Source organism: Salvelinus sp. IW2-2015, linkage group LG26 (assembly GCF_002910315.2).
Source record: "Salvelinus sp. IW2-2015 linkage group LG26, ASM291031v2, whole genome shotgun sequence".
NCBI classification, from domain to species: domain Eukaryota; kingdom Metazoa; phylum Chordata; class Actinopteri; order Salmoniformes; family Salmonidae; genus Salvelinus; species Salvelinus sp. IW2-2015.
Window position 1 is genome coordinate 27,868,310 of NC_036866.1, and position 123,092 is coordinate 27,991,401.

General features: G+C 43.5%; 6 protein-coding genes across 7 annotated transcripts; 3 read left to right on the forward strand and 3 right to left on the reverse strand.

Annotated features, from left to right (window-relative positions):
• Window positions 1-39,714: 39,714 nt before the first annotated feature.
• Window positions 39,715-41,473, forward strand: lepa (leptin a). The gene is made up of 3 exons (XM_023972149.1): window positions 39,715-39,779; window positions 40,384-40,647; window positions 40,810-41,473. The coding sequence occupies exons 2-3, from the start codon at window positions 40,498-40,500 to the stop codon at window positions 41,185-41,187; spliced, it is 528 nt and encodes a 175-aa protein (XP_023827917.1). The 5' UTR covers window positions 39,715-39,779; window positions 40,384-40,497; the 3' UTR covers window positions 41,188-41,473.
• A 6,960-nt stretch (window positions 41,474-48,433) lies between these two features.
• rbm28 (RNA binding motif protein 28) lies at window positions 48,434-56,576 on the reverse strand. 2 transcript variants are annotated; one of them, XM_023971373.2, is made up of 18 exons: window positions 56,149-56,576; window positions 55,812-55,964; window positions 55,580-55,686; window positions 55,178-55,253; window positions 54,544-54,636; window positions 54,191-54,386; window positions 53,645-53,823; window positions 53,325-53,498; window positions 53,071-53,144; window positions 52,820-52,955; window positions 52,680-52,744; window positions 52,355-52,513; window positions 51,927-52,076; window positions 51,448-51,522; window positions 51,195-51,363; window positions 50,821-51,040; window positions 49,023-49,140; window positions 48,434-48,917 (listed from the first exon to the last, which is right to left on the reverse strand). In XM_023971373.2, exons 1-18 carry the CDS (start codon window positions 56,264-56,266, stop codon window positions 48,780-48,782), a joined length of 2,400 nt encoding a protein of 799 aa, XP_023827141.1. In that variant the 5' UTR covers window positions 56,267-56,576; the 3' UTR covers window positions 48,434-48,779. The 2 variants fall into 2 exon arrangements, with proteins under 2 accessions (XP_023827141.1, XP_023827139.1); XM_023971371.2 differs by having other exon boundaries at window positions 53,645-53,835.
• Window positions 56,577-61,143: 4,567 nt separating this feature from the next.
• LOC111952766 (proline-rich transmembrane protein 4) lies at window positions 61,144-80,793 on the forward strand. The gene is made up of 3 exons (XM_070435363.1): window positions 61,144-61,287; window positions 71,267-71,534; window positions 74,622-80,793. Exons 1-3 carry the CDS (start codon window positions 61,144-61,146, stop codon window positions 76,784-76,786), a joined length of 2,577 nt encoding a protein of 858 aa, XP_070291464.1. The 3' UTR covers window positions 76,787-80,793.
• Window positions 80,794-81,140: 347 nt separating this feature from the next.
• LOC111952332 (inosine-5'-monophosphate dehydrogenase 1b) lies at window positions 81,141-98,275 on the reverse strand. Its single transcript, XM_070435234.1, has 17 exons — window positions 97,816-98,275; window positions 95,923-97,339; window positions 94,870-94,968; window positions 93,985-94,033; window positions 88,895-88,996; window positions 88,593-88,667; window positions 88,194-88,400; window positions 87,940-88,027; window positions 87,606-87,805; window positions 87,440-87,530; window positions 87,230-87,325; window positions 86,971-87,114; window positions 86,688-86,832; window positions 86,438-86,581; window positions 86,247-86,330; window positions 84,190-84,206; window positions 81,141-83,969 (listed from the first exon to the last, which is right to left on the reverse strand). Exons 2-17 carry the CDS (start codon window positions 96,162-96,164, stop codon window positions 83,869-83,871), a joined length of 1,884 nt encoding a protein of 627 aa, XP_070291335.1. The 5' UTR covers window positions 96,165-97,339; window positions 97,816-98,275; the 3' UTR covers window positions 81,141-83,868.
• Window positions 98,276-99,645: 1,370 nt separating this feature from the next.
• LOC111953054 (glycine cleavage system H protein, mitochondrial) lies at window positions 99,646-101,565 on the forward strand. Its single transcript, XM_023972141.2, has 5 exons — window positions 99,646-99,854; window positions 99,950-100,029; window positions 100,184-100,247; window positions 100,374-100,505; window positions 100,660-101,565. The coding sequence occupies exons 1-5, from the start codon at window positions 99,659-99,661 to the stop codon at window positions 100,755-100,757; spliced, it is 570 nt and encodes a 189-aa protein (XP_023827909.2). The 5' UTR covers window positions 99,646-99,658; the 3' UTR covers window positions 100,758-101,565.
• A 5,672-nt stretch (window positions 101,566-107,237) lies between these two features.
• On the reverse strand, window positions 107,238-114,209 carry LOC111952167 (deoxyribodipyrimidine photo-lyase-like). Its single transcript, XM_023970711.2, has 10 exons — window positions 113,716-114,209; window positions 112,643-113,372; window positions 112,239-112,550; window positions 111,974-112,146; window positions 111,811-111,895; window positions 111,482-111,714; window positions 111,190-111,384; window positions 108,496-108,721; window positions 108,080-108,255; window positions 107,238-107,896 (listed from the first exon to the last, which is right to left on the reverse strand). The coding sequence occupies exons 1-10, from the start codon at window positions 113,938-113,940 to the stop codon at window positions 107,543-107,545; spliced, it is 2,709 nt and encodes a 902-aa protein (XP_023826479.1). The 5' UTR covers window positions 113,941-114,209; the 3' UTR covers window positions 107,238-107,542.
• Between the last annotated feature and the right edge of the window lie 8,883 nt (window positions 114,210-123,092).

Consider the following 123,092-nt stretch of genomic DNA (forward strand, 5'->3'; position numbering starts at 1 on the left):
TCATTTTACTTCACTACATTCCTAAAGAAAATAATGTTATGTTTTACGTTTTCCCTGACTCCCAAAAGTACTCGTTACATTTTGACAGGAAAATGGTCCAATTCACACACTTATCAAGAAAACATCCCTGGTCATCCCTACTGCCTCTGTTTTGGCCAAGTTGAAACCAGCCTCGTCTACAAGGATGAATATGTGGTGTGTTTGCCTGGCTTCAATCTCCATGACTCTCTAAAATAAATCCAAAAGGCAACATAAGAGATAGGCTGTGGCTTACGGTAGGCTTACGGTAGTTTACATTATACCTAAAAACATGTCATTGTGTGCCTCTGCCTTGTTTAGTTTTGCTCAAAACCAGTTCTGTATTTTATCGTAATCTTACTGTGACATATTGCTTCCTGAGTTGCTTGACTTGTTCAGAGTTCCTCTCAAAGGGGACAGTGTACAACTGCTTCATCCTGACTTGATGTTAATTCAGGACTCTAGAAATAGTTGTTATGCTTACATTGTGAATATTTCCAAATGTAATGCTCTCTGCCAACACTGTCCCGAATCTCAGAGTTTTCTGCCATTGTTTCTGATGACCATATCAACGATTGCAGTTTCCTGCACAGCAGTGAAAATCCTACCTCTCCCGCCTGTGGGAGGTAACCGTTGGACCCTAAGCAGAAATACAAAAACAATTAGACACAAGTGGGTTTGGAGGCTTTGCTCAATTGACTTGTGTAATGTGCAGTTCAGTCAGATGCCCTTGCAGAATGCACATCTTACTTGTTGTTTTGCCGGAAATTTCTCACATTACATGCCACTGTTGAGCGTTGCAGATTTGGCTGCACTCTCAGACCAGCCTTTCTCATTGATAGACCATGATTTATTACATGATCACTTATAGTAGCCATAATCTCATCTGCCACTACAGCTCTTGATCTTCCTCTCAGTCTTCTTCCAGCACGCATACGTTCCCCTCTCCCTCTCCCTCTCCCTCTCCCTCTCCCTCTCCCAGCCACTCTTCTTCCTCTGTCAGCCACTTCTCTATCTCTGTCAGCGTCCATGTTTGCATTACAGGACATCATTATTCCTAAGATGTCACCTTTTGTATAGATGGTAATGAAAGTGAAAGACTAACACCTGGGTAGGTGTTCAGCTACAATGGGAATCAGCTGTGGTTGGTCTAATTGTTTTGATAGTATTTAATTATTTTTATTTGGAATATATTTCAATACGGTATTACTTTAGAAATGTAGCAAATTGCTGTCTTATTCAATTTTGTGTTATGTTAGGTTTTTAACTTAAGTTTAACAGTTTTGAAAAGAGTATGTAAACATGTGCAAATTGGCCTGTAGGTACATAGAGTTTGGTGGACCTTGTATCTGAGTGAGAAAATAATTCATGAAATTTGAAAGATGTAGTCATTGAATGCATGTTGTGCCAAAGCAATGAAAAATGATCCACARTTTAACCCACATAGACTGCTCTTGTGCTCACTGTGAGAAGAGTTTTGAAAAAGTGACCTAAGTACTGAGAAATGGGTCCTAGTGATTGTAAAAAACTGTAATATAAGAAATTCAAAATGGTTTATACTTTTACTTTTGATACTTAAGGACATTTTAGCAACTCCATTTTCTTTTGATACTCAAGTATATTTAAAACCAGATACTTTTAGACTTTTACTCAAGTAGTATTTTACAGGGCGACTTTCACTTTTACTTGAGTCATTTTCTATTAAGGTGTCTTTACTTTAACTCAAGTATGAAAATGTAGTACTTTTTTCCAAACCTGGGCTGTTCTAATGAAACCAACCTAAGAAAGTGTCATTAAAGGAGAAGTTAATTTTATTACAACCAAATCTCTATTTTGGATGTAAATTGCATGTGATAGAAGGGTCCAGACACTTTTTTGCCATATGCAAAGCTATACCGTCCACTAAAGACATAGTGAGCGCCTATTACCATCTAGTTGTGGCATGCTCGGAATTAATGCCTAAACTTAAGTTTAACCCTATCTCTAACCTTAGCCCTAAACTTAACGATTCGAAAATCACGTTTTAGTTTCACTTTTGCAAAGTATGACTGACAGATAGTTATTCAAATTTAAAGTCATGGCGTAATTCTGTTGCTGCAGTCACGCAATGAGTTGACATTTTATTTGGAGATTGGGTTGCTCGCGATACACTTCCTCATTGCTCGTTCTGCAGTTTTGGGGCCACTGATAAACATGAACAAAGGCTCCAAAAACACCCAAATACTTCCTTTTAGATGTTGCACACATGAAATKATGTTACTCTGAACTTTATCCGCAACGTTATATTCCATTTTGTTGCGACTTTTGCGATACCTGTAACGATTGTTCTCCTCCTCGTCTGAGGAGGAGCATGGATCGGACCAAAACGCAGCTTGTGTGGAAGACATGATGAATTTATTTAAACAAGACGAACACGAAACACACTTGATAAATTACAAAATAACAAAACGACGTAGACCGACCTGAACATGAGAACTTACAGAACACGAAGAACGCACGAACAGGAACAGACTAAACAAACGAAACAGTCCCGTGTGGTACATACACTGACACGGAAGACAATCACCCACAAACAAACGGTGTGAACAGCCTACCTTAATATGGTTCTCAATCAGAGGAAACGTCAAACACCTGCCCCTGATTGAGAACCATATAAGGCTAATTAACAATGAACCTAAACAAGAAACAAATAACATAGACTGCCCACCCAGCTCACGTCCTGACCAACTAAACAACGCTAAACAAAGGAAAATAAGGTCAGGAACGTGACAATACCTCTCAGTCCATTCTAGCTACAGGCTAAACAGAGAATGGAACAGCTGGATAGGGGAAACCGTTTGAGTCTCACAAAATAGAATATAACGTTGGGGATAAAGAATCACTTAATTTCATGTAAACAACATCTGAAGAACTGCGTCTCCATACTGAGAGCATTTCAGTTTCTAAAATAATGTATCTCGTTGTTGGAGCCTTTGTTCATGGTTTTTCGGCTCCCCATACTTCACAACGAAGATGAGGAGGTGTATCGCTGGTCGGGATACACTTCTCAGAAACAAGCAAAATCACGAACGTGATCTTATGTGAAGTTAATGTGATAACGTGATAACATGAATGTACACACATGTGGAAACATGTCACATGTGAAGCGTTCCAAAATCCACATGTGGAATTATGTTATTTTTCCATAACATACCATTTACTTCCACAGTACAGATTTGGTTGTAAAAAAGTAAACTTCTCCATTAAGGGTAAATTCTGTTTTTAATTCAGTCACGGCCCAATTTCCCATAGGCCTTCCAGTAGACTGAGAGTTCTGGTAATTTGCTGAATTGTGTGTGTGTGTGTGTGTGTGTGTGTGTGTGTGTGTGTGTGTGTGTGTGTGTGTGTGTGTGTGTGTGTGTGTGTGTGTGTGTGTGTGTGTGTGTGTGTGTGTGTGTGTGTGTGTGTGTGTGTGTGTGTGTGTGTGTGTGTGTGTGTGTCGTGTGTGTGTGTGTGTGTCTGCGTGTGTGTGTGTGTGTGTGTCTGCGTGTGTGTGTGTGGTCTGCGTGTGTGTGTGTGTGGTGTCTGCGTGCGTGGCGTGCGTGCGTGCCTGCGTGCGTGCGTGCCTGCGTGTTGCATGCTCAGTGTAATCCTGTCTTCAGGCTGCAGTATTCCTCCTCTCTGTAATATGCAGTGATATGTGAGTCTGTGTCTAATTGAAAAAGTAGCAGTCTATTTCGCCCTGTGGAGCTGTTACAAGCCTGTTAGAAAGACCGATATACACACTCAGCACGACACAAGACAGAGTGAAGAGGGTTAGTGAGGGAGGTAAGAGTGGAAGGAGAGAACAGGGGGATACATAAATGCTGGACTGTCCTTATGTTAACACCAAGAGCAAGGTTTATATAATGTAGGGGCTTTAACATAACAAATTAGGGCATGAACCTTAGAAATAACAACGATCATCCAAAGAAATCACTAGCCTTATGCCAGACCCAAGGTGTAATATAAAACCTGAGCAATAGTAAAACCAGGAGAAAGCAGGAAACGTGAGTAGACACTGTAGCACTGATTCTTTGTTTGGATATGTGGAGGTGGAGACAAAGCTGCAGAGAGAGACAACAACAGGTATCCTGGAGTAGTGCCTCTTGGCCACAAGAAGGCTGTATGACTCTGGATGGTTAAACAGCTGACTAATATTCCAATAAGCAGCCTTTAGGACCTCCACAACAGCTTGTCACCCTGACAGATCTATATCATTAACAATCAGCTACTGAACACAGACTTACAGGATCTGTACTGGAGGGCAACAGAAGGTGAAGCCCTTACAACAATGTGGTAGGTCAACCTTACTGTATATTTACTGTTTATGTGACTTTCATTGTAGGAAATTCAAGATTGGTATAATATCTTTCTCTTAAAAATCTATTTCAAAAATTGTATTTCAAAAGTGTATCTGGTGTCTTGCTTTTATTGGTGACGTTTTGGAGATATTACACAGTAATGGTGACCTTGAGAAAGAACTGATACATTACCCACAGAGCTAAACTTCTCAGTGGGCCTATAAGCTTCCCCAACCAACACTGTGTGTGTTGTTGTGTGTGTGCGCGCGCAACCACCCACTGAGTCACAGGAGGACAGGACAGGATCAGCACTGTAGGAAAACATGAGGAAACAGGAAAAGACGCTTATATGGTTTTCAAACCGAAGGGACCTCCTTCAACAGAGCTCAAAACTAAAAGAACAGGGAGAGAGAGAAGAGGGGGGGGGGGGGGACAGACAAAGGCGTAGGGAGAGAGTCTATATAAATATCCCAATATTGCCACATTCATCCCCCAGTCAACAAAAACACAATTTCACACACAAACAAATAAAGTATTTACCAGAGCACGATGTCACCAGGTGAAGATGTTGGTTCTTTTCCTCTGCCAAGATTGAGGAAATTATAAATCAGTTATATGTGGAGATAAAACAGCACATAAAGCCATCACAGCTCGGATGTCTCCAGTGGCTGTGATTTACTATGGCCTGGGATGAAACTGCTTACCGTCAGGACCTGTAATGACTGCCAGGGGCTGCTCTTTATTTCTATGTCTGGGGATGGAGGAGCTGGGATGCGGGGAGGATATGGCCGTTGCTATTTTCTCCCTGATGCCTCCCCAGAAATCCCTCTGTTATAGCTGCACTATATGAAACCAAAATGAAGACATTAAAAACACATTTAGGCTCGCTGCTAAATGACCCAACTTTGAGTTCCAAAAGTAACATTATCTTCCTCCAAAAGTGCCCTTCGCTGTGCTGCATGAGTCCACATGGTCACAGGAGAATGTCACGTGGTGCTGTTTCACTGTCCTCTGCTCCTCTGTGTTCACTGTGTCTCAGTGTTCAGAGTTCAGATGAAAGAGACATTTTAAATGGTTAATAGAATGAAATAGAGAGCTGTCTACTTGATCCTGGTGTATATGTACACAAAATCAAATGTTATTTGTCACATGCTTTGTAAAACAACAGTGGTAGACTAACAGTGAAATGCTTACTTACGAGTTATTTTTCAACAATGCAAAAATAGAAATAGTGACATGAGGAATAAATACACAGTGAATAACGTACCAGTACCGAGTCGATGTGCAGGGGTACAAGGTAATTGAGGTAGCTATGTATATACTGTACATATTGGTAGGGTTAAAGTGACTAGGCAACAGGATAGATAATAGGCAGTAGCAGCAGCGGGTTGCCATTTGATTAGCTGTTTAGCAGTCTTGTTCAGTAGTCTTATGGCTTGGGGGTAGAAGCTGTTCAGGCTCCTGTTGGTTCCAGACATGGTGCACTGGTTCCTCTTGTCATGCAGAAGCAGAGAGAACAGTCTATGGCTTGGGTGGCTGGAGTCTTTGACAATTTCTTGGGCCTTCCTCCGACACCACCTGGTGGTCAGGTGACTTGGAGTTGTCATACAAAGCAGTGATGCAGCCAGTCAAGATGCTCTTAATGATGCAGATGTAAAACTTTTTGAGGATCCATGCCAAATCTTGTCAGCCTCCTGAGGGGACTGTCAGCCTCATGCCCTCTTCACAACTGTGTGGGTGTGTGTGGACCATGTTAATTCCTTAGTGATGAGGACACCCAGGAACTTGAAGCTATCGACCCACTCCACTACAGCCCCATCAATGTGGATGGGGGCATGCTCGCCCCTCCATTTCCTGTAGTCCACAATCAGCTACTTTGTCTTGCTGATGTTGAGGGAGAGGTTGTTGTCCAGATAACCACTCAGCCAGGTCTCTGACCTCCTCCCTATTGGTAGTCTGCCTCATCGTCGTCACACATACACACACAAAATCTGTATTCTGTTTTCAGGATACAGTCAGAGAACTTCAACAGGTCTGCCTCCTCACAGCCCCTCTCCTGCTCCCCCAGCTGCTCAGATATGTCTCTGCACCTTACCTCAGAGCGTCATGCCACTAGTTGCTCTGTATTTAATGCAGTTATCCCAAAGCACCAGTAGATGGCATCAGTAGTTAAAAGGCAGCTCTCTTCTGGTTTGGTACAGGCTTTAAACATGTGGCTTAAACGCCCATCCACCATCCCCATCCACAACGCCCTAGCAAGCCGCAAGCCTACTAGATGGTAATAGGCGCTCACTTTGCCCCTAGTGGACRGTATAGCTTTCACATTTAACCAGCTCCATATGTAATCTGGTGCCTGCAGATTCGGCATCTCTTGTAGTCCATAAGAGAATGGGCTTCTCTGAGCATTCAGACATGAAGCATCTCCTATACTCAGCGTCATAGTATTGACATGGTCTCTGTGATGTGGACCTCAACTGGCATTAGCTGTTTTGTGACAGTAACACACTGTATTAGGTATTTTATTAGGATCCCCATTAGCTGTTGCGAAAGCAGCAGCTACTCTTCCTGGGGTCCACACAAAACATGAAATATGACATAATACGGAACATTAGTAGACAAGAACAGCTTAAGGACAGAACTACATCAATTAAAAACAAATGGCACACATAGACTACGTATAAATACATGCAGTCCCTTCGGAAAGTTTTCAGACACCTTGACTTTTTCCACATTTTGTTACACTACAGCCTTGTTCTAAATGTGATTAAATTGTTTTTCACCCCTCATCAATCTAAAAAAATTATAATAATTTGCAAACAACAATTCTAAAAAACGGTTTTTGCTTTGTCATTATTGGGTATTGTGTATACCCAATAATGACAAAGCAAAAACAGTTTTTTAGAATTGTTGTTTGCAAATTATTATATAAAAAAAATATATATCATATCAAAAAAATATCAATATCAATATCAAAAAAAATATGAAATATCATATTTACATAAGTATTCATATCCTTTACTCAGTACTTTGTTGAAGCACCTTTGGCAGCGATTACAGCCTCGAGTCTTCTTGGGTATCACGCTACAAGTTTGGCACACCTGTATTTGGGGAGTTTCTCAGATTCTTCTCTGCAGATCCTCTCAAGCTCTGTCAGGTTGGATGGGGACTGTCACTGTACAGCTATTGTCAGGTCTCTCCAGAGATGTTCAATCGGTTTCAAGTCCGGGCTCTGTCTGGGCAACTCAAGGATATACAAAGACTTGTCCTGAAGCCACTCCTATGTTGTCTTGGCTGTGTGCTTAGGGCCATTGTCCTTTTGGAAGGTGAACCTTTCGCCCCAGTCTGAGGTCCTGAGCGCTCTGGAGCAGATTTTCATCAAGGATCTCTCTGTACTTTGCTCCGTTCATCTTTCCCTCGATTCTGACTAGTCTCCTAGACCCTAGCGCTGAAAAACATCACCACAGCATGATGCTGCCACCACCATGCCTCACCGTAGGGATGGTGACAGATTTCCTCCAGATGTGATGCTTGGCATTCAGGCCAAAGAGTTCAATCTTGGTTTCATCAGACCAGAGAATTTTGTTTCTCATGGTCTGAGAGTCCTTCAGGTGCCTTTTGGCAAACTCCATGCGGGCTGTCAAAACAAATAAAATAAAATGTTATTGGTCACATACACATGTTTAGCAGATGTTATTGCGGGTGTAGCGAAATGCTTATGTTTCTAGCTCCAACAGTGCAGATATATCTAACAAGTTATATCTCACAATTTCACAACAATACACACAATAGACACACATCTAAAGTAAAGGAATGGAATTAAGAATATATAAATATTTGGACGAGCAATGTCAGAGAGGCATAGACTAAGATACAGTAGAAAATAATAGAATACAGTATGTACATATGAGATGAGTAATGCAAAATATATAAACATTATTAAAGTCACAGAAATAACACATAAAAAACAAAATACTGCAAAGTTTTCTAGGCGCTAGAAGCACGGCTGCCATCTTGCTTTTTATGTCATGTGCCTTTTACTGAGGAGTGGCTTCAGTCTGGCCACTCTACCATAAAGGCCTGATTGGTGGAGTACTGCAGAGATGGTGGTCGTCTGGAAGGCTCTCCCATCTCCACAGAGGAACTCTAGAGCTCTGTCAGAGGGACCATAGGTTTCTTGGTTTCTTCCCTGACCGAGGGAGGCCCTTCTCTGCCAATTGCTCAGTTTGGCTGGGCTGCCAGCTCTAGGAAGAGTCTTGGTGGTTCCAAAGTTCTTCCATTTAAGAATGATGGAGGCCACTGTGTTCTTGGGGACCTTCAATGCTGCAGAACATTTTTGGTACACTTCCCCAGATCTGTGCCTCGACACCATCCTGTCTCGGAGCTCTACGGATAATTTCTTCGACCTCATGGCTTGATTTCTTGCTCTGAAATGCACTGTCAACTGTGGGACCTTATACAGACAGGTGTGTGCCTTTCCAAATCATGTCCAATCAATTGATTTTACCACAGGTGGACTCCAATCAAGTTGTAGAAACACCTCAAGGATGATAAACGAAAACAGGATGCACCTGAACTCAATTTCGAGTCTCATAGCAAAGGGTCTGAATAATTTCTGTTTTATATATTTAATACATTTGCAAAAATCTCAAAAATCCTGTTTTCGCTTTGTCATTATGGGCTATTGTGTGTAGATTGATAAGGGAAAACATTGTTTTAATACATTTTAGAATAAGTCTGTAACGTAACAAAATGTGGAAAAAGTAAAGGGGTCTGAATACTTTCCGAATATACTTTCCTAATACACAATATCTGGTTCAAATATGGGAGATGTGTTGTTTCATCAGTTTTTGGGATGAATGAACGAATGAATGGATGGATGAATGAACGGCCCTGGAACATAATGAAGAAAGTCAGACATTAGAGAATGAGATTATTCCATGAAGTGTTGTAACAATGCAAAGGTGACCAACCATCCTCCTGGAGAACTGCTTTGCCTACAGGCTTTTAATCCAGTACTACTAAAACACACATGATTCAGTTAACCAAGTTCCCGATGAGCAGCTGATTAGCAGAAAAGCAGGGCTGGTACAAACCCCGACAGGAGGATAGCTCTCCAGGAGCAGGGTTGGCCATCCATGTAGTCTCCCTCTCTGAGACCATACTACAGCGGCCTGCTCAGGACTCCGTGGCCGGGATAGGGCTACTTTGTCTCAGCTACAGGGTGACCCGTTCCTGTAGGTTCAATGCTCTACAACATTCGCAGAGTACGACCCTGCCTCACACAGGAAGCGGCGCAGGTCCTAATCCAGGCACTTGTCATCTCCCGTCTGGATTACTGCAACTCGCTGTTGGCTGGGCTCCCTGCCTGTGCBATTAAACCCCTACAACTCATCCAGAACGCCGCAGCCCGTCTGGTGTTCAACCTTCCCAAGTTCTCTCACGTCACCCCGCTCCTCCGCTCTCTCCACTGGCTTCCAGTTGAGCTCGCATCCGCTACAAGACCATGGTGCTTGCCTCGGAGCTGTGAGGGGAACGGCACCCTCGTACCTTCAGGCTCTGATCAGGCCCTACACCCAACAAGGGCACTGCGTTCATCCACTCTCGCCTGCTCGCCTCCCTACCTCTGAGGAAGTACAGCTCCCGCTCAGCCCAGTCAAAACTGTTCGCTGCTCTGGCACCCCAATGGTGGAACAAACTCCCCCACGACGCCAGGTCAGCGGAATCAATCACCACCTTCCGGAGACACCTGAAACCCCACCTCTTTAAGGAATACCTAGGATAGGATAAAGTAATCCTTCTAACCCCCCCCCCCCTAGAGTTAGATGCACTATTGTAAAGTGGTTGTTCCACTGGACATCATAAGGGAATGCACCAACTTGTAAGTCGCTCTGGATAAGAGCGTCTGCTAAATGACTTAAATGTAATGTAAATGTCTCCTCTCCCCCACTGACTAGCTGGATGGCGGCTTAGTACTATTTATATCCCCGTGGCGCTGTTTCTGTTTTGCCGCCAAAGGAGAGATGGGGAGCGGGCGGGGAGGAAGACAAACGAAGTTCTTTCTCTCTCTCGCCCCCCTCTCTCCCGTTTCTAAAAATAGCCGTGAGTCGTGATCAGTTCGTCCTTGAGAGGCGGTATATTTCTCAGAAATCAGAGGATGGGGTTATGGTTCGATACAAATAGTCACTCCTCACAAAGCCAACCCTGCGCGGCTTAATTTTATGTATTCTATTTATAGGAGCCCCGTGTTTCCAGGGTAGACCTAATGACGCAATGACGTCAATGCGGGTCAATCGCCTACTGACTGGAGGAATGAGTGGTGGTGGGTTCCATTTGGGGTTTCTTTTGCAGTATTGTTTTAACTACATAAACTATGTGAAAATAGGGCAGCGATTGAAGTATGTGTGCTATTTTCGAAACTGCAACGAAAATAGACGCCGCTCATTCATTCATGCAAAAGGAAAAAATTGGTAAAGGCATCATGTGGCCAAACGGATAGTGTGGCAGGGATGCGTCCGTTGGAGGCGATTTCTCCATATCCACAGCGCTCAGGATAAAATACCTACCTCTAACCATATTCGGRAATAACGCTTTCAGCCTCATATTATTTGTATCACGTTTTCTTTATCAAACCCTTGTGCATTCTTCATTCTTGTTTTTCACTGGGAGACAAGACGTGGTTACAACCCTCGGTTATGTTCCTGAGGAGGGACAGAGTTACGAACATCTTGATTTTCCTCTCAGAGGATTCATCTGAAACAGTACAGAGACCATGCATCTACACTCGGTGAAAGGTAACAAATACCATTCTCTGCCTCTCCTCTCCCTCAATCTTTCCACTTCTCCTCTCATCATCTCATACACTCTCTCATCTGGCGTTTCACCCGTCTATCATTTTATTAATGAAGAATAGACATTCCCGCAGTGCTCTTTCCTTCCTCTTTATGAAGTCATTTTGACACTATTCTTTTTATTAATTTGCATCATATTGGCACACCCGATGTATGTAAGAATAGCAATTATGCTATCTGCTTAGCCCTGTGCGTGCGCGCCACGGTTGCTCCAAATTTAGCCGCCGCGCTCAAAGAGCAAAACGCAACGTAAATCGTGTGACAAATGTTGAATGTGTGTGTTCTGTAATAACACTTTGACTTAAAGCCAACCGCCTGTGGATCTCGTTTTTATTTAGACATATCCAATCATATGGTTTAGAAAAGCCTAAATAGAGCTTGGTGATCCTGTTAAAATGTGTATTTTATTTTATCAATAAGGATTTTTTATCTTTGGGTTAGATTAGTGTAATTGTTTTTTATATCTCTTTTCCAACAGTGAATGGGTGTCTGGGTGGTGTAAAACATGGACTAATGTAGACAACTACAGGACATTGACTCACAACCTCTTTCCACGACAAAAACAGCATGTGACCAGTCGTTCACCGTTCTCTGCACGCATACAAACACATGCAAAATACTAGATTGTGAGACAATAGTAACCATTGGTTTTGTTTCTCCCGTTGTAGTGCTCCGTGTGTGTATGTGTGCGTGCGTGACAGCAAGCGAGAGAGAGAGAAGGCGCGAGAGGGAGAAAGAGATGTTGGGCGTTCACCGCAAGACTAGCGCGCTACTTTGATTTCAGCACTATGGACAGCTACCGTGCTGTCCTCGTGCCCTCCTATYCGGTAGATAGGCCATAACCACTGGACTAAGGGAGTTTCCCAAAAAAGCGTCAGTCGGTTGGCCAGCTCACTTTGCTCTGACCCAAAATCACAGATTTTGAGATATTTTAAAATATTATTTTTCTAAGTAATGAAGTGTGAGATTCATTTTATTTATAAACCACAAAAAGTTGTATGGGTGTTCAACAAAGCAAGCCATCCTATTGATCTGGATCTGTTAATCTTGCTGTCAAGCCAAATGCTGATCTACATTCAGTTTTGATTTAGCCTCAGTATGGTCAGGTTTAGTGTCTGGCCAGCTGGTCTGTACTAAAAATGTTAACTTTTCGTCAACTCCAGAGTTCATGTGCATTCATTTTAAATAAGCACTATAAATATAACTTGTTTGACTAAACATACTGAGATTTATTGAATCAGGTGCTCTGCTGGAACAAAAGCCTGTTGCTCTCCCAGACTAGGGCTGGAAATTAATAGTGATAGTAATCCTGTAAGGAATGGGTCAAACTACCCGGCATGAAATGTCATTCATTCATTCATATTCACACAGGTGTGTTTTTAAGGTCTTACATGTGTGTGTTTGTATGTTTCAGGTGCTGAGAGGACTGTGCAAATGTGACCGTGACCTTGATGTTGACGTTGACCCCTTTGTCCTCTTCAGGTCTTTTTGCGGTCTGGGCTTGCTGTTAACAAACCTCAACCCAGGAAGCCCTTACCCCAAAAAGCATCTGCAGTTGACCCCAGCATCACAAACCATTCTCTACAATGTTATCGAATGCAAAGGCACAGGTGTGTGTGTGTGTCCCAGTTAGCAAAATTACATTGAAAGACATTGAAAACATGTCTTTGTATGAAGTTGAAGTCACATTCATTTTCAGTTCTAAGTGAATGTTTAAAATACATATTTTTTTGTCATTGTTTCGACAGCCAAATTTCAACTGTACATCATTTCACTTAGATCTACTTGTCAATGAAGAAAGCATTATGTCAGGTTCAAAAGTTTTACTTCCAACTAAAATAGCAAAATGGAGATTGGAGTATGGAATATTGCTCCCATCTTGTCACTTGTAATTATGTTAGCCTTTTCAAAAGCTTCAGAACTGGCAATGATCATGTTCAAAGCTTTCTGACACATCAAACAGAACAATTTAACTACGACAACGTTGTCAGTAATGGTTACAGACACTTTTTAATTTCTATGACTGTGATATGTGGTTGTGTAGCTACCTCAGTTAAATGCACTGACTATAAGGCCAGGATTCTATCTGATCGATTGAACCGACATATGCAGCATTTACCGTAAATGCGGTGTCCACGAACATGGGAACATTAAAGGTGCATTGTCGATAAAGCGAGATCCAATTGAATCCCGGCTTAAGTCGCTCTGGATAAGAGTGTCTCTAAACCTATTGAGCCCACATGGGACTTGCCGCTGGTTTTGGAGGCACTGTGTGCGGCCCCCTTTGAACCTCTGGAGTCGGTGGATTTGAATCAGTCCTCTCCTACTAAACCTCCCTGGCCAGGGCTTTGGCCTTGGCTAAGCGTGTTGGGGACCTCCGCACGTTATCCGTACACCCTTCCTAGATTCAGTTCACTCCAGGCAACTCTAAGGTGACGTTGTGTCCAAATGCGGCTTTCGTCCAGAAAGTCATTGCTATGTCCTGCAGTTCCTTCGTTTTTTAATCTATTTCCCTTTTTTCCTCCTCCTTTTGCTTCTGAAGAGCAACAGAGGTTACATGCCCTGTGTCCAGTGCAAGCTTTACACGTGTACATTGAATGGATCCAGGATATCTGGTTATGTGACCAACCTTTTGTCTGTTTTGCTAATCCAGGTCGTGGCATGGCGCTCTCTAAGCAGTGCCTCTCCCACTGGATTGCAGAGGATATCTCCCTGGCATATAGCAGCAAGGGACGCGGGTTACCTTGTGGTGTAAATGCCAACTCCACCCGGGGTTTTGCAGAGTCTTGGGCATTGTTTAAAGAGTTGACTTTTAAGAGATATTTGTGCTGCAGCGAGTTGGGCATCACTGCACACTTTTGTGAGGTTTTATTGCTAGGACGTCACTGCTCCCGGTATAGCACACAGTGTGCTTACGGCTGGGACAGGGGAAAGTCCCTGGACAGCGCGCCGTGTGCAATACCCAGACTGTCATATCTGGCGGGGTCAGGTCTGGGTGGGCTTCCATGGGCCGTTTCATTTAGTACCCATTGGGGTTGGCTTGGGACAATTATATTTTCCCATAGTATGTTGTACCGAAGTTGACTGACTGAAAGGGAACATCGCGTTATGGCTAGGGGTTGGAACCGGTTGAGGGAACAGAACAGTAAACCGGAAAATAACACAATTTTCAGAGGAACAGAACCAGTCGTGATCAAGGGCTAGCTTTTTTGGTATTTTATTAGGATCCCCATTAGCTGTTGCAATAGCAGCAGCTACTCTTCCTGGGGTCCACACAAAACAGGACATAATACAGAACATCAATAGACAAGAACAGCTCAAGAACAGAACTACATATATTTCTTCAAAAGGCACACGTAGCCTACATGTCAATACATACACAGAAACTATCTAGGTCAAATAGGGDAGAGGCGTTGTGCCGCGAGGTGTTGCTTTATCTGTTTTTTTTAAACCAGGTTTGCTGTTTATTTGAGCAATATGAGATGGAAGGAAGTTCCATGCAATAAGGGATCTATGTAATACTGTACGCCTTCTTGAATTTGTTCTGGATTTGGGGACTGTGAAAAGACCCCTGGTGGCATGTCTGGTGGGATAAGTGTGTGTGTCAGAGCTGTGTGTAAGTTGACTATGCAAACAATTTAGGATTTTAAACACATTCATGTTTCTTATAAAAAGAAGAAGTGATGCAGTCAGTCTCTCCTCAATTCTTTGCCAAGAGAGATTGGCATGCATAATATTTATATCAGCCTTCTGATTACAATTAAGAGTAAAACGTGCCGCTTTGTTCTGGGCCAGCTGCAGCATAACTAGGTCTTTCCTTGCAGAACTGGACCACACGACTGGACAATAATCAAGATTAGACAAAACTAGAGCCTGCAGATCTTGCTTTTTGGAGTGTGGTGTCAAAAAAGCAGAGCATCTCTTTATTACAGCTAGACCTCTCCCCATCTTTACAACCATTGAATCTATATGTTTTGACCATGACAGTTTACAATCTAAGGTAACGCCAAGTAATTTAGTCTCCACAACTTGTTCAACAGCCACACCATTCATTACCAGATTCAGCTGAGGAATGATTTGTACCAAATATAATGCTTTTAGTTTCAGAGATGTTCAGGACAAGTTTATAACTGGCCACCCATTCCAAAACAGACTGCAACTCTTTGTTTAGGGTTTCAGTGACTTCATTAGCTGTGGTTGCTGATACGTATATGGTTGAATCATCAGCATACATGGACACACATGCTTTGTTTAATGCCAGCGGCAGGTCATTGGTAAAAATAGAAAAGAGTAGAGGGCCTAGAGAACTGCCTTGCGGTACACCAAACTTTACATGTTTGACATAGGAGAAGCTTCCATTAAATAATACCCTTTGTGTTGTATTAGAAAGATAGCTCTGAATCCACGATATGGCAGAGGTTGAAAAGCCATAACACATACGTTTTTTCAACAACAGGTTATGATCAATAATATCTAAGGCTGCACTGACATCTAACAGTACAGCTCCCTATAGTATGTTGTACCTTGTTTCCCTCTTTCAGGGAACAGTAGTTGTTGATAATGGCGCCGGGGGGGATGGCTGCCATTTTACAGGCTCCTAACCAATTGTACTATTTAGTGTGTTTTTTCACATTGTTTGTAACTTATTTTGTACATAATGTTTCTGCCAGCGTCTCTTATGACCGAAAAGAGCTTCTGGATATCAGAATAGCGATTACTCCATCTGGACAAAGATTTTTTCTTTAATGAGTCGGACGCAAAGGATTTACTGCTGCTCCCGGACCAGGCCCAAATCCCCATCTTTCGCATGAAGAGGAGGCACCAATACATGGGGCACCGAACCGGGTGCCTTGTGAGAATTCGTTGGTGAGTGGGTAACCCACCTCTACCATCCGTCCTAATTGCCAAAAAGCAAACATTGGAGAATGAACTGGATGAGCTCCGTTCGAGACTATCCTACCAACGGGACATTAACAACTGTAATACACAACATATTCAAAAGTATGTGGACACCCATTTAAATTAGTGGATTCGGCTATTTCAGTTACACATGTTGCTGACAGGTGTATAGAACCCGAGCACACAGCCATGCAATCTCCATAGAGGAAAGCATTAGCTGTAGAATGGCCTTACTGAAGAGCTCAGTGACTTTCAACATGGCACCTTCATAGAATGCCACCGTGCCACACCGATGAGACAGCCTATATGGAGGAAGTCAGAGGCCTGACAGTGTGGTGCCAGGACAACAACCTCACCCTCAATGTGAGCAAGACAAAGGAGCTGATCGTGGAATGCAGGAAAAGAGTCGAGCACGCCCCAATTCACATCGACGAGGCTGTATTGGAGTGGGTCGAGAGCTTCAAGTTCCTTGGTGTCCACATCACCAACAAACTATCATGGTCCAAAAACACCAAGACTGTCATGAAGAGGGCACAACAATGCTTATTCCTCCTCRGGATACTGAAAAGATTTGGCATGGGTCCTCAGGTCGTCAAAAAGTTCTACAGCTGAACCATCGAGAGCATTCTGACTGGTTGCAACACCGCCTGGTATGGCAACTGTTCGGCATCCGACCGCAATGTACTACAGAGGGTAGTGCGTACGGCCCAGTACATCACTGGGGCCAAGCTTCCTGCCATACAGGACCTCTATACCAGCCGGTGTCAGAGGAAGGTCCTAACAAAAGACTTCAGCCACCCAAGTCATAGACTGTTCTCTCTGCTACCACACAGTAAGCAATACCAGAGCACCAAGTCTAGATCAAAAAGGCTCTTTGACAACTTCTTATTCTAAAATTGATTCAATTGTTTTTTTCTCCTCATAAATCTACACACAACACCCCATTATGACAAAGCAAAAACTGGATTTTAGATATTWAAAAAAAATAATAATAACTGAAATATCATATTTACATAAGTATTCAGACCCTTTACTCAGTACTTTGTTGAAGCACCTTTGGCAGTGATTACAGCCTCGGGTATTCTTGGGTATGACTCACCTGGCACACCTGTATTTTGGGAGTTTCTCCCATTCTTCTCTGCAGATCCTCTCAAGCTCTGTCAGGCTGTAATGCTATTTTCAGGTCTCTCTAGAGATGATCGATCGGGTTCAAGGCCAGGCTCTGGCTGGGCCACTCAAGGACATTCAGAGACTTGTCCCGAAGCCAATCCTGCGCTGTCTTGGCTGTGTGCTTAGGGTCATTGTCCTGTTGGAAGGTGAACCTTCGCCCCAGTCTGACGTCCAGCTCGCTCTAGAGCAGGTTTTCATCAAGGATCTCTATGTACTATGCTCCGTTCATGTTTCCCTCAATCCTGACTAGTCTCCAAGTCCCTGCCGCTGAAGATTACTATAATATGAGGCTGCCACCTCCATGCTTCACTGTAGGGATGGTGCCAGGTTTCCTCCAGATGTGACGGTTGGCATTCACGCCAAAGAGTTCAATCTTGGTTTCATCAGACCAGAGAATCTTGTTTCTCATGGTCTGAGAGTCCTTTAGGTGCCTTTTGGCAAACTCCAAATGGGCTGTCATGTGCATTTTACTGAGGAGTGGCTTCCGTCTGGCCACTCTACCTTAAATGCCTGATTGGTGGAGTGCTGCAGAGATTGTTGGCCTTCACAAAGGTTCTCCCATCTCCACAGAGGAACTCTGGAGCTCTATCAGAGTGACCGTCTGTTTCTTGGTCACCTCCCTGACCAAGGCCAGCTCTAGGAAGAGTCTTGGTGGTTCCAAACTTCTTCCATTTAAGAATGATGGCTACTGTGTTCTTGGGGCMATTTTTTGGTAGCCTTTCCCAGATCTGTGCGTCGACACAATCCTGTCTCGGAGCTCTATGAACAATTCTTTCGACCTCATGGGAAGAGAGGTGCTGGGTTCCCGCTAAAGACATCTTGGACCCGGCCCTCATCGCCGACTTTCACCGCCGCCAGCCCAGTCAACCAGGTATCCTCCCAGGTGGAACGCCATGTGGCGTCCCTAGAGAGGGGTCTCTTATACACATCTAGATGTGTATAAGAGACAGCACCTGTCCTTGTGCTTGTCTCCACCCCCCTCCAGGTGTCGCCCATCTTCCCTATTATCCCCTATGTATTTATACCTGTGTTCTGTCTGTTTGTTGCCTGTTCGTCTTGTTGCCTGTTCGTCTTGTTCGTTCAAGCTTACCAGCGTTTTTCCTGTCAGCTCCTTTAGTTTCCCAGCCTCTCTTTCCTCGTCCTCCTGGTTTTTGACCTTTGCCTGTCCTGACCCTGTACCCGCCCGCCTGACCTCTCTGTCTGCCTGCCTTTCTGTACCTTTGCTCCACCTCTGGATTACTGAACTCTGCCTGTCCCTGAGTCTGAGTCTGCCTGCCGTTCTTTACCTTTGCCTTACCCTGGATTTTCAACCCCTGCCTGCCTTGACCTGTCTTTGCCTGCCCCTGTTGCTTCAATAAAAAGTGTTACTTCGACAGTCTGCATCTGGGTCTTACCTTGATCCCTGATAGATGCAGATATCTCTATCTTAAACTGACCGATTTTTATAGGGATTTTTTTATTTATTATGCTAATTAGATTTCCGCGGGGCGCAGACATTGACCCAAGGGAGTTAAGAACGCTTTCATGAACAAGTGAAATTTTTACCGGATATAAACAGGGCCAACTGTGCAGGTAAGCACAGGACTAAGTCTGCCAGGTTATCTGATGGGAACAGCTAACATATAGTGTTTGATCATGTGCAACTTCGTCAACAATTTTAATTGTCTGATGCGCATTTTTAGACAKAGAATTTTTTGTTTACTTAAACTTGTTCTAATGTTTGCAAGTATGGTACCTGTGGCTCCAGTCCAGACAACCAGTTGCCCACTTCTGGACCTGATCTGACCATTAGCTGCCTAACACCTGTGCTAAGGTCTCAACAACTCTGTTCTAGTCCAGTAGATGGCAGCAGAATATCTGTTTTTGAATGTGAAATAATTCTATGTTGGGAAACAGTCATGGATGTGACTGCATAGTAACACCTACGCATACAAGCATGTACACACACACATACACATGTTCCATAGCCCTCTTACACAACCCCTGCATCCAGTTCCTGGAACCTGTATAATGTTCCATTGAAGTGGAGTGACCTCACAAGTTTAACTTTTAGTTGACAAGTCAGGATCTGRAAGCCTAACAGTCCTGCAGAGCAACAATATGCTGTTGTCTTCTCCCTGGAAATCTGTGGACCAGTTTGTCTTGAAAAGAGCCATCAGTACAGCTTTGTCAAACCAATGTGTGTGAGTGTGTGTATCAGGGTTGCTGTAAGGAGAGGTATATGTTTCATTTGATTGATTGGGTGAGATCCCAGTCTGCAACCCTTCCCCCACCCAGTCAGCTGTCTTTGTATTGTGCTGTACTCAAGGGGTTTCAATAAAACAAAAAAAGCCCTAATATCCATTCTCTTTCTCTAATTATTTTTCTTAATGTGCAGTTCACACTGGTAAAGTTGGGTCCATTGCCAGAATAATCATGATTATTCTGCTCTGACACAATAGTTCTGACTGTTTTGGTGTTTTGGCACATACCACAGTGTTGTCCAGACAGCACTAAGTGTTTTGGTGTTTTGGCACATACCACAGTGTTGTCCAGACAGCACTAAGTGTTTTGGTGGTTTGATAGGGCATTCCGGATTATGAGCGTCACTCACTAGCGCAGGGATCATCAACGCGATTCAAAAAGAATGTTCCTAATGTTTTGTACACTCAGTGTAGTTGTACTGTAATCAAATGAAACAAATTAAATACATGAAATAATGTTTAGCAGGCACTATTTTGCATCATGCTTGTCTTGAGCATTTGGCCATAGGATATCATCAACATTGCATTAAATATCCTTATGGGGAAAACCTTTTGGTGTGGCGAATCCATAGCTAACATAGGTCTGGATTGTTGTCATTGCATGCCTCATCCATGGCCTAAAGGAGGTGGAACGCTCATGGGGATGGCAATCATACATATTTTTTATTTAACCAGGCAAGTCAGTTAAGAACAAATTAATATTTACAATGACGGCCTGCACCGGCCAAACCCAGACGATGCTGGGCCAATTGTGCACCGCCCTATGGGACTCCCAATCATAGCCAGTTGTGATACAGCCTGGATTTAAACCAGGGTCTCTGTAGTGATTCCTCTAGCACTGAGATGCAGTGCCTAAGACCACTGCGCCACTCGGGAGCCCTAAATTAAATCAAATGTTATTTGTCACATGTGTCGAATACAAAAGATGTAGATCTTACCGTGAAATGCTTACTTACAAGACCTTAACCAACAATGTAGTTTTAAGAAAAATATTTACTAAATAAACTACAGTAAAAAATAAAAGAGCAACAATAAAAGAACAATAATGAAGCTATATACAGGGGGTACTGGTACAGAGTCAATGTGCAGGGTGCAGGTTAGTCAAGGTAATTGAGGTATGTACATGTAGATAGGGGTAAAGTGACTATAAATAGATAATAGATAATAAACAGCGAGTAGCAGCAGCGTAAAAAAAGGAGGGGGTAAATGCAAATAGACCACCAGTATTGTAATCATATGTATTATGTTTTACAGTATTGTACTTATGTATTATAGTGGTCCTGTTCATGGCTCAATTTATAAGAGCATGGCACTAGCAACACCAGAGTTGTGGGTTTGATTACCACTGGGGTCACATATGTTTCTTTGGATTAAAGCGTAAAATAGTACATTGCAGTTAATATATATATATATATCATACTTTATATGTTTCTACTTTATAGACATATATTTTCATTATGATGTTCTCAAAATCTGTGGTAGACAAACCAGTTTAAAATATATAGGTTTACCAAATGGTTAGGTGATTATCAATTAAGAGCAGTTGGATTAAGTAAGTGATCAATGCTGTTCGAGATTCTGTGTAAATTATTATAGTAATTGTGAAGATCTCTACAGACCTGTGACAACTTACAGTGCATTCGAAAAGTATTCAGACCCCGTTACTTTTTTCACATTTTGTTGCGTTACAGCCTTAATAAAAAATAAAAAAAAGTTTAGAATATCTCATCAATCTACACACAATACCCRATAATAACAAAGCAAAAACAATATTTTAGAAATGTTTGCAAATGTATTGAAAATTAAAACAGAAATATCTCATTTACATAAGTATTCAGACCCTTTGATATGAGACTCGAAATTGAGCAGGTGCATCCTGTTTCCATTTTATTTATATATTTTTTTTTATTTCACCTTTATTTAACCAGGTAGGCAAGTTGAGAACAAGTTCTCATTTACAACTGCGACCTGGCCAAGATAAAGCAAAGCAGTTCGACACATATAACAACACAGAGTTACACATGGAGTAAAACAAACATACAGTCAATAATACAGTAGAAAAATAAGTCTATATACAATGTGAGCAAATGAGGTGAGATAAGGGAGGTAAAGGCAATAAATAGGCCATGGTGGCGAAGTAGATACAATATAGCAATTAAAACACTGGAATGGTAGATTTGACAGTAGATGAGTGTGCAAAGTAGAAATACTGGTGTGCAAAGGAGCAAAATAAATAAATAAATACAGTAGGGGAAGAGGTAGTTGTTTGGGCTATTTATAGATGGGCTATGTACAGGTGCAGTGATCTGTGAGCTGCTCTGACAGCTGATGCTTAAAGCTAGTGAGGGAGATAAGTGTTTCCAGTTTCAGAGATTTTTGTAGTTCGTTCCAGTCAATGGCAGCAGAGAACTGGAAGGAGAGGCGGCCAAAGGAGGAATTGGCTTTGGGGGTGACAAGTGAGATATACCTGCTGGAACGCGTGCTACAGGTGGGTGCTGCTATGGTGACCAGCGAGCAGAGATAAGGCAGGACTTTACCTAGCAGGGTCTTGTAGATGACCTGGAGCCAGTGGGTTTGGCGACGAGTATGAAGCGAGGGCCAGCCAACGAGAGCGTACAGGTCGCAGTGGTGGGAGGTATATGGGGCTTTGGTGACAAAACGGATGGCACTGTGATAGACTGCATCCAATTTGTTGAGTAGGGTGTTGGAGGCTATTTTGTAAATGACATCGCCGAAGTCAAGGATCGGTAAGATGGTCAGTTTTACGAGGGTATGTTTGGCAGCATGGATGAAGGATGCTTTGTTGCGAAATAGGAAGCCAATTCTAGATTTAACTTTGGATTGGAGATGTTTTATGTGAGTCTGGAAGGAGAGTTTACAGTCTAACCAGACACCTAGGTATTTGTCAGGGTCACATATTCTAAGTCAGAACCGTCCGGAGTAGTGATGCTGGACGGGCGGGCAGGTGCAGGCAGCGATCGGTTGAAGAGGCATGCATTTAGATTTACTTGTATTAGAGCAGTTGGAGGCCACGGAAGGAGAGTTGTATGGCATTGAAGCTCGTTGGAGGGTTGTTAACACAGTGTCCAAAGAAGGGCCAGAAGTATACAGAATGGTGTCGTCTGCGTAGAGGTGGATCAGAGACTCACCAGCAGCTAGAGCGACATCATTGATGTATACAAGAGAAGAGAGTCGGCCCAAGAATTGAACCCTGTGGCACACCCCATAGAGACTGCCAGAGGCGCCGGACAACAGGCCCTCAGATTTGACACACTGAACTCTGTCGGAGAAGTAGTTGGTGAACCAGGTGAGGCAATCATTGAGAAACCAAGCTGTTGAGTCTGCGCGATGAGGATGTGGTGATATGACAGGGTCGAAAGCCTTGGCCAGGTAATGAATATGACTGCACAGTATTGTTCTTATCGTGATGCGGTTAAGATATCGTTTAGGACCTTGAGCGTGGCTGAGGTGCACCCGTACCAGCTCTGAAAACAGATTGCATAGCGGAGAAGGTACGGTGGGATTTGGAATGGTCGGTGATTGTTTTGTTAACTTGGCTTTCGAAGACCTTAGAAAGGCAGGGTAGGATAGATATAGGTCTGTAGCAGTTTGGGTCAAGAGTGTCCCCGCCTTTGAAGAGGGGGATGACCGCAGCTGCTTTCCAATTTTGGGAATCTCAGAGGACACAAAAGAGAGGTTGAACCGGCTAGTAATAGGGGTTGCAAAAATTTCGGCAGATCATTTTAGAAATAAAGGGTCCAGATTGTCTAGCCCGGCTGATTTGTGGGGGTCCAGATTTTGCAGCTCTTTCAGAACATCAGCTGACTGGATTTGGAGAAGGAGAAAAGGAAGGCTTGGGCGAGTTGACTGTGCGGGGGTTGCCAGTGCTGTTGACCGGGGTAGGGGTAGCCAGGTGGAAAGCATGGCCAGCCGTAGAAAAATGCTTATTGAAATTCTCAATTAAAGTGGATTTATTGGTGGTGACAGAGGTGACTATCCTCAGTGCAGTGGGCAGCTGGGAGGAGGTGTTCTTATTCTCCATGGACTTTACAATGTCCCAGAACTTTTTTGAGTTTGCGTTGCAGAAAGCAAATTTCTGCTTGAAAAAGCTAGCCTTGGCTTTTCTAACTGCCTGTGTATATTGGTTTCTAACTTCCCTGAAAAGTTGTATTTCACGGGGGCTGTTAGATGCTAATGCAGTATGCCACAGGATGTTTTTGTGTTGGTTAAGGACAGTCAGGTCTGGAGAACCAAGGGCTGTATCTGTTCCTGGTTCTACATTTCTTGAATGGGGCATGCTTATTTAAGATGGTGAGGAAGGTATTTTTAAAGAATAACCATGCATCCTCTACTGACTGAACGAGGTCAATATCCTTCCAGGATACCCGGGCCAGGTCGATTAGAAAGACCTGCTCGCTGAAGTGTTTCAGGGAGCGTTTGATAGTGTTGAGTGGAGGTCGTTTGACCGCTGATCCATTATGGATGCAGGCAATGAAGCAGTGATCGCTGAGATCTTGGTTGAAAACAGCAGAGGTGAATTTAGAGTGCAAGTTGGTTAGGATGATATCTATGAGGGTGCCCATGTTTATGGCTTTGGGGTGGTACCTGGTAGGTTCATTGATCATTTGTGTGAGATTGAGGGCATCAAGTTTAGATTGTAGGATGGCCGGGGTGTTAAGCATGTCACAGTTTAGGTCACCTAGCAGCACGAGCTCTGAAGATAGATGGGGGGCAATCAGTTCACATATGGTATCCAGAGCACAGCTGGGGACAGAGGGTGGACTATAGCAGGTGGCAACGGTGAGAGACTTGTTTTTAGAGAGGTGGATTTTTAAAAGTAGAAGTTCAAATTGTTTGGGTACAGACCTGGATAGTCGGACAGAACTCTGCAGGCTATCTCTGCAGTAGATTGCAACACCGCCCCCTTTGGCCGTTCTATCTTGTCTGAAAATGTTGTAGTTAGGGATGGAGATTTCAGAGTTATTGGTGGTCTTCCTACGCCAGGATTCAGACATGGCTAAGACATCCAGGTTGGCAGAGTGTGCTAAAGCAGTGAATAAAACAAACTTAGGGAGGAGGCTTCTAATGTTAACATGCATGAAACCGTAAAGGTTACAGAAGTCATCAAAAGAGAGCGCCTGGGGAATAGGAGTGGAGCTAGGCACTGCAGGGCCTGGATTCACCTCTACATCGCCAGAGGAACAGAGGAGGAGTAGGATAAGGGTACGGCTAAAAGCTATGAGAATTGGACGTCTAGGACGTCCGGAACAGAGAGTAAAAGGAGCAGGKTTCTGGGGGCGATAAAATAGATTCAAGGTATAGTGTACAGACAAAGGTATGGTAGGATGTGAATACAGTGGAGGTAAACCTAGGCATTGAGTGATGATGAAAGAGATATTGTCTCTAGAAACATAATTGAAACCAGGTGATGTCATCGCATGTGTGGGCGGTGGAACTGAAGGGTTGGATAAGGTATAATGAGCAGGGCTAGAGGCTCTACAGTGAAATAGGCCAATAAACACTAACCAGAACAGCAATGGACAAGGCATACTGACATTATCCTCTTGGAAATAGGGGGCGCCATTTCCACTTTGGGAAAAAAATCGTGCCCAATTTAAACGGCCTTGTACTCTGTCCTAGATCATATGATATGCATATTATTATTACTATTGGATGGAAAACACTCTGAAGTTTCTAAAACTGTTTGAATTATATCTGTGAGTAAAACAGAACTCATTTGGCAGCAAACTTCCAAACAGGAAGTGAAAATTCTGAAAATGGGTCTCTGTGTAAGGCCTTGCCTATTCAATTGCCTTGTATTTATGGATCTGTATGCACTTCATACGCCTTCCACTAGATGTCAACAGGCAGTAGAACATTGAATGAAGTCTCTAGCCTTTTCTGGGACCGGATGGGACTCGTTGGAGTGAGAGGTCAGCCATATCGGTAATACTTGGTGAGGATTTGTCATATGGTTGGTTGCAATTCGTTTGGTAGACACGAAGAAATGCCCCGTCTGGGACGTTCATCCTAAAGATGGATTCTCAACTGAGTTTGACCAGTTTATTCGACTTTTATTTTGACTTTTTGAATTTTTCGTTCATGCGTAAAATCTTCGTGGAAATGTGAGCTCCACCATGCTAGCCAAAGTTGCTAATTCGACAGACGTAATGGACATTCTAAAACCAAACAACGATTTATTGTCGAACTAGGATTCCTGCTAAATTCAATTGATTTGACATGATTTGAAATGGCATACACCTGTATATGTAAGGTCCAACAGTTTACAGTCCATATCAGAGCAAAAACCAAGCCATGAGGTCGAAGGAATTGTCCGTAGAGCTTGGAGGCAGGATTGTGTTGAGGCGCAGATCTGGGGAAGGGTACCCAAAAACAAATGCAGCATTGAAGGTCCCCAAGAACACAGTGGCCTCCATCATTCTTAAATGAAAGAAGTTTGGAACCACCAAAACTCTTCTAGAGTTGGCCGCCCGGCCAAACTGAGCAATCAGGGCCTTGACCAGGGAGGTGACCAAGAACGCGATGGTCACTCTGACAGAGCTCCAGAGTTCCTCTGTAGAGATGGGAGAACCTTCCAGAAGGACAACCCTTCAGGCCTTTATGGTAGAGTGGCCAGACAGAAGCCACTCCTCAGTAAAAGCCACATGACAGCCTGCTTAGAGTTTGCCAAAAGGGACCTAAAGAACTCAGACCATGAGAAACAAGATWCTCTGGTCTGATGAAACCAAGATTGAACTCTTTGGTCTGAATGTCAAGGTTCATGTCTGGAGGAAACCTGGCACCATCCCTACAGTGAAGCATGGTGGTGGCAGCAATGTGCTGTGGGAATGTTTCTCAGCAGCAGGGACTAAGAGACTAGTCAGGATCGAGCGAAAGCTGAACAAAGCATTGTACAGAGAGATCCTTGATGAAAACCTGCTCCAGAGCGCTCATGACCTCAGACTGGGGCGAAGGTTCACCTTCCATCGGGACAACAACCCTAAGTACACAGCCAAGACAATGCATGAGTGGCTTCGGAACAAGTCTCTAAATGTTCTTTATTGGCCCGGACAGATCCTGGACTTCAACACGATCAAACATCTCTGGAGAGACATGAAAATAGTTGTGCAGTGATGCCACCCATCCAACCTGACAGAGCTTGAGAGGATCTGCAGAGAAGAATGGGAGAAATTCCCCAAGTACAGGTGTGCCAAGCTTGTAGCGTCATACCCAAGAAGACTCGACGGTTGTAATCGYTGCCAAAGGTGCTTCAACAAAGTACTGAGTAAAGGGTCTCAATACTGATGTAAATGTGATATTTCCATTTATTTTTTCATACATTTGCAAAAATTTCTAAAAACCGGTTTTTGCTTTGTCATTATGGGGTATTGTGTGTAGATTGATGGGGGGAAAAGCAATTCAATCCATTTTAGAATAAGGCGTAACGTGACAAAATGTGGAAAAAGTCAAAGGGTCTGAATACTTTCAGAATATACTGAATGCATGCTAACTCGAACATGCATGCTTTTTATGATTACATAAGAAGACGTTTATAGTTATAGTAACTTCAAAATTTGGCCATAGATATGTTACTACTTTTAAGGTTGAATGGTACATTAGTTTGTAAGATAGCCTTACATTTAGGCTATTTACTGTATTACAAAAGTAATATTGAATTGTGTATGGTTGTCAACATAACCAAATATTAACATTTGAATGAGATTCATCTTCTGCTTGGACAGTTTCATCTGTGCCACTGACTAATTCTGGCTTTAATTCCAGTTTGTCTACAAATTAATAATTTACATGTTCGATTTTCATCTCCATCGTAACCAAAAATCTAAGTTAAAGAATAGGACTAAATCAAATCAAATTTTAAATGCACTTTAAATAAAGTTTGATTTGATTTAGTCTAATTCTTTAAATTCGATTTTTGGTTAAGATGGAGAACTGAATCTAACATATCAATTAACCAGACTAAGTCAGTGGCACAGATAGAACTATCCAAACAAAATAACCATCTCCTTCAAATGCTGATATTTGGTTGCATTGACACCCTAACATAATTTAATATCACTAAATATAATTCAAATTAAAATCAACCTGAGCTTGAAACCCTAGGCCTATTGTATTTTCTATTTTTGTTGAATTCTGGGTTGAATTGAAACAATAGTTGTTGATGACTTTGCAAATGCTCTATAGGCCTAAATAGCATCATTGATTATATATGAGTGATAAAGTAYGGTCACATTTAATTTTCTCTGTTAAACCTACCCTTTGGAATGACTTCGATAGCAACATTKAATTTTTTTAGTAAGTGTAGATCACTTTAACAATCATTCTCATGGCAGCACATTGGTAATAGTAGGTGATAAATACCATAGCAGGGCTTGGTTAAAACCCAGAATGGGAGACCAAAGGGTAGCTGTAGATATATCAATACTCCAGTAGGAGGTGCGGCCCAGCCTATAGTTTTTTTCCTGATAGTAGATATAACGTTGAAGATATGACGTTGTTTTAAGATACAAATTCAACATAATTTCTCTATGTAGAAATGTGGTTACCATGATGACATAATCATGTGGTGGAAATTTCACCCTCAAAACAACAGTTGATGACTTTTTCCAAATCCAATGTATTTTCTATGTAGATTCCACATCACAATACATTGACAAATTACGCTGAAACAACGTTGATTCAACCAGTTTGTGCCCAGTGGGTTGCTTGTAAAGCTTGCGTTCATGTCCAGTTCCGTGCAATCAAGTTTGTGATGTTTTTGATGGTTTCTCTGCAGTGATGACTGGTTGGTTCACTGCTGAGTCCTCCGGCGAGGAGTTGCAAAACAACAGAAGAGCAGGCTGAGTAACCCTGGGTAATCGATTCATCATCCTGTTTCCGGCAGGAAACCATGACGGCAGGAAACCAACTCGAACACATTCATCACGTGAATAACTATGTCTCTGCCTGGGGGTTGTTACCCAACACGGTTTTTATGTTATTGTCTACGCTGCCTGATGCTATTTAGCCACCTTACTGAGACAGCAGGGGCACTTCCTGAATCAACAGTAGCAACAACCAATCACAACATTCCATTTCCCACAGGAAGTTAAACTGTGTTGGCCCCAAGCCCTGGTCAGATGCCCAGGGTCCTTGCTATCTGGCATCCTTGGGACGTCAGCCCAATAAAGTTGAAATGTTAAATGGTTAAGGTAAGGGTTAAGGAGGGGCTAAGGTGTTAAGGTTAGGGTTAGAGTTTAGGGTATGCGACATCCAAAGGATTCCGGATAGCACTAACCGATGCCCAGGGATGTACAGTATCTAATTTCTCCTAGCTCCTTCACAGAACTGACAGACTGAATAAGTGAAGGAGTAACATTTTATATGAAGGGGTTTTAAGGCAGACAACGCTGTCATAAGTCTACATGGCATGTGACATAAACATGAATAGATATTTATACATGTTTGTTCTAGTCATCAATAAGTGTAATGTCATTTCCAATGTCAAGTTGACATCATTCATTATTATCATATAATTTTGTTGGCATAACTTGTCATGGTAGTATGTTATCATTCAGTGCCTTCAGAAAGTATTTATACCCTTTGACTTATTCCACATTTTGTTGTGTTACAGCCTGAATTAAAATTWGATTCAATAWTTTTTTTTCTCACCCATCTATACACAATACCCTATAATGACAAAGTGAAAACATGTTTTTAGACATTTTTGCAAACATATTGAAAATGAAATACAGAAATATCTAATTTACATAAGTATTCAAACCACTTTGCTATGACACTCCAAATTGAGCTCAGGTGCATCCAATTTCCTTTGATCATCCTTGAGATGTCACTACAACTTGATTGGAGTCCCCCTGTGGCCAATTCCATTTTCTGGAAACACACCTGTCTATATAAGGTCCCAAAGTTGACAGTGCATTTCAGAGCAGAAACTATACAATGAAGACCAAGGAACTGTCCGTAGATCTCCGAGAATTGTGATGAGTCATACACTAAGTATACCAAGCATTAGGAACGCCTTCCTAATATTGAGTTTGCCCTCAGAACTGCCTCAATTCGTCATGGCATGGACTCTACAAGGTGTCGAAAGCGTTCCACAGGGGTGCTGGCCAATGTTGACACCAATGCTTCCCACAGTTGTGTCAAGTTGGCTGGATGTCCTTTGGGTGGTGTTAGTGGACCTTTCTTGATACACATGAGAAACTGTTGAGTGTGAAAAACCTGCAGCGTTGCAGTTCTTGACACAAACCAGTACACCTGGCACCTACTACCATACCCCGTTCAAAGACGCTTAAATATTTTGTCTTGCCTATTCACCCTCTGAATGGCACACATACACAATCCATGTCTCAGTTTTAAAGGTTTCAAAATCCTTCTTTAACCTGTTTCCTGTCCTTAATCTACACTGATTGAAGTGTATTTAACAAGTGACATCAATAAGGGATCAAAGCTTTCACCTGAATTTACCTGGTCAGTCTATATCATGGAAAGACCAGGTGTTCTTAATATTTTGAATAGTCAGTATATATCTGGATTTAAAGAGTGTTTAAAGTGTTGAGTTTGAAAGAGCACAATTTCATTGGGAAATTGAAAAAATATGGAACTTCCCAGACTCTGCCTGGAACTGGATTTCCGACTAAACTGAGCAACCGGGCAAGAAAGACATTGGTCAGGCAGGTGACCAAGAACCCAATGACCACTGACAGAACTACAGAGTTCCTTGACTGAGAACCTGCCAGAAGGACAACAGTCTCTACAGCACTTCACCAATCTGGGCTTTATGGGAAAGTGGCTTTGTGGAACCACTGCTGAGAAAAAGGCAAGACAGTACGCCTTCAGTTTGGAAAAAGGCGTTAAAGACAGAGTATAAGGCAAAAGATTCTGTGGTCTGATGAGACAAAGATTGAACTGCAGGCACAGCTCATCACCCGTCTAACACCATCCCTACCATGAAGCATGGTGTTGGCAGCATCATCCTATGGGGATGCTTTTAAGCAGCAGGGACTGGGAGACTGGTAAGGATAGAGGGAACAATGAAGGGAGACAAATACAGACAAATCCATGATGAGAACCTGCTTCAGAGTGCAAACAACCTTAGTCTGGGGCAAAGATTTATGGTCCAACAGGACGATGACCCCAAGCATACAGCCAAAGCAATGCTGGAATGACTTCAGAACAGGAATGTGAAAGTCCTTCAGTGGCCCAAACAAAGCCCAGACTTGAGTTCCCATTGAAAATCTGTGGAAAGACTTGAAGATTGCTGTTCACCGTTGCTCCCCTTCTAAYTTAACAGAGTTTGTGAAAATCTGCAGGGAAGAATGGGAGAAAATCCCCAAATCCAGATGTGAAAAACTGATACAGACATACCCAAGATGACTCAAAACTGTAATCGCCGCCAAGGGTGCTTCTACAAAGTTTTGACTCAGGGGTATGAATACTTATGTAAATTAGATATTTCTATTTCATTTCAATAATTTAGCAAACACTTCTAAAAACATGTTTTCACTTAGTCATTATGGGTTATTGTGTGTAAATGGGTGAGAAAAAAATTATTTAATCCATCTGCCATCCATCGAGTTCAACTGAACCCTTACTTCTATGGTAATCGACCCAGTCGTCTACTGGCTAACAACCTTCACAGTAATGATCAATTAGCGGATATTGCAGCCATTGAATCTGAATCAGGTGAATTACTATCAGAACCCACATTCATCAATCAAAGATTCTCCGGTTTCTATAATTAATTGCACACCTCTAATTGGAAATTCATGCCAAGACAGATTTAAGTCCTTTTAAAAGATATAACAACTCTTCTTCTCTCAACTAAGGAAGCCGGTTTGCTGGGAGCACAAATCTCTCTCCATGAACTTAAAGGGCATTGGATAACATTAATAAAGGCAAATCACCTGGTTGGGACGGTATTCTTCCTGAAGTCTATTTAACATTTTGGAACCAATTATGTCAACTATTATTCAAAATGATTAACACAGCCGTTCACAAAGGTTCATTTGGAAGGGATGTAAATGCAGCACTAATTTAGCTTTTTGTTACAAAAAAGTTACGGACGCCACACAGTGCTCTCACTAACGCCCTCCATCTTTAATAAACACATATATAAACAAAATTCAAACATTCTGTCGCCCCATCTTGAAACGTACATACCCAAGTTGATACATCCAGACCAAAGCAGGTTTATTAAAAAAAAAATATCCTCAGATAACCTCCGTTGTCTATTACATATCTTACAGTATATGCATCAGAAACCAAAGCTCCTTGGGCAGTTCTATCTCTCGATGCAGAAAAAGCTTTTGATAGACTAGAATGGTCTTTGGTCAGTTTTGGAATATATTGGACTTGGCTCCAATTTCATTAATATGATTAAAATACTATAWGCCAGTCCCTCAGCCATAGTAATRACAGGCAATACCTGCTCTGCTCTGTTCAGATTAACTAGAAGTAGATGGCAAGGTGATCCCATCTCACCTCTGCGGTTTGTATTGTCTAGGGAGCCTCTGGCCCAGGCAGTTCAACAATCGAAAGAAATTACACCAATATGTTTCAATTCTATGGATCACGTCATCTCATTATACACCGATGATATCTTACTTTATCTAGACAATGTATCTCAATCTCTCCCAAACGCTTCGAAGTTCATAAACAAATTCAGCTCCCTCTCAAGTTATAAAATAAATCTAAACAAATCTGCCCTACTCCGGCTCAAGAACCTGACAGAGGACCCCATCTCTACTTCGTTTCTCATTTTAAATATTTAGGAATAGATATATGTCCTTCTTTAGATGAACAGAACACTCAAATCAATTAAATCAGACGTCAATAGATGGACTAACATCCCAGTCGCTCTAACTGACAGAATTTATATTGTGAAAATGGTTGAATTTCGTGGTGTCCGTGATGCGTCAATGCTTCCTATGTCTCCCCCTTCTGGCTATTGGGATAAAATCCACAGTGTGATTTCAAAATATATATGGAAAGGTAAGAGATCCCGGATTACATTTACAGAAAGGGAAAGACGCTGGAGGGCTATCCATTTCAAACTTTACATTTTATTTCCAAGCATTAGCATGTCGCTCAATTATAAATTGGTTTAGACATGACTCTTCCGCTCTCTGGCTGAGAATAAAGAGAAATATGGTGGCTCCCATTGCTCTGAAAGAAGTGGTGTTCTCTGGTTGTTGTTGGGGGAAGGCGGGGGGATTGGGGGGAACATAAGGGGAGACTCAGGGGATAGATTGGTAGGGGGACTGATGGGGGACTGATAAGCAACCTTGGTTGCTGGGTGTGATGGAAAGGGGTGGAAGGCATGCTTTCTTTGGGTCGGCGAGGTGGGGGGCAGATGAAGATGCGAGAGGAGAAGGCTAGGTGGGGTGGGACAGGGTGGGAAACATGGTTTCAGGGTGGGGAGGGAGGATGCGGGCTGGTGGATGTGAACTGAGGGGGTTGGGGAGGGCAAGCCTTTTTTGTTTATTTTCCTTGCACACAGAATATATCAAAACTGTTGATGCTGTTCTTTGTCTTTGTATGCATTTTTCTTCTTTTGAATGTCAGCCCACAGGTACAGGAAAGTATGAAATATGAAATGCTTATATTATAACTGAATGTCTGAATATATCTTAATTCATATGATTTTGAATGTTATACCTGTACCTGCAACAACGGATCAGCCGCAAAGTGGTAGGCCACACAAGCTCACAGAACTGGACTGCTGAGTGCTTAAGCATTTTGTGCGTAAAAATCATCTGTCCTCAGTTGCAACACTCACCACGAGTTTCAAACTGCCTCTGGAAGAACTGTTAGTCAGAAGCTTGATAAAATGGGATTCCATGGCCAAGCAGCCGCACACAAGCCTTAGATCACAATGCGCAATGCCAGCGTCGGCTGGAGTGGTGTAAAGCTCGCCACAACTGGACTCTGGAGCAGTGGAAACGCGTTTTCTGGAGTGATGAATCACGCTTCACCATCTGGCAATCCGACGGACGAATCTGGGTTTGGCAGATGCCAGGAGAACACTATCTGCCCGAATGCATAGTGCCAACTGTAAAGTTTGGTGGATGAGGAATAATGGTCTGGGTCTGTTTTCATGGTTCGGGCTAGGCCGTTTAGTTCCAGAGAAGGGAAATCTTAACGCTACAGCAAACAATGACATTCTAGACGATTCTGTGATTCCAACTTTGAGGCAACAGTTGTATGGCCCTTTACTGTTTCAGCATGATAATGCCCCTGAGCACAAAGCGAGGTCCATACAGAAATGTTTTTTCGAGATCAGTGTGAAAGAACTTGACTGGCCTGCACAAAGCCCTGGCCTCAACCCCATCAAACACCTTTGGGATTAATTGGAATGCCGACTGCGAGCCAGGCCTAACCACCCAGCGTCAGTGCCTAACCTCACTAATGCTCTTGTGGCTGAATGAAAGCAAGTCCCTGCAGCAATGTTCCAACATCTAGTGGAAAGCCTTCCCAGAAGAGTGGAGGCTGTTATACCAGCAAAGGGAMAGGAAAATAGGGATACCTAGTCAGTTGTACAACTGAATGCCTTCAACTGAAATGTGTCTTTCGCATTTAACCGAACCCCTCTGAATCAGAGGTGCGGGGGGCTGCCATAATCGACATCCACGTCTTCGGCGGGGGGACCAACTCCATATTAATGCTCATGATTTTGGATTGAGATGTTCGATGAGCAGGTGTCCACATACTTTAGGTCATGTAGAGTATCTTACCATTAGCTAGCTGCCACAAAGGCTAATGTGACTGGCCTTTATGTTCTAGTTACAGAGTCCGATCTGCAGCAGCATCTACATCAAGCTCAGCACCAGGAACTAGTGTAAGTCACCTATGCTAAATCTTTCCATGACAAGAAAATAAATATACTGGAGCTAGGCATAAACATGATCCGTGTCTTGTCATAGTTAGTGTGTTTATAAGTAGGCTTCAACTAATACTATAGTTTTCTTTGTATTATGGAGGCTTAGTTGATTGTTTATGCAAAGCTTGACATCTAAATTAGAGAAAAGTAGAGGTATTAGTTAGAAGGGGATGGTGTGGATGAATGACTGGTGTATGTTGGGGGTGGAGATTGTGTGTGAAGGTTAGTATCCATGATCTATTGACATGAAGGGATGGGTGGATGTAGTACCTTGTTTGAGTATGTATTGATTGGGAAAAAGTACTAAAATGTTGGCTAATCACTGACTACTGTGTGTCCTACAGACAAATCCTGAAGCTGCGGATGATGACCTAAATACCAACTTTAGTAGTACAGATCCCGTAGACCCATTGGATGAAATCTTTCGGCCCAGTAACAAGCTCAAGCTCATCTGACTTGGAAGAGGAAAACACTACACGGGACCGGCAAGAGCCAAAGTGTAAAGTCTATGAGTCCAAGGTCATGGAGCTCATGAAGTTCTGACAGCCAATCATCTCTACAGACATTGGATAWGTTGGGGCCACAATGAAAGTGAAGTGCGACTGTAATGATGGACACACAGGAACATGGACCTCCAGTCCTGACATTCAGGAAATGGCAGAGGTTCAGCTTCTCATGGCTGTGTCTGTGCTGTTTTCAGGAGGCACTTACACCGAGCTGCAGGACGACTCAGACCATGAACCTGAAGTTGTTTGCCAACACCACCGTCTATCAGATTCAGAACACCTACCTGTTTACATTCATAAATGCACAATATGGGTAACGAAGGAATGCTATTTTGCAAAAACTGTTCCTGGATCAGGAGGAAAATGGTGTTGAAGCACAGCTGTCTGGGTGTGCACGCAGCAACAGTCCAGGCTACAGGTATCTATCTTTTTATTGCTATTTAACAGATAGTGCCTACTTATGTATGTTAGTATGTGTATTTTTTTGTGTATTTTTTTAATTTTTGTACCCCTTTTTCTCCCCAATTTTGTGGTATCCAATTGGTAGTTACAGTCTTGTCTCATCGCTGCAACTCTGTACGGACTCAGGAGAGGCGAAGGTCGAGAGCCGTGCGTCCTCTGAAACACAACCCAACCAAGCCACACTGCTTCTTGACACAATGCCCAGTTATCAAGGAAGCCAGCCGCATCAACGTGTCGGAGGAAACACCGTACACCGTACAACATCGCTAGTGCGCGATGGGACAAGGACATCCCTGCCGGCCAAACCCTCCCCTGACCCGGACGAGTTAGTATGTGTTTTTATCATGTGTTTTCATTGATACAGGTATTGTCTTTATGCTTGTTATGGTGATAAGTGATTAGAAAAAATCCCAAGGTGGGATCAATACAGTACTCTACTCTGTCTCTATAGCACTAAATACACCACCTATTCCCTGATGACCGATGACACCAATGAGATTGTGCAGACTGAACTGATACAGGTACAGTATTATGAATACAGTATGATGGTTAATGGCATGTTGTGTTATCACACCTGGTGGCCGGCTGTAATTCTGTTTTACTTTTGCAGTTACAGGTCACAGAGGCACCCAGCTCTGTTACGATGGAGGCAATTGGCTTCAAGTGGGCCCTGACAGAGCTGTTGGACAACATGGGTCTCCAAGTGGATGTGGTCACAACTGAACGATGAGGGAGCACTTCTCTGACATCCAACATGAGCTCGATGTGTGGCACACAGTGAAAGGTTAGCACTGCAGAACCAGGAGACACCTAGTAATTGTACTGGTGCATGTCCTGAAGATATCTCAAATCAAATATATGTTGTCTGTCTTTGAAGGAGCACATCTGTGACGTACACAGCTGGACAGAGGGGAGGGGGAAGTTCACTGTCAACACCCTGACCTGTCTGATGATGACCATGGCAAGAAGAAGTGGCTTTCCATGGACTCAGTTATGTATGAATACCTTTTGTGTTGGACAAACGTTTGACAACGGATCACTCACAAATAGCCAGATTCAAAACATACAGTTTAATAGTCATCAATAACAGCATATTGTTTCAATACTTTCAATTAGAAAACCCCAAATAATTAGTCTACTCTGTTTTGTCTTTGTAAGCACACAGGTCACCCCAAAGCGGCAGCATTTTGGGCTCCTGGGCATGAAGGAGCGGACACATCTTGCTATCCTGGATTATAATGAGAATGTGGGACGCAAACAAGCCAGGATAGCCAAAGGTATATATGAAGCACTATCACCTCTTGAGAAAACAAAATCACCAATACACAAACTTAGTGCTCCTCAAACTTTTCCTACCCTTACAGTCTGTTCTTTGGCATGGAGGAGAGGGGCCTTTAGTATACTCTTCTAGCCTATTCACTCTATTGTTGACAGTGCTTGTCTCCTCAACAGCACAACTGTAGGTGCGCATACACAACAGTACATGACTAGTCTTTTTACAAGTCATGCCCCCTTCAAACTTTTCACCCCTTTTTCTAACAGCCCATCTCAATGTTCCATTTTTGACTCTGAGTATAACAAAACACATACCGGTCTACTTTACCCTTTTTTGTTTACAGATGAACATGGTTTCTTGTATGGTTACACATTCTCATGATCTGTCTCCATGTCTTACACATCCTTATGATCTGTCTCCATGTCTTACACATCCTTATGATCAGTCTTCATGTCTTTCCAGGACACCTGCAGTACAAACACATCTTCCTCAAGAGGTCAAAGCAGTGGGTGGGAGAGGCATGCTCCCCAAACCCAACATCCCTTCTAACATCGCTACAGCACTAATGCCTGCTAACCAGCTGCCATTGCCCAACACAAGAACAGTTTCACCAGCTTAAGAACATTCAGGACCCTGCCTGGAACATTCAGTCAACATGGTTCTAAGCAGACATATGGAATTGTTTTAAGATGGTCATACTATGGATCATTTAGCTATTTGATTTAGAATTTTATGACCCCTTTAGTTATAAAAAAATATAAACAAATAATTTGATAAAATATTGAATTTGGCCTTTACTACTATAGCCCAGAGAAACGCATTGAATAACACATTAATAAATGGCAAAAAAGACAGTCAAAAAATAAATCATAAGAAAGGTTTTGAAGTGTTCGTCCTATATCTAGGAGATGCTGTATAAGACAGCTCAGGAAATATAATAGGTATTTTTTTTACACATATGCATTTCATAATATTAGAATAAAGTGTGTACATAAAATGTACTAAACACATCTGTAAAACCACAATGAGGACATCGACCTACCAAACATGTTTTCATTAATCATTGGGTACAGCGCAAGGAAAACGTCAGAGTAATCTGAAATAGGGGCATAATTCATGTTCAAATTTACAACATAACATACAGTACATAGGCATTTCATCATTAAGACCTTTAGGAAAAAATGTCTGGAGGGTGAAAATCCCAAAACATTCTCTTTTGCTCAGAATATTAGTTATATCACTTCCCCTGTCTGATATCTTAACTTTCTCTATGCCACAAAATCTAGCGTGATCGTGCAATTGGCGAAAGACAAAGGCCACAATCATTGCTACAAAACATGAATCCATTAATTCAACCAATGGCATCACACACCTACTCATTCCAGGGTTTTTCTTTATTTTTATTATTTTCTACATTGTAGAATAATAGTGAAGACGTCAAAAAATATGACATAACACATATGGAATCATGTAGTAACCAAAAAAGTGTTAAACAAATCAAAACATATGTTAGATTTGAGATTCTTCAAAGTAGCCACCTTGATGACATCTTTGCACACTCTTGGCATTCTCTCAACCAGCTTCATGAGGTAGTCACCTGGAATGCATTTGAATTAACAGCTGTGCCTTGTTAAAACATTACATTTGTGAAATTTCTTTCCTTCTTTATGCGTTTGAGCCAATCAGTTGTGTTGTGACAAGGTAGGGTTGGTATACAGAAGATAGCCCTATTTGGTAACAGTCAATATTATGTCAAGAACAGTTCAAATAAGCAAAAAGAAACGACAGTCCATCATTACGTTAAGACATGAAGGTCAGTCAATCCGGGGGGTGCTGGAGACTGTGACCAGGGCTGCTGTATTATTGTCACTGGGACCATCAGAGCTGTGTGACCAGAGTTCTGGGCACGATGACAGTGTCCCTCTGGCAGTGCTGTAATCAGACACTGCTGACCACTGTGATGCCTACTCCCTCCAGTCATCAGACACTGATCTGCTCCCTCCTGTCTCCAATGGTGTAAAGTACTTAAGTAGTACTTTAAAGTATTTTTACTTAAGTCATTTTTGGGGGCTATCTGTACTTTACTATTTATATTTTTGACTACTTTTACTTTTACTTCACTACATTCCTAAAGAAAAGTATGTACTCTTTACTCCATACATTTCCACTGACACCCAAAAGTACTCATTACATTTTGAATGCTTAGCAGGACAGAAAATGGTCCAATTCACACACTTATCAAGAGAACATCCCTGGTCATCCCAACTGCCTCTGATCTGGCGGACTCACTAAACACAAATGCTTTGTTTTTAAATGATGTCTGAGTGTTGGACTGTGACCCTGGCTATCCGTAAATTTTAAATAAAAATACAATTGTGCCATCCGTTTTTCTTAATATAAGGAATTTTAAATTATACGTGCTTTCACTTCTGATACTTAAGTTTATTTTAGCAACTACCTTTACTTTTTAAACTTAAGTATATTTAAAACCAAATACTTTTAGACTTTTACTGAAGTAATATTTTACTGGGTGACTTTTACTTGAGTCATTTTCTATTAAGGTATCTTTACTTTTACTCAAGTATGAGAATTGAGTACTTTTTACACCACTGCCTGTCCCCATGTTTTGGGTGTTGCAGTAGGTATTTACACTGTAATGACATTAACAGTCTCTCCCATACCAGTCAATAAGACACATACATCAATGAGATAGGGATCAGCCTAATGGTGACATACCCTCGGGTACGTATTGTAGTCACGCACGCACACACACACACACCACAGATAAGCACCTATATGAGCTAGCGGATCAGGGAACACCCTACTTTTCAAACATGTAAATGTACCATCCATGGAGAGATGAGAAAGAGAGCCAGGAGGTAGTGACATTCTCTGACAGATATCCACACAATCAGCAAATACACCAAATATATATGTGTGTGTGTATGTTTTGAACCTCCTGTCTCCTGTCCTGCTACCCAGACTACCGGGGGACTCTTGTGTAGAGGGGGAGGAGAGGTGAGTAAAGGGGAGGATGGGGGAGAGGTGAGAGTGAGTAAGAGATGAGTCAMCTGCCCTCAGCTATAAGAGAAGACCTGATGGAGCCTGGGAGTGACAAACACACAGACCCTCAGAGGTAAGATACTCTCTCCACTGCACTTTCTCTATCACTCTCTCTACTTCTATCATTTGCTTTATCACTAGTACTCTCTCTCTCTCTGTGTTAGTATGTGCTACTGAAATAATATGTACAGATTTGAACAGGTGATGTAGTGAAACTTTATCTTGTCCGTAATGCATGGTTTGGTTTGATTGTCTTTCGTGAAGTGAGGTGCCATTTCTTTAAATAAACATTTTACACTTAACTTTGAACTTTAGAAAGAACGTTTGAAAGGAAGCATGTGGAATATACAGCCAACCAAGTAGATCAGGTAGACTTGGTAGACTTGGTTCTGTCTGTTTTCAGTAGTATGGGTGTAGTACGGTGAATCTTATCTGTAGCCTATTTATCAGAGGGCAGGCTGTTCTCTCTTGGTAGGGATTTCACCCCCAACCCTCTGCCAAATATTGATTGGTCTAAAACAAATATTTATTCTCAACCAAAACATGCCATTGAAGTTTAGACTTTAAAAATAAGCAAATGTATATGAATATTATGGAAGTGCATGAGTGTATGTGTTCTGTAACAGACAATAAAAGAACAACCTGAACTTATAGGATGTATATCTGCCCTCCTACAGGAATACCTGTGCTATTCTTTATACATACACAGATTAAGCACCAGGTTCAAAACACACACATTGACACGCGTACACACATTCACGCGCATACACCTGTTCATACAGACTACAGATATGGATTGTTCCATGGCCCCCCTGGTGTCCTTTCTACTGGCACATTTCAGTATGGGGGCAGGAGCTTCACTGTCATTGGACATAGTGAGAACCAAGGTCAAATTCCTTGCTCAGACCATGGTGTACAGGACACAGATGGAAATCAAAAAGGTAATCAATCCATCTATCAATTAGTCAGTCAATCAATCATTAGTGTACTGACTAATGCAGTCTTTGGCTTGTTGATAAATGTGACTTGTAAAACAATGTTTAGTCTACATAAATCTTATTTTAATCACATCTTTCGCTCTCTCTCTCCCTCCCTCCCTCCAGCTCCCTTCCTCTTCTAACCTGGTAATCGACGGCCTGGAATTGTTTTTCCCGGCAGCTGCAGGAGACCAGCCTATAGAAGGCCTGCCTTCCATAGTAGAGACCATGGGGTTCTACCAGGACCTGCTGATCTCTCTAGACATGGCGGACCTCAAACAGCTGGTGGAAGACGCCTCCACTATGCGGGGTCAGCTGGAGAACTGGATGATGTCGCGCTGCCCAGGTCGCCAGCAGAAACAGACAGGAGAGGGTGGGTTGGAGGAGGCTCTGAAGGACAGTGTCAGGAAGTTTGGTCTGAGTGTGAGTCCAGTGGCACTAAACAGACTCAAGGGCTACCTCGATCGGCTACTGCTGAACCTGGATCAGCTCAGGTACTGCTGATCAACTGTTACTGACATAGATCATCACTGAGTGACTGAACTCAGATCCGTTTGTGCCATTCTGAACAACTGTTACTGACTATGACTGTCACTGAGTAACTGAACTTTGATCAACTCATGATCTGCTGAAAACCTAGAATGAGTTGAAGCAAGACTGGACAGTCATAAGTCTAAAGATTATTCTGGGTGTACTTCAGATCACAGTCACTATCAGTCACTAAGTTATTAAGACATGTTATATTGTATTTTATTCAGACAAGGATTCTAGCTTGAGGTATTTATTTCTACGAGGAAGAGGAAAAGAAAGCAGCTCTAATTTTTAGCATTATTTGTACCTCAGTCAGTGATGCAGGGGAAAATGTTTACTAAGCACGGAATCAGCTGAGTAATGCAAAATGTACACACACGTGCATACACGCTTAGTAATTCTGCTTGCTCCAGAGGACTGCTGTGTAGTGATGTCATGCTCACAGAGAGGGTTTCCTGAAATCCAAGACAGCCCCATGAAACCAGATGTTTTGATGTTAGAGCAGCGACAGAGAGTGAAGGTGTGGGAGAGAGAGGGGGCAAGATGTACATTCCTCTACAGCAGAGGCCTGTTCAGGAGGGTATACCGTTACAGTGCATTCAGATAGAAATACATTGTATAGGACAGATATGATTGTCTATCTCTTAGAGGAGTAATTTCAGCTCTATTTCATTACATTTCTATCGGCAACGTTCTGAAGATGACAGCTCACTGAACACATCCCAACTCAAATGAAATGACATCTTATTTGTCATAACAGGTGTAGACCTTACAGTGAAATGCTTACTTACTGCTTCTCTTCTTAACAGTATTAGCATTTATGTTATATATACTGTACTATATTTGTGTACATCGGAGTACCATTTTATGTACCTATTTAATGTTGGATGATATAAAAATGTTTCCTTTTCTATTTTTCTGTCTTTATCAGTCTTTTGTAAGCAAATGAATAATTTGATACACGTATTGACTAGGCCATTGAGTGGGTGAGAGGAACAGGTCAAGACCTACAGCAAACATTACAAATAGTCTATCAACAATATGTGGGTGTGTGATGGTGTTTCTACAATCCCACATTTCCAGAAACTGTAAAAACACATCAGAGCTACGCAATATTACCTTGATCACAGATGACCATTTGATTGAACAACACACCAACACCTATACACCGGGTTAGGGTAGCATAATTCTAGGGAACTATCAATAAATTCCCTGTTTTTCCAGAAATCCTGGTTGGAGACTTTCCTGCTCATTCCCTCCTGATCCGGGATCCTCCAAACAGTTTTTCAGGAAAACCAGGGAATTTATTGAAAGTTCCGGACTAACTAGATAGACAATTCAAAAAATATTGTCTAGTTTGGCTGGTTATGTCCCTAGTTAACTATTCAGCTATTAGCATGTATTAATGTCATGTCCGGCTGCAACTAGCCCACTCAGTCTCAGATCAGAATTAAACGTTCATCCATGTTCCTCAAACATCACATTTTGAAGTTGCTGCAAACATCAAATTTAGAAGTGTTTAAGGTTAAGTTTAGGCATTAACTCCACATTTTTAAGGTCATGGTTAAGTTTAGGCATTAACTCTGAAATCTTAAGGTTAGGCATTAACTCCGAATGGTTAAGGTAAGGTTTGGGATAGGCTTAAAACAAAAATCTCGGCCTCCCGAGTGGCAAGACGGTCTAAAGGTGCTAGAGGTGTTACTACAGACCGGGCTGTGCCACAACCGGCCGGGGCCGGAAGTCCTATATACAGCGTAGAATTGGCCCAGCTTCGTCTGGGTTCGGGGAGGGTTTGGCCGGTGGGGATTTACTTGGCTCATCGTGCTGCATCGACGTGCTCCATCGACTCCTTGTGGCGCGCTGACCCGCAGGCACCCAGCTTTCCTCTGACATATTGATGCAGCTGGCTTCCGGGTTAAGCTGGCGGGTGTTAAGGAGCGCGGTTAGATGGGTCATGTTTCGGTGGACGCATGACTCCACCTTCGTCTATCCTGAGACTGTTGGGGAGTTGCAACGATGAGACAAGATCGAAAATTGAGGAGAAAAAGGAGATAAAATACAAAATAAAATAAARAAATATTTAAAAAACGAATCTAAAACAACTTTCAATTGCTGGATAAGAAACTTGCAACCTTTGGAGTCAAAGGCAAATGCCCATCCATCATCCCCGTCCACAAAGGCCCGAGCAAAACCAAAACCTACACACTCAATGTTGCCCCTAGTGGCCGGTTTCCACTTCATCTCCTGACGTCCACAGACATACAGAACCAGTCACAAGTTTGCACACACCTTCTCATTCCAGGGTTTTTCATTATTTGTACTAATCAAAATTATCCAAAGTAGCCACCCTTTGCCTTGATGACAGATTTGCAAACTCTTGGCATTCTCTCAACCAGCTTCATGAGGATGTCACCTGGAATGCATTTCAATTAACAGGTGTGCCTTGTTAAAAGTTATTTTGTGGAAATTCTTTCCTTCTTGATGCATTTGAGTTGTGTTGTGTTGTGACAAGGTAGGGGTGGTATACAGAAGATAGCCCTATTTGGTAAAAGACTAAGTCCATACTATGGCAAGAACAGCTCAAATAAGCAAAGAGAAGTGACAGTCCATCATTACTTTTAGACATGAAGGTCAGTCAATGCGGAACATTTCAAGAACTTCAAGAAGTTTCTTCAGGTGCAGTCACAAAAACCATGAAGCGCTATGATGAAACTGGCTCTCATGAGGACCGCCACAGGAAAGGAAGACCCAGAGTTACCTCTGCTGCAGAGGATAAGTTCAATAGAGTTACCAGCTTCAGAAATTGCAGCCAAAATAAATTCTTCACAGTTCAAGTAACAGACACATCTCAACATCAACTGTTCAGAAGAGACTGTATGAATCAGGCCTTCATGGTCGAATTACTGCAAAAAAACACTACTGAAAGGACATCAATAAGAACAAGAAACTTGCTTGGGCCAAGAAATATGAGGCACGGACATTAGACCGGTGGGAATCTGTCCTTTGGTCTAATGAGTCCAAATTTGAGATTTTTGGATCCAACCGCCATGTCTTTGTGAGACGCAGATTAGGTGAACGGATGATCTCTGCATGTGTGCTCCCCACTGTGAAGCATGGAGGAGGAGGTATGATAGTGCTTTGCTGGTGACACTGTCTGTGATTTATTTAGAAATCAAGGCACACTTAACCAGCATGGCTACCACAGCAATCTGCAGCGATTCGCCATCCCATCTGGTTTGCGCTTGTGGGACTATCATTTGTTTTTCAACAGGACAATGACCCAACACACCTCCAGGCTGTGTAAGGGCTATTTGACCAAGAAGGAGTGATGGAGTGCTGCATCATATGACCTGGCCTCAACAATCACCCAACCTCAACCCAATTGAGTGCAGAGAGCCGGCACAGGACGTACCGGGCTGGGGAGGCGCACTGGAGGCCTGGTGCGTGGAGCCGGCACAGGTGGCACCGGACTGATGACACGCTCTTCAGTGCGAGTGTGGGGAGCCGGCACAGGACGTACGGGCTCGGGGGCGCACTGGAGGCCTGGTGCGTGGAGCCGGCACAGGTGGCACCGGACTGATAACACGCTCTTCAGGGCGAGTGCGGAGAGCCGCCACAGGACATACCGGGCTGGGGAGGCGCACTGGAGGCCTGGTGCGTGGACCGGCACAGGTGGCACCGGACTGATGACACGCTCTTCAGGGCGAGTGCGGGAGCCGGCACAGGACGTACCGGGCTGGGGAGGCGCACTGGAGGCCTGGTGCGTGGAGCCGGCACAGGTGCACGGACTGATGACACGCTCTTCAGGGCGAGTGCGGGGAGCCGGCACAGGACGTACCGGGCTGAGGAGCGCACTGGAGGCCTGGTGCGTGGAGCCGGCACAGGTGGCACCGGACTGTATGACACGCTCTTCAGGGCGAGTGTGGGGAGCCGGCACAGGAACGTACCGGGCTGGGGAGGCGCACTGGAGGCCTGGTGCGTGGAGCCGGCACAGGTGGCACCGACTGGATGCAGATCTTCAGGGCGAGTGCGGGGAGCCGGGACAGAACGTACCGGGCTGGGGAGGTGCACTGGAGGCCTGGTGGCCTTGTTGGACACTAAGAAAGCTTTGTTGTAGAGCGTTTTACACAACATCCGGGGAGGGGCCAGCTGAGTATAAGACTGGATCATCTGCATATAAATGGATGAGAGAGCTTCCTACTGCCTGAGCTACTGTATGTTGTTGATGTAAATTGAGAAGAGCGCAGGGCCTAGGATCGAGCCTTGGGGTACACCCTTGGTGACAGGCAGTGGCTGAGGCAGCAGATATTCTGACTTTATTGCACTCTTTGAGAGAGGTAGTTATTAACAAACCAGGTCCAAGACCCTTCAGAGACACCAATACTCCTTAGTCGCTCCACAAGAATGGAATGGTCTACCGTATCAAAAGCTTTGGCCAAGTCAATAAAAATAGCAGCACAACATTGCTTAGAATCAAGGGCAATGGTGACATTATTGAGGACATTTAAGGTTGCAGTGATACATCCATACCCTGAGCGGAAACCAGATTTCATACCAGAGAGAATACTATAGACATCAAGAAAGCCAGTCAATTGATTATTGACAAGTTCTTCCAACACTTTTGATAAACAAGGCAAAATAGAAATAGGCCTATAACATTTAGGATCAGCTTGATCTCCCCCTTTAAATAAAGGACGAACTGTGGYTGCCTTCCAAGCAATGGGACCCTCCCCAGAGAGGAGACACTGGTTAAAAAGGTCAGAGGTAGGCTTGGCGATTATAGGGGCAGCAACCTTAAAGAAGAACTGGTCTAAACCATCTGACTCAGTTGTTTTTTTGGGTCAGGTTTAAGGAGCTCCTTTAGCACCTCAGACTCAGTGACCGCTTGCAGGGAGAAACTTTGTAACGGGGCAGGGGAAAAAGAAGGATGAGCATCGGGGCTAGTCGCATTAGAATGGGGTGGGAGATGATGAAACTTTGGACGGGCAAGGAGGCATGGCTGAGTCCACTAGGAATCCTGACTTAATGAAGTGGTGATTAAAAAGCTCAGCCATGTGCTTCTTGTCAGTAACAACCAAATCATCAACTTTAAGGGACATGGGCAGCTGTGAGGAGGAGGGTTTATTCTCCAGGTCTTTAATCGTTTTCCAGAACTTCTTGGGGTTAGACCCACTGAGAGAGAACTGCTGCTTAAAGTAACTAACCGGACAGGTGGCACCATTTCTCCTTCACCCAAATCCAGATAGCTGATGTTCTGAAAGAGCTGCAAAATCTGGACCCCTACAAGTCAGCCGGGCTAGACAATCTGGACCCTCTCTTTCTAAAATGATCTATCGAAATTGTTGCAACCCCTATTACTAGCCTGTTCAACCTCTCTTTCGTATCGTCTGAGATTCCCAAAGATTGGAAAGCTGCCGTGGTCATCCCCCTCTTCAAAGGGGGTGACATTCTAGACCCAAACTGCTACAGACCTATATCTATCCTACCCTGCCTTTCTAAGGTCTTCGAAAGCCAAGTTAACAAACAGATTACCGACCATTTCGAATCCCACCGTACCTTCTCCGCTATGCAATCTGGTTTCTGAGCTGCTCATGGGTGCACCTCAGCCACGCTCAAGGTCCTAAACGACATCATAACCGCCATCAATAAGAGACATTACTGTGCTGCCGTATTCATCGACCTGGCCAAGGCTTTCGACTCTGTCAATCACCACATTCTTATTGGCAGACTCGACAGCCTTGGTTTCTCAAATGATTGCCTCGCCTGGTTTACCAACTACTTGTCAGATAGAGTTCAGTGTGTCAAATCGGAGGGCCTGTTGTCCGGACCTCTGGCAGTCTCTATGGGGGTGGCACAGGGTTMAATTCTCGGGCCGACTCTCTTCTCTGTATACATCAATGATGTTGCTCTTGCTGCTGGTGATTCTCTGATCCACCTCTACGCAGACGACACCATTCTGTATACTTGTGGCCCCTCTTTGGACACTGTGTTAACTAACCTCCAGACGAGCTTCAATGCCATACAACTCTCCTTCCGTGGCCTCCAACTGCTCTTAAATACAAGTAAAAACTAAATGCATGCTATTCAATCGATCACTGCCCGCACCTGCTCGCCCGTCCAGCATCACTACTCTGGACGGCTCTAACTTAGAATACGTGGACAACTACAAATACCTAGGTGTCTGGTTAGACTGTAAACTCTCCTTCCAGACTCACATTAAGCATCTCCAATCCAAAATTAAATCTAAAATGTGCTTCCTATATCGCAACAAAGCATCCTTCACTCATGCTGCCAAACATGCCCTCGTAAAACTGACCATCCTACCGATCCTCGACTTCGGTGATGTCATCTATAAAATAGCCTCACTCTACTCAACAAATTGGATGCGGTCTATCACAGTGCCACCCGTTTTGTCACCAAAGCCCAATACACTACCCACCACTGCGACCTGTACGCTCTCGTTGGTTGGCCCTCGCTTCATACTCATCGCCAAACCCACTGGTTACAGGTTTTCTACAAGTCTCTGCTTGGTAAAGCCCCGCCTTATCTCAGCTCACTGGTCACCATAGCAGCACGCGCTCCAGCAGGTATATCTCACTGGTCACCCCCAAAGCCAATTCTTCCTTTGGCCGCCTCTCCTTCCAGTTCTCTGCTGCCAATGACTGGAACAAACTGCAAAAATCACTAAAGCTGGAGACTCTTACCTCCCTCACTAGCTTTAAGCACCAGCTATCAGAGCAGCTCACAGATCACTGCACCTGTACATAGCTCATCTGTATTTAGCCCATCCAATCTACCTCATCCCCATACTGTATTTATTTAACTTGCTCCTTTGCACCTCAGTATCTCTACTTGCACATTCATGTTCTGCACATTCTACCATTCCAGTGATTAATTGCTATATTGTAATTACTTCGCCACCATGGCCTATTTATTGCCTTAACTCTCTTATCCTACCTCATTTGCACATGCTGTATATTGATTTTTCTACTGTATTATTGACTGTACGTTTGTTTATCCCATGCGTAACTCTGTGTTGTTTGTGTCGAACTGCTTTGCTTTATCTTGGCCAGGTCGCAGTTGTAAATGAGAAGTTGTTCTCAACTACCTACCTGGTTAAATAAAGGTGAAATAACTTCTTYTTTTTATGTGGATGTTCCCAAAATGTATTGATTCTTTGAAAAATGTTCATGAATCACAGATGACCATTTAACATAAATACAGACAGCCTAAACAAACTTCTTTAATAAAAACGTCAGTCATTTACATTTTTGAAAGCTCTGATATTCTTTACATTATTATTGACCAATAGTTAACATGAACATAAAACACAGTACAGAGTAAAGCATCAGCATCTGTTGTGAAGAACACACACATTGTTTAACATGTGCTTCAAGCTGATGCAGTCTGTCAGAGTCAGGGTCAATTCAGGAAGTGAATTATATTCAGATATTCCATCTCTTAGCTTTCCTTTACCACTGATGGCACACCACACGTTGTGTACAACATGAGGACACAGACATATGACAGTGTATTACGCCGGACTCTATCTCTCTCTCACACAACTAACTGTTGAACCACTTGTTCTTCTTGATGGTTGTGGTCTTGTTGCCGCCCATCAGTTTCCTCTTGTACTGTTCAACCAGGTTGTCAAAGCGGTCATCCTCTTGGCTCCTAAACCGCTTCTTGGCCCCCTTAGCGCTCTGGAAAACAATTGAAGACAGTTCAATGTATTACCTGTTCTTGGGGCCACGACATGCAGACATGGGTAATGTGTGTGTGTGTGTGTGTGCGCGCGCGAGTGTAACCTTTGTTCTGGGCTGTGTAGGTTTCTCCAGTGATGTTCCTCCCTGAAGCTCTCTCCTGCTGGGCCGGTTCTTGGGCTTCTTAAGCTGGGCAGGCTGCTGCTTCCCCTTATCACGTGCCCTGCACAACGAAAATTATACCATGTAGTTTGGGTTACATTATGATAGGTAAAGTACAGTTGAAGTCGGAAGTTTACATACACCTTATCCAAATACATTTAAACTCAGTTTTTCACAATTCCTGACATTTAATCCTAGTAAAAAGTCCCTGTCTTAGGTCAGTTAGGATCACCACTTAATTTTAAGAATGTGAAAATGTCAGAATAATAGTAGAGAATGATTTATTTTATTTCTTTCATCACAGAAGTTTACACACTCAATTAGTACTCAATTAGTATTTGGTAGCATTGCCTTTAAATTGTTTAACTTGGGTCAAACGTTTTGGTTAGCCTTCCACAAGCTTCCCAAAAAAAGTTGGGTGAATTTTGGCCCATTCATCCTAACAGAGCTGGCGTAACGGAGTCAGGTGTGTAGGCCTCCTTGCACACACTTTTTCAGTTCTGCCCACAAATATTCCATAGGATTGAGGTCAGGGCTTTGTGATGGCCACTCCAATACCTTGACTTTGTTGTCCTTAAGACATTTTGCCACAACTTTGGAAGTATGCTTGGGGTCATTGTCCATTTGGAAGACCCATTTCCGACCAAGCTTTAACTTCCTGACTGATGTCTTGAGATGTTGCTTCAATATATCCACATAATTTTCCATCCTCATGATGCCATCTATTTTGTGAAGTACACCAGTCCCTCCTGCAGCAAAGCACCACCACAACATGATGCTGCCACCCCCGTGTTTCACAGTTGGGACGGTATTCTTCGGCTTGCAAGCCTCCCCCTTTTTCCTCCAAACATAATGATGGCTATTATGGCCAAACAGTTATATTTTTTTCAGACCAGAGAACATTTCTCCAAAAAGTACGATCTTTGTCCCCATGTGCAGTTGCAAACCGTAGTCAGGCTTTTTATGGCGGTTTTGGAGCAGTGGCTTCTTTCTTGCTGAGCGGCTTCTCAGGTTATGTCGATATAGGACTCGTTTTACTGTGGATATAGATACTTTTGTACCTGTTTCCTCCAGCATCTTCACAAGGTCCTTTGCTGTTGTTCTGGGATTGATTTGCACTTCTCGCACCAAAGTACGTTAATCTCTAGCAGACAGAACGCGTCTCCTTCCTGAGCGGTATGACGGCTGCATGGTCCCATGGTGTTTATACTTGCGTACTATTGTTTGTACAGATGAACGTGGTACCTTCAGGCTTTTGGAAATTGCTCCCAAGGGTGAACCAGACTTGTGGTGGTCTGCAATTTTTTTCTGAGGTCTTGGCTGATTTCTTTTGATTTTCCCATGATGTCAAGCAAAGAGGCTCTGAGTTTGAAGGTAGGCCTTGAAAWACATCCACAGGTACACCTCCAATTGACTCAAATGATGTCAATTAGCCTATCAGAAGCTTCTAAAGCCATGACAGAATTTTCTGGAATTTTCCAAGCTCTTTAAAGGCACAGTCAACTCAGTGTATGTAAACTTCTGACCCACTGGAATTGTGATGCAGTGAATTATAAGTTAAATAATCTGTCTGTAAACAATTATTGGAAATATTACTTGTGTCATGCACAAAGTAGATGTCCTAACCGACTTGACAAAAYTATAGTTTGTTAACAAGAAATTTGTGGAGTGGTTGAAAATTTTGTTTTAATGACTCCAACCTAAGTCTATGTAAACTTCCGACTTCAACTGTATGTGTTACCTGATCTTTGGGCCATGGTGAGAAGGTAGGGCTAGAACCTTCCGTCTTTTCTTTCCATCCTCCAGTTCTACATGTTCTAGAACCGGGGTGGTCTGGAAGCCTGCATACTGCCGGCCCTGCTTCTGGCCCTGTGGCTGGGTCTGGGCATGGAACAGGGTCTGGTCCTGTGGCTGGGTCTGGGCATGGAACAGGGTCTTGGCCTGTGGCTGGGGGGGAGGTACTAGACGAGAGAGAAAGAAAAGCGAGAGAAATGTCAGAAACAACAAAAAAGCAAAAACAAAGACAGAAAAAGGAGGGAAAATAGAACTTCCACCAGAAATGGTGAGCTGTTTGTATTATATTCAGGGTTAGGGCAGAAATGTACAGCGTCATACCTCCATCCTTTCTGTCCTGGCCGGATGGTAACGACTGTGTCTGCGTCTTCGCTGGCCCCTCCTTCGTTACCATGGCACTCTGGGTTTTAGACGCACACCTCTGAGGTCCAGTCTTGCCTCCAGACTGCGGCTTCCCTCCTCCCTGAGGGCCCCGCCCCTTGAAACGCTCCTGGTAACCATGGAGAGAAAATTGTTACTCTTCATTTTAATCATCACAAACCAACACACACACACACACAGAAGAGAGACACACCGTGAMATGTTGTTGTCGGATTTCTTTCATCTTCAGCTTCTTTCCATCTTCAAGAGAGAACTCAGCGATGGGCCTCTGTAGACAGACACCACACAGTAAATCACACAAGAAAAGAAACTTTAATAACAACCTATGAATAGTCTTTTCAATAACACATTCTCATAATTTAGCAAGAAAACTGTAAAAATTGATCAGATGCTGTAGGTTGCCAAACCAAACATGAGTATGTGTAATTCAACATTCTCCTCAATATTGATGACTACAATGTTTGAGTCCATATCCAATGTTATTCCGATATAAATTACTGCAAGTTACTGACATCAGCTACTGAGATGCAAAGACAACATTCGGAAAAATAACCTGGGATTTACACTCTCAAACACAACTGCATTCTGTCCAGGACAAGGTTAAAGACGTACTCTGGACTCATGTGTGCATAACACACAGATCAACAATGACACAGCGGCACACACACACACCTTGGTGTTTCCGTAGATGTCAGGGTTGTTGTTGAGGTATCGAAGTGTCTTCAGAGCGTGTTCATGTTCTTGGAACTGAACGAAGCCGTAACCTAGCGACCGGCCTAACACCTGACCACGCTCCGGCTTCTTATCATACATCACCCTGCACTGGGGGGGGGAAGAGGTGGGGTGGTGGTGCATACAGATGAAGATAGTGAGGAAAAGAAAAGGGAGAATAGAGGCAARTGGTAGACACAGAAAGAAGAGAAAATTGGGGAGAGATTGTAAAGAGAAATGAAAGGCCATTCAACATGGACAGGAAACTTTATAGGACAATAATGCTACCAGGTGGTCACTAACAGATCACCCGGATAGATGAGAAGACCTAATGACATAGATTTTAATCAGATGGAAACAGCTATGGAAATGTGGTAGTAGTTTCTTACCTCAGTAATGCGGACCACCTTGCCACCCCCTGCAGCTTTCAGGCAGAGTTGTCGTAGTTGTTTGACGTCTACAAATTTGGGCAGGTTGTGGACACACAAGCGGGTCTTAGACACAAACACATTAATGTCCCGTAGCTTGGTCCGCTTCAGGTCCTCAAACTAAGACAGGAAAGAGGAGAGCGTTAACAAATGTACACACTCCGGCCTTCCTCAAACAAACATACACTGAGGACACAAGCCCTCAGTTACCAACACAATGTTTTTGTGATTGGTTGTAAGACAACACTCTGATGCTTTGATTGGATGAAAAACAGGAAGTACTCACTCGGGTCCTCTTGGCCATGTCTGCTGCTGGAACACCCTCAGCTGCCTTCGTTCCTGCCCGTATCACTTAGAGAGAGAGAGAGAGATATGAGATGGAGGGGTGGGGAGAGGAGAGGAAAAGGGAGGAGAGAAGTAACTTACATCCCTCTCTAGCCAGGTAGATGTTTCTGGTCCCTGTATGAGTTTTAACCTTCTTGTCCTTTAGTTTGACGGCGTCCTCTCTGCTCACCGCCGCTACAACGTTCAGCTTCCTACCATCCACACGGATACCCCCGCTCTGAGACAGACAGACACACACAAACATGTTACCCCCAAACATAGATAACATCAATTCAAAACTCATCAGAAGAGATGAGTTTACATGAGTACTTTAACATTCTATTCCGTCTCACCTCTGACTCGTCCTCTGCAGCAGCAATGCATTTCTCTGCTGCTTCTTTAGACTTGAACTGAGCAAATGCAATACCTGACCAAACACAACAACACAGTCAACAACCATTACCAACCAACACAATCATGATTCAATGTTAACATATAGACTTCTATCTTCTGACTGGAATCACTTCATCGCATTGGTTAACTTTAAGAGGGGAGTGAGTCAGAGATAGAGAGAGATAATGATGTTGTGTTGGAGCCAGGACTATACCTTTAGAGTGTTCAGTGTCTGGGTGTAGGCAGATCTTGATGTACTTCAGTTCTCCATACTGCAGTAACACCTCTTCTAAGCCCTCCTCCTCCGTATCAAACGACAGGTTCCTGATGAAGATGGTTTTACCCTGATTAATATCTGATGGGAGGGGCTTCCTGTTGGCTGCACTATCTAGAGGAACAGAGAGTCAAAGAGAGAGAGAGAGAGAGAGCAAGAGAGAACCAGAGAGACAGAGGGAGAATAGTCAGASGGGTTCAAACGGAGGGCAAGGTGGAGCATACACACTTTAATCACAAGAAAAGACAACCGATTCATACCAGAATCCTCATCATCTTCATCTTCGTCATCATCTTTATCAGACGCAAGGTCACTTGTTTCATCGCAATCTGATTCCTGAGACTCTGCATCTTCATCCTCCTCATGATCCTCTCCATCCTCCTCTTCGCTCTCGTGCTCTGATGGGCTGTCTGGCTGCTGAGCTGGCTTAGAGATGACTCTGTAGAGAGGACTGTTAAACACAATAGTTCAACAAAAACTTGACTGTAGTACTCCAGTCCTCAGAACCAAAGGACAAAGTCAGGCCAAAGAAGACCAATTCAGACATGATAAATGTAGCGTAGGTCTAAATCATAGGTGTCAAACTCATTCCACGGTTGGCCGAGTGGCTGTGGGTTTTCGAAGGAACTCCCCACACCTGGTTGTGTAGGGCTGAATTTAAAGAAAAAAGAAAAACCTGCAGACACTAGGCCCTCCATGGAATACATTTGACACCCCTGGTCTAAATATTTACAGCCCATCATTCACTTTAGTTCAATAAACTGAGGACATACAGAAATACAGATTAAGACTGCAAAAGCTCATACTTGTTCTTTGAATGTGCTACTGTTTTTTTCTTCTTCTCCTCCTCCTCCTCTTCATCTTCCTCCACCTTCACCTCCTCTTCAGAGTCACTTTCAGGTGCCGCCTTCTCTGCTGCAACCTTTTCCTCTTTCTTAGCTCCTGGCTGAGTAGCGACAAACTTGTCTTTAGCCACAGCCCAATCCACAGCTACCTGCCTTCCTGTAAAGGATAGAGGATAGAATGACTTGATCAGAGTAGAGGAAGCTACAGTAGACTGTTGAGATGCTCCCCATCTTTATGCGAGATATTCACAGGGCAGAAAAAGGTGTCCGTCTCTCACACATACAAACACACACAGCAGGTTAAGGTGTCTCACCTTTGATCTCTTTCAGGTTTATGGCGTTCAAGGCCTTTCCTGCCTCCAAGACATTCTTAAACTGGACAAACGCAAAGCCCCTCATCTTCCCATCTGAAGATGAACAGAGTGAGGAATGGTCAGCCACCACATAGAAAACATGTTATTGACATTAAAGTTGTCTTAGCGCAACAAAATGCAACAAGGCTCAACAGTGCTTAGTGTGGTTGGGTGGTGATTGCACCAAGGCTCAACAGTGCTTAGTGTGGTTGGGTGGTGATTGCACCAAGGCTCAACNGGTGGTGATTGCACCAAGGCTCAACAGTGCTTAGTGTGGTTGGGTGGTGATTGCACCAAGGCTCAACAGTGCTTAGTGTGGTTGGGTGGTGATTGAACCAAGGCTCAACAGTGCTTAGTGTGGTTGGCTGGTGATTGCACCAAGAATCAACCGTGCTTAGTGTGGTTGGGTGGTGATTCGCTCAAAGTAATGGAATGTGTGCCATTTAGCAGACGCTTTTATCCAAAGTGACTTACAGTTATGCGTGCATACATTTTTATGTATAGGTGGCCCCGGGAATAGAACCCACTATCCTGGCCTTACAAGAACCATGCACTACCAACTGAGCTACAGAGGGCCTCAAAGTGAAGTCTGTACCTGGTTTGAGCGGGATGTTAGCCTCCATAACTGTCCCAAACTTAGCAAAGGTCTGCTTCAGATCCTCATTCGAGCACTGTGGGAACATAAAACATAAACATTCACAACTAACTAGGCAGCAGGTAGCCTAGCAGTTAGAGCGTTGGGTCAGTAACCGGAATATTGCTGGTTCGAATACCTGAACCGACAATGATGATGTGCCCTTGAGCAAGGCACTTAACCCTAATTTTCTCCAGGCGTGCCGTAATACTATGGCTGACCCTGTAAAACAACACATCTGGTGTACGTGACAATAAAACATCTTACATATTTTCTTAACTGCTGACAATAAAGCACCCTCACACAAAGCGGAGGACAAAGAGAAATATTGTTTATCTGTGTGAGTGTTTATGTGTTTCATACCTTGAAACTGAGATTCCTGATGATCAGTCTGGCTTTCCTTCTGTTTTTCTTTAAGCCTCTTTCAGATTTCTGTTCTTTTTGTGGTACTGGATCTTTTGGTGCCATGGCTGTGTTTTAGACAAGACCACAATACATATTTGAAACTCTAATTTCACCATCACAAATGTAAGATGGTTATGAATTACGTAGGTACCTAAATAGCAAACTAAGCATCCACATAAGTTTTACAAACCTGTTGTTCCCCTTTTCTTGTCGTTTAGTTTCTTCTTGGCCACCGACACGTTTATCTTCTGTCCATCATAGTCTTTCACCTCTCTCACAGCGCGCTGTGCATCCTCCTCCATGGAGTAGGTGACATACCCAAACCCCCGACATTTCTCTGCACCTGTAAGGACCACATGCCAGACTGTTGTTTAACTTCTCACACATATTGTTTAATATTATTACAAAGCATGACAGGGTCTGGCTTCTTGTAGTTTCATGACATGATGAAGTTGAAATAATCAGCACAATTTTACAAAGATGACAAATTAGCTAAGTTAGCTAACGTTAGCTAGTAGCCGTCTCACCTTTTTCCTTGACAACAAAGCAGTGCTTCACAGGTCCAATCTCAGAGAATATCTCCTCCAGGCGGTCGTTAGATGCATCTGCTGGCAAACTCCGGACGAATATTGTAAGGGCTGACATTGCTTATTCTGTGCTAAGACCTTACGTTTCTTGTTCTGATCACTGTTGCTTTTTGGTAGCCAGTCAACCAATGGAACACACTGGCAAGCTGACAAACTAGCTAGCTACTTTCTTTCCAACACTTCCAAATGTATACTCGCCACAGATAATTGTAAACTATGCAAACAAATAACCTTTACTTCCAATATATTGACAGTTTTATCAAAAGAATAGGAAAACTATGAAAGCATGGTAAGCGCAAATTTGTTCAAATGGTAAACACACGTTTTCCGAATAGGGCAGCCATCTTGGAATTGAAAGGAAGTTGTAATCCGTGATTTCCGGCAACTCTTCTTCTTCGTTATGACAGTAAGCGAACCAACTAGTCAGTGCATTCCTGCCACCGTGCATGTATCATGCAAAGCTACTAGCTGTATGTGCAGGCTTTTGCGCCATCCATCTAAAAAGACATGCATGTTTCCACCAACCAGAGTCAAACAAAGTCCAACATTAATGTTATTTTAACAATGATCTCCAAAAATAGAACACATGATAATAGCTAACACAAGTGKTCAGGGTGGTACTGGCAGATAATGACATGCAAAGGTTGGCAAAAAAAAATTCACTAAATCTAGGAACCAAATCATGTAAAGATCTTGTATAAAGAACATTTTAGAATTGGCATCCTTTCCAGTGTAAATATTTGAAAATCAACTAATGGAAACTGACAAATTCATCTCACTTCATGTTTTTATCCAGTTACGGGAAAATGGCACTTCTGTTGGAAAACATTGCATTGAAGAGTTGCAGTATGTCTTGACAAAACATTATTTATTTTAATAAAAATTCATGAAGATTGCATAGATAATTTTCAACATATACAATCACACATATCATATAATTGGCTCATTCATCCCCCTCCTCTCCCCTGTAACTATTCCCCAGGTCGTTGCTGCAAATGAGAACGTGTTCTCAGTCAACTTACCTGGTAAAATAACGGTAAAAAAATWAAAATAAAAAACAAATAGCAGTGTTTGTCTGTCATAATAAACTAATTTCACAATACACTTTGCACTATACTATTCATTTAACATAATAGAGATTGTCACCATGGAATGGTGCTGTTGAGGTATTCAGAGTTCTACGTAACCTACGTAATGCATTCACAGTGCAGAAGCTATATCACATATTACATGACATTTCTGGTGCAATTCCGAAACAATTACTTATTCTGCCAAAAGTCTACTAAACAAGTATCTAATTTATTATAATAGAAATGGGTAGTAGGTCAGCTTAAGAGTTACTGTAGTAGGACGTTCTTCGAGAATATTAAAAAGTGTAGACAAATCCCCACTATACCTACAGTGCTCAAACATGTAATTTGTAGATAAGTGAAGTGCAAACTGTCACATCTTGGTGTTGAGGGGGGCCTGAGTAACTACGGGGTGAAGGGCTAGGGAAATGGTATTCAAAGTCAGGGTCATGAACCTAAGCGGAGTCATGGGGGAACTGCAGTAGGGTCACCATCATTTAAATAAAATATACACAACCATTCAAAAGTTTGGGGTCACTTAGAAATGTCCATGATTTTGAAAGAAAAGCAAATTTTTTGTCCATTAAAATAACATCAAATTGATCAGAAATACAGTGTAGACATTGTTTATGTTGTAAATGACTATTGTAGCTGGAAACGGCTGATTTGTTATGGAATATCTACATAGGCGTACAGAGGCCCATTATCAGCAACCATCACGCCTGTGTTCCAATGGCACGTTGTGTTAGCTAACCCAAGTTTATAATTTTAAAAGGCTAATTGATCATTAGAAAACCCTTTTGCAATTATGTTAGCACAGCTGAAAACTGTTGTTCTGATTAAAGAAGCAATAAAACTGCCATTCTTTAGTCTAGTTGAGTATCTGGAGCATCAGCATTTATGGGTTCGATTACAGGCTCAAAATGGCTAGAAACAAAGCACTTTCTTCTGAAACTCGTCAGTCTATTATTGTTCTGAGGAATGAAGACAAATTCCATGTGAAAAATTGCCAAGAAACTGAAGATCTCGTACAACGCTGTGTACTACTCCCTTCACAGAACAGCGCAAACTGGCTCTAACCAGAATAGAAAGAGGAGTGGGAGGCACGGTACACAATTGAGCAAGAGGACAAGTACAATAGAGTGTCTAGTTTGAGAAACAGACGTCTCACAAGTCCTCAACTGGCAGATTCACTAAAAAGTACCCGCAAAACACCAGTCTCAACGTCAACACAAAATGGCGGCGGAAGAAATGGCAGCAGTTTTACGGGCACCCAACCAATTGTGCTACCATGTTTTTTTCACGTTATTTGTAACTTATTTTGTACATAATGTTTCTGCAACCATATCTTACGGCAAAAAAGAGCTTCTGGATATCATGACAGCGATCACTCACCTCGGATTAGACAAAGATTTTTTCCACAACAAAGACGACGCACAAGACATTCTCCAAACACCCCACAGGACCGACATCCCCGTTATTTGCAAGAGGAAGCGACGTAGGTACAGAGGACAAAGAGCCGGATGCCTGGTCAGGACCCGGCGAAGGCGACTGGGAAAGCTACCGTTACCGTCAATACTACTCGCCAACGTGCAATCATTGGACAATAAATTAGACGAGGTACGATCATGAATATCCTACCAACGGGACATCAAAAATTGTAATATCCTATGTTTCACGGAATCGCGGCTGAATGACGACATGGATATTCAGCTAGCGGGATACACGGTGCACCGGCAAGATAGAACAGCACACTCCAGTAAGACGAGGGGGGGCGGTCTGTGCATATTTGTAAACAACAGCTGGTGCACGAAATCTAAGGAAGTCTCTAGATTTTGCTCGCCTGAAGTAGAGTATATTGTGATAAATTGCAAGCCACACTACTTGCCTAGAGTTTTCAGCTATACTTTTCGTGGCTGTTTATTTACCACCACAGACAGATGCTGGCAATAAAACCGTACTCAGTCAGCTGTATAAGGAAATAAGCAAACAGGAAACCGCTCACCCAGAGGCGGCGCTCCTAGTGGCCAGAGACTTTAATGCAGGGAAACTTAAATCAGTTCTACCAAATTTCTATCAACATGTTAAATGTGCAACCAGAGGGGGAAAAAATTCTAGATCACCTGTACTCCACACACAGAGACACGTACAAAGCTCTCCCTTGCCCTCCATTTGGTTAATCCGACCACAAGTCTATCCTCCTGATTCCTGCCTACAAGCAAAAATTAAAGCAGGAAGCACCAGTGACTCGGTCTATAAAAAAGTGGTCAGATGAAGCAGATGCTAAACTATAGGACTGTTTTGCTATCACAGACTGGAACATGTTCCGGGATTCTTCCGATGGCATTGAGGAGTACACCACATCAGTCACTGGCTTTATCAATAAGTGCATTGAGGACGTAGTCCCCACAGTAACTGTACGTACATATCCCAACCAGAAGCCATGGATTACAGGCAACATTCGCACTGAGCTAAAGGGTAGAGCTGCCGCTTTCAAAGTGCGGGACTCTAACCCRGGAAGCTTACAAGAAATCCTGCTATGCTGTAACGGTTTTTGTCGTCTGAAGAACAGGAATCGGACCAAAGCGCAGCGTGGTAAGTGTTCATGCTTTTTATTGAAACTGAACACTATAACAAAATAACAAAGTGAATAACCGAAACCGAAACAGTCCTGTCTGGTGCAAAAACCCTAAACAGAAAATAACTACCCAAAAGAACCATGTGGGAAAAAGCTACCTAAGTATGGTTCTCAATCAGAGACAACGATAGACAGCTGCCTCTGAGAACCACACCCGGCCAAACACAAAGAAATACAAAACATAGAAAATGAACATAGAATGCCCACCCAAATCACACCCTGACCAAACCAAAATAGAGACATAAAAAGATCACTACGGTCAGGGCGTGACATTAAGGTGCGGGACTCTAACCCGGAAGCTTACAAGAAATCGTGCTATGCCCTGCGACGAACCATCAAACAGGCAAAGCGTCAATACAGGGCTAAGCTTGAATCATACTACACCGGCTTCGACGCTCGTCTTATGTGGCAGTGCTTGCAAACTATTACAGACTACAAAGGGAAGTACAGCCGCGAGCTGCCCAGTGACACGAGCCTACCAGATGAGCTAAATCACTTCTATGCTCGCATCGAGGCAAGCAACATTGAGGCATGCATGAGAGCATCAGCTGTTCCGGACGACTGCATGATCACGCTCTCCGTAGCCGACATGAGTAAAACCTTTAAACAGGTCAACATACACAAGGCTGCGGGGCCAGACGGATTACCAGGACGTGTGCTGACCAACTGGCAGGTGTCTTCACTGACATTTTCAACATGTCCCTGATTGAGTCTGTAATACCAACATGTTTCAAGCAGACCACCATAGTCCCTGTGCCCAAGAACACTAAGGTAACCTGCCTAAATGACTACCGACCTGTTGCACACACGTCTGTAGCCATGAAGTGCTTTGAAAGGCTGGTAATGGCTCACATCAACACCCGTATCCCAGAAACCCTAAACCCACTCCAATTTGCATACCGCCCAAACAGATCCACAGATGATACAATCTCTATTGCACTCCACACTGCCCTTTCCCACCTGGACAAAAGGAACACTTATGTGAGAATGCTATTCATTGACTACAGCTCAGCGTTCAACACCATAGTACACTCAAAGCTCATCACTAAGCTAAGAATCCTGTGACTAAACACCTCCCTCTGCAACTGGATCCTGGACTTCCTGACGGGCCGCCCCCAGGTGGTGAGTGTAGGTAGCAACACATCTCCCACGCTGATCCTCAACACTGGAGCTCCACAGGGGTGCGTACTCAGTCCCCTCCTATACTCCCTGTTCACCCACGACTGCATGGCCAGGCACGACTCCAACACCATCATTAMGTTTGCAGACGACACAACAGTTGTAGGCCTGATCACAGACAACGACGAGACAGCYTATAGGGAGGTCAGAGACCTGGCCGTGTCGTGCCAGAATAACAACCTATCCCTCAACGTAGCCAAGACTAAGGAGATGATTGTGGACTACAGGAAAAGGAGGACTGAGCACGCCCCAATTCTCATCGACGGGGCTGTAGTGGAGCAGGTTGAGAGCTTCAAGTTCCTCGGTATCCACATCAACAACAAACTAGAATGGTCCAAACACACCAAGACAGTCGTGAAGAGGGCATGACAAAGCCCATTCCCCCTCAGGAAACTAAAAAGATTTGGCATAGGTTCTGAGATCCTCAAAAGGTTCTACAGCTGCAACATCGAGAGCATCCTGACTGGTTGCATCACTGCCTGGTACGGCAATTGCTCGGCCTCTGACCGCAAGGCACTACAGAGGGTAGTGCGTACGGCCCAGTACATCACTGGTGCTAAGCTGCCTGCCATCCAGGACCTCTACACCAGGCGGTGTCAGAGGAAGGCCCTAAAAATTGTCAAAGACCCCAGCCACCCCAGTCATAGACTGTTCTCTCTACTACCACATGGCAAGCGGTACCGGAGTGCCAAGTCTAGGACAAAAAGGCTTCTCAACAGTTTTTACCCCCAAGCCATAAGACTCCTGAACAGGTAATCAAATGGCTACCCGGACTATTTGCATTGTGTGCCCCCCCCCAAACCCTCTTTTTACGCTGCTGCTACTCTGTTTATCATATATGCATAGTCACTTTAACTATACATTCATGTACATACTACATCAATTGGGCCGACCAACCAGTGCTCCCGCACATTGGCTAACCGGGCTATCTGCATTGTGTCCCACCCAGCACCCGCCAACCCCTCTTTTACACTACTGCTACTCTCTGTTCATCATATATGCATAGTCACTTTAACCATATCTACATGTACATACTACCTCAATCAGTCTGACTAACCGGTGTGTTTGTAGCCTCGCTACTTTTATAGCCTCGCTACTGTATATAGCCTGTCTTTTTACTGTCGTTTTATTTCCTTACTTACCTATTGTTCACCTAACACCTTTTTTGCACTATTGGTTAGAGCCTGTAAGTAAGCATTTCACTGTAAGGTCTACCTGTTGTATTCGGCGCAAGTGACAAATAAACTTTGATTTGAACAGTGAAGAGGCGACTCCGGGATGCTGGCCTTCTAGGCACAGTTCCTCTGTCCAGTGTCTGTGTTCTTTTGCCCATTTTAATCTTTACTCTTTATTGGCCAGTCTGAGATATGGCTTTTTCTTTGCAACTCTGCCTAGAAGGCCAGCATCCCGGATTCACCTCTTGACTGTTGAGACTGGTGTTTTGCGAGTACTAACAGTTTTCAGCTGTGCTAACATAATTGCACGASGGTTTTTTAATGATCAATTAGACTTTTAAAAGGATAAACTTGGATTAGCTAACACAATGTGTCATTGGAACACAGGAGTGACGGTTGCTGATAATGGGCCTCTGTAGATATTCCATAAATCAGCCCTTTCCAGCTACAATAGTCATTTACAACATTAACAATGTCTACTGTATTTCTGATTCATTTGATGTTATTTTAATGGACAACAAATTAGCTWTTCTTTCAAAAACAAGGACATTTCTAAGTGACCCCAAACTTTTGAAAGGTAGTGTATATATTTTTTGTTGTTGAGAAAGATCATTTGAAAAATAAAATATTGAGTACATTTATTTATTGGTTTCTTTTCATTTTGAAAATATAATGAATTAAAGATTATTTGTTCATGTAAAAATTGTAATTCACCGATTTTAAGGTTGTGTCATTAGATTTCCGGTGGGGTAGGGAGAAATTTGCACTACAAAAATGGGGTTCCCAGAAGTTCTGGCTGAAATAAAATGGGGTCCCGGCTGAAAAGCATTGAATACCACTGGGCTAGAGACTATTTCTGGACTGGACCATAGCTGTGTCCTGTGGTAACTTGGCCTTGATGGGGGCCATGCTGAGGGCCTAAGGGGTAGTGGATGGGAATAGGGATTGTTTCTGGACCGGACCACAGTCGAGTGAGTCCTGCCTGGGGTCACATCTTGGCCTTGAGAGGGACCATACTGAAACTATGAGCACATCGAAGCCTATACGGAAGTAGATCTCACAGTACTTGGCCACAGCCTGGGGTCGCGACCCCAACCAGGGAAGCATTAGCATTGGTTGGGCCTGGGGTAATGGCTGGTGGGGTACATGCTGCATCGTTCAGGGCAGACAGAGAGCCAATGGGAGGCCCAGGTGAAGGTTTAGGTGACGCTGTCTCGTTCAGGTACAAGGTGATGGTCTTGCTGATGCAGTGAGCTGTGACCCCACGGAATAGCATGGTGACAGCAAGATGGGACAGTGAGCGCTGAGTTAGGAAGCCTGTAGGGGGTGCTGGCAGTGCAATAAGGCAGCTGTGGTAAAGGCGTTGGTCTGGAAGGGGAAAATAATGAGAAATTGAAAAATTATATTTTGTAGACAGATTTGCTGTATAAACATAATGTAACATTATAGATATCTAGTACTTCTATTGTATTGTAATTTGACCATAGTCAATTATTTATTCATTCAGTTATTTATGTGTTAATTAATTGCAAGCTAGCCTATTGACAACTATGAGGTTGTTCTAGCTCTAGCAGTCGGACCCCTGACTTTCTCAAGGGCACACTGCATGTGCAAACATAGCTGCTTTTAGCAACGCTGTATTGCCACACTAGTGTTGCAAAAAAAAACGAACAGTCTGCTGAAAGCCAGTAGTTAAATATCGAAAATGTCAGTTTACTCTACAGGTAGTCTGGACAGTTGGTCCTTCTGCAGGTGGAAATGTATACCCACAGGAACATTTTATTAAACAGACTTCAAACCGTGGGTCCCTGTGTGTGGCTATCACGATTTGTTAACTCATCACCTAAGACATGCAGTGCACAAGACAGTACATGCAAGCAATGCATACATAATAACCGTGACCCTCAGGTGTTAATTTTTTACTCATGTGCCAGATGATAAAAATGTCAACAGCGGTACCAGCTTTCTAAAAAGTAATCGTAAATAATAGCTACTTTCCTGCAGATATTTTGTCTCCAATTTCCACCAGCAGAAGGACCAACCGCACAGACATGCGGTAGAGTAAAATGTATTTGTACTCAATATTCTGGCTTGTAAATTACCTTTCCACGTTTTTGTAGTGCTTAGTTTCAGACTGTGTAACTAGCCTAGGAAGCCGATGGTGGCCGCTAGATCTGCACTATCGTCTAGGTTTGATATGCCCAGTCGGTAACATACTTGTGTCCCCCGTGGACCGGCTCGTACCTAAAGCATCCTCCATTCAGGCTGCAAAAGCATAATTTTCCTCCGTAACTAGCTTTAATGGCAGTCAGTTGGGGAAAAAAATTGAAAATGTGTGCCGTCTCAATAAAACACAATTTTCCACAACCATTTTCGGGCAACATAGGATGTTGCACACTGATAATATCAATAAAAAAAGATGCTAGGTTAATTGGTAATCATTACACATTTTTAAAAGGCATATTAACGGGCAATTAGTGAGCAAGATTAATTCAATAACTCAAAAACATGATCTGTCGAAACTGGCATAATTAACGTTAACTAGCTATTTTACCGCAAGTAAACAATTCCAAYCACTTAGCTAGCTAGCTACTCAATTTTTTCGTGGTCGACAGGACCTAGCTAAATTCTGATGTTGCTAATGGTTTAATATCAAATCCTGTATTGACACATCAAAACATTGGAAGGCTGCTAACTAGCTAGCTATCATATGAGAACATTCCTTACCTGTGAAAATGCTTCACTCACAAAACGCTTCAGCGACTAGTATTCTGCCAGCAGCATAAATGACGTCACGTTAATATGTAATGACGAAACCTTGCAATGTGGATAACTCATTCAAAAGATATGGAATTTTAATCAATGGCCACTTTTATTGTGTCAACAAGAAAGGCAATGAGTAATTTATGAAAACAAATAAAACATATGATTTGACTTTTTTTTTAAAGACCAATAATGAAAAAATACTATGTTGACACTGGTATGTTGAGAATATTGGGTTGTAGAGATAACTTTTTCACCTGTCTGAGCTAAAGTGGGGTGGGAAATAGTCAGTAGGGTCTCTAATAACCAAATATGGTTACTTTTTGGGGGGGACTGTCACACAGCCTGCTGTTGTCTTTTCACTCTGCCCCCACCATAGCCCCAATGCATTACACTGTAATAGACTGTACATAGGATACATTTGGGCTTGTAGAGATAACTTTTCTACCTGTCTCAGCTAAAGTGGAGTGGGAAATGCTCAGTCTCAGCTGAGACAGGTAGAAAAGTTATCTCTACAAGCCAGTATGTATACCATGTACAGTCTATTACAGTACATTGCATTGGGGGCTATGGAGGGGGCGGAATGAAAAGCCAGCAAATCAAATTGTATTTGTCACATACATGTGTTTAGCAGATRTTATTGCGGGTGTAGAGAAATGCTTGTGTTTCTAGCTCCAACAATGAAAAGCCAGCAGCAGGCCGGGCGACACAGTCCCCCTCCAAAACTAACCATATTTGGTTAGTAGAGACCCAACTGAGTATTTCCCACCCCAGTCTATATGAGACAGGTAGTAACATTTTTTTCTCTACCACCCAATACTATAAGTATTCTATATATACTGTGTATTGCAATGGAGTGGGTGGAGTAAGGAGTCACCAGTACTAAATCCGTTAAATCCATTGCCCAGCACAAAAGACCAATTTAAGTTTAGCAGACTCTATTGAGTAATTCCAACAACATATATTTGTATTTATTAAACGTTTTTCTTTAAATATAGCCTACACAATACCTTTCAACATACCAGCATCTGTGTAAAGTTAGAATATAAATGCTGGTATAAATAATACATCAAATTATGTATTTATTTTTTCAAAGGCGGTTGCAATGTTGGGAAAACAGTTTCCCAACCCTGTTTCTTCGGTACCCCCAACAGTTCACTTTTTTATTGTAACCCTGGACAAGCACACCTGACTCAACTTGTCAACTAATCATCAGGCCCTCAATGAGTTGAATGAGGCGTGTTTGTCCACGGCTACAATGAAAATGTGTGCTGTTGGTGGTACTCGAGGACCGGGGATGGGAAACACTGCACTAGAGTGCAAAGTTTAGCATGTCTTTGCAGGGGGACTCTTAGTTTGAAGAAAAAAATCCAGGAGAACGGTAACTCTTCAACGTGTGCCATGTCGCTACGCCCCAACGTCCACGAAGTACTCATTAGAGACAGTACTCATGCAGTGATGCCAATTTAGCAACTTTCCAGACTACCCTGGCAACTATTTTTTCAAATAGCACCTAGCAACAAATGTAGCTACTTTTAAACATTTATTTTGAACTTTTAGCAACTTTTGAAAAGTGACTCAAACGCTAAAATGCACGCAATTTCCCTCTAAATGACACAAACACAATGTTCTCTGTCACACACTCAGTCACAACACACGTGCCTGGCTGCAAAAGTGCAATGTGAGTGACGTCTGCAGCATGCGCTCAACTCGTGCACAGGCAGCAGCAGGCCAGCAGCATTTTCAGCAAAACATTGTTGGCTGACTGCAGCAGCAGTACGAGTTCGACGAGCCAAACCCAATGAATATAGTTGGTCACGAATGTTTGATCTCGAACAGAACTTACAACATCAATCAACATGTCTCAATCAAAATTGTACAGAAAAGTACCTGAACAAATGTCAAATCATATTTTTTGCCGATCTGGCCAGTCAATTTGAGTAACGTTATTGTGTATTCAACGTAATGACGCACTTTTACCTTATCACGCAATGACATCACAACGTCATTTAGTAACTTTTAGCAACAAATCAACCTGCCTCTAGCAACTTCCCCTGAAAATTAGTTGGCAACACTGTACTCATGTCACCAGCTGGTGAAATCGTTCCTACATATGGGGGCTATGATCGTTAGGTCATTTAAACAACAGCTAAATAAACACTTTTGAGCACTCTAATTTTATCCAAACAAAGACCATTTTATTTTCATTGAATAAGGTTTCATAACTTAATTCTGAAGAGTTGATAACGGTTTCATTTTAGAGTGTCGTCAACACTTTAGTGATAGTCCCTTGTATTTTTAACGCGTCCTTTACTGTAAATGTGTGTTATTTTGAAGACCGAATTATTTTTCGGAGTGAGCGAAAACGCGTGTATCTTTTAATTCCTTAAGACAATTGGAAGGCTGTGCTTTTGTCAAGGAGAAACATCTGTAGATGAATGCATTGTTGTGACTTTTCTTTTGTGAATTCTGAATTGAAGAACTTGAAAGTTGAGGACCCAAATGGAAATACATAACGTTTGTAATTATTTATTATGTTTTTATCCTCGATCATTTTAACGTGTGTGTGTGTTATTTTCTCATAGTTGAAACAACCATGTGTTTTAAGAGTATTTAATTAATTCAATATGGCTGTTACAGTATGCTCTGCAGCTTATGCTGCAATTCTCATTGCCAGATATGAGCTGGCCTATATCTCTCTAACATGCAAATCATGCAGCCTTTCTGACTCACACACATAGAACACATTGGGCCCCCAGTTTGGACAACTCATCCCCTGTCAGGCCTGACTCAGCAGCCATGCAGGCAGACGGTGTATGCGCGCTCAGGCGTGATGTGTGTGTGCTTGATGTCTGTGTGCGCATGTGCGTGTATGCGTGGTGTGTGTATGTGTGTGCGTGGTGTGTATGTGCATGTAGTTGTGTATGCGTGTTAGAGTGTTCCCGAGTGTGTGTTTCTGTGCAAGCTTGTGTGTGAGTGTTCTCCTGTGTATAAGTGTGTGTAGGTACTTTTTTGGGGGGTTGGCCATGCCCAACGCTGAGGTCATGTGTTTGGTCAGTCATTGTTCCTCTCCTTACACCCTTAGTTCCGGCTGGTTGGTGCCTCCTGTGTGGTCATCACTCCGAGTGTCAGTCGGCTCTGGTGTGGATCTCCTAACCCCCTACAGCAGGGCTGGCCAACTGTTGTGTGAAACCTGAAGACTGGTGTTTGGTCCCAGAGCTTCAGCTCAGCTGGCTAACACAGTTTTGAGTGGTACAGAACACCCCTGGTTTAATGCCTGGTAAGTTTTTTACCCCAGGTGACTACCCTGTACTCTGTGACCCTCCACCCCTAGGCTTACCCCATTGTGAGCAGGTCCTGTTTACTGTTATTGATCCATCATTGATCAAGTATTGGGCCTCTCTCTGGTTATGGATCATTAACTCTGCTGTTTCCCAGAGACAGATAATGCCTCAATCCTGAAACCAAACTATCTCATTCTACACCGATGGCTGTCTTCCTGCCGGCCTGTGTGTCTGTTTGATGTTCCCCAGGTATATAAATAGGTCAGGGACGAGCTACTCTACAGTGTCTACAGGAATAAATAAGAGCTTTCTGTTCCATCAGCGCAAACCTGCCTGATAGTCTGACCAACAGACAGGAGAGATGAAGGAGATATTGATACTGAAGACGATCCATTCATCATTGCTCTAAATCCAATTGATTTTTGGTCAGTATAAAAAAAAATTACATACTGGAATACAATATCTCAATGCAGCTTTGTTATTGCTCTATGATACTGCATAGATAGACAGTGGCTAGACGCATTGGTTCATGCTCTGTGAATGCACTGCTGTAATCAATGACGCTCACCCATAATCCAACCCCCAGTCAGTCGTATACTAGCAGAACAGATCTATAATATACAGTAGATACAGTACAATGGCCAATATCATCCTATTCAACTCTGGTCAGTCAGAGTACAGATTGAAGATGTACACAGATTAACAAGGTACAGTATGTGGATCAGTGTTTATTTTCAAGTATCCACAGAGGAATTAAATGAGGAGATGAGCCTGGACTTTACCCCACAGGGAGATACAGTACTATATCTATCAGAGTCTGATGACATCAACATGTTGAGTAGAAGGAGACAGATAACGAGAGATAGATAGATGGTGTGATGACAGGGCAGAGGACACACACCCCATAACAATATAAAACACCAGTTGTGCGTGCTAGGCTCACAAAGAAGTTACAAATTCCTTGTGATGTGTGTACCATAAATTGTGACGTACTTTTAATTTGTAGTCACTTTTACACTGACTATTGCTTTTATGTAAAGTATCACAGAGAGGGTTGGTTTAAACTCAAGCCGCAATTTACATCCAATACACTGTATTGATCTGATAGTTAATTCTATATGCACAGTGCCATCCTCCAATTAATGATTTATTCTCACTGACATGTGAATGTATGACCAGACCGCAATGATAAATAATTTACACAGTGAGGTGTATCCACGGGAACCATGCATTCCCGGCACACATCAGAAGAAGAGAGAAACTGAACGAGGGAGGGACGGAAAGAGAGGGGGAGAGTATGTGAATGATACTGARAAGAGGAGTGAGCCTGTAACTCACACTCTCACACAGACAGACGGAGGGATCTATGTGGCAGCAGCGGAGGCAGCAGCAGTGTGGTGTGGGACAGAGGGGATTGTTGTTGCTTGGCTGAGCTGGGACCTGTCCTGTCTGATGGAGAGCAGAAGGATGCAGTAAGTACTACAAATGTGTGTGTATGTGTGATATTTGTCTGCTGTCTGAAAAATAAGAGGGTCTAGAAGACTGAGGCAGGGGTGGGGGAGTTGTGAAGAGACAAAGAAGAGAGATTGCTGGAGAGGGATAKATTAAAGTGGTTGGTGTCGCTGTGCATATCAATGGTGAGTGCTGTGCTACTTTCTGAGTACATTTGCAGAGATAGGCAGAAAAAAAATCTAAATTAGGTATGCATGCGTACATGGGAGAGTTTGTTTTTTCTAGTGGAGGAGGAGAGGACACTGCTACAGTTTCTTTGTATGCTGACTGCGAGGAAGGCCCTAAACATTTTTTAAGACTCCAGGCACCCAAGTCATAGACTTTTTTCTCTTCTACCGCACAGCAAGTGGTACCGATGCACCAAGTCTGGAACCAACAGGACCCTGATCAGCTTCAACCCCCAAGCCATAAGATTTCTAAATAGTTAGTTAAATAGTTAACCAATAGTCACCCGGACTATCTGCATTGACCCTTTTTGCACTAACTTTTTTGTCTCATCACATACACAGCTGCTACTGTTTATTATCTATCATGTTACGTAGTCACTTTATTCCTAATTATATGTACATATCTTCTTCAATTACTTCGTACCTCTACACATCGACTCAGTACTGGTACCCCATGTATATAGCCAAGTTATCGTTACTAATTGTGTATTTATTATTACTTTTATTATTACATGTTATTACTTTTCTATTATTTCTCTATTTTCTTTCTCTCTGTACTGTTGGGAAAGGCCCATAAGTAAGGATTTCACTGTTAGTCTACACCTGTTGTTTACGAAGCATGTGACAAATATAATGTGGTTTTATTTGACTGTGAGGTGTGTGTTGTCTGGGTTCTGCAGGTGAGCCTATTCTTAAGTATGTGGCATTGAGCTGAAAGAAGTGTTCGTTGGGAATCATGTGATTGGACAGCAATGTTTACCTGCCTCATGTGACTTCAAAGAGAATATTACACTATAGGGTCTCCATCATGGCTGCTGTGATGTGGACCTCTCTCCTCCTCTCCCTTGCTCCTCTCCTCCATCTTCAAGCCTTTACCTTGGCCCCAGAGGGCGCCACAAAGGCACCACCACACCCACATACAGACACACAGATCGACGTCCCAGTACTGGCCTCACACAGCACTGTATGGCCCTCCTGGGCTCCTGTAGTCCCCACAGCTGGAGCCAGAAGGGCCGACTCTCTGGACTGGTTTCCAGGGCTGAAAGACTCCACACTGGCACCTGAGGAAACTGAGAAAAAGGACAACAAAGATGAGTTTCGGGGAACTATCAGTGACTACACAGAGACCCAAGGCTTTAATCCACTCACTAGACCTACATCACCAGCCCCAGTGAATACACAGAGACCCAAGGCTTTAATCCACTCACTAGACCTACATCACCAGCCCCAGTGAATACACAGAGACCCAAGGCTTTAATCCACTCACTAGACCTACATCACCAGCCCCAGTGAATACACAGAGACCCAAGGCTTTAATCCACTCACTAGACCTACATCACCAGCCCCAGTGACTACACAGCTAGGGTCTACTACTGACGCGGACCAACACCAACCCAGAGCCCAGGCCACAAACAGAGAGTTGTTAGCTCTGGACTTCTCAGCCACTCAACAGAGAGACATACTGGAGGGAGATATCGTGGTGGAAGAGATTGGAGACGAGTTACAGGACTTCACAGAGGAAACAGGAACAGACACAAGTAAGAGCATCCAACCCCCATCCCTTCACCCCCATGTCACAGTGATATGTCCACTTTTACAACACCCTCAGGGTGTTGGTAAGAATAGTCTTCCCTAGTATTTATAGGATATTTGGCAGAATTGACCTATTTTCGATTTTGTAAAATATTGGTGGTGAATGTACTGATTTACTGTGGCAGTGTGATGAGAGTAACCCCTTATATATTTTCTGTTCACGACATCCTACCTCTGATATCATGAAGTACAATGTGTGTTTGGTGTTTACATGCCCCTGTAGCAGTTGTAGTTGTAGTAGTATTAGTAGTGTGTGTGTTTGCTATTGAAGTGTGTGTTGGAAGGTGACTTGTCTTCTCTGTCTGCTCTGTGCCTTCTCTATATCTGCTCTATGTCTGCTCTGTGCCTGCTCTATGTCTGCTCTATGCCTGCTCTATGTCTGCTCTGTGCCTGCTCTATGTCTGCTCTGTGCCTCCTCTATGTCTGCTCTATGTCTGCTCTGTGCCTGCTCTGTGAATGTGTGATATGTATTCTGCTGGCAAACACAGTTTTATATTCACAGGGTGGTTTACGTCACGCCTCTCCCTCTCTCTCCTCTCTCTCTTTCTCATTCTCTCCTCTCCTTCTCTCATCTCCTTCTCTCCCACTCCATCAATCCTCCTTCTCTCCCCCCTCAATCTCCCCCTTCATCTCTCCCCTCCATCTTCCATCCATCTCTACCACCTCTCACTCTCCTCTTCTTTTCTACTCTGTCACAGACACACTTTATTTCTCTCCCTTGCTGTCCTATCTTCTTAAACAGCTACGCTGAGGGAGACTGTTAATGAATTCCTTTGTGTGAGGACAGTAAATGAGATGTGAATGAGAAACACAGTGGACTGGTGGTTTTATATAGGACATTGTAGAAGCATCTTGCCTCTCCAGCCAGGGAGGGGTAGAGAGCATAGATAGAGGGTAGTAAAAGGTCTAAGAGGGAGGGAGACAGAACTGGGTTAGCTCTGTGTCTCACATCTCTCTCTCTCACACACACACANACACACACACACACACACACACACACACACACACACACACACACATGAAGAGAAGAGACCAGAGAAGGTCTTGTTGTAGAGCTCAGTAGGCAGTAGGCAGGCACATAGGGAATGGACTTGTCTACATTATTCAGATGTTATGTAATCATAGGGGACAGACATACAGTATAGAATACAGTAGCAAGAAAAAGTATGTGAACCCTTTGGAAATACCTGGATTTCTGAATAAATTGGCCATACAATTTGATCTAGGTCACAACAATAGACTAACACAGTCTGCTTAAACTAAAAACACATAAACAATTATACGTTTTCATGTCTTTATTGAACACACCGTGTAAACATTCACAGTGCAGGGTGGGAAAAGAATGTGAACCTTTGATTTTAATAACTGGTTTACCCTCCTTTGGCAGCAATAACCTCAACCAAATGTTTTCTGTAGTTGCGGATCTGACCTGCACAATGGTCTGGAGGAATTTTGGACCATTCCACTTTACAAAACTGTTTCAGTTCAGCAATGTTCTTGGGATGTCTTGTGTGAACTGCTGTCTCGAGGTCATGCTACAGCATCTCAATCGGGTTGAAGTCAGGACTCTGACTGGGCCACTCCAGAAGGCGTATTTTCTTCTGTTGCATCAGTGTTTTGGGTCGTTGTCCTGTTGCATCACCCAACTTCTGTTGAGCTTCAACAGATAGCCTAACAATCTCCTGCAAAATGTCTTGATAAACTCTGGAGAAAAAAAAWTTCCGTTGATGATAGCAAGCTGTCAAGGCCCTGAGGCAGCAAAGCTACCCCAAACCATGATGCTCCCGCCACCATACTTTACAGTTGGGATGAGGTTTTGCTGTTGGAGTTCTGTGCCTTTTTTTCTCCACACATAGTGTTGTGTGTTCCTTCCAAACACCTCAACTGTAGTTTCATCTGTCCACAGAATATTTTGCCAGTAGCGCTGTGGAACATCCAGGTGCACTTTTGCAAACTTCAGATGTGCAGCAATGTTTTTTTTGGACAGCAGTGGCTTCGTCCTCCCATGAACACCAGTCTTGTTTAGTGTTTTACATATCTTAGACTCTTCAATAGAGATGTTAGCATGTTCCAGAAATGTATGTAAGTCTTTAGCTGACACTCTAGGATTCTTCTTAACCTCATTAAGCATTCTGCGCTGTGCTCTTGCAGTCATCTTTGCAGGACGGCCACTCCTAGGGAGAGTAGCAACAGTGCTGAACTTTCTTCATTTATAGACAATTTGTCTTACTGTGGACTGATGAACATCAAGGCTTTTAGAGATACTTTTGTAACCCTTTCGAGCTTTATGCAAGTCAATAATTCTTAATCTGAGGTCTTCTGAGATCTCTTTTGGTCGAGGCATGGTTCACATCAGGCAATACTTCTTGTGAATAGCAAACTCAAATTTTGTGAGTGTTTTTTATAGGGCAAGGCAGCTCTAACCAACATCTCCAATCTCATCTCATTGATTGGACTCCAGGTTAGCTGACTCCTGACTTCAATTAGCCTAGGGGTTCATCAACCTACACTGTGAATGTGTAAATGATGTATTCAGTATAGACAAGAAAATTACAATAATGTGTGTGTTATTAGTTTAAGCACACTATATTTGTCTATTGTTGTGACTTAGATGAAGATCAGATTAAATTTGATGACCAATTTATGCAGAAATCCAGGTAATTCCAAAGGGTTCACATACTTTTTCTTGCCATATTATGTTATTATTGATATGTTAGTTATAAGAGTGTGCTTGTGATTATAAATAGTTACACAAATGAGAACAGCAATGGGGTCAAAACTACCTCATCTGAACACAGTCTCTCTCTCCCTCTCTTGCTCTCTGTCCCTCCCTCCCACCCTTTCTCTCTCTCTCCCCTGGCTCTMTCTCTCTCTGACCCAGTTAGAGATTCCCAGTTACAAGAATGTACTTTTATAATGGATTAGCTCTCTTGCTCTCCCTCTCTCTCCCTGATATTTCACCCAATGAAATTCCAGGGGCAAGTGGTTGATTTGGGCATCAGTTTCAAGAATCTTTGTTTCTGTTTTTGCAGGTGTGTTTCCAGAGGAGGGGTGGCCAAAGTCGGCCACCAATGAGTCGGTTCTCGTCGACTGCAGCCTTGACACCAGAGCCACACCCTGCAACACAACTGATCAATCCTGGAGCTCCTTTTACCCCGATGACATCATCTCCAATCAATCCCAGCGCCCCTTTCTGTCTCTAACCCCTCCTCTCTTTGTGCCTCTGTATTCTGATTGGAACTCAGCTCTAGCCACCTGGGGCTTTGCCTGGGAGGCCCACATCTACGGTCTGGGATCTGTGTTCACTGCATTAGGTCTGATATCTGTACTCTGCCTGTTAGGTCTGCCCCTGCGCTGCCCCCCAGGAAGCCCCTACTTCACCCTGCTGCACCTGTTCCTCCTGGCCACCGGAGGCACTAGAGCATTCTTTCTGCTGTATGATGCTTATAGTCACCAGGACCACCTGCCTGCTCTGGGCTCTCTCCTCCTCTCTGAACTACCCTTCCCCTGCCTCACCTCTGCCTTCTCCGTCTGCTTCCTTCTTCTCTCCCTCCGCTCTCGCATGTACCTCTCCCTTCATTTTTCCCTCTCTCTCTCCCTCCCTCTCTCCACCCTGCCCAGGCCTTGTCTCTTGTTCTTCCTCTCCCTGATGCACTTCGGGGCCTTCATGGGCTCCATAGCTCTATTCCATGTCTTCCCAAGCCTCCCTGTTCTTCTCCTGCTCCCCCAGGGAGTGTTCATCCTCCTCTGCCTCCTCCTCCCCTGCTCCTTCCTCCTCTTCTACTGCCATGTACGACAAGACGCCAAACACATCCAACGGCTGAGTGACGGTGAGGGAGAGGTAACAGGTTCCCCAGTTCTGGTGGGGCGGCTGTTCCGGTGCCCATTCGCTGAGGCTGAGGAGTGGAGAAGGGCAGCAAGGGCTGGGGTGGGAGGGGCTCTGTGCCTGTTAGGGTGTGGGGGGCTTCAGCTGTATGGGATGTTACATGCATTAGGGCTCGGAGGGGTGAATGCTGGGGCAGGGTTCCAGCCCTGGCCTTGGTGGGCATACCACCTGGGCTGCAGGCTCTGTGAGGTAGGGGTGTGTCTGTCCCTGTCAATCATCGGCACTCAGCCCCTCCTCTTCTGTTGCTCCAACTCTAACTCCTCCTCCCGGACTAAACTCAACACCAACACCTGTCAGGGGTCGTGGGCGCGGCTGCCCTGTGCCTCACCGGCAGGAGGGCCTAGCCACCCACTTCCCCTCTCTCCCATCCTCCCCCCTCACTACCCCTGGTCCCTTGGGGAGAAAGAGAAGCAGGTGGTCTGTGATGTCATCAGGAAGCGCCAGTCCGAAGACCTCCCCCTCTACACACTAATGGAACCCTCTTCAAATGGACTGAATCTGCATCCTCACCTTAACCCCCACCCTGGCCAGACCAAAACCTCCAGACACCCCAACCTCCCTGATCCTCCAAGCCCACCAGGGAGACTTCAAGCTGGGGTTGAGTCCCAGGGCTCCTCCCAGGGTAGTCTATGTCTGGAAACTGACTCCACAGTGGACCTGCGCCCCCCCTCTCCCATTGACCTGTCCCGCAGCATAGACCAGGCCCTGTACAGCGAGACCCTGTTCCCCCACGGCCTTTTCAGCCCCTCCAGGCTGCTCCACGCCTCTTCCAGCCTCTCCTTGAACTCCCCTGGCTCCCACCACAGCCAGAGTGCCTCATGGCCTGGAAACAGCTCAGCTGACAGTCCCCTCTACCGGACCTCTTCCTGTGGAGATGTGGATATGTCTCCTACACGGCCTCCCCAGCCGGGATGCATTCTCCCAGGCCACAGCGATCCCTGCTGTCTGCCTGAATGCTGGTGGAGAGGTAGTAACTCCAGCTATCTGTGCCAGGAGTCCCTGAGTGGGTCTTCCCAGGGTCTGTTCTCCAGCTCAGGGACAGGAGGGGCATGGTCACACCCCCACACCACCAGAGGGCAGCCCTCCCAGAGCAGCATGCCCAGGACACTCCCCCACCTTACCTATCACAGACGTTACCGCACCCTCAGCTCGGCCTCGCAGGACAGTTGGGGGGAGGGGCGGCTGGAGGGCAGAGAGGACCTGAGTGAAAGCAGGTTGCTGGAACGGGATACGGCCGTACAAGCAGAATTCGTCAACGTGTGCCGACAGATCGATGCTCTTAGCGTGTGCAGTGACACTATTGACCTGTAGGCAGATGCTACAGGGTTTGAACCATGTGTCATCTATGTGCCACAAGGACGTAAGGATATGACATGTATAATGCACAGAGATTATATATTGACCTCTAGTGAGAGCTAAGGACTTAACTGAGTGATGTTAGCATTCAGATCAAGCAGTTTTTGCACTGCTACAACAGAAGTGTACAGAGGTAGAACTAACTATCAGTTGCAGTTTTATGGGGATTCTACACATAGACTTATAGATAGTTCTGTTTGATTAGTTATAAGCTGTATATAACTGTACAGTTAGTTCCAAAATGTGCTAAATGAACAATGAACTTACTGAAACAACCAAAGTAGAACTGATTTGAAGAACTTTGAATAAGAAATGTCAGTGTAGTGTTGATGATAACTATACCAATATGCAAGATCACGTCATACTTTAGTGCCAGCTACTGGGGGAGAGTGAACATAAAGTGTAACTCATACATTATAGCTGTTTTTTAATAAACAGTTTGTTCTTATAAAGAATTTATAACTAGTGGCCTACCACCAAGCAATACAAGCGTACCTGTTTAAGTCACAACACCAATATAAACCAGGAGTTATACTAGTGTTCAAGTGCCAAATGCAGCAATGGAACCCGATACCAAAGCTAAGATCTCACTCAACGTTTTTAATTTCATTGAAAAACAGCTCAACCGCTGATATTTCAAACCCTTTCTCTACAATGAGTAGCGCTGTGTCATACGGTACATATATCATTGAAGACTGTGTAAAATATACAGAGTATACTAAACGTAAGAACACCTGCTCTTTCCATGACAGACTGACCAGGTKAATCCAGATTAAAGTTATGATCCCTTATTGATGTCATTTGTTAAATCCACTTCAGTCAGTGTAGATGAATGGGAGGAGACAGGTTAAAGAAGGATTTTTAAGCCTTGAGACAATTGAGACATGGATATGTGCCATTCAGAGGGTGAATGACAAAATATTTAAGTACCTTTGAACAGGGTATGGTAGTAGGTGCCAGGCGCACCAGTTTGTGTCAAGAACTCTAACCCTGTTGGGTTTTTCATGCTCAACAGTTTCCTGTGTGTATCAAGAATGTTCCATCACCTGAAGGACATCCAGCCAATTTGACACAACTGTGGGAAGCATTGGARTCAACATGGGCCAGCATCCCTGTGGAATGCTTTCGACACCTTATAGAGTCCATGCCCTGACAAATTAAGGATGTTCTGAGGGCAAAAGTGGAGGGTATAACTCAATATTAGGAAGGTGTTCCTAATGGTTGGTATACTCAGTGTATGTTTTATTGTAAATACAATGTACATGGAAAACAGTTCTACTAGTATGTCATGCATCGTAGATGAGGTATGATAAACAAATTAAGTTTATGATGTTTGAAAAAATAATTATTTCTAGTAATACGAACAAACAGTTGCGGACAAATATATTGGCACCCTTGCACTTTTCTTAAATATTTCCCTATTTCTTCTAAAATAACAATAACTTGTCTCCACACCTTGTTATTGGRTTTTCAACATTGCAGAACCACATTTTTTTTTGTATACTTAAGTTTTCAATTTGAATGGAGAAAATAATGACAAATGCCATAGGTTTTTGGTTTTTGGATTCCGTGTGCAAGGCATTTTTTTATTTGATTTTTTATTTAACCAGGCAAATCAGTTAAGAACAAATTCTTATTTACAATGACAGCCTAGGAACAGCGGGTTAACTGCCTTGTTCAGGGACAAAACAGATTTTTACCTTGTTAGCTCGGGGATTCAATCTAGCAACCTTTCGGTTACTGGCCCAACTCTCTAACTACTAGGCTACCTGCGGCCCATCACGAAATCAGATTATCAGGTGTTTTGGATCCAATGTTCAACCCAGTGTCTCCGTTGAAGGTTGTGGGTCTCCCAGCAGGACAGCGACCCCAAACACACATAAAAAAACACCCAGGTTCAAGAACAGATGCTGTTCTGGAGTGGGCAGCAAAGTCCAGATCTGAATCCCATCCATAACCTATGGCAAGAGCTGGAAACAGCAGTTGGTGGAGGGCACCGCTTAAAACATAGAACAATTTGAGCAACTTGCTGCTGAAAAGCACTTATCTTGGCAAAAGGCTGTGCAACCAAGTACTAGCTCCGGGTGCCAATAATTTTGTCCATGCCATTTGTCTTTAGTTTCTCAATTAAAATTGTGAACTTAAGTTTACAAAAATACAATAGGTTCTGTAATGAGGAAAATCCAATACGTTTTTTTCAATTTCTTTGAAAAGAAATAGGAATTATTTAACATTTTACTGCAGTGGGCTAAATCAGGGTCACATGGTGATTCTTGGTAGGCTTAAACAAATCCACTTTGAAACAAAAGTATATACCACACACATGGTTATGGGTTTAAAAAAAAAAAAAAAGAAGACACCTGTACCATGTCAGATATAGAGTTGAAATGTATTACATTTTGAGTTTGCATCCCAATACTACACTTTATATGCATCACAGAAGACTAAAATATAACAAAACTGTTTGACACAGAACCACCAGATTTTTGTTGTTGGGAAAATCGCAAAAACATTCCACCCATGAGGCCAAAGAGGGCGCTTTGGTTATTGACTGCAGGAAAGGGCTACGAAAAGTGCCAATATATTTGGCCGCAACTGAACAATAAATACAGTATGGGTGACACTCTAGTCAGACCTTTATGGACTCTGACTGTATACATTGTCATGATCTATAGGCCCTATCACAGAGAGAGTTGTTTCAGTTGAACTACTTGTTTTTTCTGTAGTCAGCAGCAATAGTTTACACATGAATGAAATCTCAGTTCGTCTAGCCACAACTCTGTAGTGTAAGCCTTGTGTGGTTTATGTTGCTATTAAACAGCTTTTGACAACTTTGGATGAGACAAATGGAGAGAGAAGGAAATTAGTGAAAGAATGAGGAAAGGGTAGGAAGGGAGTGTGTGAGAAAAACAAAGACCACATTTCCCTCTGCTGATGTGGAAAAAGGATAATGTCAGGCATGACATTATGGGCAGCAATTGATGTAACGATATCATGTATCCTACTCAACATACCGTTTTGGGAGTGTAACCACAACATAGCAGATACTGTACATACACCAAATAAGGAGAATAGTAGATGTTATATTGAAGTTAACTTCTTTATTCTGGTTCATGCAATAGCATGGTACAGCATTAAGGAATTTAAAAGTCTGAGGTTGAAATCACCAGAGGTATAAAATACAAAGCATGATCAGAGTGTTAGCCTGCTAACTTAACTAAATGTTCTGAAATAACTTACATGTTTTACAAATTGGCATGGTATAATTGACTCAACAACAAAAAAACACAACCAAAAAGTTTAGTTCTTAATGAACCAGAAATTCAGCCATTATTTCTGTCTTTGATCCTGATTTGTAGTATAACCTCTGGAGAAAACAAAAACTACTTTTGTGCAACTTTCATCACCTAATGTTCACTTCACACAAAGATTAACACAACAAACTGGGAGAAGTTCTGTCGTTGCAGGTGGGTCACTAATTTAACTGACAGTGCCCTACTTTTATAAACTAGTTGCACGTCTTCTACAGGAAGGAAATTGAGGAAATGAAAGAATCTGTGTCATCAGTAAAACTATTCATCATTAAAAAACTAATTTCTTCACTCACTGCCACAGGGTATTAGCAGTACATTCACCCTGGTAAACAAGATAATTCAAGGTTGGTTTCCCAAACACAGATTCTCCATTGAGCATGCGTTTTAGTCCAGGACTAGGCTTAACCTGTGTCCGGGAAACCAGACCTCAGTATCATATATGACTAGGTATACAGTATTATATTGTGACCTACATGTACAGTCCATTCGGAAAGTATTCAGACCATTTGAGACTTTTTCCAAACATTGTTATGTTACAACCTTTATCTAAAATGTATTACGTTCATTTTTTTCCTCAAATCTACACAAAACACCCCATAATGACAGTGAAAATAGGTCTTTAGAAATGTTTGCAAATGTATATATTTTTTTAAATAAAGACAAATGCCTTATTTATATAAGTATTTAGACCCTTTGCTATGAGACTCCAAATTGAGCGCAGGTGCATCCTATTTCTATTGATCATCCTTGAGATGTTTCTACAACTTGGAGTCCACCTGTGGTAAATTCAATTGATTGCAGTGGTGTAAAGTACTTAAGTAAAAATCTTTAAAGTACTACTTAAGTAGTTTTTTTTATATATCTGTACTTTACTATTTATATTTTTGACAACTTTTACTCCATACATTTTCCCTCACACCCAAAAGAACCCCATACATTTACATGTTTAGCAGGACAGGAAAATTGTCTAATTCACGCTCTTATCAAGAGAACATCCCTGGTCATCCCTACTGTCTCTGCTCTGGCAGACTCACGAAACACAAATGCTTCATTTGTAATCATGTCTCACGTCTGTTGAACTGTGCTCCTGGCAATCCGTAAATTAAAAAAGAAACAAGAAAATCGTGTCGTCTGGTTTGCTTAATATAAGAAATGTTTAATGATTTATACTTTTGATACTTAAGTACATTTCAAACCAAATACTTTTAGACTTTTACTCATGTAGTATTTTACTGGGTGACTTTCACTTGACTCATTTTCTTTTAAAAGGTATCTTTACTTTTACTCAAGTATGAAAATTGGGTACTTTTTCCACCACTGATTGGACATGATTTGGAAAGGAACATACATCTCAATATAAAAGGTCCCACAGTTGACAGTGCATGTCAAAGCCATGAGGTCGAAATAATTGTTCGTAGAGCTTTGAGACACGATTGTGTCGAGGCACAGATCTGGGGAAGGCTACCCAAAAAAATCTGCAGCATTGAAGGTCCCCAAGAACACAGTGGACTCCATAATTCTTAAAATTGAAGAAATTTGGAAACACCAAGACTCTTCCAAGCAATTGGCGGAGAAGGGCCTTGGTCAGGGAGGTGACTCATCATTTGAGTCAATTGGAGGTGTACCTGTGGATGTATTTCAAGGCCTACCTTCAAACTCAGTGCCTCTTTGCTTGACATCATAGGAAAATCAAACAAAATCAGCCAAGACCTCAGAAGAAAAAAAATTGCAGACCTCCACAAGTGGTTCACCCTTGGGAGCAATTTCTAAACGCCTGAAGGTACCACGCTCATCTGTACAAACAATAGTACACAAGTATAAACACTATAGGACCACGCAGCCGTCATACCACTCAGGACGGAGACGCGTTCAGTCTCCTAGAGATGAACGTACTTTGGTGCGAAAAGTGAAAATCAATTCCAGAACAACAGCTAAGGACCTTGTGAAGATGCTGGAGGAAACAGGTACAAAAGTATCTATATCCACAGTAAAACAAGTCCTATATTGACATAACCTGAAAGGCAGCTCAGCAAGGAAGAAGCCACTGCTCCAAAACCGCCATAAAAAAGCCAGACTACGGTTTGCAACTGCACATGGGGACAAATATCGTACTTTTTGGAGAAATGTCCTCTGGTCTGATGAAACAAAAATAGAACTGTTTGGCCATAATGACCATCGTTATGTTTGGAGGAAAAAGGGGGTCGCTTGAAAGCCGAAGAACACCATCCCAACCGTGAAGAACGGGGGTGTCAGTATCATGTTGTGGGGGTGCTTTGAGGCAGGAGGGACTGGTGCACTTCACAAAATAGATGGCATCATGAGGGAGGAAAATGATGTGGATATATTGAAGCAACATCTCAAGACATCAGTCAGGAAGTTAAAGCTTGATCGCAAATGGGTCTTACAAATGGACAATGACCCCAAGAATACTTCCAAAGTTGTGGCAAAATGGCTTAAGGACAACAAAGTCAAGGTATTGGAGTGGCCATCACAAAGCCCTGACCTCAATCCTATAGAAAATGTGTGGGCAGAACTGATAAAGTGTGTGCGAGCAATAAGGCCTACAAACCTGACTCAGTTACACCAGCTCTGTCAGGAGGAATGGACCAAAATTCACCCAACTTATTGTGGGAAGCTACCCGAAATGTTTGACCCAAGTTAGACAATTTAAAGGCAATGCTACCAAATACTAATTGAGTGTACGTAAACTTCTGACCCACTGGGAATGTGATGAAAGAAATAAAAGCTGAAATAAATAATTATCTTTACTATCATTATGACATTTCACTTACTTAAAATAAGGTGGTGATCCTAACTGACCTAAGACAGGGAATTTTTACTAGGATTAAATATCAGGAATTGTGAAAAACTGAGTTTAAATGTATTTGGCTAAGGTGTATGTAAACTTCCGACTTCAACTGTATGTACATTTGCACAAAATATTGATGGGGGGGAAAAAAACWATTTAACCAATTTTAGAATAAGGCTGTAACGTAACAAAATGTGGAGAAAGTGAATACTTTCCGAATGCACTCAAATCCATCATATCATATTATTAACACCACAGACTAGGCCAAAGTCACTGTACAATCATCCTGTYATCAGAAAACACATACATCCCAAATCTTAGTGAACTTCACACAAAAACTAAATTGTGGTTCTCTTTCTTTTTTTTTCAAACTGATGAGAATCCAGTGAAAACCAGATCCCAGCACTATCCACAGTATAGACTCCATGTGCAGTCTTAAGGCGCTGTGGTTATCCCTGATTGAAGGCTGACGCCTACCGTAGCTTTGGTTCTCTCTACAGTAGAGCCACACTAACAGACCTTTAGGCTATTCCATATGGCCATCAACACTACTATACATTCAAATACATCCGAGACATAGGATCATGATCAACCAAAACTGGTATAAAGAGTTCCAGGKTACGTAAAGTAGTACACAGTATTCACAGTTCTACATGCGCTACATACCTTATACAGCCTGATGGCTCTGTGCCATGACCCAGGTACATGTGACCATTGAACGTTAGTCCCTAGTCCCTGTAGGTTATGTCATAACATCAATCAAGTCAGAGGTGACTTTATGGTCCCTCAAAAGCATCTTACACAACACAGAGAAAGAGAGAGATAGTGGGTGGGAGGAGAAGAGAGGAGTCAGCGGTCTTATGTATAGCCAAAAGGTTATGTGATGGTTGAATTGAGTAGTGGTTGTAGGTAGGTCACATGTATCTGTTGTGCCTGGTGGCTGCTGGTGGGGGTACGCTGGGAGCTGCTCGTGTGCTTCTTCCCGCTCCTCCCTCAGTATAGCCGCTTCTCATAACTACAGGAGGACAACACACAGACAACAATCAGGAATGCAAGTCAAGTCTCATTGAAACTCATATTAGACTAGATATACTAGATTGAGGGTTTTATCAAGTTGTTAGGGCTTAAAAAAGTACTTGTCTGTACTTCTAACCCTGAGTTTTCCTGAAAACAAAAATATAACAAAGAGAAAATTGCAGTAGGAAAAGTTGTGAGCACAGGGAGAATGTACTTACATGGCACAAAAGAATATCTACGATGAGAGCATGAGTAAGAGAAAGAGAGAGAAGACATTTTGACTTAACTTCCTTCACTACTACTGTTATACTCAGGGGTAGGCAATTACAGTGCATTGGGAAAGTATTCAGACCCTGACTTTTTCCACATTACAGCCTTACTCTAAAATCGATTAAATTCTACAATCTACACACAATACCCCATAATGACAAAGCAAAAACAGGTTTTTAGAATTTTTTTAAATGTATAAAAAACATTTAACGGAAATATGACATTTACATAAGTATTCAGCTGCTTTACTCAGTACTTTGTCGAAACAACTTTGGCAGCGATTACAGCCTTGAGTCTTCTTGGGTATGACACTACAAGCTTGGCACACCTGTACTTGGGGAGTTTCTCCCATTCTTCTCTACAGATCCTCTCAACCTCCATCAGGTTGGATGGGGAGCGTCGCTGCACAGCTATTTCCAGGTCTCTCCAGAGATGGCTCTGGCTGGGCCACTCAAGGACACTCGTGCTTTGTCTTGGCTGTGTGCTTAGGGTCGTTGTCCTATTGGAAGTTGCACCTTCACCCTAGTCTTAGGTCCTGAGTGCTCTGGAGCAGATTTTCAGCAAGCATCTCTACTTTGCTCCGTTCATCTTTCTCTCGATCCTGACTAGTCTCCCATTTCCTGCCGCTGAAAAAAAAAACACAGCATGATGCTGCCACCACCATGCTTCACCGTAGGGATGTTGCCAGGTTTCTTTAAAGACGTGACACTTGGCATTCAGGCCAAAGAGTTTAATCTTGGTTTCATCAGTCCAGAGAATCTTGTTTCTCATGGTCTGAGTGTCTTTAGGTGCTTTTTGGCAAACGCCAAGCGGGCTGTCATGTGCCGTTTACTGATGTGTGGCTTCTGTCTGGCCACTCTATCATAAAGGCCTGATTGGTGGAGTGCTGCAGAGATGGGAGAAATATCCAGAAGGACAACCATCTCCACAGAGGAACTCTGGAGCTCTGTCAGAGTGACCATCAGGTCACCTCCCTGACCAAGGCCCTTCTCCCCCGATTGTTCAGTTCGGCCGGGCAGCCAGCTCTAGGAAGAGTCTTCGTGGTTCCAAAATTCTTCCATTTAAGAATGATGGAGGCGACTGTGTTCTTGGGGACCTTCAATGCTGCAGACAATTTTTGGTACCCTTCCCCAGATCTGTGCCTCGACACAATTTTGTCTCGGAGCTCTACGGACAATTGCTTCGACGTCATGGCTTGGTTTTTGCTCTGACATGCACTGTCAAATGTGGGACCTTGGTGTGTGCATTTCGAAATCATCTCCAATTTATTGAATTTACCACAGGTGGACTCCAATCAAGTTGTAGAAACATCTCAATGATCAATGGAAACAGGATGCACCTGAGCTCAATTTCAAGTCTCATAGCAAAGGGTCTGATTACTTATTTACATAAGGTATTTCTGTTTTACATTTTTAATACATTTGCAAAAATGTCTAAAAGCCTGTTTTCACTTTGTCATTATGGGGTATTTTGTGTAGATTGATGAGGAACATTTTGTATTTAATACACTTTAGTATAAGGCTGTAATGTGATACAATTTGGAAACAGGGAAGAGGTTCGAATACTTTCCGAATGCACTGTATATCCGCAAATGGCCAGTGTGGCTGCAGGATTCTGCCCCAGCTAAAGCAGTTACAATTCTAGCACAATAAATCAACCAATCATAGTCAAAACGTAATTACTTGCATCTGCTGTTACTGCTTTGGCTGGAGCGAAAGCCTGCACCCACAATGGACCTCGTATGGTAAGACTGCCAATCCCCGGTTTAAGTAGCAACTCCTAAACAACATGTAGTCAAGGAGATACGGACGCCACTGGTGAGAACAAACACACACACACACACTACCACCCAGAGCAGAGTTAAAGGACACATCGGACATAGGCACAGAACATGAGACAAAAGGACAGGTTAGTCCATCACAGAGGAGAGGAGCACAAGATCTATAAGGAATTCCAGAGGAAAGGATGTGTAAGCGATACCAGAGGCAGGCAGGGACAGACTTACGAGTGCAGCCCGTGTACTCCCCCCTCAACCTGAGCTGACATGGTCCTCTTCTCAAACTTCAACTCCCCAGAGTACATCATGGACCTGGAATAACATACAACAATACATCACAAAAAAATGGAACAGAGAGACACAGATTATATCAAAGAAGTGGAATACAATAACACAGTCTAACATCTGTTCAGACTTACCGCAGTATGCAGAGGCTCTTAGCTCCGATGTCTTGGCAGCCATGTTGTATGCCAGCAATGAGATAGGGGGCAAACTTATGGATGGAGCCTTTATCCTGGACCGACCCTGACACACCCTGAGCCACCTTCACCTTGTCCCCCTCACTGTCGAGACACACACACATATCCCCCTCACTGTGGAGTTACACACATCTCTCTCCTTAGCCCTATTACTGAAAATAAACAAAACAATCTGTCTCCCTCTCTCTACCTGAAGTAGCGTTTCTGGCTGCTGCTGTTCTTCTCCATCGCGTCAAGGGAGCCCATCCCGCGATACTTCTTTAGTCGCACGCCGTCTGAGAAGAAATACTCCCCCGGGGCCTCCGTGGTAGCCGCGAGCAATGACCCCATCATCACTGAGGGCACAGAGGTCAGGGGTCAGAAGTGAAAGGTAAAAGGTAAAAGTCTGACCATCAATAGTAGCCTATGATGTGGATTTTCCTGTTTATGGAAAAAGGTTAAATATGCTGGGTGGGTTCAACACACACACACACCTGTGGATGCCCCGAGAGCGAGAGCTTTGACCACATGTCCAACGGTCTGGATGCCTCCGTCTGCGATGACAGGCACACCGAAACGCCTGGCATACTCTGCCACCTTGTACACTGATGTACCCTGGGGACGCCCACATGCCATCACTGGCACACAGCACAAAGCAACATGTCAGCAATTAGCAAATAGTTTGTCTTTTTAACTAAACAGTCAAACATTCACTCTCCTCCCTCCCTCCCCATTTGCTGTTCCTCTCCGTACCTTCCTGGGTGATACAGATGGAGCCACAGCCCATCCCCACCCTCAGAGCATCCACACCCGCATCTATCAGATTCTTAGCCTGTGCTGCAGTCACCACTACAGAGAATGAAAAGAGAGGATGGGGAGAAAGAGAGAGAGACAGAGTGAAAATGCAAGAGAGATTAACGTGAAAGAGGCATTGCTAGAGAAGGTAGAGGAGAGCAGACTCACCGTTTCCTCCCACCACCTGCAGTTCAGGGTATTTCTGTTTGATGTAGTTGATCATGTTGATCTGATAGACAGAGTTCCCCTGGGAGGAGTCCTACATGGTAAACAGACAGGGGTTAGAGGAGTAGAACGCAAAAATACATTAACCCAACTCCTTCCCCAGACCCACCAGCACCACCATGTCGACACCAGCCTGCATCAGCAGGTCCAGTCTGTACTTGTCCTCCTCTCTGGTTCCAATGGCAGCACCACACAACAGCTGCTTCCTGGAGTCTTTAGAGGCCAGAGGGTTGTCTCTGTTCTTCTTCAGGTCTGTCCTCGCTATGATGGCCACCAGCTCATCACTGTCATTCACTATGGGCAGCTTACCTAAGAAAGACAGAGGACACAAAAGGAGAAGATCTCTAAAAAAAAAATCATTTACCAAACAAAGATAGATATTTGATCATGTCCTGTCTGAGTAAAGTATCTCTACAGAACATTGTGTTACTACCATATGGTACCTTTCTTGCTGCGCTGCAGGATATCGTTGGCTTCTTTCAGTGTTACACCAGCTGGTGCAACCACTAAATCTTCCCTCTTTGTCATGGCCTGCAAGAATCAACCATACATGTAAACCTCACAGGAATAGTATTCAATACGACAAGAGTCACTCAGTTAACAATATATGTGTTGACAATTGTAATGACTGTATGTCCAAACAAACATGTCATACAAACATGTCAAGCACAAACACACCGACCCCACAAACACACACCTCTTCCAGGGGTCTGTCATGGTCTTTCTCGGAAAGGAAGTCGATGTCTCGGGAAGTGACGATACCCACCAGCTTGCTTCCCATCTTTCCCGTCTCTGTGACGGGGATGCCAGAGAAGCCGTGGCGGACCTTGGCTTCGAACACGTCTCCCACCGTGTGGTGAGGACTCATTACCACCGGGTCTGTGATGAAACCCTGCTCAAATTTCTGACCACAAATAAATAATTTAAGAAACATTATTCAGCAAATGTACCAGGAGGTTTGAGTGTATTCACATACTGTTACATTGTCACAATGTAATTTGACATGAGACTTTATACTGTTGATGTAGTGGTATATCAATATATTTGTAAATTAATATATATCTGTAGGTTGTCCAACCGCTAGCCTCCATCTTACCTTGACCAAGCGGACCTCGTTGGCTTGGAACTCTGGAGTACAGTTATGGTGCATGATCCCGATCCCGCCCATGAGCTACGACACACAGTGCACTGACCAATCAGGGTTAGCCAAACAAGATGTTTGCCCAATGAGACTTCAATATATCAGAGTCCAGGTATTATCACACATTTTTTKGGGGGGAAATACATAAAAACCCACAACCAAAAATACCACTAGTATATGACGTTTTGTGACAGATTTGTGGCCTTGTCTTATTGGTGTTGGCTGGATGAGAAGGTGAGGAGTAGCTCTATACTCACAGCCATAGCGATGGCCATGGAGGACTCAGTGACTGTATCCATGGGAGACGAAATTAGAGGAGTCTTCAGGGTGATCTTCCTGGTCAGAGCTGAAGTCAGGTCCTGGGAACAGGAAGTAGACAACGTCACACTAATATCACATTACAGGGATGTAAAAAATACGTAACTACAAAAATAATAGCACCCTGCCAACCAAATATCTGTGACTCAGGCAAGACCAATCAGAACATGCAATACCTCATTGCCATTAGGTGGCACCATGGACATGAGCTGTCCCTGTTAAGTCCTGATTATACAGTCATATACCACAGGGGATATACCCTTCTGGCAGTAAAGAACAAACAAGCTAAAAACACCAGCACCTGTAGCCTACTAAAGCAATTACACAGGACATGACTCTGACTCGCAGCCATGAGGGACTGGTGTTGCTGTTCTCATCAGTGTTAATCAAATTCTATTGGTCGAGAACACATATTTTGCAGATGTTATTGCAAGTGTAGAGAACAGAGCAGTACAAAACAATACACATATTAGAACGAGCAATGTCAGAGTCCGGAATGTAAGTATATATGCATATGATGGTGTGTATAAACAGTATGGACAGTATATGAATAGAAAAGGTGTGTACAGCAGTAGTTATATAGATTGAGCCTTCATTAGAATACAGTATATACATATGAATTGGGTAAAACAGTATGTAGATCTTATTAAAAAGTGACTGGGCAGAGGCCAGCTAGTGGTGACTATTTAACAGTGGCCTGGAGATAGAAACAGTTTTTCAGTCTCTCTGTCCCAGCTTTGATGCACCTGTACCGTCTCTGCCTTCTAGATGGTAGCGGGGTGAACATGCCATGGCTCTGGTGGCTGAGGTACTTGATGATCCTCTTGGCCTTCCTGTGACACCGGGTGCTGTAGATGTCCTAAAGCGGTGGTTCCCAAACTTTTTATAGTCCCGTACCCCTTCAAACATTCAACCTCCAGCTGCATACCCCCTCTAGCACCAGGACCAGTGCACTCTCAAATGTTGTTTTTTGCCATCATTGTAAGCCTGCATATATATATTAAATATGAGAATGAGTTTGTCACAAACCGGCTCGTGGGAATTGACAAAGAGCTCTTATAGGACCAGGGCACAAATAATAATATAATAATCAATAATTTTGCTCTTTATTTAGCCATCTTACATATAAAACTTTATTTGTTCATCGAAAATTGTGAATAACTCACAGGTTAATGAGAAGGGTGTGCTTGAAAGGATGCACATAACTCTGCAATGTTGGGTTGTATTGGAAAGAGTCTCAGTCTTAAATCATTTTCAACACACAGTCTGTGCCTGTATTTAGTTTTCATGCTACTGAGGGCCGAGAATCCACTCTCACATAGGTACGGGGTTGCAAAGGGCATCAGTGTCTTAACAGCGCGATTTGCCAAGGCAGGATACTCTGAGCGCAGCCCAATCCAGAAATCTGGCAGTAGCTTCTGACTAAATTCAATTTCCACAGAAGCGCTTGTTGCAATTTCGATGAGGCTCGCATTCAGATATCGGTAAGTGGACTGGAGGCAGGGCATGAAAGGTATAACTAATCCAGTTGTTTGTGTCATCCGTTTCGGGAAAGTACCTGCGTAATTGCGCACCAAACTCACTCAGGTGCTTCGCTATATCACATGACATTGTCCGTAAGCTTGAGTTCATTTGCACACAAAAAAATCATAYAATGATGGAAAGACCTGTGTGTTGTCCTTGTTAATACAGACAGAAGAGCTCCAACTTGTTAATCATTGCACATTGAATAGCATATTGAATATAGTTGCGGAGAGTCCCTGTAATCCTAGATTCAGATCATTCAGGCGAGAAAAAAAACATCACCCAGATAGGCCAGTCGTGTGAGAAACTCATCATCATGCAAGGGGTCAGACAAGTGAAAATTATGGTCAATAAAGAACTTTAAGCTCGTCTCTCAATTAAAAAAAAAAAATTGTCAATACTTTGCCCCTTGATAACCAGCGCACTTCTGAATGTTGTAAAAGCTTAACATGGTCGCTGCCCATATCATTGCATAGTGCAGAAAATAAATGAGAGTTCAGGGGCCTTGCTTTAACAAAGTTAACCATTTTCACCGTAGTGTCCAAAACATCTTTCAAGCTGTCAGGCATTCCTTTGGCAGCAAGAGCCTCTCGGTGGATGCTGCAGTGTACCCAAGTGGCGTCGGGAACAACTGCTTGCATGCTCGTTACCACTCCACTATGTCTCCCTGTCATGGCTTTTGCGCCATCAGTACAGATACCAACACATCTTGACTACCAAAGTTCAATTGATGTCACAAAGCTATCCAGTACTTAAAAAAATATCCTCTTAATTGACCCCCCATAAATGTCTTCCTTAATTGACCCTCATAAATTTAACGAACATATACCAGGAGCTGTGCCAGGCCCGCCACGTCTGTTGACTCATCCAGCTGTAACGCATAGATTTCACTGGCTTGTATGCGAAGCAGTAATTGTTTTTCAAAACATCTCCTGCCATGTCACTGATGCGTTATGAGACAGTGTTGTTTGATGAAGGAATTGTCTGTATAGTTTTTTGGGCCTTTCCCCCAGCATTGTCCCAGCCATATCCGTGGCAGCAGGAAGAATTAAGTCCTCTACAGTAGTATGGGGCTTGCCTGTCCTAGCCACTCGGTAGCTCACCATATAAAATGCTTTCTTATTAATGGTATCTGTTGCTTTTATTCATGTCTTACTACTCAAATTCTTAATTCTCGCTCAAAAAACTCCCGCGGCTTGTTTTTCAAATTGGCATGTTTTGTTTCTAAATGTCTGTGCAAGAGTTAAGGTTTCATCGAGTTGTGAGATACTTTTGCACATATAACACACTGTGGCTGAGGAAAGGCACTACTCCCAATATAAGTGAACCTCAAAATCAATGTAGTTCTCATCATATTTGCGCCTCTTCGATGGTCCAACGTCCCTGTCTGTTGTTCGGTGTTTTCCCGGGTAAGGAGGCAGTAGCTCTTTGGCTGCATCAGATTCACAACTGTCAGTGTCCATGCTAGCTGGGCTAACAACAAATGTAGAATTACTGATGCTAGCATTGGATGTGCTCGTGGAAGCAGAACAACTTGTGTCGTCGACAGGTGCAGGTGTAGTACTGCTGGTAGTAGCAGTACTACCAGTAGAGCTGGTATGTGTCTCTATGGACGCGGGCCTTACTTTTTTTTAACCATTTATCATTTTTCGAGTGAACGGAATGAGCAGCAGCTACGTTTGGCTGTATATGGACCGTTAGTGGAATCCCCGCGAGAGAGTAACGGTTAATGTGATTGGATGTTAATTATTTGACTAGGCATTCATTTTAGGCAGTGAAACGAGGCTACTCAGGTGAGAAAAAAAACGAAATAAATAAATAAATGTTAATCACCCTGACAACATTGTGCGTACCCCTGGGGAATACCTGTCCTAGAGGGCAGGCAGTGTACCCCCGGTGTGCCGTTGGGCTGACCGCATCACTGTCTGGAGAGCCATGCGGTTGCGGACGGTGCAGTTGCCGTACCACACGGTGATACAGTCTGACAGGATGCTCTCAGTGGTGCATCTAGAAGTTTGTGAGGGTCTTAGAGGCCAAGACTAATTCCTTCAGCTTCCTGAGGTTGAAAAGGCACTGTTGCACCTTTTTCACCACACTGTTAGTGTGGATGGATCATTTCAGGTTGTCAGTTGTGCACACCAAGGAACTTTAATCTTTTCACCCTTTCCACTGCGGCCCCGTCGATGTGGATGGGGGCGTGCTCCCTCTGTGGTCTTCTGAAATCCAAGATCAGCTCCTTCATTTTGTTGAAGTTGAGGGAGAGGTTATTTCCTGGCACCACTCCGCCAGGGTCCTCACCTCCTCCCTGTAGGCTGTAATCAGGCTACTACTGTTGTGTCGTCTGCAAACTTGATGACTGAGTTAGAGACGGCCGTGGCCACGCAGTCATGGGTGAACAGGGAGTACAGGAGGGGGCTGAGCACCCACTCTTGTGGGGCCCTCGTGTTGAGGATCTGTGTAGCGGACGTGTTGTTGCCTACCATCACCACTTGGGGTCGGCCTGTCAGGAAGTCCAGGACCCAGTTGCACAGGGTGGGGTTTCTGACATAGGGCCCCGAGCTTAATGATGAGCTAAGAGGGCACTATGGTGTTGAAGGCTGAGCTGTAGTCAATGAACAGTATTCTTACATAGGTATTCCTCTTGTCCTGATTGGGTAGGGCAGTGTGAAGTGCGATGGTGATTGCGTCATCAGTGGATCTGTTGAGGCAGTATGCAGAAACAATTTGGACATCTTGAAGCAAGTGGGGACAACAGACTGGGATAAGGAGAGATTGAACACGTCCATAAACACCCCAGCCAGCAGATCTGCACATGCTCTAAGGTCGCGGCTAGTGATGATGTCTGGGCAGGCAGCCTTGTGAGGGTTAACACACTTAAATGTCTAAATCATGTCGGCCACGGAGAACGAGAGCTTACAGTCCTCGTGAGCGACGGCACTGTGTTATCCTTGATTGTGTTAAACCTGTCCGGGAGCAAGGCGTCGGTGTCCGCAACGTGGCTTGTTTTCCCTTTATAATCCGTGATTGTCTGGAGTCTCTACAAAATAGAATTGCAACTCCACTTTACCTCTGTACCGACATTTTGTCTGTTTGATTTCCTTACAGATGGAATAGCTGGAGTGTTTGTACTCGTCCATGTTCCCAGTTACCTCAGCGTGGTAAAATGTGGTGGTTCGCGCTTTCAGTTTTGCACGAATGCTGCCATCGATCCACAGTGTGTGTGTGTTTTGCCCTGGGCATGTTTGCACAGGCACAGAAGCTGAGAATCCCTTTGAGGTTTCAACTGAGAGAAACACTCAGCAACCTCCAGTCCTCAGAGAGGCAGAGGACCACATGAGAGAAGTTGCTGCACACACACGACTTCTATGTACTTCTGGTTATGATATCATATGTATTTGTATGTTCCAGACAACAGCAATGGAGTTGACTAAAGCTGTAGCATGGCTATGATATTGTATATGTAACTTCTGTTGTTATTAGCAATGAAAAGGTCAAACAAACTCACCACTTCATCAGAGTTAAAGTCTATGAAACCAGGAAGAATCAGGAAATCACTGTAGAAAGAGAGAGGAGGGAGAGAGAGAGAAAACATTGTAAGGTCAGACACAAGTCCTTTTGCCAAACAGTAAGAAAACTGATTGGTGAACTCTCCTCACCCCTTGCCTCCCATCACCAGTCCCCTGAACCCTAACCCCTGGCCAGCACAGCATCACATCCCTACACACTTAACCACTCTGCATATCACACATACACCCTCACACAGTGTGTATTAGAGATAAAGCCTCTTTATAATACTCCCACTGTACTGGATGTGACAATTTGATTGTCTCTCTGTGTAAACCTCCATCAGGGCTGATAACACAAGCCTAATGTGCTCATTCTAATTTTAAAGTAAGGATGCATAATGATCCTTATTCTACTGGTCTGGTCTCACCATATCATCTCAGCAGTCAGTGAGTGTTTGTTTTTACTCTCGGGGCAGCAACATGGCGTCTGGCTCTGAAGTTTGCCAAATTATATTTATGGTAATAATACTAGTATCTTACCACAACAGTCAACCTGACGGCAGGGTCTTATTCATGCGTTTCAGAGCTCTCTGAGTTATCGGGAACTGTGAACACATCTGTTATACTTCCGTAGTTGCCACATAAGTAAACAATTCAGCAATCAGCAACATGGACGGCACAGCGAGCAGCGCTCACCAACAACGTGGTTTCAGCACCGCTGTCATAGATAGCGCCACGCACCTGTTGAGGGTGTGGCTACAGGCTGAAGGCCTCTTCATTGACTCCCTCTTTCATAACTTTAAATTGCACAATTATAGCAATTTCAATCAATATCATTGGAAATGCTGCTCTCTAACTCTGGTAGAATGTATACAAAATATTACTTGTATGTGAGTCCGTCCCCGATAGAGAAGAGCTGCTGAGCTGTGAGTCCATCTTCAGGCACGTACCCTGTCCCTCCACTGATCAGGTAGTCAGCCATGCTGAAACACACACACTTACATTCCTTCTTCTTTCCCATATATTGTACATAGGCATAACCCTGTTGACCATAAGAGGCGAAGAGCTTCTAGAATCTAGACTCTAATGCAGGATTTGTAGTTTTCACTCTGCAGATTAAACATATAGACACATTTAATTATGTAATCCCCCATTATACCGTATCTCCATGTTTCATCTTCATGGCTGTTTGTGAAAATTCAAAGAGCACCTGGGTAGAATACATGATCGTAAGTAAACTACATTTTTTGTTGTTGTTGCTCAACAGTTTATCCACCTTTGCGTAAAAATGCATTGAAAGTATAGGGAGCGTTACTTTTTTCACTGTGACCAGCGGCAAGAGTTTACCCACCTATTTTTCTTTTAACCACATCACTGATGGTCGTAAAACCATGTAATGGAGAGCTGGCTGTAACCTACCGTTTCTTGTTTTTACGTGATACAAGGGAATACACTGTATGTAGTTGTCTTTCTTCAGCACCTTATGATTATGGATGGATGTAGGACAACATCACAAGTTTACCTTCAGTGTGGTTGTTTACCTCTTGATTACATAAATACGTTGGCTCTGTAGTCTGAATATGTTGGTCAACCTACAGACTCTATAACCCTGTCAATGGAAACTCAGTCTGTGTGATGGTCATGCAGCAGGTAAGAGGCTTTAGTTACATCACTGTCTCCTGGGTAGCAGCTAACTGGGATTTATAAAGCTCACTGACCACCTCAATGAAAAAGCCTTGACTGGCAGATTAATATTTTGGCAGTTACTGTAGTTCATGTGGATGAAAGCCAGTAATTCACTAGGCTAGTGGCTTCTGGGACCCTGTCAGGGCTTCATTCCTGACTGATTGTTAGGGCAATTGGAGGTTAGCTGATTATGACTGGTACAGTATAGCCGCTTTGTTTCTCACCTGTGTGTGTGTGTGTGTCTGACTCACCTCTCAGGTTCATATCCGGCTTGGATGCGTGTGGCGCTGTATCTCTGTGCGGCCGTCTCGTGGCCGTGAGGGTTGGTGTGTGTGTAGGCTCCATGGGGGTTGGCGTTGGGGTGTGTGTGCTCCCCTTCGAGGGGCAAGAGGCGCGGCCTAGCGGGCTCGGTATCACCAACGATACGACGGTAGTCGATTTGGTAGGTGTCACGCTCACCTTCACCAAACCGGTCGTAGCCTTGACCCTCCATCCCAGAGAAATCCAGAGGAAACCGAAGCCTCTCGCACACTTACGGCCTCACTCACGTCTCAAATGCACATTCAATGACTAACAACTACAATGAGTCACACACCTGACATGTCTCACACACACACACCTGTACATCAAATGCCACAAGAAAAGTCTTCCCCAGAGTGTGTGTTCTTTCTCTAACACACTGCTGACACAGAGTGGTCTGTGTCACACTCGTTATAAGAAATACCCACAGACACACACTCTCACAGCTGTGTCTTATCTCTTATGACGATATCAGTAGGACAAATTGAAATCATCCGGTCTGTGTCTTTAGGGTATTCTCCTGTCTTCTAGCCTCTCTGCAGATACAGTGCATGGGAGTTGAGGCCTGAGAATGGAAACCCTGATGTTCCTGAGAGAATGAAAGTTCCCTCTCTCTCTCAGTCAGACAGACGAGGGAAGGGTGGGTCACGTTGCAGGCTCAGAAGGCCTTTGAGGAGGAGCCGGTTTTAGAGAGCCGAGCTGAAGTCCCAGGTCCTGGGTGAGGCTGAGTGAGTGTCACCTAGATGTCCCCTGGATGTTCCCCGGTCTCAGGCAGTGAGGTGAGCCCCAACAAGGAGCGAGGAGAGGATGCTGTGAGGGTAGAGCACCCCCCCTGAGTCCTGGAGAGCCCTGGGAGCTGAGCTAGTGGAAGTGTGAGAGATAGAGAGCAGTTTGTTTGAGACTACCAGACTCTTTTTCCTCCACTCTCCTCTCCTGTCTTGTCTTAGCTCTGTTTGTGACTGTAGCAGACGTCAGTCCTACAAAGAGGATTGGAGGAATTAAAGCAGGAGGGGGCAACTAGGTGGAGTGGAGGGAGGAGAGAGGGAGTGAGAGTGGAGTGATAGAGGGGGCGGAGGGAACCGGTTGGTGGTGGCGGGATGACACACTTTCCCTTCCCAGTATCGCCATGGTGAGGGGAGTGTGTGTTACCAGTCTCTGACAGCTTTGTGTAGGCAGGTTAGCTAAACTAAACTCTGTGCTGCTCTGAACCCATTGACTGGGCGGAGGGTGACTGGGTTGCTAGGGACGCTCTTAGGAACATCATCTGCAGATGACTGCTTGTGACAATTACTGAGGGATTGGACCAAAAAAGCCTCTTCAATACTCACTTACAGTCTCTCTCTCTTGTATACTCTCTTTCTGTATGCCCTGTAGGGGAGAGTGGGGTAAATTGAGCCAAAAGGGTACATTTAGGAAACCATAAACAAAATTAATAATTTGACCAAATATTTAGGAAAAGGTCATAATTTCATCAGTTGGGACCTCTATTAGCTTCAATATGAGGCCCTAAACCTAGCATGAAAGTGCATCCTTATAGCTGTGTGGGCTAATATAGTCCAAATGTTTGCCTTTGGGTAAGTTGAGCAAATTGAAGTGTTTTCTTCCCAAGGGTAACACAAGGCATTATGGCTGGGATATGAGGTAACATCAGGGCCTGGCCTATGTTCCAAAAAAAGTTTTTTGTTTTTTTAGGTGTTAAGCCTGTCACACCGGTGTTAAAAGATGGTTAAAATTATTAAAAGACAAAAACATTATAGTGTTTGGGAAATAAAGATAGACATTGTTTTAAAAAGGTAGTGTTAATATTTCATTCAGTACAGAAATGTGTAGGCGGCTTAACTTACCCTATAGTTCTTGAAACCCCTATGCGGCATTCTGCTTTCTCGCTTCAGGTCTCGGCTGTTAGCTTCGACCACGACTGCCTCATGTGAACTACAATCCTGACGCTGTGTTTTAACGTTTAGAAACATAAACAATCATCGCTTGCGATGCAGCTTTTGAAACATATGGCCCGTATCTTTCATCCGGAGAATTAATCCTTCAAATAAAAAAGATACACTTACTGTAGCAGTTTTTGCACAGATCCATACAGCTATGGGTGCCTCCATCTAAGGAAACTACACTTCCCAAGTTACGCTTACACACAGGTGTTCAGAGCATGCTAGTTAGGTAATTAGCACAGGTGGTCTTCTGTTTTCCATAAACAAGCACTGTAACATGGAGATATGGCTGTTTTGAAACACTAACCCTATCAAGGTTTGTATCAATTTAACCTTATTTTCTTTAATGCTGATATGTAAGATAAGGTGCTTCCAAAATGGCACTGCAAGCGATACATGTTAATATTCATACAGAGCGTCAGGGATCTCAACAAAACTCCCCCCTATAGTAGATGTCTTCATCCAATGACTAACATTGTATGTCTAGTAGAGCCCCACAGTGGAGGTATGATAATACCCATAAAACCTAGAAGTCAAACAGGGAAATGGTTCCAATTTTTTTTCCACCATTCAATTTTCCATAGGGGATTATAGAAACACTAAAAATAAGGGCTGTGTTTCATGTAGGCTTACCCTGGCATGATGTTTTTATAACCATATAAGTCTCTATCGGACAAGGTAACTTTTATCAATATATTTGGCTCTATTTACTCTTAGATTTGAAAATGCTAATTAGCATCAAAGTAAACATCCAAAACTACAAATCCCTGCAAGCTCCTGTAAGTCATTTCTAGCTGACACGTTTGCTAACAGGTATTGTGTCCATATAAACTTGCACAAGAAAGTTTACACAATTGTCCATTTAAAGAAATGTAGCCAATTTATTCACTACTACATTTAGTTAGTTAATACAGAGATTCTTACCTTTGCCTCGATTCGGCAGTCTCGTCCAGATTATCATGGCATTTGTAGCTCTATTAGCAGCTCTATCATGGCATTTGTAGCTCTATTAGTCTTTCATTTGGGGGGGGGTGTTAAATACCAGCGAATATATTGATAAAAGTCACCTTGTCCTAGAGAGATTTACACAGTTATCAAAATGTCACACCAGGGTAAGCCTACATCCAAAATCCCCTATGGGAAAAACAATTGGAACCATTTTACTGTTTGACCACTGGGTTTTATGGGTATTATGACTCATACTGTGGTAGTCTATGTAATGGAACTGAGAGTCACGATAAGGGCTAAACTTACCCTGTCCCTTGTCTCAACTTACCCCATACCCGGCGCAAGTTGTGCCAAGAGACCACTTTTTTTGGGACAAGCTATGTTTTCAAATCTGTTGTTTACATGGATTTTGATTATCTTCAGGGATACACAACATTGTGAAATATATGTAGATATCTTTGTTAGTAAGAATACTATATTTCCATTGACGAAGTGATGCTGAATGTAAAAATTGGCTTGGCTTACCCCACGATCACCTATTTACGCTACAATATTTGTATGTGACCAATAACATTTTATTTGGTAGCCTGAAGCCTCTCTATTCGAATCAACAACTTTGTATTTTCTATTCGCATTGTCCATATTGGGGAAAAAATATGAATATGTTATTCTCTGGATGTATGCCTATCTGTATTCCACATGTCAAAAATGCATGTTTTACATAACACAAGGCTATTTGTAACTCTAACGTTCCATAACGTTGTGCCTGCTGAACGCGCCCCTAGTGGCGTCTGAGGTGATGACGTCTAAAAAAGGCGACAGTCACCGCAGTCGTCAAAACGCGACGACAATGGCTACATGTGTGATGCTACGTTGCTTGTCTTCCAACTTTACCTCTGCCTTGCTCTATCGTTTGGCACAGCTACCTCCCTCTCGGCAGGTATCCAGGGCATACTTACTACGGACTTTGTCCACTACCACCCGACTCTCATCAGGTAACGCTAGTTAAGCGTGTAGATATAACTGTTTTTCGGTTTGTGTTTAAGTTTGTGTACTCGAACTAATTTTACTTTTATCCTGAATTCCACAGCGCTTAAATTCACAGACAAACACGAATGGATACGAGTAGAGGGAGAGGTAGGAACGGTTGGCATCAGCAAATTTGCTCAGGTGGGTTGTTCTCACGAGCGTATGCTCCCACTAGTTCGTATGAGCCGCATTGGGACCTGTGGTCTTAACTACCCAGTGTTAGCGTGTGTTGTGGCACACGGATCATGAAGTGACACATTTAGTTAATTTCTCATTATCTAAATCTGTCACGCAGGAGGCTCTAGGAGATGTGGTGTACTGTGGACTACCAGAGGTTGGCACACAGCTGGCACAGACTGGTAAGGAGCAATTACTTCCATACAGACTTGTGAGGAGAGTAACGTGACCGCTGGTCCTCTAGGGTTATACTAGTCACCCTTCCTCAAGACCTGTTCATGACCTGACCTATCGCTGTCCTTTTTTAGATGAGTTTGGAGCATTGGAGAGTGTGAAGGCAGCTAGTGAGTTGTACTCTCCTCTAACCGGGGAAGTCACAGAGGTCAACACACTCCTTGCAGACAACCCCGGCCTTGTCAACAAGTCCTGCTACAAAGACGGTGAGCATACATACACACTCTACACCTGCAGACATGCATGCATACTCTAGTCTACACGTGCCCACAGATCAGTGATTATTTTAAGGAAAGACAGAATATTCAAACAGGGCCTATGTCTAGGCTAACCTCTGACCTGTAACCCCTGCTGGGACAGGTTGGCTGATGAAGATGACCATTGCCAACCCTAATGAGTTGGATGCTCTGATGGATGAGAAGGCTTATGAGAGATACATCAGATCCATAGAGGACTAGCACCGCCTAGCCCCAACCCTTATCACCCCCTCACCTGCCTGTCAATCACTAGTAGAGGAAGTGCACCAGTTGTGCCATGACACTACACCGGGGAACCAACAGAGATGCCAGAGAGACTGCAGAGCTCATCTGTATTGACCTGCCAGTGTTATTGTGCTCTGAATGTTAGGAGTCTTTATTGTACTGGTAATGACTGACTTAATGGAGATGCTGAGGACAAGTGTCTTACACCTGTGACATGTACAGTATGTGGATGAGTGATACTGTACTCCTGATGATGAGTCCTGATGCAGCCTATGGAAGAATCTCAAGTCTTTTCCTTGATTTCTTGTGTCTGCTCTCTGCCTCCTTAATAAAACAAATCAGAGGGTTTCACTCTGTTTTGAAGAATTGAGGAAAAGGCTTTTAAGATTCATCCTCAATATCTCCTTGGCGCTCATGCCTGCCCCAAGCACAGGGTATGAGGAACTTAAGATTGTGAATACTACTAGGAAAAATTGTCCTCAGAATTTCACTCTATCAAATACAGCTGTCTGGATCAGTCCGTGTGATAAGGGAGTAGAGGGAAGGGACGAACAATAAAGCACTTTGAATCTAGTGCAGGCTGGTTTCTACTGTATGTTGCGCCTCTGCATGTACTGGCACTATCGAGAGGAGACTTAAAAATAAAACGTACACTTGTGTGTTTACTCTGAATGTGTTAGTACTGTATGTTTTCAACTTTAACCCCCCTTCAGCCTCCATTACAGAATGTTATTATAAATGGCTTTGGTAAATGACCCATTTAAATAAATTCATGTAAACAGCAGTTTGTTCCTGTTACAGCATAACCCATAATGTGGTTCCTGACGTTGCAGCATGATTGCATGACCTGGAACATGCACCCATTTTGAAACAGTTTTTTAACTACCAAGGTAGTCTTGCCTTTTCTCATTTGGTAAAAATCCATCCTCCACCTTCTGTGACCTGGGCCTTTTCTCAATTAGATTTGCTTAACTCCTGCGTCCTCTCCTCCGTCCTCGTTCGTCTCCTTTATAAAAAAAAAAAAAGTTTGAGGTAATCGAGGAGAGGCGTCTGTGGACAAATGTGCTTGTATGAAATGAGAAGCTTCTCCACTCGCACGCCATCAGGCAAATTGTTTACAGAAGTGGATCCCAAAATGTGTAAAGTGATAAGAGTTGTGCAAGACATTTATAGATAAAAGGATAAGTAGCATATTGTTTTTAAATGTGTGCATGCTTTCCTCCTCCGACAATACAATACAATATCCGATTTAAAGGGGGACTGGCAGATATCAAAACTCTCCGAGGTAGGATACACTTGTGCTTCCTCACCAACAGGCGGCTATCGAGGCGGGAAGGACAGTCTTCCAACTGACTTTTTGCCAAATGTGAAAAGGCCACTAAAACTGAGAAGATGTCAGTTTGTTAGTTGGCGATTGGAAGTGTCCTCCCCTCCTCGATAGTCACCTTTCATCCTCACTAAGTTAGTGAATAAAACAGCTTTAGCAAACTCCACCAACCCTGATGTCCTAGCCATGTCTGAATCCTGGCTTAGGAAGGCCACCAAAAATTCTGACATTTCCACCCCCAACTACAACATTTTCTTCCAAGATAGAACTTCCAAAGGGGGTGGAGTTGCAATCTACTGCAGAGAGACTGCAGAGTTCTATCATGCTATCCAGGTCTGTGCCCAAGCAGTTCGAGCTTCTACTTTTAAAAATCTACCTTTCCAGAAATGAGTCCCTCACTGTTGCCGCTTGTTTATAGACCCCCCCCAGCCCCCAGCTGTGCCCTGGACACCATATGTGAATTGATTGCCCCCCATCTATCTTCAGAGTTCGTACTGTTAGGTGACCTAAACTAGGATATGCTTAATAACCTGGCCGTCCTACAATCTAAGCTAGATGCCCTCAAGCTCACACAAATTATCAAGGAACCTACCAGGTACATCCCTAAATCTGTAAACACGGGCACCCTGTGTTATCAGGTATTATCCTGACCAACCTGCCCTCTAAATACAACTCTGCTGTCTTCAACCAGGATCTCAGCGATCACTGCCTCATTGCCTGCGTCCGTAATGAGTCCGCGGTTAAACGACCATCCCTCATCACTGTCAAACGCTCCCTAAAACACTTTGCGAGCAGGCCTTTCTAATCGACCTGGCCCGGGTATCCTGGAAGGATATTGACCTAATCCCGTCAGTAGAGGATGCCTGGTGATTCTTTAAAAGTGCCTTCCTCACCATCTTAAATAAGCATTCCCCATTTAAAAAAATKTAGAACTAAGAATAGATATAGCCCTTGGTTCACTCCAGACCTGAGTGCCCTTGACCAGCACAAAAACATCCTGTGGCTTACTGCATTAGCATCGAATAGCACCCGCGATATGCAACTTTTCAGGGAAGTTAGGAACCAATATACACAGGCAGTTAGGAAAGCAAAGGCTAGCTTTTTCAAATAGAAAGTTGCATCCTGTAGCACAAACGCCCAAAAGTTCTGGGACACTAAAGTCCATGGAGAATAAGAGCACCTCCTCCCAGCTGCCCACTGCACTGAGGCTAAGAAACACTGTCACCACCGATAAATCTACGATAATTGATCATTTCAATAAGCATTTTTCTACGGCTGGCCATGCTTTCCACCTGGCTACCCCGGTCAACAACTCTGCACCCCCCACAGCAACTTGCCCAAGCCTCCCCCATTTCTCCTTCACCCAAATCCAGATAGCTGATGTTCTGAAAGAGCTGCAAAATCTGGACCCCTACAAATCAGCTGGGCTAGACAATCTGGACCCTCTTTTTCTAAAATTATCCGCCGCATTTGTTGCACCCCCTATTACTAGCCTGTTCAACCTCTCTTTCGTATCGTCTGAGATCCCTAAAGATTGGAAAGCTGCCTCGGTCATCCCCCACTGCAAAGGGGGAGACACTCTAGACCCAAACTGTTAGACCTATATCCATCCTGCCCTATCTTTCTAAAATCTTTGAAAGCCAAGTTATCTTCTTGTCAATACGGGGGCGCTGTTTTCACTTTGGAAAAAATCGTGCCCAAATGAAACGGCCTCGTACTCTGTTCTAGGTCATACAATATGCATATTATTATTACTATTGGATGGAAAACACTCTGAAGTTTCTAAAACTGTTTGAATTATATCTGTGAGTAAAACAGAACTCATTTGGCAGCAAACTTCCATACAGGAAGTGAAAATTCTGAAAACGAGGCTCTGTTTCAGGGCCTGCCTATTCAACTGGCTTTTAGTTTTCGATATGCATGSACTTCATACACCTTCCACTAGATGTCAACAGGCAGTGGAAGGTGGAATGGGGTGTCCAGCTTGATCTGAGGCCGAACAACAGCTTTTGGAGTGACAGGTCCGGTATTTTCTTTGTCTTCGACGGCGTGCGAGGGACCTCGACATTGTCTTCTGAAAAGCGTTCGGTATACACGGCGCAAATCTCCGGCTCTGATTTTATTTGATACATATGATAATAACATCATAAAGTAGGTTTTTTCAACCRAGTTTTATCAGTTTATTCAACGTTTATTGGGACTTTTGGAGTTTTCCGTTCTTTGCGCCAAGAGAGGATGGGAATGTTAGCAACCTTGGCTAGCATTGTGGCGCAAATTCGACAGAAGAATTMGACATTCTAAAACCAAACAACGATTTATTCTGGAAATAGGACTCCTTGTACAACATTCTGATGGAAGCTCAGCAAAAGTAAGACAACATTTATGATGTTATTTCGTATTTCTGTGTAATATGTTGATGTCTATTCTCCGCCGTGTTGGTGAGCACTGTCTCACAATAACCCAAGCTGTATGTTGTGGTAAAGTTATTTTTTTAAATCTAACACAGCGGTTGCATTAAGAACCAGTATCTTTCATTTGCCATACAACAAGTATTTTTATGTRAAGTTTATGATGAGTTCTTTGGTCAGATTAGGTGAGTGTCCAAAATATCTCCGGAGATTCTGGTGAATCGTTGCTACGTATTCACAATGTATAACCAGGATTTGTAGCTATAAATATGCACATTTTCGAACAAAACATAAATGTATTGTATAACATGATGTTATAAGACTGTCATCTGATGAAGTTGTCCAAAGGTTAGTGATTAATTTTATATCTTTTGCTGATTTTTGCGAAAGCTACCTTTGCGGTGAATAAATGCGTTTGTGTCGTTTGGCTATTGTGGTATTGGCTATTGTGCTATTGTGTTTTCGCTGTAAAACACTTAAAAAATTGGAAATATTGGCTGGATTCACAAGATGTTTATCTTTCATTTGCTGTACACCATGTATTTCATAAATGTTTTATGATGAGTATTTAGGTATTTCATGTTGCTCTCTGTAATTATTCTGGCTGCTTTGGTGCTATTTTTGATGGTGGCTGCAATGTAAACTATGATTTATACCTCAAATATGCACATTTTCGAACAAAACATAAATGTATTGTATAACATGTTATAAGACTGTCATCTGATGAAGTTGTTTCTTGGTTAGTGACTAATTTTATCTCTATTTTGTCGGTTTTGTGAAAGCTACCTATGCGGTGGAACATGGTGAAAATATGCGGTTGTGTGTTTGGCTATTGTGGTTAGCTAATAGAAATACATATTGTGTTTTCGCTGTAAAACATTTTAAAAATCGGAAATGATGGCTGGATTCACAAGATGTTTCTTTTCATTTGCTGTATTGGACTTGTGATTTCATGAAAATTATATTATATGATATCCCTGTCCCGTTAGGCTAGGCTATGCTAGTCAGCTTTTTTGATGAGGAGGATCCCGGGTCCGGGAGGGTGATGAAGTAGAACAGATCACCGACCATTTCGAATCCCACCTTACCTTCTTTGCTATGCAATCTGGTTTCCGTGTTGGTCATGGGTGCASCTCAGCCACGCTCAAGGTCCTAAATGATATAACTGCCATTGATAAAAGACAATACTGTGCAGCCGTCTTCATCGACCTGGCCAAGGCTTTCGACTCTGTCAATGACCGCATTATTATCGGCAGACTCAACATCCTTGGTTTCTCAAATGACTGCCTCGCCTGGTTCACCAACTACTACTCAGAGTTCAGTGTGTCAAATCGGAGGGCCTGCTGTCTGGACCTCTGGCAGTCTATGGGGGTGCCGCAGGGTTCAATCCTCGGGCCGACTCTTTTCTCTGTATACATCAATGATGTCGCTGTTGCTGCTGGTGATTCTCTGATCCACCTCTACGCAGACGACACCATTCTGTATACATCTGGCCCTTCTTTGGACACTGTTAACAAACCTCCAGATGAGCTTCAATGCCATACAACACTCCTTCCATGGCCTCCAACTGCTCTTACATGCAAGTAAAACTAAATGCATGCTATTCAACCGATCGCTGCCCCCGCCTGCCCGACTAGCATCACTACTCTGGACGGTTCTGACTTAGAATATGTGGACAACTACAAATGCCTAGGTGTCTGGTTAGACTAAACTCTCCTTCCAGACTCAGATTAACCATCTCCAATCCAAAATTAAATTCCTATTTCGCAACAACGCCTTCTTCACTCATGCTGCCAAACACCCTCGTAAAACTGACTATCCTACCGATCCTTGACTTCGACGATGTCATTTACAAAATAGCCTCCAACACTCTACTCAGCAAATTGGATGCAGTCTATCACAGTGCCATCTGTTTTGTCACCAAAGCCCCATATACTACCCACCACTGCGACCTGTATGCCCCCGTTGGGTGGCCCTCGCTTCATATCCTGGCTGGCTCCAGGTAATCTATAAGTCTTTGCCAGGCAAAGCCCTGCCTTATCTCGGCTCACTGGTCACCATAGCAATACCCACCCGTAGCACACGCTCCAGCAGGTATATTTCAGTGGTCATCCCCAAAGCCAACTCCTCCTTTGGCCATCTTTCCTTCCAGTTCTCTGCTGCCAATGACTGGAAAGAATTGCAAAAATCACCAAAGCTGGAGTCTTATATCTCCCTCACTAACTTTAAGCATCAGCTGCCAGAGCAGCTTACCGATCATTGCTTCTGTACATAGCCCATCTGTAAATAGCCCACCCAACTACCTCATTCCCATAGTTATTATTTTGCTCCTTTGCACCCCAGCATCTCTACTTGCACATTCATCTTCTGCACATCTATCACTCCAGTGTTTAATTGCTATATTGTAATTATTTCACCACTATGGCCTATTTATTGCCTTACCTCCCTTATCCTACCTCATTTGCACACACTGTATATAGACTTACTATTGTATTACTGACTACATGTTTGTTTATTCCATGTGTAACTCTGTGTTGTTTGTGTCGCACTGCTTTGCTTTATCGTGGCCAGGTGGCAGTTGTAAATGAGAACTTGTTCTCAACCGGCCTACCTGGTTAAATAAAGGTGAAATATATATTTTTTTATTGAGGATAGTTATGTATCCTACTGGAGTTTTTAAATCTGCCACACCCCAGTTGAATCAGCTTTTGTTTTGTCGKAGCAGAAAAGCATGTTTATTGAGAAAATGTCTTGCACAACTAACTTAATTCATTTTGATCACTTTACACATTTATTTTTTGTGATCCACTGTAAACATAATTTGCTGGATGACATGCGAGTGAAGGAGAGACAATTGATACAAGCACAATTTTGTTCAAGTTCCCTCTTCCCCGCGTCTCCTTGATTTACCTTTAACCATTTTCAAAAGTAGGTGAGGAAGGACGCAGAAGTTAAGCAAACCAATTGAGGAAAGGCCATTGGGCACCACAGTGGCTCTATCGAACCTTTAGCCCCTGCCCTTATGGTCATCTGTGAGAAGTAGCCACTCCCCCAGGCACTGTGGAGAACCTGTCCTTGGCAGCGGGGGTCCTCTTTCCCCTTCCTTGAGCTGCAAGAGGGCGTGGTAGTCCCTCCATCCTCCTCTGGTCTCGCTCTTGTCTTTCCCTCCTCTCTGCTCCCTCGTTTATCACGCTGGCTGTGAAGTCTGTCTGGTTCAGGAAGGCGATGGTCTCATTCCGCCTGCGGCTCACGTAGCCCTTCAGAACGGCGTTATAGGGGTTAGAGGCAGCGTCCGCGTCTGGATCGTCTGATTGGTGCTTGAACTCCATACGGGTGATGACAGGCAGGAGGAACTGCCCACCTGTGTTGACCATACCTCCCTGACAGAGAAAGGGAGAGAAGCTGTCAGTCACTCAATTTAGTTCACAGTGTGACATTTGTATATAAAAAATTGTCTCAAGGCATACAAAAGCCATGTGGCCAAAGAAAGAAATCAAACAGGAAATACAGTACTGAGGACCACTCATGAGACATAATACGATAGAAGCAGTGAGTTGACATACACCCATGGCCTCCGAGACCAGGCGGGGGGGCAGGGGGACCAGGTCGCACCCCGAGCAGGGGTCCACGTATTCCCCAAAACGCCTCCTCACCAATGCCACGTCCTGCAAAGACTGGCTCCTCCTCTCCTCCAGATCTGTCACCACACACTCTGGGTAGGACTGGCCTAGGACTACACCTAGAGGGAGAGGCTGAGGTTTAGCTAAAGTGTAGATGGATAAGGGGAGTTAAACACCAACAAGTCTATACAGGGAAACGCATGAGAGTTGTGTTAGTGGTAAAGCTATAGTATGGTAAGGTTATGGTAACTCTATAGTAAGAAAAGGGTAAGGCTATGGTAAAGTTATTACAATAAGGTTAGGGTAACTCTGGAAGTTTAAGTTAAGATTAGGAGGATAAGGCTGGTGTTGTCTCTCACCGGCACGGCGCAGCATGGAGGCTGGGCACTTCCAGGGTTTGTGTATGAGGTCATCAGGCAGCACCGCCAGCTCAGGGCACCACTTCCTGACATAGCTTCCGTAAGGGTCACAGGTCATGGCTGCGTCAACAGGGTGCATGACAAAGTTCCAGTGGTCCAGACCACACATGCCTCCATTCTGCCACATCATGGCATCTATGGCCACGTCAGCATCCACAAGGGTGTCCTACACACACACACACAGTCCAACGTTATTAGCAAATCAAATGTTATTTGTCACATGCTTTTGTAAACAACAGGTGTAGACTAACTGTGAAATGCTTGCTTAAATGGTCCTTTTCCAACAATGCAGAGTTAAAGACAAAGTAAAAAATAAATAATAGAAAGTGACACTGTGAATAACAAGTAAAAATAACATGGCTATATACAGTTAGCACCAGAACCAAGTCGATGTCCATGGGTATGAGGTTATTGCGGTAGACACTATGTACATATAGGTAGGGGTAAAGTGACAAAGCAACAGGATAGATAATAGGCAGCAGCAGCAGTGTGTGGTGAGTGTGTGGCATCAGTGTCCATGTGTGGGCATTTGTAGTGTGTGTGTGTGTGTGTTGGGGTGTCAGTGTAAGTATGGGTGAGTGAGTCCACTGTGTGTGCATAGAGTTTGTGCAAAAAAGGGTCAATGCAGGTAGTCCGGGTAGCCATTTGATTAGCTATTTTGCAGTCTTTTTTAGCAGTCTTATGGCTTGGGGTTATAAACTGTTCAGGGTCCTATTGGTTCCAGACTTGGTGCACTGGTACCGCTTRCAGAGAAAAAAGTCTATGACTTGGGTGGCTGGAGTCTTTGACCATTTTTTGGGCCTTCCTCCGACACCGCCTGGTATAGAGGTCCTGGATGGCAGGGAGCTTGGCCCGAGTGATGTACTGGGCTGTACTCACCACCATCTGTAGTGCCTTGCGGTCAGGTGCCTTGCAGTTGCCGTACCAAGCGGTACCAGTGCACCAAGTCTGGAAGTCATTAGTCATTAGGTATTCAAGTCATTAGGTATTCTAACTCAGGCGAGCAACAACTCGAGATGTAACATTAGAGATCGCAAATAAGCTGTTAACAGAGACACACCCCTCCTCCTTTCGTCTTACCCAAGTCTGCCATCCGGTCTTGACAATGCATAGAACAACCAGCGAGATGTACACTCTCAGAAATAGAATGAGATTCACTTTCTATGATCTCTCTCCCTCTGCTCTGATAGATATGAGCCTGAAACTCTCATCTCTCTAGCATTGCACTTCATACTTTTTTTCCTTATAAAATTATAGCTGCGCGAAGGGTTCTAGAGGAACTGCGGCACGCATGAGAAATTTAAATACATTTACCWAAGGTAGAGTTACTGCTCTGTTCAGAAAGAAATGAAATAATTCAGAATAGCCTACTACACTATGAGAAAGCCTACACTTTGCCACAGATGATAAATGGTTTCTTTTCAAAATAGCCAAGCTGTGGAATGTAGCCCAATACAAGGCAGAGCCTACAGTCGGGAACAGCGGCAAATATGTCAGTGAACAAACAGCATGCAGACAAAACTGGCCTTTCTCAATATTTGAAATAGCCTACAATCGTGGGAAAACACAGGTTGGAAAACAAATGGCTAATGCTGAAAAGAGAATACTCTAATATGTCAGCTTTAGGCTACCAAAACATTTGATCAACTTCCAAATATTGTTTTCCAAAGTAAAACAAGAGAGGCACGAACGCATAGGTGTGAGTCAGCGAAACTGGAAAGCTTTTTTTGGACTATAATTTCCTGATATTGTAGCCTACAATATGTGTCTCCACACAACTAGGCCTAGGCTATTGATGGATTCAAGACAAGGTCGTTTTCATTGATTCATCTCAGATTCTCAGTTTGTCAGTGTCAAAGTAGCCGGTCATTTCGATCATTTGTGCAGTATTATGGTGCTTTCAAGACAACTGGGAACTCRAAAAAACTAGATCAAATCATGATGTCAGTGATCTTCAGGTCAGAAAGTCAGAGCTCTAGAAAGAGGCCAGTTCCCCACATGGGATTCCGAGTTGGATGACCGGTCAAAACTAATTTTCCCAGTTGGAGCTAGTTTTTTCCCGATTTTCCAGTTGCCTTGAACGCACTGAAGTCGGGAGTCAGAGATTTCCCAGCTCCGAGTTCCCAGTTGTTTTGAACGCGGCATTAAAAAAGATGGATTTAACAAGTGACATCAATAAGGGATAATAGCTTTCACCTGGGTTCACCTGGTCAGTCTGTCATGGAAAGAGCAGGTGTTCTTAATGTTTTGTATACTCAGTGTATATAATCCATGTCCTCGTTCAACCACGATTTTGAGAAACATAGGATATTACAGTTTTTCAGTTCCTGTTGATAGGATGGTCTCAAATGAAGCTCATCCAGTTTGTTCTCTAGTGACTGCACGTTCGCCAATAGAACAGAGGGCAATGCAGTCTATTTGCTGGCCGACGTTTATTTGTCAGGATGCCGCCTCGCCTGCCTTTCGGTGCCGCTTCCTCTTTCGATTCCCGGGGACTAGGGGCCTGGTCCGGAGTAAGCTGAACATCCAGAGCTGCCGACTCGTCGCAGTAGACATTTTCATTTAACAGACAAAGCTCTATAGTCTGGTGTGTATGTCTGTGTGTGTGTGCGACCGTGTGTGCGTGAGTCTCACCTGGAACCAGCGATATCCCTCCTGCCACGGTAGATGGAGGTAAGCTATGAGGAAAGAAGCTACTACGTGTCTCATATAGTTGTTCATCCATCCAGTCAGCCACAGCTGTCTCATTGCAGCATCTACTAGAGGATAACCTGTCCTGCCCTTCTGCCACGCCTTCAGATGACCCCTCTCATTGCTCCACCGAAGGGCCTGATTGGACAGAAACCAAGAAGAGAGTGAGTATCCTGCTTTCATTGGATACAAACTAGGAAGAGAGTGCTAGAGCTAGTGTTAACCCTGTCCTTGCCTTGTATGGTGGTCTGAGTGATTCCCAGGGCAGGTCTGGGAACAATGTTAGCTGCCAGTAGGCCAGGTCCCTCCAGGCCAGTTTTCGTATGAACTTGGGGGGTCGGCAGCGCGCCCCTTTAGTGTCCCACAGCAGCCAGCGAGCACTCAGCTGGCCAAAGTGCAGGTAAGGAGACAGACAGCTGGTGTTGGKGGCATCCGCACGCCCTGATTCCTTCTCATATCTGTACACACCTGGAATACGTACACACACACACACATAACATATCTATTCTGTAGGGCGGTTTAATTCCGAGTACAAGTAGAGAAAGGGAAATGTGTGTGTCTCACCATCATTTAGAAAGGCCTCTAGACGTGACTGGGCCCCCTCCTCACTGAAGTCCCAGGAACTCCTGATGTTAGCCGCCCAGTCAATCTGGAACAGACACTCACATTAACATACAACCAACAATAACCCAGACCCCCATGTGCTTCAGTCCAAGGGGTTACTGACCGTGGTTCCATCCTTCCTGCAGGGCATGCGTGCCAGTCCTAGCCCCTCCAGAGGGCAGCCTCTGGGCCAGACAGAGGGTGAGGGGAGCGATATGGGGGGGTCCAGGGGAACCCCTAACCCTGGGCCAGGGTTCATCTGACAGCAACTCATGAAGTGGGATACAGAACCAATACCTGAGGGAGGGAAAGTGTGTGAGAGAGTTACTGCTGTGTCATATTAAATGTTAATAACAGTAGTAGTGGTTGTAACAGTAGTATTACCATACCTCTGAGTCCCACCCCCTCAGTAGTAACAGTATAAGGGTCTCTGAGACAGTAGGAGTGGACCATGTTAACCTCCACCCTGTCTTTCTGCAGCGCTGACACCACTACCTGGTCCCGCTCTCTCAGCCACGGCTCATAGAGGGCGCTAGCCAGCACCGTCTGCGCCCCCGTCTCTCTCACCAGACTCCTCAGGGCAAGCAGCGAGGAACCAATCCCCTCTCTCTCCTCATCCGTCCGAAGGAAAACAAGATGGCTGCCGATGTGTTCCAGAGCAGAGCTGAGACAGGACAGGGCCTGGTGCAGCCAGAATTTACCTGGGATGAGACAGAAGGATTAGACACAGATCAGGAGACACAGAAGCTGAGGTAAAGAAATAATGACATAATATGTATATGTTTATACTTACAGGCGCCTCCCATAGCCACGGTTACCCCGGGACCCTCCTCCTCCTCTGGGCACCAGATAAAGACGGGGATGACCGGCCCTCCAGCCGCCAACGAGCCAATCACAGCTGGGTTGTCATGGAGACGCAGGTCCCTGCGGAACCACAGCAGCACAGGGGGTGGAGCCGAGGGGCATCGAGGCATACCTACCACCTGCTGGCCATACCCCTTCCGCCGCTGACGTCGGTTCTTTGAGCGCTTTGGCTTCTCAGATTGGTCCACTTCGCACTCCACCACTGTGATGTCATCTTTGGCTTGGTTGAGATTGGATGTCAAAGAAGTGGCAATAGAGGCACACACATCCTGAGTGACATTAGACCACATTATGTCTGTCTGGGTTGGGCCTCTCTGTCKCTCTGTCTGAGGAGAGCTGCCATGTCCAGAGGATCTTCTGGGTGATGTGGAGTCTTGGTGTTGAGCCTGAGTCTGTCTCCTTCCTCCTACTGCTGCTAGCTGGGCATAGCTCGCACCCTTGGGCAGAGGGGCTGGCGGAGGCTGGCTGGAGCTACCATTAGGAGAAACTGACTGACTCTGAATGGAGCTATTCTGGGGTCTGTAGGTTGCCGTAGCCTGGGTGTCTGTTTGACCCTGGAGTTTAGGGTCTGGGAAGAGGGGCTTGGTATCGGTCTGCTGTTGCCCTTTGACCTCTAATAGGGACAGAGCCAGAGCCACTGCCAACTCATCATCCTCATCCTGTAACAGACAATTATGGTCATATATACAGCTTTAGTCATATATACAGCTTTACAATGTTAGAGGTTCGAAATAGTCTCTGTCTCTGCTTTACCTTCTTGACAAATACAACTCAGCTGGAAAATCCAGCTGTACCAGCTCAAGCCAGTGAACAGCACAAAATCTGATCTGGTCTAAACTGGATTTTCCAGCAGGGTACGTTAGGCCTACAACACTAACAAAACACACAACTATTAAACTAACAAATGTCATTGTGTTGAGACAGAGTATCTATAATACTTTTAGAAGATGACTGGACTATACACACACACACAAACACAAACAAACAAACCAACAGTCGTACCTTGGAGAAGTATTCCAAATAGATTGAGGTGAGGGTGGTGTGAAGGCTGTTGTGATCGGTGGCTAGGAGCTGGATGAGCGGCAAGAAATGTGTCCGTGTATCGTTGTGTCCCAGTACAGACACACACAGACAGAAGAAGCCCTCGGCGTTCTCTCTCCCCACAAGCAAYTCTCTCAGCATCTGACGAACCTGGGACATGGGGTCCTCACCACCCGATACAGGCATGGTCTATTGCTGGTGATGAAAAGCAATAAAACGGAGAGGAGTTCCCTACTGAAACTGTCAGTCTCTCTTAAAATTCAAAATGCCAAAAAATCCAGATTAGGTCGTAATCATCCATGAGAAGACAATGTTAAAGGTTGTTGATTTCTTTTGCATTTTTCGGGAAGTTTTCGATTAGTGGTGATAGTGGGACAGAGAGAATCTAGTATGCTGCAACGTGAATGAGTTACTCAACAGCTGATAGCCAGTTACACAAACTCAATCCCACGCTGTTTTGTAATTACTTCGGATGTGATGCAATGTAACAKTGTGACCAGTAGAGGGCACACAAGTCTACAATATTACAGTCATTAGTCTCACTTCCTACGCTCATGGTGCTCCTGAGAAACMCTCACAGCTTCCCTCTCCACACTAAAGACAAATAAAATCATCATCCCTCTCCCACCAAGTGTCTTTTATACCGTTCATTTATTCTCTTGATCCTCATGCTATACGAGAGAGAGAGAGATCAATAGTGTTYAGACAAAGTATGTAGTCTCTAAGTGTGTGATCAATAGAGAACAGGGAGATTAGCTGGCTTCTCTCTGTCTCTCACTAAGAGACAGATCAGTGAATGGACCAATCTGCCATAAGCCTAAACACATCTGTCTGCCGTCACATGCTATCAATAAATATCTGTTTTGAATGTATACCTAAGAGATCAAAGAGAGAAAAAGAGTTGACAGGAGAAGAGATGAGGGCTCTCCAGAGGGTGGTGTGGTCAGCCCAACGCATCATCAGGGCACACTGCCTGCCCTCCAGGACATGTACAGCACCCAGTGTCACAGGAAGGCCAAGAAGATCATCAAGGACCTCAGCCACCCGAGCCATGACTGATAAATAGCTTTTATCTCCAGGCCATCAGACTGTTAAACCGTCAGCACTAGCTGGCCTCCTCCCAGTAACCTGCCCTGAACCTTAGTCAGTGTTACTAGCCGGCCACCTTCCGGTATGTACATAGAGACATTGAACACTGGTCACTTTATTCATGTTTACATACTGTTTTATTCACTTTATATGGATATACTGTATTCTAGTCATGGCTCATCCTATATAACTACTGCTGTACACACCTATTCTATTCATATACTGTCCATACTGCCTATACACACCAAAAAAAGCGTTTTGAAAGGAGCATTCCACAGGGATGCTGCCCATGTAGACTCCAATGCTTACCACAGTTGTGTCAAGTTGGCTGGGTGTCCTTTGGGTGATGGACCTTTTGATACACACAGGAAACTGTTGAGCGTAAAAAACTCAGCAGCATTGCAGTTCATGACACAAACGTGAACCTGGAACCCACCACATACACCCGTTTCGTAGGCACAAGATCTTTTGTCTTGCCCATTACCCTCTGAATGGCACACATACACAATCCATGTGTCGATTGTCTCAAGGCTTAAAAATCCTTCTTTAACCTGTCTCCTCCCCTTCAGCTATACTGACATCAACAAGTGACATCAATAAGGGATCATAGCTTTTCACCTGGTCAGTCTATGTCATGGAAAAGAGCAGGTGTTCATATACAGTACCAGTCAAAAGTTTGGACCAACCTACTCATTCAATGGTTTTTCTTTATTTTTACTATTTTCTACATTGTAGAATAATAGTGAAATATCAAACTATGAAATAACACATAAAGGAATCATGTAGTCACCAAAAAAGTGTTAAACAAATCAAAATATATTTTATATTTGCCTTGATGACAGCTTTGCACACTCTTGGCATTCTCTCACCCACTTCACCTGCAATGCTTTTCCAACAGTCTTGAAGGAGTTCCCACATATGCTGAGCACTTGTTGTCTGCTTTCCCTTCACTCTGCGGTCCAACTCATCCCAAACCATCTCAATTGGGTTGAGATCGGGTCATCTGATGCCAGCACTCCATTACACTCCTTCCTGGTCAAATAGGGTCATTGTCCTGTTGAAAAACAAATGTGGCAAAACAGGCACACCAGGTGGGATGGCGTATCACTGCAGAATGCTGTGGTAGCCATGCTGGTTAAGTGTGCCTTGAATTCTAAATAAATCACCAGCAAAGCACCATCACACCACCTCCATGTTTCCCGGGGGAACCACACATGCGGACATCATCCGTTCACATACTCTGCATCTCACAAAGACACAGTGGATGGAACCAAAAATATCAAATTTGCACTCATCAGACAAAAAACCGATTTCCACCGGTCTAATGTCCATTGCTCATGTTTCTTTGCCCAAGCAAGTCTCTTCTTCTTATTGGGTCCTTAAGTATGGTTTCTTTGCAGCAATTCGACCATGAAGGCCTGATTCACACAGTCTCACACAGTCTCCTCTGAACAGTTGATTTTGAGATGTGTCTGTTACTTGAACTCTGTGAAGCATTTATTTGGGCTGCAATTTCTGAGGCTGGTAACTCTAATGAACTTATCCTCTGCAACAGAGGTAACTCTGAGTCTTCCTTTCCTGTGGCGCATCCTCATGAGAGCCAGTTCATCATAGCACTCAATGCTTTTTGCAACTGCACTTTCCGCATAGACTGACCTTCATGTCTTAAAGTAATGATAGACTGTTGTTTCTCTTTGGCTTATTTTAGCTGTTCTTGCCATAATATGGACTTTGGTCTTTTACCAAATAGGGCTATCTTCTGTATACCACCCCTACCTTGTCACAACACAACTGATTGGCTCAAACGCATTCTAAAATGTAGAACATAGTCAAAATAAAGAAAACACTGCATGACTAGGTGTGTCCAAACTTTTGGACACACCTACTCTGACATTGCTCTTTCTGATATTTCTTAATTTCTTTCTTTTTACTTTTTTGAATATGTGTGCATTGTTTTTGTATTGCTAGGTATATTTACTGCACGGTTGGAACTAGTTGTTTTGTATTGCTAGGTATTATTACTGCACGGTTGGAACTAGTTGTTTTGTATTGCTAGGTATTATTACTGCAGGTTGGAACTAGTTGTTTTGTATTGCAGGTATTATTACTGCACGGTTGGAACTAGAAACGCAAGCTTTTGCTGAACCATCTGCAAAACTGTGCACGTGACAATAAACTTTGATTTGATTTGAGCAACAGACAGGGAAGGGAGAGAGAGAAGAGTAAAGGAGCAGACAATAGTGTTACTCTGTAGTCTTTGTTCCTGCATACAAGGCACGTGGCCACAGCTTGTCTCCTTAACACACACACATGCAGACTCCGATATAACCATAACATCTCCAGGAGAATGAATGGAAGAGATTAAAAACTCAATGAGGAGAAACAGGCCACTGGAATAGATATATGCAACTCATAAATCATTCTCTCTTCTCTCTCTCTCTCTCTCTCTCTCTCTTCTCTCTCTCTCTCTATCTCTCTCTCTCTTCTCTCTCTCTCTCTCTCTCTCTCAAATCAGACATGCAACACAGTTATTTCATTTAGGTAGGTCTACCATATGGATTACTAACAGGAAAGGAGAAGCACAAGCCACCATACAGTGGGGGCAAAAAAGTATTTAGTCAGCCCCAATTGTGCAAGTCTCTCCCACTTTAAAAAGATGAGAGAGGGCCTGTAATTTTCAATTTTTATCATTAGGTACACTTCAACTATGACAGACCAAAATGAGCAGAAAAAAATCCAGAAATCAAACATTGTAGGATTTTTTAATGAATTTATTTTGCAAAATTATGGTGAGAAAATAAGTATTTATTTATATTTTTATATTACTTTTTTTAAATTCATAATACAAAATTCAACTTACATTGCTACATCAAACATGTTCTAGCAAATTCAACACATTAACAATAACTCAAACATACAAAAAATATTTTAAATAAAAATAAATACAAAAAATAAACAATTAATAAGTGCAATTATATTCACTTTCTAAAAAAGATCTATTATTTAATGATCATGAAGATGATATATTTTTGTTGTTATTCACTTAAGGGTTAATGTTTTAATAAAAGATAATTAATTTCAATCAGAAAAATTTGTTAATTAATTGGTATAGAATTTTGGAAGGCCCATATTCTGCTAAACTTGACTAGCCCCGGTCTTGCTAACAGCTAGCTGCTTTTAGCCTCGATTGCTAGCTGCTAGCCCCGTCTGTAACTGCTAGCTTGTTTAGCCCGGCCTACTAACTGCTAAGCTTGTTAGCCCCGGGCCTGCTAACTGTCTGAAATCGCCGGTGTACCCCAGCCACAGCCCAACCACTCACGGACCCAATATGATTCACTTGGTTACACCATGCCTCTCTCTAATTATAATATGCCTCGTACCATTACTGTTCCTGGTAGATGATTAACTGTCTTAATTTCACTGTAGAGCCTCAAGCCCAGCTCCAATATGCCTTAACCACCATGTTGTTTCCACCTCCTTACATATGCGATGACATCAACCTAGTTTAAACGTCTCTAGAGGACTATATCCTCTCATCAATTACTCAATGCATTAGCATCGAATAAAGCCCCCGTGATATTGCACTTTTCAGGCGAAGTTAGAAACAAATATACAGCAGTTAGGAAAGCCAAGCGCTAGCTTTTTCAAACAGAAATTTGCATCTTGTTAGTACAAACTCAACAAAGTTCTGCGGACACTGTAAAGTCCATGGAGAATAAGAAGCACCTCCTCCCAGGTGCCACTGCCTCTGAGGCTAGGAAACACTGTTACCATCGATAAATCCACTATAATTGAGAATTTCAATAAGCATTTCTCTACGGCTGGCCATGCTTTCCACCTGGCTACCCCTACCACGGTCAACTGCCCGGCACCCTCCACAGCAACCCGCCCAAGTCCCCACCATTTCTCTTTCACCCAAATCCAGATAGCTGATGTTCTGAAAGAGCTGCAAAATCTGGACCCCTACAAATCTGCCGGGCTAGACAATCTGGACCCTCTCTTTCTAAAATTATCTTTGTCTTCAAAGGGGGGTGACACTCTAGACCCAAACTTCTACAGACCTATATCCATCCTACCCTGCCTTTCTAAGGTCTTCGAAAGCCAAGTTAACAAACAGATTACTGACCAATTCGAATCCCACCGTACCTTCTCCGATATGCAATCTGGTTTCCGAACTTGTCATGGGTGCACCTCAGCCACGCTCAAGGTCCTAAACGATATCATAACCGCCATCGATAAGAGACCTGGCCAAGGCTTTCGACTCTGTCAATTAACACATTCTTATTGGCAGACTCGACAGCCTTGGTTTCTCAAATGATTGCCTCGCCTGGTTTACCAACTACTTCTMTAGTAGAGTTCAGTGTGTCAAATCGGAGGGCCTGTTGTCCGGACCTCTGGCAGTCTCTATGGGGGTGCCACAGGGTTCAATYCTCGGGCCGACTCTCTTCTCTGTATACATCAATGATGTCGCTCTTGCAGCTGGGGATTCTCTGATCCACCTCTACGCAGACAACACTAATTCTGTATACTTCTGACCCCTCTTTGGACACTGTGTTAACTAACCTCCAGACGAGCTTCAATGCCATACAACTCTCCTTCCGTGGCCTCCAACTGCTTTTCCATGCAAGTAAATCTAAATGCATGCTATTCAATCGATCACTGCCTGCACCTGCCCGCCCGTCCAGCATCACTAATCTGGACGGCTTTGACTTAGAATACGTGGACAACTACAAATACCTAGGTGTCTGGTTAGACTGTAAACTCCTTCCAGACTCACATTAAGCATCTCCAATCAAAAWAKKTAATCTAGAATCGGCTTCCTATATTGCAACACAGCATCCTTCACTCATGCTGCCAAACATACCCTCGTAAAACTGACCATCCTACCAATCCTCGACTTCGGCGACGTCATCTATAAAATAGCCTCCAACACTCTACTCAACAAATTGGATGCAGTCTATCACAGTGCCATCTGTTTTGTCACCAAAGCCCCATACACTACCTACCACTGCGACCTGTATGCTCTCGTTGGTTGGCCCTCGCTTCATACTCGTCGCCAAACCCACTGGCTACAGGTTATCTACAAGTCTCTGCTAGGTAAAGAGTAAAGGAGCAGACAATAGTGTTACTCTGTAGTCTTTGTCCTGCATACAAGGACGTGGCCACAGCTCTGTCTCCTTAACACACACACATGCAGACTCGATATAACCAAACATCTCCAGGAGAATGAATGGAAAGAGATTAAAAACTCAATGAGGAGAAACAGGCCACTGGAATAGATATATGCAACTCATAAATCATTCTCTCTCTCTCTCTCTCTCTCTCTCTCTCTCTCTCTCTCTCTCTCTCTCTCTCTCTCTCTCTCTCTCTCTCCTCTCTCTCTCTCTCTCTCTCTCTCTCTCTCTCTCTCTCTCTCTCTCTCTCTCAAATCAGACATGCAACACAGTTATTTCATTAGGTAGGTCTACCATATGGATTACTAACAGGAAGGAGGAGAGCACAAGCACATACAGTGGGGCAAAAAAGTATTTAGTCAGCCACCAATTGTGCAAGTTCTCCACTTAAAAAGATGAGAGAGGCCTGTAATTTTCATTTTTATCATAGTAACACTTCAACTATGACAGACAAAATGAGAAGAAAAAATCCAGAAAAATCACATTGTAGGATTTTTAATGAATTTATTTGCAAATTATGGTGGAAAATAAGTATTTTTTATTTATTTTTTATATTACTTTTAAAATTCATAATACAAAAATCAACTTACATTGCTACATCAAACATGTCTAGCAAATCAAACACATTAACAATACTCAAACATACAAAAAATATCAATAAAAATAAATACAAAAAATAAACAATTTAAGTGCAATTATATTCACTCTAAAATATCTTATTAAATGATTCATGAAGATGTTATTTTTGTTGATTTCACTAGGGTTAATGTTTTAATAAGATAATTAAATTCAATCAGAAAAATTTGTAATTTTGGTATAGAATTTTGGAAGGCCCTTCTGCTAACTTGCTAGCCCCGGTCTGCTAACTGCTAGCTTGCTAGCCTCGATCTGCTAGCTTGCTAGCCCCGGTCTGTTAACTGCTAGCTTGTTAGCCCCGGCCTACTAACTGCTAGCTTGTTAGCCCCGGCCTGCTAACTGTCTGAATCGCCGTGTCCCCAGCCAGCCCAACCACTCACTGGACCCATATGATCACTTGGTTACACATGCCTCTCTCTAATATCAATATGCCTCGTCCATTACTGTCCTGGTTAGTGATTACTGTCTTATTTCACTGTAGAGCCTCAAGCCCTGCTCAATATGCCTTAACCAACCATGTTGTTCCACCTCCTACATATGCGATGACATCACCTAGTTTAAACGTCTCTAGAGACTATATCTCTCTCATCATTACTCAATGCATTAGCATCGAATAGCCCCCGTGATATGCAACTTTTCAGGGAAGTTAGAAACAAATATACATAGGCAGTTAGGAAAGCCAAGGCTAGCTTTTTCAAACAGAAATTTGCATCTTGTAGTACAAACTCAAAAAAGTTCTGGGACACTGTAAAGTCCATGGAGAATAAGAAGCACCTCCTCCCAGCTGCCCACTGCTCTGAGGCTAGGAAACACTGTACCATCGATAAATCCACTATAATTGAGAATTTCAATAAGCATTTCTCTACGGCTGGCCATGCTTTCCACCTGGCTACCCCTACCACGGTCAACTGCCCGGCACCCTCCACAGCAACCCCGCCCAAGTCCCACCATTTCTCTTCACCCAAATCCAGATAGCTGATGTTCTGAAAGAGCTGCAAAATCTGGACCCTACAAATCTGCCGGGCTAGACAATCTGGACCCTCTCTTTCTAAAATTATCTTTGTCTTCAAAGGGGGTGACACTCTAGACCCAAACTTCTACAGACCTATATCCATCCTACCCTGCCTTTCTAAGGTCTTCGAAAGCCAAGTTAACAAACAGATTACTGACCAATTCGAATCCCACCGTACCTTCTCCGATATGCAATCTGGTTTCCGAACTTGTCATGGGTGCACCTCAGCCACGCTCAAGGTCCTAAACGATATCATAACCGCCATCGATAAGAGACCTGGCCAAGGCTTTCGACTCTGTCATTAACACATTCTTATTGGCAGACTCGACAGCCTTGGTTCTCAATAGGATTGCCTCCTGGTTTACCAACTACTTCTCTAGTAGAGTTCAGTGTGTCAAATCGGAGGGCCTGTTGTCCGGACCTCTGGCAGTCTCTATGGGGGTGCCACAGGGTTCAATTCTCGGCGCGACTCTCTTCTCTGTATACATCAATGATGTCGCTCTTGCAGCTGGGGATTCTCTGATCCACCTCTACGCAGACAACACTAATTCTGTATACTTCTGACCCCTCTTTGGACACTGTGTTAACTAACCTCCAGACGAGCTTCAATGCCATACAACTCTCCTTCCGTGGCCTCCAACTGCTTTTCCATGCAAGTAAATCTAAATGCATGCTATTCAATCGATCACTGCCTGCACCTGCCCGCCCGTCCAGCATCACTAATCTGGACGGCTTTGACTTAGAATACGTGGACAACTACAAATACCTAGGTGTTCTGGTTAGACTGTAAACTCCTTCCAGACTCACATTAAGCATCTCCAATCAAAAAAGTTAATCTAGAATCGGCTTCCTATATTGCAACACAGCATCCTTCACTCATGCTGCCAACATACCCTCGTAAAACTGACCATCCTACCAATCCTCGACTTCGGCGACGTCATCTATAAATAGCCTCCAACACTCTACTCAACAAATTGGATGCAGTCTATCACAGTGCCATCTGTTTTTGTCACCAAAGCCCCATACACTACCTACCACTGCGACCTGTATGCTCTCGTTGGTTGGCCCTCGCTTCATACTCGTCGCCAAACCCACTGGCTACAGGTTATCTACAGTCTCTGCTAGGTAAAGCCCCGCCTTAGCTCAGCTCACTGGTCACCATAGCAGCACTCACTCGTAGCACACGCTCCAGCAGGTATATCTCACTGGTCACCCCCAAAGCCAATTCCTTCTTTGGTCGCCTTTCCTTCCAGTTCTTCTGCTGCCAATGATTGGAACGAACTGCAAAAATCACTGAAGCTGGAGACTCATATCTCCCTCACTAGCTTTAAGCACCAGCTGTCAGAGTAGCTCACAGATCACTGCACCTGTACATAGCCCATCTGTAAACAGCCCGTCTATCTACCTCATCCCCATACTGTATTTTT

Bases quoted from the DNA above. Each gene is read 5' to 3' on its own strand.
- LOC111952332 (XM_070435234.1), bottom strand. From the start codon at position 96,164: ATGGAGGGTCAAGGCTACGACCGGTTTGGTGAAGGTGAGCGTGACACC. The intron at 88,401-88,592 runs GTAAGATGGAGG...ATTTGTGGTCAG, and splicing joins ACGAGGTCCGCTTGGTCAAG to AAATTTGAGCAGGGTTTCAT. The intron at 87,806-87,939 runs GTACCATATGGT...TGTCTTTCTTAG, and splicing joins CCTGCAGCGCAGCAAGAAAG to GTAAGCTGCCCATAGTGAAT.
- lepa (XM_023972149.1), top strand. From the start codon at position 40,498: ATGGATTGTTCCATGGCCCCCCTGGTGTCCTTTCTACTGGCACATTTC. The intron at 40,648-40,809 runs GTAATCAATCCA...CCCTCCCTCCAG, and splicing joins CACAGATGGAAATCAAAAAG to CTCCCTTCCTCTTCTAACCT.
- LOC111953054 (XM_023972141.2), top strand. From the start codon at position 99,659: ATGACGTCTAAAAAAGGCGACAGTCACCGCAGTCGTCAAAACGCGACG. The intron at 100,030-100,183 runs GTGGGTTGTTCT...TCTGTCACGCAG, and splicing joins GCATCAGCAAATTTGCTCAG to GAGGCTCTAGGAGATGTGGT. The intron at 100,506-100,659 runs GTGAGCATACAT...CTGCTGGGACAG, and splicing joins CAAGTCCTGCTACAAAGACG to GTTGGCTGATGAAGATGACC.